This window comes from Bufo gargarizans, chromosome 1, assembly GCF_014858855.1.
Source record: "Bufo gargarizans isolate SCDJY-AF-19 chromosome 1, ASM1485885v1, whole genome shotgun sequence".
NCBI classification, from domain to species: Eukaryota; Metazoa; Chordata; class Amphibia; order Anura; family Bufonidae; genus Bufo; species Bufo gargarizans.
Genome location: NC_058080.1, coordinates 398,314,652 through 398,446,322, shown reverse-complemented (window position 1 = coordinate 398,446,322; position 131,671 = coordinate 398,314,652). Strand labels below are relative to the sequence as shown.

The 131,671-nt window shown below is 42.3% G+C and overlaps 2 protein-coding genes across 7 annotated transcripts; one reads left to right on the top strand and one right to left on the bottom strand.

Moving 5' to 3' along the window:
• Positions 1–13,128: 13,128 nt before the first annotated feature.
• Positions 13,129–34,575, bottom strand: LOC122931741 (THAP domain-containing protein 1 B-like). Of its 3 annotated transcripts, XM_044285810.1 has the most exons (6): positions 34,453–34,550; positions 29,788–29,917; positions 28,863–28,961; positions 27,295–27,385; positions 16,512–16,707; positions 13,129–14,150 (listed from the first exon to the last, which is right to left on the bottom strand). In XM_044285810.1, exons 4-6 carry the CDS (start codon positions 27,360–27,362, stop codon positions 13,860–13,862), a joined length of 555 nt encoding a protein of 184 aa, XP_044141745.1. In that variant the 5' UTR covers positions 27,363–27,385; positions 28,863–28,961; positions 29,788–29,917; positions 34,453–34,550; the 3' UTR covers positions 13,129–13,859. The 3 variants fall into 3 exon arrangements, with proteins under 3 accessions (XP_044141745.1, XP_044141741.1, XP_044141750.1); XM_044285806.1 differs by lacking the exon at positions 29,788–29,917 and having other exon boundaries at positions 34,453–34,575; XM_044285815.1 differs by lacking the exon at positions 29,788–29,917 and having other exon boundaries at positions 28,950–28,961; positions 34,453–34,465.
• Positions 34,576–34,708: 133 nt separating this feature from the next.
• Positions 34,709–115,404, top strand: LOC122920998 (myoneurin-like). 4 transcript variants are annotated; one of them, XM_044270890.1, is made up of 7 exons: positions 34,709–34,785; positions 73,445–74,592; positions 81,326–81,495; positions 101,241–101,367; positions 102,374–102,482; positions 103,370–103,643; positions 114,923–115,404. In XM_044270890.1, the coding sequence occupies exons 2-7, from the start codon at positions 73,520–73,522 to the stop codon at positions 114,931–114,933; spliced, it is 1,764 nt and encodes a 587-aa protein (XP_044126825.1). In that variant the 5' UTR covers positions 34,709–34,785; positions 73,445–73,519; the 3' UTR covers positions 114,934–115,404. The 4 variants fall into 4 exon arrangements, with proteins under 4 accessions (XP_044126825.1, XP_044126803.1, XP_044126810.1 ...); XM_044270868.1 differs by lacking the exon at positions 114,923–115,404 and having other exon boundaries at positions 103,370–104,993; XM_044270875.1 differs by lacking the exons at positions 34,709–34,785; positions 114,923–115,404 and adding an exon at positions 61,281–61,398 and having other exon boundaries at positions 103,370–104,993.
• Positions 115,405–131,671: the final 16,267 nt, after the last annotated feature.

Here is a 131,671-nt window from a genome sequence, read left to right as displayed (position 1 = left end):
GTAATTTTTAGGATTTATGAATTAGCACTGATCAAGCACTTTAGTGGAGCATAATATGCTAATGGTTATTATGGACATGAATTGTGATCCTTCCCCTTAATCATGCATGTGACGAGATGTATTTTTAGGATTTATGAATTAGGTTTTTATGAATTACACTATTGTTGGATATGAAGTGGATGTTTGGGGTCACATGATATCGGCAAATGTATCATTATTGCACTACTTTATATACATTTATTGTGGCATATAATAACCATGCAATTGGAGGTGGATCCGTAAATGCACTATTCATGTATTAGGTATGGCATGCAGCAATCATGGATTTAATCATGTTTAATACTGTATATATATTTTTGGTATCAATATTCTGCTGCGTTTGTCCTCATTTGCGTTCTGCGCTCCACTGGGATGTAGTTGCGATGTGGCTCGCGGATATGACGTCAGACGCCTCACTGCGCTTCCGTTGTTTGGAGCGCATCGTGGCGCTGGTGTCTGTTCCGGGAGCCATCTTGCGCATGCGCACCTGCGCTGTCAACACGCCGGTTTCGCTGGCGCCTGCAGGTGCGCGTGGATCATGCACCGGGACACATCTAGGTGATACCCATCGGCCCCTTCACCCAACGTTAGCCTTTTCAACAGGTATGACCACACCTGATCTATATTTACCTAATTAAATATTTAATGATATTGACTATATAGGACAAGCTCCTAGGATTACAATGTACATGGACCTCTGAGGAAGCTGGTCCAGGAACCAGCGATACGCGTTAGGCTTGAGTGCATTCCTCCTGGATGGGTTTTGTATGCTTTGTGTGTTACCACCGTGATTATGTCTCCATTACAGGACTGAGGGATACAATTTCTGTAGGGATTTTAGGGATCATCCGTTTGTGCATTGCTCTCCCTGTGGGACACCACCACACATCGATATAATCTTTGTCATACTTTTTATTGTACCATCCTTGGGGTCTGCCCCATGTATATGTTGTTGTTTTTAACTTTGATATTTCAATAAATTGCTTATCTTTTTTTGATGTGCGGCCATTGTATGGTATTTCTTTGTCTGGTTGTATTCATAGTATTCTCAAATCTGGGAATATTCGTATCTCGTGGAAGACGCTTGCCTTGCAGCATCCAAATATGTGCCTGCATAAGAGAGTATCCTACCGTTTCCTGTTCTATACGTACATATAACTTGGAGTATGGGGCCTTGTACCAATCTATTATCCTTGTCAGTTGTACAGCTTTGTTCAAGTTAGATATGTCTGGGAATCCCAATCCCCCCAACTGTCTCGGTTTGCTCAGGGTAGATAACGCCACACTACACATCCCTTTCGCTCATATGTAACCTAGAAATATTTTCCAAAAAAGGAGTTTGGAGTTTGGATCGGCAAAGTCTGCAGAACATACAGGATCTTGGGGATGATAATCATTTTCAACAGATTTAACCTCCCAACCCACGAGATGTACGGGATCTTCCATTTACTGATTACCTGTTCTATCTGCTTGACTAACGGCACATAGTTTAGATGGAACAAATTTTTGGGGTCTGGGGACACTTGTATACCTAAGTATGTAATATTTTGGGAGTTCCATTGAAAGTTAGATAGGCTTTTGGCTTTGCTTATTGTTTCAGTGGAGCAGGAGACATTCATTGCCATTGATTTTGCAGCGTTTATCTTGAAGTTCGAGAGGCCATGGCATTCCTCAAACATACCAGACACCACTGGGAGTGAAACATCGGGAATCGAAGTGATAATCAGCAGATCATCGCATACGCTGTCGGCTGGTGCCCAGATTGCGGCCTCCCAAACAGCAGGTCTGCAATATACAGGTACTGGCCATTTGTTCACCGCGTGACGGATGCGGACCCATTCACTTAATTGGATCCGCAATGGAAGGTGCGATGCGGAACGGAGGCACGGAAGCACTACGGATGCGGATCACGGACCCCATTCAAACAAATTTGTTGTCCACAGCACAGGCCCGGCCGGCACACGAGCAAAGCATAAGCACTTACACTAAGTTTCTATGGAGCCCTGCCACAGGCTTCCCATAGGAGCTAATGTTCGGCAGCCCTGTACCACTCCTGAGTACAGGGGCTGACGCACACACACACTCCTGCTCCCCTGATCCTTGCCGGGGGGAGCCAGAGTATGGCCGGGAACTTTCCAGATGCTGTGGTCACATTTGACCACGGTATCTGAAGGATTAAATGTATGCAATCAACAATAACATTAACGGGATTAGTCCCCAATTAGTTTAAAACAGCAGGCACCCGGTGGCTATGGTCCCACTCCGCTTGCGAGCGGCGCCGTTCAACGATGTAAACTTACGTGAGGTAGCCGGGAAGAGGTTAAGGTAGTCCTATCCCGCAGCAGTCTCTTAGGCCGTGCCGTCATAGGATTTTTAAGGAAATCCAATTACCAAATGACCAATAGTTATACCATAATATATATTTATTGAGCACACATAAAACACGTTACAAGTCAACACAGAGACTGAACACGTATTTTTAATTTACCTTTAATGAAGTTTGAGCATACAACCAGACAGCTAAATTAACTTCAGACATTAGAGAGGTCAATAACAATACAGTATATATAATACACTTTTGACAGGCTAATACTTGGGTTTAAACAGGGCTTTTTTCTCACCCCCCCTCCCCTGGGAAGGGAAAATAATAATGATCGGGTCTCCATGTGATTTTCACGCAACCCCATTCATTTCTATGGGGCCTGCGTTACGTGAAAAACGCAGAATATAGAGCATGCTGCAATTTTCACGCAACGCACAAGTGATGCGTGAAAATCACCGCTCATGTGAACAGCCCTATAGAAATGAATGGGTTGGTATTCAGTGCGGGTGCAATGCGTTCAACTCACGGATCGCATCCGCGCAGAATACTCGCTGGAAAATAATAGCATTCTGAATACAGAATACATAGTAAAATAGCGCTGGAGGGGTTAAAAAAAGTAACAATAATAATTTAACTCACCTTAATCCACTTGATCGCGCAGCTGGCATCTCTTCTGTCTTCTTTCTTTGCTGTGTACAGGACTCCGGTCATCACATGGTCCATCACATGATCCATCACCATGGTAAAAGATCATGTGATGACCGGAGTGACGTCACCACAGGTCCTTTTCCTGCACACAACAAAGAAAGAAGACAGAAGAGATGCCAGCTGCACGATCAAGTGGATTAAGGCGAGTTAAATTATTATTATAATTTTTTTAACCCCTCCAGCGCTATTTTACTATGCATTCTGTATTCAGAATGCTTTTCCCTTATAACCATGTTATAAGGGGAAATAATAATGATCGGGTCTCCATCCCGATCGTCTCCTAGCAACCGTGCGTGAAAAATCGCACCGCATCCGCACTTGCTTGCGATTTTCACGCAACCCCATTCATTTCTATGGCGCCTGCGTTATGTGAAAAACGCTGAATATAGAGCATGCTGCGATTTTCACGCAACGCACAAGTGATACGTGAAAATCACCGCTCATGTGAACAGCCCTATAGAAATGAATGGGTCGGTATTCAGCGCGGGTGCAATGCGTTAAACTCACGCATCGCATCCGCGCGGAATAGTCGCCCGTGTGAAAGGGGCCTTAATGGGGAATCTGGGGATGGCACTGTTATGGGCACTGTTATGGGGTGGAGGTTCTGTGGATGGCACCCCCATCCTATAACAGTGCCATCCACAGACCCCCCCCCCCCACCCCTTAACAGTGCCATCCACAGACCCCCCCCTCACCCTTTAACAGTGCCATCCACAGACCCCCCCCACCCCTTAACAGTGACCCCCCATTGCCACTCCAGTACAGTTATAAAATGTGTAATTCAATTAATAATGATTCATGCTGCCCCCTCTGTAGTATAACATTCAATATATCCTACTCACAGGGCTACTGTTATATCGTAATGCAGGCCGGCCGGGCAGACGAGTGGCAGCGTGACTGACGTCACGTGCCTGCGCTGCCTGCTTCATTCATAAAGTAGGCCGGGCAGGCACGTGACGTCAGTCAGTGAGTCACGCTGCCGCTCGTCTACCCGGCCGGCCTGCATTACGATATAACAGTATCCCTGTGAGTAGGATATATTGAATGTTATACTACAGAGGGGGCAGCATGAATCATTATTAATTGAATTACACATTTTATAACTGTACTGGAGCGGCGGGGCCGGAGAACAGTGAACGCACCGGCCCCCAGCTCCTCCTCCCAGTCCCTCCCCGCTGATACATCGCAGCCTGCCATGCTGGAGCATGGCAGGCTGCGATGTCAAAAGGTGGCGGAACACCGTTCCGGTGCGTTCCGCCAGAAAAAAAGCCCTGGTTTTAAATATAAAAAAAAAATCATTACATTTTATCTTATTTCCATTTGTAGTCCAATACTCTTTTCAATCTGAAAATGTATAATTATTTCTAATAAGTTCTTCTTCACCGCGAGTATACTGAACTTTACTCACATAATGCTGTGACTACAGTTTAGCAGACGCGCAGTGAGATGGAAATTCATAGCATCACAAATCATTATGTTCACTTCAGAGGAGCAGTGTTCAGTCTGGGGAATACAGCTCCCATATGGAGTGCGTTTCCTGGACTCAATATGTTCGTGTGAAATGGCCATTAGCAAAATTATCAAAGTACTAAATGGAATGGGTGGACTATATTACCAAGAAAGATTACCACAATTACTAAGCTTAGAAAAAAAGTAGATGAGACCTAACAGCTATATAAAAATATACCATTTATACCCAAGACTGTGACATGGTGACATCCTGTGTGTCTAGAGGAAAGAAGCTTTCCCCATTAACATAGAAGAGGATTCTTTACGGTAAGAGCAGTGAGACTATGGAACTCTCTGCCTGAGGAGGTGGTGATGGTGAGTACAATAAAAGAGTTCAAGAGGGGCCTAGATGTATTTCTGGAGTGTAAGAATAGCTCAAGTTATGGTTACTAGATTTTAAAGTCAAGTTATTGATCCAGGGAGATATTTTGACTGTGAGATTTGGAGTTTTGTCCTAATACAAAAATGCTTCTAGGTCATTTTGCCTTCTGGATCACCTTCACAAGAAAAGCCTGATTTCACAACACTGGTGTTTATTAGGCCCCCTGCACACGATCAGGATTGCGTGCGGATTTTCCGCGCGGATTTGCGTGCGGTAAATCCGCACCGTAGGTCATGTCCATTGTATTCTATGAGAATTTGAAATTCTCAATGCACACGATGCGTGCGGATTTTAAAATCCGCGACATGTCAATTAATTTTTTTTTTCCTGTCCGGATATCTTGCGGATTTTCTCCATTCACTTCAATGGAGAGGCTAAAATCCGGATGGTACACGCACACAGTGCGGATTTTGATGCGGATCCGCATCAAAATCCGCATGTATGTAATAGGAAGGGGAATCAGCCACCATTTTGTGTCTGTTCATTGCAGCAAGAGAAGGAAGCAATATACTACATATAGTATATGGAGACGCAATATACGTCTCCGTATACTAGAATGTACTGTCGGATTTGAGAATTACTGTACGTTGAAATCGCGATGCGATTAATTTAACACAAAATAATCGCATGGCGATTTCAACTTAGTACTGCTATATTCCATATTCGCCGAATATGGAATATAGCAGTACTAATGGAGCGTCCCCATCACCATGGGAACGTCTCCATATACTAGAATGTACTGTCGGATTTGAAACGTTGAAATCGCGATGCGATTAATATAACACGAAATAATCGCATGGCGATTTCTACTTAGCACTGCTATATTCCATAGTAGGCTAGAATTAACGAATATGGAACATAACAGTGCTTAAGTTGAAATCGCCATGCGATTATTTTGTGTTAAATTAATCGCATCACGATTTCAACGTACATAAATTCTCAAATCCGATTCTCAAATGATGTCACAGGAAATGATGTTAAAAAAGTGTATTTTTGTTCTAGAGAGATGTTGAAAAAATCTGCATGCAAATCCGCATGCAAATCCGCATGCAAATCCGCACCAATTAATGCGGATTGACCGCACGGATTTGCCTGTGAACACCTGCGGATTTCAGTGCGGATTCTCCGCACATGAATCCTGAACGTGTGCATGTACCCTTAGGGTATATGCAAGCGGTGCGTATTACCCACAGATTTACACGTACAAGTTAAGTAGATGCGATTTAAAAAATCTGATGTACACGGTGTGGAAATTTTCAGAACGAGAAATTGACATGTGGTGTGGATTTTGACGCCTGCAGCATGTCAATAGTTTGTGTGGATTTTCAGCACAGATTTCGACCCTTGTAATGCAAGGGTTGAGATCTGAGGCAAATCCCCATTTAAATCTACAAGTTATGCACGCGGAGTTTGGTGCGAATATGCAGCAAAAGCAGCACAAAAATCAGCATAAACTACACTGCTGTGTGCATATACCGTTACGGTATAAACACGCAGTAATGTAGTTTGCGCAGATTTTCTTGAGGTTTTCACACCAAATCGACATATGCTAGTTGTAGATTTTGATAAGGATTTTCATGAGATCATCCCCTTGTCTTGCAAAGGGTGAAATCGCCATTGAGATTCTGCACAAACAACTGACATACTGAAGACTTCAAAATCCACACCACAGGTCAATTTCCACACCCTGTACATGAGATCTTGAAAATGGCACCAATTTAGCTAGTATTGTATTACGCTGAGGATTTTCTGCAAGGAAAATCTGAACATAAAACATACCGTGTGAACATACCTTTAGGTGTTTTTGGTGCATTTGTTTTGCAGGTGTTTTTAGGCAAAGAAAAAAAAAGCCAACTCCAGATGTAATATGAAAGTCTATCGGAAATATTAAATATTAAACACATTTTCTTGTTATGCCGTTTTTACCCTTGAGGTGTTTCTTTTATGTGAATGACATTTTTTTCCAAATTGTTTTTGTAGGCTCTCTTTTGCAGTTTAAAAAATTTTAAAATAAAAAAAAATATGCAGCGTTTCAGTTTTTTTTTAATGCCGTGTTTGACTTTTCTTCTATAAACATGACAAAGAGTAAATTACATTACATGTTGCACATACCAAAAAAAAAATAAAAATTGACATGCAAAAAAGAGCCATAAAAAAGCCAGGTGGTAAAAAAAACAAAAAAAAAAACCACCAGTACCAAAATAAGCCACAGAAAGAGTAACGAGTAGTAAAGAGTATATAAGGGTACATACTTTAGGTGCTTACGACCGAATTGCTGAATAAGTAGAAGAGTCAAACATGGACATAGTATTACTTCATATACACATTTATAGAAACCAGTGACTGGTGCTGCAGCTTAGCCTTACTCTACTTAGCGGTAGACCCATCTGGACATTTATGGCATATTGATGTGTGGCTTTCTGCATTCACGGCTAGAGCTGGATCAGCTACATCTCATGACAAATCTAAAAAACAAAACAAAAAAAAAAAAAAACACACACCCGGACAGAAATATCAATGTCGTGGCAAGGGCTTGCAAATGGCATTTTTCAGGGGGATAATGCTCACCCACACACATGAAGAGTTGGACACTTTCTTGGCCTCTCTGGTCGCTACAGTTATCGCCATTTTTGGGACCATTTGTGACATCAGCTTCGGCAACTATGAATGTGCAGGATCTACAGGCCAAGCTGCAGCATCTGTGGCTAAATGTGCTGCAGGATATCATACGGAAACTGTATCTCATCTTCTATCCAGACTACTGTTGCTTTTGTCAGAGTGTATTTCCAGAAGTCCCATAGCAGTGAAAGGAGAACGTAGCCAAGTCAGTGCTCTCCTTTCACGGCAAGGCCCCATTCTTCAGATAGGAGCAGGTCCCACACCCATTGGACAATTTTGGCTTATTCTAATCAGTATGCCATAAATGTCCAGATCGGACAAACCCTTTAGGTGAATGGTGATCAGCTGCATTGCTATACTCACAGACTACCCACACACAAACAAAAGCAGCCCCGTTTCTATAAAAAAATATATTTTTAAAAGTCTGCTTTCTTTCCCCCAATCTCATACAACTGCTTTAAATTTTGCATTATCCATTACCAGTGCTCTTTTTTTGTTCTGTGCCCTCTAGATTGGCTGCCAGCTTCTATGGCCGAGAGCGTGTTCCGCAGCCGAGAGCGGTCCGTGGTATGCCGGGCTGGATTCCTGTTCAGAGCAGGAGCGCAAGGCGTCATTGGTTACTAGGACGCCGTGCGCTTTATGCCGGCGCTGCACTACAGTAATACACTCGTATAGTGTATTACTGTAGTGCAGCGGCGACATGAAGTGCACGGCGTCATAGCAACCAATGACGCCTTGCGCTCCTGCTCTGAACAGGAATCCAGCCCGGCATACCACGGACCGCTCTCGGCCGCGTGCTTTCGGCATAAGGCTTATTTCACATGAGTGATATGGAATGACTCAGGGTCTATTCAGGGAAAAACTGATGGTTTTGCACACGTTTAATTAGTTTCGTTTGCGATTGCATTCAGTTTTAGTTTTTTCAGCGCAGATTAAATCAGTTTTTGATGGATTTTCCCACGCACATGAAGTAAAAGAAGAATATTCAACATCAGTGAAAAATGAATTGCATCTGGATGCCTACCGTTTTTCACGCAAGCCCCATTTATTTCTATGGGGCCAAAAATTCTGTCATTTTTTCCTGAAAGAAGAGAAGATCAGGGCTAAAACAACGCTTATGTGCACAGACCCATTTAAATAAATAAGTCAGGATGCTATGCGTTCACTACACGCATTGCATCCGGCTGGGAAAACTCCCTCATGTAAAAGGGGCCTAAGACTACCCTTATGCACAGTGTAATTTGGCAGAGAAACTGGTAAGCAGCGAGTAAGAGGGAGGAGGACTAAAAGGAGATCACCAGGTACTTTAACTATACATTCCTCATATGAAGTAAAAGTTTTATGAAGAACATTATGAAAAACATTAAAGTGGTGATATATCATAATAGGACATCAATTTTGCTTTGAGTTTGCATTGCCAAAAGTTGTGCCAAATTTATCAAAATGGTCCACATTGCTTGACAATGTTGGCATATCATTAATCCTAAGGCCCCTTTCACACGGGCGAGTATTCCGTGCGGGTGCGATGCGCAAGTTGAACGCATTGCACCCGCACTGAATCCCGACCCATTCATTTCTATGGGGCTGTTCACATGAGCGGTGATTTTCACGCATCACTTGTGCGTTGCGTGAAAATTGCAGCATGCTCTATTTTGTGCGTTTTTCACGTAACGCAGGCCCCATAGAAATGAATAGGGTTGCGTGAAAATTGCAAGCATCTGCAAGCAAGTGCGGATGCGGTGCGATTTTCACGCACGGTTGCTAGGAGACGATCGAGGTGGAGACCCGATCATTATTATTTCCCCTTATAACATGGTTATAAGGGAAAAGCATTCTGAATACAGAATGCATAGTAAAATAGCGCTGGAGGGGTTAAAAAAAATATTAATATAATTTAACTCACCTTAATCCACTTGATCGCGCAGCCGGCATCTCTTCTGTCTTCTTTCTTTGTTGTGTGCAGGAAAAGGACCTGTGGTGACGTCACTCCGGTCATCACATGATCTTTTACCATGGTGATGGATCATTTGATGACCGAAGTGACGTCACCACAGGTCCTGTTCCTGCACACAGCAAAGAAAGAAGACAGAAGAGATGCCGGCTGCGCGATCAAGTGGATTAAGGCGAGTTACATTATTTTTAACCCCTCCAGCACTATTGTACTATGAATTCTGTATTCAGAATGCTATTATTTCCCCTTATAACCATGTTATAAGGGGAAATAATACAATCTACAGAACACCGATCCCAAGCCCGAACTTCTGTTAAGAAGTTCAGGTTTGGGTACCAAACATGCAGATTTTTCTCACGCGAGTGCAAAACGCATTACAATGTTTTGCACTCTCGCTGAAAAATCGTGCATGTTCCTGCAACGCACCCGCCCCTTTTTCCGTCTGAAAGAGGCCTAACAGTTTTGGCATTTTGTTTACACCACATACTGGAGAATGTGATTTTTATTTGGCAGTGATAAATCTGGAGTAAAACTAATAGACATAGGAAACCACACCCAATTTCCAAAATTGTGGTGACAAAATGCACAAAATTTTATAAAAGTTGTAACAAGTCAAGTCAGAGTCATGGAGTGCAGTGCGTGATAAATTGCCTCTATATCCCCAAGTAGTAAAGCTTATACACGTCAATGAATCACAGAGAACATGGACAGATCACGTATCCACTGATTTGAAGGATTTATTCACACATCCTTGGAAAAACAACGACATGCAGTATTTTAGTCCATGATACGGACCAAACGCTCCCATTGAAGTCTTACGGACAATTGGTAGGAGATGCTCTAGAAATCCCCATTTCAGCCTAGCAATGCACATGGAATATGAATAACATATGGACAGCACAAAAAAAAAAAAAAGGACACATGGACCAACAAAGACATCTTCATAGATGAAACACTGACAGGCTTGTCAGGGACAAGAATGTGTGAATAAGTCCTAAGTCAGGGCAGACAGAAAATATACTGTTCAAAGATGTATTTATTATATATACAAATTTGTTTTATATACCCAAGACATTCAAACAAATTAATTGATAATTATTAAAAGAAAAGGAAAAAACTAAACAGCTTTAGCCCCCTAATAGTCACATTAAAATTGGAAAAAACCTTCCCAAAAATGCCGCATTTTTTATTGTAGATTTTGAATTTAAAGGGAACCTGTCACCGGGATTTTGTGTATAGAGCTGAGGACATGGGTTGCTAGATGGCCGCTAGCACATCTGCAATACCCAGTCCCCATAGCTCTGTGTGCTTTTATTGTGTAAAAAAACAATTTGATACATATGCAAATGAACCTTAGATGAGTCCAGCGTGAAGGAGCCCAGCACTGCCCCTCATCCTCAGAATCTCCTCCTTGCTCCCTGACGTGAGAAAGCTAGAGTGCGAGCTAGCGCATGCGCAGTTCGTTCCGAGGCTGATGCCAGCACAGCAAAGGAACACTATGACGACACTGCGCATGCGCTAGCTCGCGCATCGCGAGATTACGGCACTCTAGCTTACTCACGTCAGGGAGCAAGGAGGAGATTCTGAGGATGCGGGGCAGTGCTGGGCTCCTTCACGCTGGACTCATCTCAGGGACAGGACTCATCTAAGGTTAATTTTCATATGTATCCATTTTTTTTTTTACACAATAAAAGCACACAGAGCTATAGGGACTGGGTATTGCGGATGTGCTAGCGGCCATCTAGCAACCCATGTCCTCGGCTCTATACCCAAAATCCTGGTGACAGGTTCCCTTTAATGTCTAAAGTAAACATATCTGGTGCACACCTTCAGGGACACAATGTAAGTGCACCTTAACTAATTGTAGCCTCAAGGACCAGTAATATTTCCCCCTTCTGTGTTCCAGTGGACATAACTATTTTTTTCTTCAATTTAGCTTTAAGAGACCTTGAATTTAGCATGAGGAGTTGTACGTTTTCTTTTAACTCCATTTTGGATTATATAGTGTATAAATAACCATTTTATTTTTAGAGTGGAAGATTAAAAAACTGCAATTTTAACATTATTTTGTGGGAATTATTTTTACAGCATTCACCATGTGGTAAAAGGACTATGAAAACTTTATTCTGTGTGTCAGTAGGATTATGATGATGCCAAATTTATATAGTTTTTATTATCATATTACTTTCATAATAAAAGCACTTGTATGTGTGTCTCTGTATTCCAAGACATTTAGTTTTTTCTGAAAACATAACTATGTGAAAGCTAATATATTAGATTCCTCTCTAGTAATAATTATTGCTATTACTGTAGCATGTTGGTAAACATCTCGGTCATGGGGTCAATGAATGGCTTAATTTGGCGCAGATGGGTGATTAGATGGGCAAGCACTCATCTTCTCACTCCTTTCCTGGATAAAAACAAGACCCCCATATGTAACAGAAAAAAAATGCTCTCTGACAGAGGAGAGGGGGATAGGTAGCATGTACATAAGTCATGTTAGCTTCCCCCTGGGGTCACGAGAAAGCAGGTTTTCTCCTACTACTGCAGGCTGTCGGCTCTCCCACTGCCCCCCTCTCCTCCTCCAGGCTGACTGAGGTTACAGCCAACTGAAGTGGGAGGGCTGCATTAACCCTTCCTATCTTGGGCTGTGTAGCAGCTAGAGATGCAGGCCTGTTTTTGTTTGAAAGCGGACAATCTAAGCTTTAAAACAAGCCCATAGCATTAGCTGCTATCGTTAGGGAGGTATAACCTTTACATACCTAATTGGCAGCGAAAGCAGTTGAAACCTGCTTTCATTTTCAGCTGCGGTCACTTCTAACCCGATTTCTAAAAGGCTATATCTCGTGATGTAGAGGAGATAATACTGTGATCCTGTCTTATTTTAAACTAGCCCTCCCCCTCACTATGCTGCTCGGGCTGAACTGTTAGGTCCTTTTCCAAAAAGCCTGGTAAAACTATTAGGGGGTTAAAGGTAATGTCCACATTGGCATATTTTTTATTTTTTTATTGATCCAATGCATCTACAATAGAACATGTAGCAACTGGCCCTGATTTACGGTCTTTTGATGGTGGGCATGCAGGTCCAGAACATTTGGCATCACTGCAGAAATACTCCTGCAATCTAGCAGGAGCAGGTCAGGTCCCCCAACTGTCAGAGACATTTTCCCAGCATACATAGTGCTCAATTAGCACTATGCAGTGTACAGGGGAAATTACATGATTGCTGGGGGTCTCTGACATAACAGAGCTGCTGGATCTTTGAAGACACAAACAAGCTCTGTCGGTGTAATATTTATGCAAAAAGGAATGTTTTTCCCCATAAATACAAATTAAAAAACAAACAAAAAGCCCACTCCAACCTAAACAGTTTCCATAACCTCGCTAGACTATAAATACATATTATTTATCAAACTGATCGCAAATCAGGGAAGCCAATTTTATTATTTGTGCTGTCAAATTGCAACTTTTAAAATATATAACTAAATTGATTTTTTTTATCCCAAATAAAACTAAAAAACAAAGAAAAAATATATTTCTCTAAAGGAAACAAAAAAACAAAAACAAAAAAACATTAATAAACAGCCCTATGTTTATGCAGCTAAATAATTATGGTAGCCCAAAACTTAAACCGCCACATATACAAAAATCTCAAGCTTCTATACGTCTCCCTGGGACCTAGAAACACAAAACTGTAAGAAATTTTCCAACGAGCAAGGTTGATCAAATTTTCATGTTGGACAATTATATAAAAATTTAACCTAGGCTTTCACTGAATTAAATTTATCTGAAAGTTTTTTCCGAAACCACCAACTGCAAACATTGCAGGCCCTCAAAATCATACCTTGAAGCCCATACACTTTTCTCACTCTGCTGTCAGGGAAACCGAAGACAGAAAAATATTCTTGACTCTTGCCACTATTCACATTTTAGGCTCTGTTGTTCATTGCCGGTTTCATGGTATACACAGTACTGCTTAAAAAAGGAGTGTAAAATGCCTTTACTTGTAAGATATATTTTTTAAGATGTATCCTTCTTCACACAGCTAAGATGGAAAACGTGGTTCAGAATCCATTGTAGCAGCAAAGGGGCATTATTAAATAGAGATCATGGAAATTAAACACTATATACCATTTTCTTTACTCTCCTTCAAGAAGCTTGACAGGTTGATCCACAGCGCAAATATGAAAGGGATAAAAAGTATAAAAAAACTCTGTAAACACATAGCCTTACTATGGAGCTTTTTCAACAAATGCATATAGATACATTTGAAGCAGAGTATCAACTTTAACACTTTGTAAGGACAACTGAAAAATTGAGTTGTGTCTCTACACGGGATCTTCAGTTAAGTCAAGTGACTGAACCTTGAATTTCAGCCTCCTGAACTTCTGCTGGGTGATCTTCAGCCTTCTTTTGACATTGTGAAGACTGCTTAAAGCTTCATCAAGCCTCCTTTTTAAAGCCTTAGGACTGTCTGTAATACAATAGTCATGTTCCACTGTAACACGTTTGTTCACAGGGTCTGGAGCAGGGGTATCCACGGTTATTGAATGGGTTGGAATGGAAAACTTGTCCTCAACATCTTCAAGCACTGGTGCAAAGATTTGTGATTTTCGATCCTGCAAGCAATAAGCAAAGATACAGAATCTGTGCTGAGTACTGAAATCAGAATACATGAAGAAACCTTTTATTTTAATTGGTGAAATAACATGTCATGGGACAGACACTAACATACATCTTAGTTAAATGGTCACCAACCTTTCAACAAACTTTTCATAAGTGAATAGTAAATATGAGTGAACATAAGAAACTTTGAAATGTATCTCATCAGAAAAAAAACAATTACACTTAAGGTAGGTTGACATGGGGTGCACTTGGTAGTTGTATGGGTGCCTTGGATGAGGTGTAGTAGTGCAATGGGTAGCATATGGTGTGGTAGGAGTCAGAAAATAAGGCCCAAGGTAGAAGAATAAATACCTCTTTTTACCCAAGTGCAAAATAAAAAATTCTAGTACATCCAACAATAATCGGTACACAGTATAAAGGTGGAAAAGTAGCAAATAATGGCACTCTTCGTATGGTATCTTGCTAAAGTCTCTCTCTCTCTAGAATCTCTGGCAAGCAACTGTAATTTGGCAATAACAGCTGTAGTGCCCAGGGATACAGGTTTTAGAGGCACATCACACAAATGTGATGGTGTTGTAACTGTAGTTTCTCACAAGGAGCAAAGTCTAGTTAGCTGAAGCCACAGTTACCTTGCTGACTCCTATCCTTTAGCCATGCAGATTCCGAGTTCTTGTCCTTCTGTCTCTCTTTCTTGCTGCAGCAGAAGCAGTAACTTCCACAGAGATCAGTTAGTCTCTGGATCCTGAGACCTAAGGAGAAGGAGCACATGGACTTTCTTCCTCCCTAGTCTACACTAGAACTCCTCCTCTAGACTGGAAGCAGGACCAGCCCACTCCTGCCAAGAGGGGATGAACAGGGTGGGTAAACCTGTCCCTGACAACCACATACCAGGTCACGCTGAGTAATCTAGGCTCTTTCACATATTTCATATTCATAGTGGGTCTAATTGCTTTGAACAATATATCCAGATCTGCTTCCAGAAAACAGGGATGGGCAGCTTCTCCTTCGTCAGAAAAACAAGAGTCTTCAGAGTATATGTCATTCCCAAAGAAGGCTTCTTCCTCTGAACTGCATACAGCTCTATTATATGCTTCTGAGGATGTACATGGGGCACCCCTATTATGCTTCATCTGCTTTAGAGAACTCCATAATTCCACCCTAACCGCAGTTTTCATATCCTTATAAAAGAGCAAGGCTCTTTAGCTATAGTTGTATCAATCCAGGACTGGCACAGCATCTTGTCGGCTACCAGATAACTCAGTTATACACAAAGCACATTTTTTATTCTCGTTTTTGGCTTCCCCTTTTTTTTTTAACCTTAGTCCAGGAACAAACAATCCTAGACAGTCAGCATGATGCACCAATATTGTTTACTAACCACCAATACAGTATTTTGCAAAACTACAACTTCTATCATAATCAAATAACCTACAGCTATCAGGGCATGCTGGGAGTTGTAGTTTTGCAACAGTTGGAGGGCCTTATAAGGTTTTTTCGAAATTTAATTGCTGAGGATCTATCCTCAGGATAGGTCATCAGTATCTGATCGTGGGGGTTCGACACTCAGGACCAACACCGATCAGCTTTTTGAGAAGGCTCCTGTGAGCACAGGTGCACCTTTCATTTTTGACAGCTCCTTTGGGAAATGAAAGGTGGAATCTGATTGGTTGCTATCGGCAACTCAGCCAGTTCTACTTTACACCAGTTTGATAAATCTCCCCCTAAGTGTTTATTAATAGCTTTAAATATTTATTTGCTTTCTAAGTCTCTAAAAGTGTCTGTTTTTTCAAACATCTTCTACAACTAAACTTGATGTCTCCATCTTTGTCTGTAACACAACCACCCTCCATAGACATCAAGGCTGATGCCTGGAGTTTTACTTGACTGTCCTTTCTGCCTTACATTCAATCCACTGGCAAATACTTCCCCCTTCTCCTAAAAGACATTTCTCATATCTGTCCCTATCTTACTGTTGTAATAATGACTGGAGTAAGTTTCAGTCTGGAGCACAGACTACCGGAGGAGGCATTTAATTTATGACAAGGCACAGGCAGTGCCCATGAAGACTGGTAGCACATGCTGGTCTTGATAAATCAGGGCCTATGCACCTACTAGTTCACTCCTTCCATTCCATTTAGACTGAAAGACTTATCGGCAGGGTCTTCTCTGCTTCTGTCTCATGGTTTATCGATTTGTTTGATTACTTGTGTGTTACTTCCTTGTTGTAAATAACTGGGCAATATATATGTGCTATTAACATTTGTAGGAAGACTGTAAAAATCTAACTTTTCATTTTGGGTTTCTTGGTATGTAGATTGGTTTGTTTGATGTGTTCGTCAAAAAGTATTACATACCTTTCTTGCTTTCCCAGGGAAAGCAAACACAGTTGGCACAGCATCCACCCTCAGCCGAATGGTCTGACCAGTCCTGTCAAAGCAGCATTCCTCAAAATGGTCAGAGCACAGAACCGCTTTTGAAGATGGTTTAAAGGTATCACGTCGCATGTTTGTTACCCATTTTTTCAGAATTTCTGGCCGTCCATGTGGAAACCTAAAAAAATATATACATTTTAAAAAATTCTTTAGCGGTCAGTTGCACTAAGCAGATATTCTGCAGATTTAGGAGAACTAATGGGGAACAAAAGACTACAAGAATTAACTTCTTTGAAAGCTGAACCTAAAAGATTATACAAGATTAATATGACTTCCTTCTACCAGAAACAGTGCATGTGGTATTGCAGCTCAGCTCCACTGACATAAAGGTGGCTGAGCTACAATATATAGTCCAGCAGGGGTACCCTGTTCATTCATTAAATACCTAAGTTTAATAGAAAGTTTAAGAATTTACATATACACAGACAAACAGTTCTATGCAGTTAATCCACGCAAAGGCCAGAGTATGAGTAAATACCTAAGGTAAAGGTATATAGAGCGGGAGGCTGGGGAAGAGTATCCCTAGCACTGATTCCCTAAACTGGTCCTCTGCCCAGGGACGTCTCCTGGTGGTGGGGGCGCCCTGTCCACGTGCCTAACCTCCAGCTCCTAACTATCCCTGGTGAGGTGAATGGTGGAGTGTGAGGAAATGCGTGGTAACTGAATGGAAATCTAGCACAGATAGAAGGATTAGTTACAGAGGTGTCCACTGCATACAACCCTCGTGGCGTAACCAGGAGGTACAGGGCGCACCTAGAGGATAAAATTTACCAATAAACGCACAATTGAATATATAAATTAGGATAAATGACCTACAAGCCCCGACGCGTTTCACCCTTAACAGAGGGTTCATCAGGGGGTTGCGTATAGTAGGTATGTAGAGATCCTGGGATCCTTGCCAGTGGTTATGGCCGCCCCAGTTCAATGATACGTGCGTACATACATAGCAAGAATAAACAATCCTTAATGACCCACCAGACCCAAACTGGTTAGACGATTGCCATACAGTGGTTTACATACGGTTTAGTGACGGCACGGTTAGTGGACTCGTCTGCCTATGTACACACTGAAAAAAATAGACATACAGGACCCACGTTAGTACAGATGAGATAACCAAGGGTGAATGCCCATAACGCTGGGTATTATATGTGAATAGGTACCTGAGATTGGCAATAAACGATTGCGAATAGATCATACCTGAGGAAGCTCCTAACTGGGAGCATATGTCTGACTGGCTGAAGTGCACCACAAAGGATATAGGTGCCCAAGTTAATCACCCAGGATGCCGGGCTCACCACCCAGAAGATACCTAGAAGATAGATGTACCTACACATAAACTCAGGACTAAGGGCCAAATATAGATAAAAAACGATATTGTCTAATACTCACATGGTGTGGTCAGTAGTGTAGAAGTTTGGGTCTGAGGTGGTAAGCCTCGGTTTAGCCCTCCCTTAACATCCCCTCCGCCCAATCGCAGGTGAAGGCACTTACATGATTAGGGTATGACCATATTCACACGAGCGTGTGCTGACAGGTGATCTTGACCGGCGGACGCATGGAGGAACTACTACAGACCGTCCTGCGTAGTTTGTGTTCTGGCCTGCGTGTATGATTGGGCCGCACGCCGATATGCGTGTCAGCGTGGAACGCACGCCGGAAGTGACGTGCATGCAGTAGCTAACAACCGGAAGTGCCGGTATGTGCGTGTCAGCTTGACACGCACCCCGCAGCTGCTGCCTCCCAAAGGGTGATGCGCCGGGACTAAGCTGTCCTGATGGATGGAGGCGGTGGGCAGTGCATATAGTGATGGTCAAGCAGTGCTCTATAAAGATAATGAAAGGTCTAAGGTCCGATTGGGCCAGGTCACAGATGAAATACTGACCATACAGTCACGAATAATGGGCGTGTTTAGGGGACGTATAAGGATAGGGACATAAGGAGATACCGTGCCAGGGAGGATGAACATAGGACTATTCATATACATGTATATAAATGCTGAGATATAAGAAGAGATGAAAAGGCGGAGCTCACTTGAGGATAACAAGGAAGCCCGATTAGGGGTATGTCACTATGTATAGACACCCGTTAAATGTAACAGTTCGGGTACTTTACGTACCCAGGCTATATGCCATGGAACTAGAAGTCTTACTGAGGCCAGAAATGCAGAGGGGATAGTCAACTGACAGGAGAGACCCCACTACGAGGCCAGGGCAATAAAACAAAGGGAAGTTTACTGACAGAGTGGATGTTATTAATCGTGCCGTGGGGCATATAGAGAGCAAGAACAGTTATAAAAAACAGGAAAAGGTCAAGCGCTCGTTAAGTCCCCGGGGTGATTGGGAGTGAAATCTATAGATCCACTCGCTCTCCTTCTGTAAAATGCGTCGGTCCAAGTCACCACCTCGTGGAGAGGGGGATACCAATTCGAGGACAGAAAACCGGAGGCAAGAGGGATCACCGCCATGACATTCATTCACATGAATGGCCACGGGTGTGGGCTCCTTTTTGATAACGTCGTTCACATGTTCTAGGATTCTTCTCCTGAACTCCCGTATCGTTTTGCCAACGTAATCCATGGGGCATGGGCACTGGCACAAGTAGACCAGTCCACTGGATAAACAATTGACAAAATCACGGACCTGGAACGAATGACCAGTGACCGAACAGGTGACTGACTTGGTGGTTAGAATATACTGGCAGGCCTTGCACCGACCGCATTTAAATATACCCAAAGGTTTCCGGTTAAGCCAGGAGCCAGCCTTCTGAGGTGGTGAGAAGTGGCTTATGAACCAGACGGTCCCTAAGGCTCCTACCCCGCCTATAAGAGACCGATGGATATTTGCTTATAATATCTAGAGATATCAGCATCCATTTGTAAGATCGGCCAATATTTCTGTAGGATCTCTCTGGTCTCACGGTTGGCGGTATCGAAATTGGCGATGATACGTGCCGGTTGAGGGTCATCAGAGGTACGTCCTTCTTGGTACTAGGAGTTCTGTCCGCGGTCGAGTGGATGCTTTCTGAAAGGCCTCCCGAAGTATTCCTTTCGGATACCCCCTTGCCAGAAATCTGCCCTGGAGCTTGCCGGCCTCCTGAAAAAAGGTGGAATCATTGGAACAGTTTCTCCTCACTCGTAAGTATTGCCCCTTGGGTATACCTCTTTTAAGAGGGGCAGGGTGATAGCTGCTCCAATGGAGAAGGGAGTTGGTGGCCGTGCTTTTACGATAGATGTTGGTTGATAAGCTGTCACCTACCTTAGTGACCCTTACATCAAGGAAGGTGATGGATTCATAATCCCATTCACAGGTGAACTTGAGACCCACAGAATTGGTGTTAAGGTCCGCAACGAACCGTTTAAAGCTGAGAGAGTCACCCTTCCAGACTATAAACACATCGTCTATAAATCTGGTCCAAAATTGGATGTAATCAGCCCACCAAACAATGTGGTCCGGGAAAACATGAGTGTCCTCCCACCAGCCCAGGAAGAGGTTGGCATATGACGGGGCACAGGGACTGCCCATCGCCGTCCCCCTGAGCTGGTGGTAAAACCGTGCATTGAACAGAAAGAAATTGTGGTTCAGAGTGAACATCAAGAGTTCACGGATAAAGACATTATGCAAGGAGCAATGGGTCCCTCTGGTTTTCAGATAATGATCTATAGCCCTTAAACCATGCTCATGTGGTATGGAGCTATACAGAGCCTCGACGTCTATGCTGCCGAGGATGCATCCTGGATCCAGATTCAAGGTGTTAATTTTATTGAGGAAGTCCATCGTGTCCCTCGTGTATGCGGGGAGGGACACGACGAACTCCCCCAGAATCTGGTCCAGATAAATACCACTATTCTGTGTCAGGCAGTTGACGCCTGACACAATTGGACGACCTTTAAGAGGGGAGGTGCCTTTGTGTACTTTGGGTAGGCCATAGAAAGTGGCTACCAAGGGTTTCACTGGTAATAGGAACGCATATTCCGTGGTGCTGATAACCTTATTTTGTAAACCCGTATTCAAGATGTTTTTGAGTTCACCCAAGTACATAGCAGTTGGATTGTTCTGCAGCACCTCATAACCCTCCCTGTCTTTAAGGAGGTCAAGGCACATAATTTTATATACCAGGGAGTCAAGGATGACAAGATTGCCACCCTTGTCAGATGGCTTGATCACGATCGTGTTATCCCTCTCAAGTGACCTAAGTGCCTCCATCTCCGATATTGATAGATTAAAGGACCTGGGTCTCACATGTCCCAGCTGGTCAAGATCTCGTGTGACCAGCTGAAGGAAGATGTCAATATGTTCTGAACTCAGTGGAGGTGGCATTCTGCTGCTTTTAGGCCGCAGCTTGGTAAACGGGCCTGTGCCCGGGATACTATTATGCTCCCTATTAAGTTCCACAAGATCCTGCAGACCCCCATAATCAGTCTCTTCCAAACCCAGTCTACGGCAAGTGTCCCTGTTGGAATTCTTGAAGAATTTGTGCCATTTAAGCCTTCTGCAGAAGAGATGGAGGTCCTTAGTCCAGGCGAAGGTACTAAAGTCCGTAGTGGGTACGAACGACAGTCCTCGCCTGAGGACCCCCATCTCCTCAGCACGAAGTATGCGGGCGGAGAGATTAATGATTTGGAGATCATCTGCAGGCGCTTTACTTAACGATTCCGGAGTGAATACGGGATACCCCCTTTCTCTAAAAAAGAGGAAGAGGATGAGGTAGAGGTAGAGGCAACCAGAGCTGGCGGCTGCTGAGATGGAATATTTTGAGAAGAGCCAGGGGCTGAGCTACAATACCAGACAATCTGCCTAAACATGCAGATCTCGCACATGACTCAATTTCTAAAGGCTGCATCTCTGGATGTAGAGATCCTACCTTTTAGATTGTCAGCTTTAAAACAAGACTCACATCTTTAGCTGCTATACAGCCTGAGATATTCCAGGTTAACCCTTTCGCTACCAGCACCGTACATGTACGGCGCTGGAGCAATAGGTAAACATGGCGCCCACTCACACGTGCAGCAGTTTGAAACAGTAGAGACCTGCTGCTAATTATCGCGACCGGCAATAATGCCGATCGCGGTAATTAAAGCCTTTAGATGCCGTGATCTGAACTGTAGCTCCCCACAGCCGTCAGCACTCATGCAGCCCCAAACCATGACACTCCCACCACCATGATTGACTGTAGGGCAAGACACACTTGTCTTTGTACTCCTCACCTGGTTGCTGCGATACACGCCTGATGCCATCTGAATCAAATAGGTTTATCTTGGTCTCAGACCACAGGACATGGGTCCAGTAATACATGTCCTTAGGGTCCATTCACACGTCCGTGGTGTATTGCAGACCCATAGAACTGCCTATTCCTGTCCGCAATTGCAGACAAGAAAAGAACATGTTCTATTTTTTTCAGAAGCCGCGGACCAGAAGATTGGGGCCGCGCTCCGGAAATGCGTGTGCTGTCCGCATCTCTTCCAGCCCCATACAGAATGAATGGGTCCGGATTCGTTCCCCAACATTGCGGAATGAATCCGGACCCATTCTACGGACGTGTGAATGGACCCTTAGTCTGCTTGTCTTCAGCAACCTGTTTGCGGGCTTTCTTGTGCATCATCTTTAGAAGAGGCTTCCTTCTAGGACGACAGCCATGCAGACCAATTTGATGCAGTGTGTGGCGTATGGTCTGAGCACTGACAGGCTGACCCTCCACCCCTTTAACCTCTGCAGCAATGCTGGCAGCACTCATACATCTATTTTGAAAAGACAACCTCTGGATATGACGCCGAGCATGTGCACTCCACTTCTTTGATGGACTATGGCGAGAACCTGTCTTGTTAAACCCCTGTATGGTCTTGGCCACCGTGCTGCAGCTCAGTGTCAAGGTGTTGGCAATCTTCCTAAAACCTAGGCCATCTTTATGTAGAGCGACAATTCCTTTTTTCAGATCCTCAGAGAGTTCTTTTCCATCAGGTGCCATGTTGACCTTCCAGTGACCAGTATGAGAGAGATAACAACAACTTTAACACACCTGCTCCCCATTAACACCTGAGACCTTGCAACACTAACGAGTCACATGCCACCGGGGAGGCTAATTGGGCACAATTTGGCCATTTTCACTTACGGGTGTACTCACCTTTTTTGCCAGAGGTTTAGACATTAATGGTTGTGTGTACAGTTATTTTGAGGGCACACCAAATTTACAATGTTATACAAGCTGTACACTGACTACTTTACATTGTATCAAACTGTCATATCTTCAGTCTTGTCCCATGAAAAGATAGAATAAAATATTTACAAAAATGTGAGGGGTGTACTCACTTTTGTGAGATACTGTATATGAACTCTGCACCCCTAAACGTATTATATTTACATTGCTTTTATGTCTAAACCTCTGCATACATGCGAGTTACATGAAGGCGGGTGCCGCTGGGTTCTGGCATGTCTGCATGCGATTCCCCCCCCACTGGCCACAGAGGTTAAGTGACCCCCTTGTTTTACATGACCCTCTGACGGGAAACAAGGAGGATACGTCACTGCTGTGGGCAGCGATTGGCTGTTGCAGCTGTCAAACCGGGTGTTGTCGTGCAGTGAGCAGAGTGCTGCAGTGGGGGAACGACCGAGCCAGAACCATGTTATGAAAATATGTTCTTCTAAATTTAAGCCCAAGTGGTATGTATGAACTCTGCACTTGTTGAACTTACAATTGTCGGCAATGTGGTACATTGGCTTGGGTCACACGTTTACCCACAAATATCAACTTTCATGCAGTTCTTGAAAAAGAAAAAATGATATATATATACAGTACAGACCAAAAGTTTTGACACACCTTCTCGTTCAAAGAGTTTTCTTTATTTTCATGACTATGAAAATTGTAGATTCACACTGAAGGCATCAAAACTATGAATTAACACATGTGGAATTATATACATAACAAAAAAGTGTGAAACAACTGAAAATATGTCTTATTCTAGATTCTTCAAAGTAGCCACCTTTTGCTTTGATTACTGCTTTGCACACTCTTGGCATTCTCTTGATGAGCTTCAAGAGGTAGTCACCTGAAATGGTCTTCCAACAGTCTTGAAGGGGTTCCCAGAGATGCTTAGCACTTGTTGGCCCTTTTGCCTTCACTCTGCGGTCCAGCTCATCCCAAACCATCTCGATTGGGTTCAGGTCCAGTGACTGTGGAGGCCAGGTCATCTGGAGCAGCACCCCATCACTCTCCTTCATGGTCAAATAGCCCTTACACAGCCTGGAGGTGTGTTTGGGGTCATTGTCCTGTTGAAAAATAAATGATGGTCCAACTAAACGCAAAGCGGATGGAAAAGCATGCCGCTGCAAGATGCTGTGGTAGCCATGCTGGTTCAGTATGCCTTCAATTTTGAATAAATCCCCAACAGTGTCACCAGCAAAGCACCCCCACACCATCACACCTCCTCCTCCATGCTTCACGGTGGGAACCAGGCATGTAGAGTCCATCCGTTCACCTTTTCTGCGTCGCACAAAGACACGGTGGTTGGAACCAAAGAGCTCAAATTTGGACTCATCAGACCAAAGCACAGATTTCCACTGGTCTAATGTCCATTACTTGTGTTCTTTAGCCGAAACAAGTCTCTTCTGCTTGTTGCCTGTCCTTAGCAGTGGTTTCCTAGCAGATATTCTACCATGAAGGCCTGATTCACACAGTCTCCTCTTAACAGTTGTTCTAGAGATGTGTCTGCTGCTAGAACTCTGTGTGGCATTGACCTGCTCTCTAATCTGAGCTGCTGTTAACCTGCGATTTCTGAGGCTGGTGACTCGGATGAACTTATCCTCCGCAGCAGAGGTGACTCTTGGTCTTCCTTTCCTGGGGCGGTCCGCATGTGAGCCAGTTTCTTTGTAGCGCTAGATGGTTTTTGTGACTGCACTTGGGGACACTTTCAAAGTTTTCCAAATTTTTCTGACTGACTGACCTTCATTTCTTAAAGTAATGATGGCCACTCGTTTTTCTTTACTTAGCTGCTTTTTTCTTGCCATAATACAAATTCTAACAGTCTATTCAGTAGGACTATCAGCTGTGTATCCACCTGACTTCTCCACAACGCAACTGATGGTCCCAACCCCATTTATAGGGCAAGAAATCCCACTTATTAAACCTGACAGGGCACACCTGTGAAGTGAAAACCATTTCAGGTGACTACCTCTTGAAGCTCATCAAGAGAATGCCAAGAGTGTGCAAAGCAGTAATCAAAGCAAAAGGTGGCTACTTTGAAGAACCTAGAATATGACATGACATATTTTCAGTTGTTTCACACTTTTTTGTTATGTATATAATTCCACTTGTGTTAATTCATAGTTGTGATACCTTCAGTGTGAATCTACAATTTTCATAGTCATGAAAATAAAGAAAACTCTTTGAATGAGAAGGTGTGTCCAAACTTTTGGTCTGTACTGTATATATATATATATATATATATATATATATATATATATATATATAAATAATCATATTCTGAAGCAAAATTGCAGGTGTGTATGTGTATGAAACGCTGAGTGACATTTAAACAATGTGTCAGTTGTCTACTTTCAGAAAATATATGGGCATGGGGGGGGGGGGGGGGGGTTAAAGGGAACCTGTCACCAGTTTTATGGTGTCCTAACTAAGGGCAACATAAATAAGTGATTGATTCTCTTAGCAAAATGCTGGGTCACTTTCTTTAATTGACCCAGTCAATCTGCCAACATCTTGTATTGAAAAGCTCCAGCTGATAATGATGAGTCATGAATATTCATTAGCTCCTGACTCTCCCTGCCCACCTGCTGCTGATTGACAGTTTTTTGTATATGAATCAGCAGCAGGTGGGCAGGGGAGTGGCTATAGCTCTGAATTAAATATACGCTGGACTCAATGACATCACGCTGGACTCAAATCAGCTCATTAGCATGCGGCATCTTTGTGTGTATATTAGGCTACTTTCACACTAGCGTTCGGGCGGATCCGTTCTGAACGGATCCGCCCATAATAATGCAGACGGAGGCTCCGTTCAGAACGGATCCGTCTGCATTATATTAGCTAAAAAAAGCTAAGTGTGAAAATAGCCTGGGACGGATCCGTCCAGACTTTCAATGTAAAGTCAATGGGGGACGGATCCGCTTGAAGATTGAGCCACATTGTGGCATCTTCAAACGGATCCGTCCCCATTGACTTACATTGAAAGTCTGGACGGATCCGCACGGATCCGCACGCCTCCGAACGGCCAGGCGGACACCCGAACGCTGCAAGCAGCGTTCAGCTGTCCGCCTGTCCGTGCGGAGGCGAGCGGAGCGGAGGCTGAACGCCGCCAGACTGATGCAGTCTGAGCGGATCCGCCTCCATTCAGACTGCATCAGGGCTGGACGGCTGCGTTCGGGTCCGCTCGTGAGCTCCTTCAAACGGAGCTCACGAACGGAAACCCGAACGCTAGTGTGAAAGTAGCCTTATGAGGTAACCATCTGTCACACCAGTAAGTGAATACATCTAAGGCACTTTTTAGTAGTTAATGATTGTATATAATTAGTTAGATTATAATCAAATATCCACATGACAGGTTCCCTTTAAGTATGATTTTTTATTTTCTCATTTAGGTCTTATTTGTACTTGTCAAAACTGCCCTGGCAACCGAAGGTGCAAAATTTCCAAACACCCCCGACAGTGAAAGGGTTAAGGCCACTTTCACACGGTCAGTATTTAGTCAGGATAATTCATTGACATCTGTAAGTCAAAACCGGAACTGGGTCCAACACAGCAGAGGTATTATTGTTTTTCTCTCTGGAGGTTCTACTCGCGGTTCTGGCTAACAATCACTGATGTAAAAGACTGACCAAATACTGAAGGTGTGAAAGTGGCATTAGGCTAATAAATACGAAACTCTATGCAAATTTAAATAAATCGCTCTGCACTTATTAGGTTGTATCTGCAGCTCTGAATGGTGAGCTGACCGTTGACGGGCAGAAAGGAGCAATTTGCAAGTCACCACCCATTTGTATATAAGGTGGAAGTCAGCCTGTGAATACTTTGTTTTTAACTGCTTAACGCAAAATACTGTACTTGTACGTCATTTGTGTATGTGACGTATGGAGCGCGCTTACAAGCTAAGCCCATTCCATACACGGCATGTGCTGGCTGTATAATACAGTTGACACCCACTGGATGACTCTGATCTGGTTCATTAAACCCTTCCGATGCCAAGATCAATAGCGACTGAGGCATCTGAGGGGTTAGGCAGACAAAACCGCTCTATACAGATGAATGAAGATTTCCACAGGTATAATTTATTATATATAAACAGTGTCAGATAAAACTGTTGATAGAAATTCCACTGGATGGGGGATGTGTGTTAGGTGGGAGTACAAACCGCCTGGACCACCACTGATCACAACAATGCTCTCATAGGAAAGGAAAGGGTTGGCAGCTCATCACAGCCTGCTGCATAAGAAACTGGCATAAGTTACACCAGCCTCTAGCTAGCATAGATTTGAGTTTCTGGCACATGGACTGCCAGAGATGTACCGAATTTATTAAGAGACATCTTGCTCCAGTGCACAGAGGATCAAGACTGGCATATGGGAATGTCAGTCTAGGTAAATGCCCCCCACTGTTTTTGTGATTAGTGTGACCCCAGTGGTTGGATCTCCATGACCTGTCGTCCCCTATACAGTGGATAGGAGATAACTGAATTATTACTTTTCTTCAATGTTTTACATACCGGTGAAATGACTTGCCACATCCACGGGTCTGTCGGCTTGTGCAATTGATGGCAGCACATGCGGGCATCGTTAGATGCCATATAAAGCAACCTGCAATGCAAATGTAAATGACATTCAACATTTAGGCATAGTAAGACTTTTTATTTTATAGGATTTGAGGTTAAACAGATTTTTTTATGTAGGATGCATGTGACGTTAAAGGGGTTGTTCACACAGCGTCTTTTGAAAGCTGAATTTGGTGTCACAAAAAAAAAAAATAAACACCAAAAAAGCCGCGTGCTTTCCGCATTTTATGGAACATCCGGCCCATAATCGAACAGTCCTATCCTATTTTTTGGGGGGACAAAAAAAAAAAAAAAAAAAAAAAAAAAATCACGCGTTCACCGCATAGATTTTTTTTATATTTTAATAGTTTGCACTTTTTTGGGCGTGGCCATATGTAATATGTTTATTTATTGTTCATATATTTTATATGTAAAATTGGGAAAGGGGGTGATTTATACTTAATATTTTTTTCTTTTTTCTTTTTTTTTCTTTTTACTTAATAACCATTTCCCTCCATAGGGGCTAGAACCTAGGATCTTTTCATCCCTTGTCCTATTCACCCTGATAGAGCTCTATTAGGGTGAATAGGACTTCACACGCTCCCTGCTGCCCTGTGCATAGTACACACAGCAGCAGAGAGATTACCATGGCAACCAGGGCTTCAGGAGCACCGACCGGAGCCCCAGGATTACACTGCTGGGGCTCTGATCAGAAGCTGCAACTGCCACCAATGAAGAGGGGGGACCCTGTGGCCACTGCCACTAATGACATTTTTTTAGTATTGGGGGAAGGGGAACACTGCGCCACCAATGAAGAGAACTAACATTTATAGGATATATAAATACAGGAGGGGGTGCCGGCTGCAGAATCACATAGCCGGCACCCGACCTCTATGACAGGGCGCTGCGATCCGCAGCAGTTAACCCCTCAGGTGCTTCTGCTGAGAACATGGCGCCCCCTGAGAGCAGCGTGCGACATGATCTCTGATACTAGAATGAGCAGTAGAATCGATTCCAGTACAAAAAGTATCGATTTTGTATCGCTAATTCGATATCTGCTACATGTTCTTATTATTGGAAAGGTCACAGAAATAAACCACAGCTGCATTAAAAACAACTGAAGGTGGTTTCTTCACAGCCATCCGGTGATTTTGGTGCAGAATTGTGGCAAAATTAAGCTGTCAAAAATGCTGTCTAAAGGACCCCTAAGACATACTAGAAACATCACATAACATCCGTTAATGGATTTTGACACCCATTAGGCTGTGGTTTTGCCACAGATTTCAACATGTACATTGAAAAGGGTGAAATCCGCAGCATAAATTGATATGCTGCAGACTTAAAATTCACACTACAGGTCACTCTGCAGAGCTGTGACTGGTTGCTATGGGCAACAGAGACCGTTCCTTTTTCAGACATTTTTATAAATCCGTCACATAGCTTTTCACTTGTACTAGGGTCACCCAGACTGCCATATAAGGAATACGACTGATTGATTTTTACCAGGAAAATCAAATACTAACCTGTAATAGAAGTATTTTGTAAATTTTTGTTTTCCAGGCCCGAGAAGACCTAAAACTATTCAACGGCCATTAAGTAGGAAAGGTCACCTTTTGGAGTGCCTACAAAAAAAGAAAAAAAAAAAAGTGGGAGATTTAGCAAAACTACTACAAAGGAATCCCCCAAATCAACCAATCAGATCACTTCTTTCATTTATAAAAGGACCTCTGAAAAATGAGAGCTGGATTCTGAGTGGTTCCTCCAGTTTCCTCTTTCACATTCCAAGCACAACTGTGAATCATTGGGTTTTGATCAGTGTTGGGTGCGGCCATAAAGGAGTAGATTTAAAATGGCCACCAGCAACCTAGAATGTGAGCAGGTCTGGTTGTCACCACTGAGCTGCCTCACTACACTGCTCTGCAATAGATGGTAATGATGTGATCATGTCTATGATATGCCATCATGGCTGAGCAGCCTGACAGGAAACCTTACCAATATGTAATTAGGGCCAGAGTGCAGCGCCCTGCAGCAATGTTCTGCACTCCAGCTGTTGTAAAGCTACAATTCCCAGCATGCTCCATTATTTCTATGGGAGTTCTTAGAAGAGTAGAGCAAGTATGCAGGCTGGGAATTTTACGACATCTGGAGCACCAGAGGTTGCCTACCCCTAGTGTAATGTGTAGGGAGACCCAGCCCCTTCATTTCCCTAGGCAGCTCTTCAAGTGGAGGCAACCAGCCCAGGCTGCTGGTGGCCATTTTAAATCATTCCTGGAGAACCCCTTAAGTTCAATAACTCCAAGATGACTCAATAAATACTACCATGTGTCCATACACCAGCCTATGTCCACATTTATGGCATTTCCGTACCCAGTAGAACCTGCCTATCAATTCAAGAAAAGTGGTGTGAGTGTCACATGGCACCACGTACTGGGCACTGAAATGCCTCACCTGAGGGGCAGAATTTCCAAAATAGGGTCACTTCTCGGGGTTTCCATTCATGATTTCAGCCCATAGCCTCTACAGTTGTCAGCACAAGCTGCGTAATCCCCCACATTGGGCTTCAAATGTGCATGGTGTTCTTCCAGGAAAAAGATTAAGGCCACATGAAGGATATTTATAAAACCAAGAAGCACAGCATTATTATAAGAGGGCTTGCTTATCACAATGGCATACACCAGGCACAACAAATTGAGCACTGAAATGACATATTTGTGCAAAAATTGCACTTTTTACTCTGCTGTAAATAAATATTTGCAAAACACCAGTGGGGTTAAAATGCTCACTACACCCCTTGGTAAATTCTGTGAGGAATGTGGTTTCCAAAATGGGGTCACTTCTTGGGGATTTCTTTCTTTTTTTTACTTCACCTCAAGCCTCTACAGTTGTCGGCCGGAGCTGTATAAATTTCCAAGCTAGGCCTCAAATGCACATGGTGGTTTTTATCTTCTGTACCCTACAGGGCGTCCAGACAGCAGTTTCCGACCACATGTAGGCTATTGTCATACTATGGAAAAAGCATGTAACAAAATGTGTCGGCCTTTCTCCTATTACCACTGGTGAAAATGAAACATTTGAAGCTAAATGTACATATCATTGAAATACAAATAAATTTTTAATTTCACATTTCATTATCTATGAATCACCTGTGGGGTCAAGCTAATCACCATGCCCCTAGGTTAATTCCTTGAAGGGCTTAGTTTCCAAAATACTTTTTGGGTTTTTACACTGAACTGGTACCTCAGGGGTTCAGCAAATGTAACATGGCACCCAGAACCATTCTAGTGAAATCTGTTCTCCAAAACCAAACGGTGCTCCTTTCCCTTTGAGCCCTGCAGTGTGCCAATAAAGCAGTTTACAACCATATATGGGATGTTGTCATATTCAAGAGAAAATGGTTAAAACAAATTGTGGGGTGCACTTTCTCCTGTTAACCCTTGTGAAAATTAAAATCGGAGGTAAAAATAATTTAGAAAAAATATATAATTTTTTCTTTTTACAGACAAAATGTTTCAAAATTGTATTAAACACTTGTTGGGTCAAAACACTTACTATACCCCTTGATAAATTTCATTATGGTCATTTTTAGGGATTTCCCCTGTAGCAGTACCTCAGGGTCTCTTTAAATGGGACAAGGTTCACAAAAACTAGTCCAGCAAAATCTGACCTTCCTTTCTGAGCCCTGCTGTGTGCCCATACAGCAGTTTATGACCCCATATGAAGTGTTTCTATAAACTGCAGAATTAGGCCTCCTGCACACGACTGTTTTTTTTCCCCGTTTACTGGCTGTTTTTTGCGTTCCATATATGGTCCCATTCATTTCAATGGTTCTGCAAAAAAAAAAAACTCTAAAAAAAAAATGTATTACTCCGTATGCATTCCGTTTCCTTATTTCCGTTTTTCCATTCCGTTTCCATTCCGTTGAAAGATAGAACATGTCCTATTGCCCGCAAATCACGTTCCGTGGCTCCATTCAATTTAATGGGTCCGCAAAAAAAGGAACACATAATGAAATGCATCCGTACGTCTTCCGTATCCGTTCCGTTTTTGCGGAACCATCTATTGAAAATGTTATGCCTAGCCCAAATTTTTCTATGTAATTACTGTATACGCCATACGGAAATACGGAACGGAAACACAATGGAAACAAAAAACGGAACAACGGATCCGTGAAAAACAGACCGCTAAACACTGAAAAAGCCATACGGTCGTGTGCAGGAGGCCTTAGGGTAATAAATATTGCATGATCAAAAAAAATGATATGTACCCAAAAATAGCACAAATTAAAACGTCTACTCTTCCCACAAAATTTACTCCTAGACAAGTCGATTGGCAGAGAAATAAAAAAATATGGCTGTCAGAAAACATGTTTTTTTTTATGCTTTATTATGTAAAACTGAAAAAAACTAATAAAAATAGACATATTTGATATAGTTGCATCCGTAACGCTATGTTATATAAAAATAAAACTTGGTCTATCCTGTCAGGTGAATACTGTAAAAAACTAAAACTAAAAATTGTACCAGAACAGCCATTTTTTATTACCTTGTCTCACAAAAAGCGTACTATTGACTAGGGATCGACCGATTATCGGATTTACCGATATTATCGGCCGATATTCATGATTTTGAACACTATCGGTATCGGCATCTATTTTGCCGATATTCCGATAGTGTATGGGGAACACAGATCGCGCTGCTGACAGCGCTCTCCGTGTTCCCCTTAGCAGCACAGGGGAGAAGGAAGCAGTGTCTCCTCCCCCTGTGCTGCTGCTGCCGCCAATGAGAGGACAGGGGACAGGAGGAGGGGAGGAGCTATGGCCACTGCTCCACCAATGAAGATTAATCTATCATTCATTCATATACAGGAGGCGGGAGCTTCAGGATCACATAGCCGGCTCCCGGCCTCTATGAGCTGTAGCTGCGATCTGCGGTAGTTAACTCCTCAGGTGCCGCGGATCGCAGCTACAGCTCATAGAGGTCGGGAGCCGGCTATGTGATCCTGCAGCCAGCTCCCGCCTCCTGTATATGAAATTAAGCTTCATTGGTGGCGCAGTGCGCCCCCCCCAAGCCCCCCAGTATCAGACATTGGTGGCGCAGTGCGCCCCCTCCCCCCCCCCCCCAGTATTAAGCATTGGTGGCGCAGTGCGCCCCCCTCCCCCCCAGTATTAAGCAGTGGTGGCGCATAGGGCCCCCCACCCCAGTCGCAGTGCGCCCCTCCACAGGATCCCCTCTACCTTGCTCCTCCGATCGGAGCCCCAGCAGTGTAATGCTGGGGCTCCGATCGGTTACCATGGCAGCCAGGACGCTATTGAAGCCCTGGCTGCCATGATAAGCTCCATGCTGCTGTGTGCACAGAGCACACAGCAGCAGGGACAGTGTGAGCTCCTATTCACCCTGATAGATCTCTATCAGGGTGAATAGGACAAGGGTTCTAGTCCCTAAGGGGGCTAAAAGTTAGTTAAAAAAAAAAAAGTTACAAAAAAAATAAAAACACCAAAATATAAAATGAAAAAGAAAGATTTACAAAAAAAAAATACACATTAACAATAAACATTTTATTTTCAGCAGATTTGTGGGAATTTTAATTTTTTTTTCAAAAATGAAAATTCCCAGAATATCGGTATAAATTATCGGCTATCGGCCTGAAAGTTCACAAATTATCGGTATCGGTATCGGCCCTAAAAAATCAATATCGGTCGATCCCTACTATTGACCAATCAAAAATTATATGTACCCAAAATAGTACAAATAAAACTGTCTCCTTATCCTGTAGTTCTCAAAATGGGGTGACTTTTTGGGGTGCATCAGGGGGTCTTCCAATGCAAATGGGAACTTAAAATAATCCCAGTGAAATCTGCTCTCCAAAATCCATATGTTGCTCCTTCCCTTTTGCTCCCTATCGTGTGCCCATTCAGCAGTTTACGACCATATATAGGGTGTTTCTGTGAACTGAAGAATCAGAGTAATAAATATTGAGTTTTATTTGGTTTTTAACCCTGGCTGTGTTTTAGAAAAAAAATGGTAATTCTGCACATAAAAAAACAAAAACAAAACTATTTCTAAATTTTGAAATTTCACCTCCATTTTGCTTCTATCCTCTAGATAGGTCATCCGTTTCTGATCAGTTGGGGTCCGACACCTATGAACCACGCCGACCAGCTGTTTGATGCTCACAATTCTCTTCAATGGGGCTGAGCTGAGTCTAGGCCATGTGACATCTGCGAGAAGGCCGCGGTGCTACCACGAGCGCAGGTGCTTACAGCTGACTGAGTGCCGGACTCCTTCGGATCACATACTGATGACCTCTATCCAGAAGGTCGGCCATCAGTAGAAAAGGCTCAGAAAACCCCTGTAATTCTTGTGGAACAACTAAAGAGTTAACGTTTGTAAAATCAATTTTGGTTACTTTGAGGGGTGCAGTTGCTAAAATGGGGTGATTTATGGTTCTACAATGTAAGCCCCCATAAAGTAGCTTCAGAACTGAATTAGTTCTTAAAGTGGGTTTCGCTAATTTGTTTTACATCTTTAAAAATTGCTTCTAAATTTCTAAGCCATCTATTGTCCTAAAAAAATTAAAAGTGACTTTTACAAAATGAAGCCAACATAAAGTAGACATAAGGGGAATGTTAATAACTAATTTATGAGGTACCACCATCTGTCTTAAAAGCAAACATTTGAAAAATTGGATTTTTCCAAATGTGATTTTGTAAATTTGGGATTTTTTTTTATTAGAAATAAAAGCAATACCATATTGACCCAAATTTACCACTAACATGAAGATGTGTCATGAGACAATCTCTGAATGGCTTGGATAAGTAAAATCGTTACAAAGTTATCAGCACAGAAAGTGACAGATGTCAAAATTAGGCTGTGCCGGTAAGGTGAAAACTGGAAGGGGTTAATAGATGGCTTTGTGATGTGGGGGAGATAAAAGACGCATTTATCAGATCCTGGTGCTGGGAAGATGCAGGGCTGTGTGTACACTGGCCAGATGAATACCTTATACACGACTACAGTTTCATCACTACCAACATAGCCCACACATCCTCCTATACATTACATATGATACCTGGACAGAAGCCCGGACTCGCTGCCCCAGGCACAGCTAACTCACCTCCGCCACAGCTGCCACAAGCTCTAATTTTAACAATCGCTTTCCCCCTGTATTACAACCAGAAATTGAATTCTAGGGAGCATCGGAGCAGGGTCAGGGTGTACCAAAATGGCGCCCGAGATCAACTAAAAAGACCCAAATGAGACAGCAATGGCGTTACGAAGTCACGTGAAGAGACCAGCCAATCAGCTTTGCTTGCGACGTCACTCGGCAAAATACACGTTTTTTTTTTATCCCCCCTACCAAACTTTATTTACAAACACGCTCTGGAACAACCTCCCACCTGATGAGGTCAGAATGTCTAGGGTGGGAGCGAGGCTGCAATGAACAGAGGTGAGTCTGTAACATGTAATATGTGTGCGCTCTGACAGCAGAGGCTCTGCCGTGTGTACTTACCGTGTGTGTGGCGCTGCGTCTGAGTAGTTTACACACGGTATTCTATGGACAACTAGGCTTTTCCTCAAGTAACTCCCTGCTGCTCAGGATTCAGCCATGTAAAAATATTTGAGAAATGAATAAAAGGGGGTATTTCATGGCGCCCATTGTTTTCTCTTTAGACTGCTTTCTGCAGGTTGTTGACAGAATTGCCCTGTAGCCAATCAGATTCCTGCTCTTTTTTTTTGGGAGGCCGGTTGGAAAGTGCAAGTGCAGGCCTGATTGGCTGATATATTGGTGTCACTAGTGCTCATTATTATTGTCTTTCACACTTGCGGCAGAGTGATCCGGCAAGCAGTTCTGTCGCCGAAACTGCCTGCCGGATCAGGAAATCTGCATGCAAACGGACAGCATTTGTAGACTGGTCCGGATGTGGATCCGTCTTCCAAACACATTGCAAGAACGCATCCGTCTCTCTGTTTGTCATCTGGAGAAATGGATCCGTTATATATTTTAGGACGGATCCGGCATTGCGCACTAATACATTTCAATGTAAATTAAAGTCGGATCCAGAATTAATGGCAACTGATCCAGAATTTTGGACGGAGATAATACCACAGCATGCTGCGGTATTTCCTCCGTCCAAAACGCCGTTCAGTGACTGCACTGAAGACATCCTGATGCATCCTGAACAGATTACTCTCCATTCAGAATGCATGGGGATAAAACTGATCAGTTCTTTTCCGGATTTGAGCCCCTAGGACGGAACTCTGTGCCGGAAAAAAAAAACGCTAGTGTGAAAGTACCCTAAGGGTACTTTCACACTTGCGTTAAACTTTTCCAGTATTGAGTTCAGTCCTAGGGGAAAAAACTGATCAGTTTTATCCTAATGCATTCTGAATAGAGAGCAATCCGTTCAGTATGCATCAGGATGTCTTCAGTTCAGTCACTGTACGGTTTTTGGACGGAGATAATACCGCAGCATGCTGCTGTATTTTCTCCGGCCAAGATTCCGGAACACTTGCCGGAATGCTGGATCCGGCATTAATTTCCATTGAAATGTATTAATGCCGGATCCGGTATTAAGTGTTCTGGTAAAACGGATCCAGTTTCTAGAACTGCATGCGCAGACCTTTTAAAAATCTGAAAAATAATAAATACCGGATCCGTTTTTCCGGATGACACCGGTAAAAACAGATCCGGTATTGCAATGCATTTGTGAGACGGATCAGGCTCCTGATCAGTCTGCAAATGACATGCGTTTGCATACAGTTTTCCTGATCAGGCAGGCAGTTCAGGCAACAGTTCTGACAAATGTATTGAAATACCAGATCCGTCTCTCCGGTGTCATCTGGAAAAACGGATCCAGTATTAATTTTTTTTGCATTTTTTAAAGGTCTGTGCATGCGCAGACAGGAAAATGGGATCCGTTTTGCCGGAACACTTAATGCCGGATCTGGCACTAATACATTTCAATGGAAACTAATGCCGGTTCCGGCATTCTGGCAAGTGTTCAGTATTTTTGGCTGGAGAGAAAACTGCAGCATGCTGCGGTATTTTCTCCGGCCAAAAAACGTAAGAGCGACTGAACTGATGCATCCTGAACGGAATGCTCTCCATTCAGAATACATTAGGATAAAACTTTTTTCCTGTATTGAGCTCCTGTGACGGAACAATACTGGAAAAGAATAAGTGTGAAAGTACCCTAAGCTGCTTACGATATCTTCTCTCTCTCCTTCCTTTTACTTTTTTTCCATGTGACCTTCACTGTACATAGAATTACATATTTAATACATACTTACAGATTCCATTGAAAAAGGTCGTTTGGGAATTATTTAGTGGCTAATGTAATACATTTATCTGGATATGAACTACACTGAACTTGTATGACACTATTGTGATTAAAAGCATCTAAAAGTGTACTCTACGACATGTAGGGTTGTTGCGATACCAAAATTTGGATTCGATTTTGATACCATAAAAAAGTATTGCGATACTCGATACCATGTGGGAAAAAAAAAAAAAAAATGGCAAAAAAGCTGTGTGCATTCCGCATTTTATGGAACGTCCGGCCCATAATCGAACAGTCCGATCCTATTTTTCTGGGGGACAAGGTGACAAAAAAAATGGCGAATCGCGGATTTTTATTTATTTTTTCTGTTACGGTGTTTACCGCATAGGAGATTTTTTTAAAATATTTTAATAGTTCGCACTTTGTGGGATGTGGCGATATGTAATATGCTTATTTTATTGTTTATATATTTTATATGTAAAATTGGGAAAGGGGGTGATTTATACTTAATATTTTGTCTTAAAGTTTTTATTTTTTTTTCCTTTTTTATTTAATAACTATTTCCCCCTTAGGGGCTAGAACCTGGGATCTTTTGATGCCTTGTCCTATTCACCCTAATAGAGCTCTATCAGGGTGAATAGGACTTCCGGCAAGTGTTCAGGATTTTTGGCCGGAGATAAAACTGCAGCATGCTGCGGTATTTTCTCCGGCCAAAAAACATAAGAGCAACTGAACTGAAGACATCCTGATGCATCCTGAACGGATTGCTCTCCATTCAGAATGCATAGGGATCTGCCTGATCAGTTCTTTTCCGGTATTGAGCCCCTAGGACGGAACTCAGCGCCGGAAAAGAATAACGCTAGCGTGAAAGTACCCTTAATTATACTTTTCACATTTTAGAATTGTAAATAAACTAGCAAAATAAATAATAAGTAAATTGAATAGTCCTTGAGTTGTCCTATAAATTCCCATTGTAATGTGAGCTGAATCGACACAAGGTCCCTAAAGCACACTTTACCTTCCATAAAACACAACCCAAGCTCAACTAACCTATTTCAAGCAAAAAAGTTTCTAAGGGTTCTTATATGCCACTTTTTTCATTTTAGTTAGGGCTCACGCACACGGCCGTTGTTAGCCAGTGCCCGTATTGTGGCCTGCAAACAGCGCGTCCGCAATATACTTGAATGGGTCCGCAATCTGGAAGGTGCGGTGTGGTGCGGAACGGAGGCACCGCAATGTGTTCTATTTTTTTGCGGTGCGGACAGATCACGTACCCATTCAAGCTGAATGGGTCTGCATCCGTCTGCACCAGCCACACAGATGGTGCCGGTGCATTGAGGACTGCAATTTGTGGTCCCCAATGCACGGAACGGGCGGCACACGTTCATGTGCATGAGCCCTTAAACTGATCAGTTTCACCGATACACAGGCTTCTGTAGAAAAAAACAAAAGCGATTGCATCCGTTTTGTCTATTTTGCCGTTTTGCCAGTTTTTTTGTTTTGTTTTACTAGATGGGAAACTACAGATATCTGAGCAGGTTGATCTGATGTTGCAAAATGGGGTCAATTTTGGGGGGTTTCCACTGTAGCGGTACCTTAGGGTCTCTTTAAAGGAAATGTGTCACCAAAGGTTTTATCTGCTAGTTAAAACCAGATAGTAACATATAGCCCTTTTTTCTAATCCGTTTTTATTTTCTGATTGTAGATTTATTGAAGCCGTTGTCTCACTTCAGCAACTGGCATTTATCATGTAGAGAAAGTTAATACAAGGCACCTACTAATGTATTGTGATTGTCCATATTGCCTCCTTTGCTGGCTGGATTCATTTTTCCATCACATTATACACTGCTCGTTTCCATGGTTACGACCACCACATATATCAAGAAGGGGAAAAGAAAGAGATAAAACTTAACTTTTACTGATATTAATAAAATTGATGCACTGCACCAGATAATAAACACAAACAAGACCATACAAGCCCCTGGAATACGATGTAATAAGCCCAGTGACCCAATGGGTGATCAATATTGGGGCACAAATCACGTTGCAATGTAAAAATTGGAAAGTTCTTACCAATCTTGAAGTGCCTCAGCAAGGAAAAATGCGGTTCCACTGCGTATTCAGGTGGCTAGTGATCTTCTGTATGAGATAGGTAGGGTATTCGTAGCCCCTTTCCCTCATCTAGGGTTTATTAGGGTCATTGGTTCCCGTTGCCTATCTATACAGAGCACTCGCCCTGAAAGGGACGACCCCGTCCGGATACCCGACACTAAACCCGGGTGGTATCCCTAACAAACCCTATAAACATATCCCGACATGCCACGTTTCGTCTGATGTAAGAAGGGAAGGTTTCTGCCTCGGCGCAAATCACTGGAGAAGACGATCTTATTGCAGAGCGGTCATTCTGAAATAAATTCTGCGCATGCGCCACACACATGCGAATCATCGTAGTGCCGGGAGCTTTTTCCCCCTAGCTCTGTGAGAGGATCACGATCACTAGAGGGTGCCTTCACTTCCGGTCTCCTATGTCATGTGACCGCTAGCAGTTGCGATCACATGACAGGGAGTCTTTTTCAGAAAGAATGTCTAAATGAATTTGTCAAATATAAGGCTGATCGAATAAATATGCCAGCGATTTTATGTTTTATGTCTAAACCAGATAAAAATAATAGAATATTATCTGTCTTTTTTAAAAAAACTTAAACTGCACTTTTGGATGACACCTGGAGGGTAGCTCCTCCCCTTAGGGGGCGTCACCCAGGTGCATCTTTTTGGCGGTTTTTTGGTTTGTTTTATCTATAAATGTTTACTCCTTTGTAACACTCACTGTATCACTATGAAACCTGATGAAGGGGAGTTTGAAATCCCCGAAACGCGTTGTTTCTATTAAACCAAGAAGATTAATTGCAATAAGATCGTCTTCTCCAGTGATTTGCGCCGAGGCAGAAACCTTCCCTTCTTACACTGAAAATTCTTTTCTGGGGGATTGGACACCTCGCTGAAAAGAACCAACAATCTGCGGCTGCAGCCCTGGACAAAAGACCCTATCTCTACTAAGTCTACAGTAGAGTTGTGCCTATTTTAGCACAACCCTACAAGGTGAGTGTGGATAATTCACACCATTCTAACTCGTTTATCTAAACAATATTACCCTATTGTGCGCTCCTTTCTTCTTTTTTTCCCTCATCGTGAGGGGAATCTAGATCTGTCCTTGGTAAAAGACGTTTCATCTGATAACTTGTCAGGGGAAACATAAAAAAATAGGGTATCCTCCAAAATTCAAATGCAGGGTATATAGAATATATAATCCCAAGTCAGGCCTGTCAGGCAATGACCCAGTGAAAAATATAAAAAGGTAAATGGAGGGGTCTCTGGACCTAAAGTCAAAGGAGAAAAAGTGCGCTCCTCATCCCCTCATCCAAAGCACTGAATTGTCATTTTAAGATGTAATAACTCTGAAACGCTTATACTTATCCAAGCCATTCTGAGATTATTTTCTCGTGACACATTGTACATCATGTTAGTGATAAATTTGAGTCAATATGTTTTAATTTTATTTATTTAAAAAAATCCAAAATTTACCAGAGTTTGAAAAATTCTCAATTTTAAAAATTTTAAAATCTCAGCTTTTTTGGCAGATAGTGATACCTAATAAAATAATTACTTTACACTTCCCATATGTCTACATCATGTTTGCATCATTTTATAAAATATCATTTCATTTTTGTAGGACGTTAAAAGGCTTAGAATTTTGGAAGCAATTCTTAAAATTTTTAAGAAAATTTCCAAAACCCACTTTAAGGACCAGTTCAGGTCTGAAGTCACTTTGTGTGGCTGCCATAGTAGAAACCCCCAAATAAATGACCCCATTTTTAGAAACTACACCCCTCAAGTTATTCAAAACTGATTTTACAAACTTAGTTAACCCCTTAGCTGTTCCATGACAATTAAAGGAAAATGGAGTGAGATTTCATCATTTTTACATAACATTGTTGGTGGCCATCATTTCTGCTCAGCGTGAATTGGCTTTCATCAGTGAACAACACTGAGGCCCACTGGTCCCTTGTCCAGCATAGGTGCTCACTGGCTCATGCAAGATGATGACGCCTGTCCCTGATGGTGTGGTCAGGTACCCTTGCAGGTAGTCTAGTATGCAGACCACGCTGATGTAAACAGTTTCGATTGGGCTGACGTGACACTTGGGTACCTCACACCTCCTTTAAATGTGCCTGGAGTTGTGTGGCAATCATCCAGTTCCGCAGGGCATTGTTCATAATGAAGCGATCATCAGTGTAGGATGTGGCCAGAGGAAGTCCACTTTTATGCCTTTCTGTGACTCTTCCAGTCTCTCTGTATCTTTGTTGCAACCTGCTGATGACACTCTGTGATACTCTAAGCTTAGTCTGAGAACATCCTGCTTGAAGCCTCGCAATTGTAAGGTACTGTTCATCAATTGTTAGGTGTCGTCTTGGTCTCATTATGTCAAAATGTGAACAGCATGATGAGGACGACTGTTTAAATACAAATTCTAATTGAACCAGGAAATGTATTGGGTGATTAACGGATCAAACACCTGTTGTGAATTTTCCAGCTAAGATCCGTGTTAGGCTACTTTCACACTCGGGTTTGGTGCGGATCTTTCATGGATCTGCACAGACGGATCCGTTCAGATAATACAACAGTTTGCATCCGTTCAGAACAGATCTGTTTGTATTATCTTTAACATAGCCAAGACGGATCCATCATAGACTCCATTGAAAGTCAATAGAGGACAGATCCGTTTTCTATTGTGCCAGATTCTGTCATAAAAAACTGATCCGTCCCCATTGACTTACATTGTGTGCCAGGACAAGCAGCGTTTTGGTGTCCGCCTCCAAAGCAGAATGGAGACGGAACTGATGCATTCTGAGTGGATCCTTTTCCATTCAGAATGCATTAGGGCAAAACTGATCTGTTTTGAACCGCTTGTGAGAGCTCTGAACGGATCTTACAAACGGAAAGCCAAAACGCCAGTGTGAAAGTAGCCTAAGAGAACAGCAAGTTGTGCAAAAAGTACTGAAACATTGAACAGTTGGAAATGTACATTCAAAAGTTTAGAGGTCACAATAAGTTCACCTGTAAAGGTTAGAGTGCATTTTAGGTTCATCCTGAAATTTCACCCACAAGCCAAATATCTCAAACTTTTTTTTTTCAGTATTAAAATGCAAGAAAAAGTATACAAATGTGGTATCTCCATAATTGTATGTTGTGACCTGGAGAATGAAAGTAACAGGTCACTTTTACCGTATAGGGAACACCGTAAAAAAAAAAACAGTATCACCCCATTTGGAATTTACCAGTTCCCCACTACATTATATGCATGATTAAATGGTGGAATTAGAAAGTGCAACTTGTCCTGCAAAAAACAAACCTTCATACGGCTATGTAAACTGAAATAAAATAAAGTTATCGCCCCAGAAAAGGCAAAAAACTGAAAGGGTACAGTGGGGACTTGCCTACACTGACTGTGTTATGTAAACAGAAGACAGAGGAGAGTTGCTAAAGCTCAAAATGGGCCACTTTAGAGCTATTTTTATAATATAAAAAAATAGCAAAACGGTCAGTATCACTGTCTCTACACATTTTAAAAAATAAAATAAAATATGAATGACAGTTTAACCACTTCCAGACCGGGCCATTTTACCCCCTTCCTGACCAGGCCTAATTTTGCAAATCTGACATGTCGCAATGTGGTAACAACTTTGGAACGCTTTTACTTATCCAAGCTATTCTGATATTGTTTTCTCGTGACACATTGTTCTTCATGTTAATAGTAAATTTGAGTCAATACGTTTTACCTTTTATTTATAAAAAAAGTTAACGAAAATGTGAAAAAATTCACTGTTTTCTAAATTTAAATCTCTACTTTTAGGACAGATAGTGATTAAAATATTAATTAATTACCATTCCCAATGGCATCATTTTGGTATGTAATTTTATTATTTTATGACGTTAGAAGGATTAGAATTTTAGAAGCAATTTTTTTAAATGTTTAGGAAAACTTCCAAAGTCAACTTTTTTAAGGACCAGTGCGGAAGTCACTTTGTGGGGCTTACATAATAGAACCAACCCCCAATTGACCCCATTTTAGAAATGAAACCCCTCAAACTATTCAAAACTGGTTTTAGACATGTTGTTAACTCTTTAGGTATTCCATAGGAATTAAAGCAAAATAGAGGTGAAACTTAAAAATTTCACTTTTTTTTTTTTCTGCAGATTTTCCATTTTAATTTTTTCCTGGAACACATCAAGGGTTAACAACAAAACAAACCTCAATATTTCTAACCCTGATTCTGCAGTTTGCATAAACACTCCATATGTGGTTGTATACCGCTGTTTGGGCACACGACAGGGCACAGAAGGCAAGGAGCGCCATATGGTTTGTGGAGGGCAGATTGTGCTGCAATGGTCTTTGGGCACCATGTTGCATTTATAGAGACCCCGAGCTATCCCCACAGTGAAAACGCCCCAAAAGTGACCTTATTTTGTAAACTACACCACCCAAGGAATTTTTAAGGGGTGTAGCAAGCAATTCACTCAACAGGTGTTTCATAGAATTTTTAATACATGAAAAATGACTTTATTTGACAAGAAGATGGTGCTTTAGGCCCAAACTTTCTTTTTCACAAAAGATAACTGAAGAATATCCCCCCACAATTTGCTACCCACTTTCTCCTGAATACAGTAAGACCCCAGCTGTGGTCGTAAACTGATATTTGGGGATACGCCAGGGCTCAGGAGCGAATAAGCGGCATTTGGATTTTCTAACAGAATTTTCTGTCATGGTTTTTAAGAGCGATAACTTTTTTTATTTTTTGTTGAATGAGCTGTGTGAGGGCCTATTTTGGTGCGAGACAAGCTGTAGTTTTTATTGGCACCATTTTGGGGTACATTTGGCTTTCTGGTTGCTTTTTATCTTATTTTTTGGGAGGTGAAGTCACAAAAAAAGCTGTTTGGTGTCATATTTCAATTTTTTTTATTTATACCATTTACTTGATGGGGTAAATCATGTGATATTTTTTATAGATCCGGTCATTATGGACACAACATCATTTTTACGTTTTACACAAAAACTGTTTAAATCATGTTTTTGTGTTGGCATTTTCTTACAGCCATATTTTTTTTATTTTTCTGGCTATAGTCTTGCGTGAGGGCTTGTTTTTTGCAGGATGAGGTGATGTTATTTTTGCTACCATTTTGGGGTACATACGACTTTGAATATTATGTTTTTTTGTGAGGTGACAAAAAAAGCTGTTTTGGCATAATTTTTAATTTTTTTTTTACATTGTTCATTTGATGGGGTAGAGCATGTGATATTTTTGTAGAGCCAATTGTTATGGATGCGACAATACCAAATATGTCTATTTTTTTTATAATTTTTTTTTACGTTTTACACTAAGCATTTTTCGAAAAAAAAATTGGTGTGTTTAAATTTTTCTGGCTATGGTCTTGTGTGGGGGCTCATTTTTTGCGGGATGAGGTGACGTTTTTATTGCTACCATTTTGGGGTAAATACGACTTTTTGGGAGGTGAGCTAACTAAAAAATCTGTTTTGGCACAATGTTTGTTTTTTTTTTTGTTTTTTTTACAGCGTTCACCTGATGGGGTAGATCATATGATATTATAGAGCCGGTCATTGTGGACTCGGTGATTAGAGATTTATTTTTTTCTTCTATTTTAAAAATGTTTTAAGTAACTGATTTGGGGGGGATTTAAATTTTTTTTTTTTTTTCCAAAATACTTTATTTTATTTTTTTAAATTTTATTTTACACTTTGTGTCCCCCATAAGGTAATACAAGACCTCTGCAGAACATTTAACTTTATTTTTTTATTTTTTTTAACACTATTGATTTCTCCTGTAACTGGGGCTGACATAGTAGCCCCAGTTACAGGGGAAATACACCCCCAGAGAGACTGTACAGCAGGACTGATCGAGGTCTACGGAAGACTTGTCAGCTCCTTCTCTGCCCTGGCCGGTGATCACATGATCACTGGGCCGGGACAGGAAGCGGCAGATGGCTTCCTCAGCTGTATACACTGCTCTAGAATGCAGGGACATCTAGGAACGGTCCCTGCCTTCTCTCTGGGGTGCCCTGCTGTCACTATATTCTGACCCCCATCATTTTTTTTATTGTTATATCTACTGAACTGTGTGGGGGGGCTTATTTTTTGAGGAACAATCTGTAGTTCTAATTGATACCATTTTGGAGTGTGTGACTTTTTGATCACAGTTTATAAATTTTTTGGGGGGGTAAGAGGAGCAATGAAAAAAAATGGCAAATTGCCCATTTTGACCTTTTTTTTTCCATTACGCCACTTGCCATGTTGGAAAAATATTTTTATATTTTATTAGTGCAGGTGTTTTCGGTCGCCATGATACCCATGATTTTTTTTTTTTTTGTTATTTAGGTATTTTTTTATTATATGGAAAGGGGGTGATTTAAACTTTTTATATATTTTTAACTTTAAAATTTTTTTAAATGATTTTGAAGCTCACATATGAGCATATAAAATTCTTTTTTCTTTTTTTTTTAACAATCATGTATTTTTAAACTGGACTTATTACTGAGAATTTCTCATTTGTATGTTGTCCTGTCACCTAGTGGCCAAAAAAAGAATTGCAGTTTGAATGTTCTCAGCCTTTTCAGCGAGGCGGAGTGCATTTTAACCAATTACTGGCATCCCCATTGGCGAGTTTCCAGGTTTTTGCGCATTTAGATGCCGTGATCTTACTTGATCACGGCATTTAAAGGCTTTAATTACCGCGATCGGCATTGTTGCCGGTTAGGGTAGTTAGCTACAGGTCTCTGCTGTTTGACATAGCAGAGACCTGCCGGCCATGATGCCCGCTGCATGTGCGAGCGGGCGCCATGTTTGCCTATCTCTCCAGCACCGTAGTGAAAGGGTTAATAAAAGTTTATATCCTTATTCTATTGGGAATTATGTTTTTTAGAATGATAATAAATAGTAATAGTTTCTTTATAATATATTGGCTGTGAATAAACCAGTTATAGGTTTCAGGTTTCTAGGAAAAAACACTATTCTCAATATAGTAAGGCCTTTTTATTATTTATTATTATTATTATTATTATTGTTGTTATTATTATATATGTATGAGCGAATCGACTTCGGATAAAACATCCAAAGTTAATTCACATAAAACTGTTTTAATACTGTACGGAGCGAGCGCTCCAATGAGCCGAAGTTATTACTTCGCGAAGTCTCGTGACACTTTGCATAATAAGTTCATAAATTGATTTCTACTGTAAAAAAAACATTTCCCGAAATCTGATTTTGAATCCAACGTACCACTTGGGAAATGTCTTTTTTACAGTAGAAATAAATTTATGAAGTTATTGCGCAAAGTCTCGTGAGACTTCGTGAAGCAATAACTTCGGCTCATCCCTAATTCTATATTATTTATTGTAGTAGTCTTTTATTATGGCCTCTTGCACATGAAAGTTTTTTTTTTTTTTTTCCTTTTACGTTCCGTTTTTTGCGTTATGTATACGAAACCATTGATTTCAATGGATCCGCAAAAAAAAAAAAGGAAGGTACGCCGTATGGCTTCAGTTTACGTATTTCCGTTCAAAGATAGAACATGTCCTATTATTGTCCGCATAACGGACAAGGATAGTACTGTTCTATCAGGGGCCAGCTGTTCTGTTCCGCAAAAAACAGAATGCACACGGACGTCATCCGTATTTTTTGCGGACAAAAGCCATACTGTCGTGTGCAAGAGGCCTATGGGTTAAAGGGGATAGCCTATGGCAATTATCCAATGAGGGGGAGTCAATGGCAGACGGTGACGAGCCTCCCTAGCGTCACCAGGAGTTTTAGGGGTTGGATAACCCCTTTAACCCATAATAAAAGACTATACTACAATAAATAATATATGATCATATAATAAATCATAAAAACCATTCTAGCAAAATGTTCCCTCCCAAAACCATATGGTACTCCTTCGCTTCTCAGCCCTGCCATGTGCCCAAACAGCAGTTTACCACACATATGGGGTGTTTCTGCAAATTGCAGAATCGGGATAATAAATAGAGTTTTATTTGGCTCTTAACCCTTCCTTAAAATGGAAAATCTGCAAAAAAAAATAAAAAATAAAAAAGAGAATTAATTTTGGTTCCAATTCTAATACATTTTTTCCACAAATTGAAAGTTCACAGATTTTACCAAGAAAAAAAATAAAAAAATCACGTACAACACTGGTGTCTCCCAGGATTGTATCCAACCCCTTTCAAAGTCTTGGAGATGCTTGCCGGTGTTTATTCACATACGTTGGGCATGGGAAGAAGCAATGGTTTGTTTTTAGCATGGTTGGTAGTCTGATCTGAGGTCTAATGAAAAAAAAAAAATTTGGCTCATTTTCCTCCTCCAAAACCTACGTGCGTCTTATACGGCAAAAATATGGTACACAATAAAAGCATTTTTGAAAAGAAAAAATTGTTTTTATGTCACCGTTTTCTGAAAGTCATATTTTTTTTTCATTTTTCTGGTGATGGTCTTGTGTGGGGGCTCATTTTTGTGGGATGAGTCAACGTTTTCATCAGTACCGTTTTGAGGTACATATTACTTTTTTATTGCTTGATATTACACATTTTGTGTGGTGAGAAAAATCGCTGTTTTGGCACTGTTTTTTATTTATTTTTTACGACATTCACCTGACAGGGTAAATAACTTAATAGTTTTATAGAGCTGGTCGTTATAAACGCAGCTGTAGCTAAAACAAAATTACCCTAGTTCTGAATTGGTTAAAGGGTTGTTCCAGCTTCAACCCCAGTTTTATCTAGGTTCTGCACAGCTATGTACCTAACCTAAAAATGGCAGTCACCTGCTCCCTGCCGCTCTATTCCAGCACTGAGGGTGCAGTCTGGCATTTTCCAGTCCTTTTTTGTGTAAACTTCAGTATAGGGTCACATGCACCGCTGCAGCCTATTGCAGGCCTCAATAAATTTGTTTCATCTTGGCTTGTATTGGAGTTAAATGAGATGACTTATTGGCATGTTAAAGGGTAACTAAGTTTTCAGAAAACTTTTGATAATGTCAGAGACATTAAAAACGAGAAAGAAGAGCAGAAAAGGAAGCAAGGTGGACTTAGGCTCAATTCACACGTCCGCAATGTGTTTTGCGGATACACGGAGCCGCAAAACACGGAAAGCGGCAATGTGCATTCCGCATTTTGCGGACCGCACATTGCCGGCACTAATAGAATATGCCTGTTCTTGTCCGCAATTGCGGACAAGAATAGGACATGTTCTATTTTTTTACGGAAACACGGATGCGGAAGTGCGGATCCGCAAATGTGGATGCGGACAGCACATTCCAGCCCCATTGAAAATGAATGGGTCTGCACCCGTTCCGCAAAATTGCGGAACGGATGCGGATCCATTTTGCGGACGTGTGAATGGACCCTTAAAGGGAATGGTCCATCAGAAAATGACCTGCTGTTTAAATCACTTTTTTATGTTTAACATTTTTACATAATTATGTATGCCACATATTTAAACAAAGATAAAATCCTGCAGTTTTTGTACTGGCCACTATGTCTAATAATTGGCGCAACTTCTTGGTTTATTATACAGATCTAATCCTGCCTGTAACCATATCACCTCTGTGTATAGATAAGAGAGGATCCTCCATTCACAATAGGTGATTGTCAGACCTTCTCTATTCTTTCCTTGTACAATGACCTCTGCATAGGTCACAGAACATGCCTAGAAGACTCTCCCATAGAAGTCAGTGAGGTCTCCTCCTGACCATTGTGTCTATGGCCCATGGGGCTGCCGTTAAGCAATTTTCCTAATGCTGTTAAGAACAGCTCAGGTAAGATGGCAGCCCCTGTAATCATGTTCAGGAAATAGAAGAAACAAATCTGCAATCAGAAAATAAAAAGAGATTAGAAAAAAGGAGTTGTGGTGACACATTTCCCTTTAAGGACCTCTGCCGTACATGTATGGCGGAGGTCGGGTCCCCAAACATGGCGCCCACTCGCACATGCAGCGGGCGCCATAGCCGCCGGGTTTCTACTATTTTAAATAGCAGAGACCTGTGTCGCATGTATTCGATCAGCCATAAGGCTGATTGCATACATTTTCCCTTTCAGATGCCTTGGTCAAATGTGACCAGGGCATCTGCACAGTCCGGAAGCGGAAGTCGCGCACTGCCACTCCAGTAACAGCGTTCCCCGACTGAGATCGGAGAACCTGTTACTTTGATCTAGCAGGCTTTGGTGCCTATTAGATGTCTATACCAATACAGGCCACTAGGTGGCAGCATTGTATTGGTATAGTGCAAATAAAGTGTTAAATGGTGTCTATATAGACATCAATAAACACAATAGGCAATCTAATGACTTAAAAAAAAAATAAAGTTTTGCAAATATAAAAAAAAAAAGTTCAAATCACCCCCCTAACGCAGATCTGCGGTCCGGAGGCGGCAGCTGTGCGCTCAACGACGCATATACGCGTCATCTCGCGATAGCCGAGATTTCCTGTGAATGCGCGCACACAGGCGTGCGCATTCACAGGATCGGAAGGTAAGCGAGTGGATCTCCAGCCTGCCAGCGGCGATCGTTCGCTGGCAGGCTGGAGATGCGATTTTTTTTTTTTTAACCCCTAGCAGGTATATTAGACGCTATTTTGATAACAGCGTCTAATATACCTGCTACCTGGTCCTCTGGTGGTCCCTTTTGTTTGGATCGACCACCAGAGGACACAGGTAGCTGTGTAAAGTAGCACCAAACACCACCTACACTACACTACACCCCCCCCCTGTCACTTATTAACCCCTTATGAACCCCTGATCACTTCATATAGACTCCCTGATCACCCCCCCCCTCATTGATCACCCCCCTGTAAGGCTCCATTCAGACGTCCGTATGATTTTTACGGATCCATGGATACATGGATCGGATCCGCAAAACACATACGGACGTCTGAATGGAGCCTTACAGGGGGGTGATCAATGACAGGGGGGTGATCACCCCATATAGACTCCCTGATCACCCCCCTGTCATTGATCACCCCCTGTAAGGCTCCATTCAGACATTTTTTTGGGCCCAAGTTAGCGGAAATATATATATTTTTTTTTGTTTTTTCTTACTAAGTCTCATATTCTACTAACTTGTGTCAAAAAATAAAATCTCACATGAACTCACCATACCCCTCACGGAATCCAAATGCATAAAATTTTTTAGACATTTAGATTCCAGACTTCTTCTCACGCTTTCGGGCCCCTAAAATGCCAGGGCAGTATAAATACCCCACATGTGACCCCATTTCGGAAAGAAGACACCCCAAGGTATTCCGTGAGGGGCATATTGAGTCCATGAAAGATTGAAATTTTTGTCCCAAGTTAGCGGAAAGGGAGACTTTGTGAGAAAATACAAAAAAAAATATCAATTTCCGCTAACTTGTGCCAAAAAAAATTATTTCTATGAACTCGCCATGCCCCTCATTGAATACCTTGGGGTGTCTTATTTCCAAAATGGGGTCACATGTGGGGTATTTAAACTGCCCTGGCTTTTTAGGGGCCCGAAAGCGTGAGAAGAAGTCTGGGATCCAAATGTCTAAAAATGCCCTCCTAAAAGGAATTTGGGCCGCTTTGCGCATCTAGGCTGCAAAAAAAGTGTCACACATCTGGTATTGCCGTACTCAGGAGAAGTTGGGGAATGTGTTTTGGGGTGTCATTTTACATATACCCATGCTGGGTGAGAGAAATATCTTGGCAAAAGACAACATTTCCCATTTTTTTATACAAAGTTGGCATTTGACCAAGATATTTATCTCACCCAGCATGGGTATATGTAAAATGACACCCCAAAACACATTCCCCAACTTCTCCTGAGTACGGCGATACCAGATGTGTGACACTTTTTTGCAGCTTAGGTGGGCAAAGGGGCACACATTCCAAAGAGCATCTTTCGGATTTCACCGGTCATTTTTTACAGATTTTGATTGCAAACTACTTCTCACGCATATGGGCCCCTAAAATGCCAGGGCAGTATAACTACCCCACAAGTGACCCCATTTTGGAAAGAAGACACCTCAGGGTATTCCGTGAGGGGCATGGCGAGTTCCTAGAATTTTTTATTTTTTGTCACAAGTTAGTGGAATATGAGACTTTGTAAGAATAAAATAAAAAATAAATCATCATTTTCCGCTAACTTGTGACAAAAAATAAAATGTTCTATGAACTCACTATGCCCATCAGTGAATACCTTAGGGTGTCTACTTTCCGAAATGGGGTCATTTGTGGGGTGTTTGTACTGTCTGGGCATTGTAGAACCTCAGTAAAAGCTCTATTAGTGACAAGAAAAGGAGGTAAAAATCATTTGGGTGGTAAGTTGCATGACCGAGCAATAAACGGTGAAAGTAGTGTAGTGCAGAAGTGTAAAAAGTGGCCTGGTCATTAAGGGGGTTTTAGCTAGCGGGGTTGAAGTGGTTAAAAAGGTATACAAAATACTTAACCAATAAAAATAAACATCATGGGCATCGCCGCATGCGAAAATGCCCATACTATTAAATTATAACAATATTAATGGCATACGGCAAATGGTATAACGGGAAAAAAGTTAAAACAGCCAATTTTGCCATTTTTGGTCACTTCAACTACCCAATAATTTTTTTATAAAGAGTGATCAAAAAGTCGCACACACTTCAAATTGGTATCACTGAAAAGAACATATCATCCAGCAAAAAATGAGCCCTCACACAGCCCCGTACACATAACTACAAAAAAGTTTTATAGGGGTCAAAATTTGGTTATAAAAAAAAAAATTTCCCTTCCCACACGACAGCACCACAAAATAAAAGGTGGAGCCTCTCTCCACCCGTCAGTGGTTTCCTGTCCCTGGAGTAGGAGACCTACAGTTTCTTTTCAGGTCACCTACTGCTGGCCTTTGCTTCCTAGGGGGTCCCTAGAGGGCTAGCGGTATCCTGCCAGGGTCCATCGCGCTGAGGTTCAGGCTGTCAAGACCCTAGTATACAGGGGAGCTCTAGAGGCTCCCGTGCTTCTTGCAGCAGGTACGTGGGCATCTTCATTGAAGTAATGGACGCTGAAGCCGGTCTCTTCCAGTGGGGGCGGAGCTTTGGTGTGTACTTCCGGAATCACGTGATGACGTGCTTCCGGCCTTCAGCGTGTAAAGAAGCCTGCACCACTGCAAACTCTGAAGCAGACGTGTGCCCCATTATGAGGACACTTCATAGTGGAAGGACTGCAGCGCTTCAAGCTTCCAGGTTACGGAAGCATGATTTCTGTGCCTATATTCCCTCCCCTCTCTCGCTCTCTGCAATGAGGGTCCCATGTCATAATCTGACCCCTGGGATAAATCTAATATTTTAACCCCTTATAGCAGGCTTAGGCTCCATTCACACGTCCGTTGTTTCTTTCCTGATCTGTTCAGTTTTTTGCGGAACAGATCTGGACCAGATCTGTACCCATTCATTTTCAATGGGTCCTGAAAAAAAATCAGACATTGTGCTGTCCGATTTATTTATTTTTTTATTTATTTTTTCAGGACCCATTAAAAATGAATGGGTCCAGATCTGTTCCGCAAAAAACGGAACAGATCAGGAAAGAAACAACGGAAAATCTCCCCTCTGGAAAATTTTCCCACTAGAATAGAGCGTGCATGCGCGCCTAACTTCAGCGGCGACGGGATCCAGCGTCAAGTCTCCAGTCACTGTGTAACGCCCCTACGGCCATTGCCATGGTAACCTAACATAAAACATCATACTCTAGATAGAGCTTAAAAGCCAGGCTTCCATGTTTATTATTATATGTGTTTCTACCAATTGTGTGGGGCAAATCGGTCTATGATTATTATTACTGGGTGTTGATTAAACATAGGTGTTAACTTGAGTGACCTTTATATAAAAGGGAAAGAGAATACCCAGGCCGATTTCCTTAGCAGATGTCGTCTGAGGCAGGGGAAATGGTCTCTAAACCAGTCAGTTTTTTTTGACGATCACAAAGCTCTTGGGGATGCCGGTAATAGACCTGTTTACCTTCCGTCTCAACAAGAAGATAGATCAGTTCTGCTCTCTAAACCCCAGGGAATTCCCTTATGGAGTGGATGCCCTTCTCCTAAATTGGGATTGTCCTCTAGCCTATGCGTTTGCCCCGTTTCAATTATTGCCTGTAGTACTGAAAAGAAAATCAGAAGGGACAGAGCGAGGTGCTCCATTTTGGCTGAGAAGGGCATGGTTTACTCTTCTCCGACTGATGTCGGTTTCAGATCCCTGGGTGCTTCCAGAGATCCCGGATCTGTTGTCCCAGGGTCCAGTCTACCATACAGCAGTTCTCGGTCTTCGCTTCATGGCGTGGAATTGGAAAGGGTCCTTTTAGCCAAAAAAGGGTTTTCTCAGGAACTTATTGCCACCTTTCTTAAAAGTAAAAAAAGCAGTCACTATCTCTATTTATTAGGGCTGCAACGATTAATCGATGTAATCGATTATATTCGATAACTGGATTCGTTGTCGACGAATCCAGTTATCGAATAATCGCCGATTCGTTGCTATTCGGGCGGGCGGGCGGTCGCTGCATCTTTATTTTACCTTTTTACAATGACGCTCCCGCTCCTGTAACAGCCAGGCAGAGCGGACGGCGGCGTAACGTCACTCACTCACGTGACACGCCTGCTCCGCCTCCTTCATTCATGAAGTGGGCGGAGCGGGCGCGTCACGTGATTGAGTGACGTTACGCCGCCGTCCGCTCTGCCTGGCTGTTACAGGAGCGGGAGCGTCATTGTAAAAAGGTAAAATAAAGATGCAAGCATCGGGGCCGGGGCTGTTAGGGGGTAGGGGGAAGGGGGGATCTGTCTATGGCACTGCTATGGGAAGGGGGGTCTGTGTATAGCACTGCTATGGGGAGGGGGGTCTGTGTATAGCACTGCTATGGGGAGGAGGGGGGGGTCTGTGTATGGCACTGCTATGGGAAGGGGGATCTGTGCACTGTTATGCCCATAACAGTGCACATATCCCCCTCTCCATAACTACGCCGTCCACAGATCCCCCTCTCCATAACTACGCCGTCCACAGATCCCCCTCTCCATAACTACGCCGTCCACAGATCCCCCATAAGTGTCGTCCACAGATCCCCCATAAGTGTCGTCCACAGATCCCCCATAAGTGTCGTCCACAGATCCCCCATAAGTGTCGTCCACAGATCCCCCATAAGTGTCGTCCACAGATCCCCCATAAGTGTCGTCCACAGATCCCCCATAAGTGTCGTCCACAGATCCCCCATAAGTGTCGTCCACAGATCCCCCATAAGTGTCGTCCACAGATCCCCCATAAGTGTCGTCCACAGATCCCCCATAAGTGTCGTCCACAGATCCCCCATAAGTGTCGTCCACAGATCCCCCATAAGTGTCGTCCACAGATCCCCCATAAGTGTCGTCCACAGATCCCCCATAAGTGTCGTCCACAGATCCCCCATAAGTGTCGTCCACAGATCCCCCATAAGTGTCGTCCAGATCCCCCCCCCCCCCCCCCCCCCCCCCCACGATCCCCCATAAGTGTCGTCCACAGATCCCCCATAAGTGTCGTCCACAGATCCCCCATAAGTGTCGTCCACAGATCCCCATAAGTGTCGTCCACAGATCCCCCATAAGTGTCGTCCACAGATCCCCCATAAGTGTCGTCCACAGATCCCCCATAAGTGTCGTCCACAGATCCCCCATAAGTGTCGTCCACAGATCCCCCATAAGTGTCGTCCACAGATCCCCCATAAGTGTCGTCCACAGATCCCCCATAAGTGTCGTCCACAGATCCCCCATAAGTGTCGTCCACAGATCCCCCATAAGTGTCGTCCACAGATCCCCCATAAGTGTCGTCCACAGATCCCCCATAAGTGTCGTCCACAGATCCCCCATAAGTGTCGTCCACAGATCCCCCATAAGTGTCGTCCACAGATCCCCCATAAGTGTCGTCCACAGATCCCCCATAAGTGTCGTCCACAGATCCCCCATAAGTGTCGTCCACAGATCCCCCATAAGTGTCGTCCACAGATCCCCCATAAGTGTCGTCCACAGATCCCCCATAAGTGTCGTCCACAGATCCCCCATAAGTGTCGTCCACAGATCCCCCATAAGTGTCGTCCACAGATCCCCCATAAGTGTCGTCCACAGATCCCCCATAAGTGTCGTCCACAGATCCCCCATAAGTGTCGTCCACAGATCCCCCTAAGTGTCGTCCACAGATCCCCCATAAGTGTCGTCCACAGATCCCCCATAAGTGTCGTCCACAGATCCCCCATAAGTGTCGTCCACAGATCCCCCATAAGTGTCGTCCACAGATCCCCCATAAGTGTCGTCCACAGATCCCCCATAAGTGTCGTCCACAGATCCCCCATAAGTGTCGTCCACAGATCCCCCATAAGTGTCGTCCACAGATCCCCCATAAGTGTCGTCCACAGATCCCCCATAAGTGTCGTCCACAGATCCCCCATAAGTGTCGTCCACAGATCCCCCATAAGTGTCGTCCACAGATCCCCCATAAGTGTCGTCCACAGATCCCCCATAAGGTTCGTCCACAGATCCCCCATAAGTGTCGCCACAGATCCCCCATAAGTGTCGTCCACAGATCCCCCCATAAGTGTCGTCCACAGATCCCCCATAAGTGTCGTCCACAGATCCCCCATAAGTGTCGTCCACAGATCCCCCATAAGTGTCGTCCACAGATCCCCCATAAGTGTCGTCCACAGATCCCCATAAGTGTCGTCCACAGATCCCCCATAAGTGTCGTCCACAGATCCCCCATAAGTGTCGTCCACAGATCCCCCATAAGTGTCGTCCACAGATCCCCCATAAGTGTCGTCCACAGATCCCCCATAAGTGTCCGTCCACAGATCCCCCATAAGTGTCGTCCACAGATCCCCCATAAGTGTCGTCCACAGATCCCCCATAAGTGTCGTCCACAGATCCCCCATAAGTGTCGTCCACAGATCCCCCATAAGTGTCGTCCACAGATCCCCCATAAGTGTCGTCCACAGATCCCCCATAAGTGTGTCCACAGATCCCCCATAAGTGTCGTCCACAGATCCCCCATAAGTGTCGTCCACAGATCCCCCATAAGTGTCGTCCACAGATCCCCCATAAGTGTCGTCCACAGATCCCCCATAAGTGTCGTCCACAGATCCCCCATAAGTGTCGTCCACAGATCCCCCATAAGTGTCGTCCACAGATCCCCCATAAGTGTCGTCCACAGATCCCCCATAAGTGTCGTCCACAGATCCCCCATAAGTGTCGTCCACAGATCCCCCATAAGTGTCGTCCACAGATCCCCCATAAGTGTCGTCCACAGATCCCCCATAAGTGTCGTCCACAGATCCCCCATAAGTGTCGTCCACAGATCCCCCATAAGTGTCGTCCACAGATCCCCCATAAGTGTCGTCCACAGATCCCCCATAAGTGTCGTCCACAGATCCCCCATAAGTGTCGTCCACAGATCCCCCATAAGTGTCGTCCACAGATCCCCCATAAGTGTCGTCCACAGATCCCCCATAAGTGTCGTCCACAGATCCCCCATAAGTGTCGTCCACAGATCCCCCATAAGTGTCGTCCACAGATCCCCCATAAGTGTCGTCCACAGATCCCCCATAAGTGTCGTCCACAGATCCCCCATAAGTGTCGTCCACAGATCCCCCATAAGTGTCGTCCACAGATCCCCCATAAGTGTCGTCCACAGATCCCCCATAAGTGTCGTCCACAGATCCCCCATAAGTGTCGTCCACAGATCCCCCATAAGTGTCGTCCACAGATCCCCCATAAGTGTCGTCCACAGATCCCCCATAATAGTGTCGGCCACAATTTGTTTTAATATGGCCTTTGAACATAATTTTTCAAGTAAGATCATATAAACCTCTCTGTTTTGTAATTTTGTCGTTTTTCCCGATTAATCGATTAATCGTAGAAATTAATCGGCAACTAATCGATTATTCAAATAATCGTTAGCTGCAGCCCTACTATTTATGCAAGAATTTGGAGGAAGTTAATAGATTGTTATAATCTCAATCCTAGCTCATTGCCTAGTTCTGTGCCCATCCATCATATTCTGGAGTTTCTTCAGAAAGGGCTAGCCTTAGGTTTGACCAAAAACACCCTTACAGTTCAGGTTTCGGCTCTTTCTGCCCTTTTCTTTCAGAATTTTCAGTGATCCATGGATTTTCAGATTTTTTTTTTTTTTTTTTTTTTTTTTAGAGCCGTGGATAGGAGTACTCCTATTCCCATTCCAAGGGTACCCCCTTGGGATTTTAATGTAGTCCTGAAAGCCTTAACCCAGCCACTCTTTGAGCCTATTGATTCCTGTGACATTAAACACTTGACTGGTTTTGCTTTTGGCGCTTACATTAGCCCGTAGAATTGGCGAAACTACATGCTATTTCTAAAGATCCTCCATTTACAACGATCTTGGAGGATAGGGTCATTATACAACCTGATCCTGCCTTTTTGCCAAAAGTTTCATCACAGTTCCATAGATCCCAAGAAATAGTGGTTCCTTCCTTTTGTGACAATCCCAAGTCCCCTAAGGAAGAATAGTTTCATACCTTAGATGTGAGACGTTGCCTGTTGAACTTCATCTTTAATCGACTAAGGATTGGCGAAAGTCTTCTGCCTTGTTTGCCCTATTCTCGGGACTGAACAAGGGTAAGAAGGCTTCTAAAAGTTCCCTGGCTAGGTGGATAAGACTCTGCATTTCTCTGTCCTATTTGAAATCTGGTTTGTCTCCTCCTGTTTCGGTGAAGGCTCATTCCACGCGTTCTATTTCTACTTCTTGGGCAGAAAGATCTGGTGCTTCCATTGAGCAAATTTGTAGAGCTGCCATGTGGTCCACTCCCTCTACCTATTTTTAAACACTATCGTTTGGATCTCAACTCTTCCTCTGATCTCTACTTTGGTAAAAATGTTCTTCAAGCAGTGGTTTCCCCCCCCCTGCTGTTCTCTGTATTTCTCTCTGGTGATGTCGTGGGGGGGAAGGGAAAAATGATGATTACACTTACCTGTAATCGGATTTTCCAGACCTAATGACAGCACCCTTCCTTATTCCCTCCCTGGGTTTCCTTGAGATTTCGGTTATCACTGGGTGTTGCAAAAAAAAAAAAAAAAAAGTGTGTTTTTTATGTTGTATATGATAAGCTGGATGAACTTAGGTTGGAGTCCCTCTCTTGCTTTGTAAACCACTGTCTGGTGGAAGGAGGCTCCACCTTTTTATTCTGTAGGTTTCCTGTCCCTGGAGGCAGATCCTCTCTCTGTGGTGCTGTCGTGGGGTCTGGAAAATCCGATTACCTGTAAAGCCGAATGCACACTTCCGTGTTTCACGGCCTGAGCGGTCCGTGGTAACACGGCCTGGATTCGGCTTAAGTGTAATCATCATTTATTTATTTTTTCCCCTCAAAGGTTTACATTTTTTTTTTTCAGTATTAAATCGCAAGAAAAATTATACAAGTGTGGTATCGTTGTAACCGTACTGACCTGGAGAATGAAGATAACAGGTCAATTTTAACGCATACTGTACAGTGTAAAATAAATAAATAAATAAAATATATATATATATATATATATATATATATATATATATATATATATATATATATATATATATTAAACAAGATATTGGGCAGCACTGCAGACAAAGTGGAAAAATTGCGTGCCAGCGGCCACAGAAGCGATCCAACATCCAATTCAAGTGCCGTGGAATATATCTACTTGCAAATACAGCAGCAGCACAGTCAGATGGTGTGCACTGGGTGCAATTCCTCTACGAAGGCAGGCTTCTCCTCCACTGTATATATATCCCAAAAAACGAGGCAGCACTCCAGAATAGCGTGAAAGGGTGAAGACCCCAAACTTTAAGCCCCCAGCAACGTTTCGGCCTACTCAATGAGGCCTTTGTCAAGCTTGACAAAGGCCTCATTGAGTAGGCCGAAACGTTGCTGGGGGATTAAAGTTTGGGGTCTTCACCCTTTCACGCTATTCTGTATTGCTGCCTCGTTTTTTGGGAGAATATATATATATATATATATATATATATATATATATATATATATATATATATATATATATATATATATATATATATATATATATATATATATATATGTATATATTCTCATCTCTATCTCCTTTATCAGAATTTTTTTTTTTCCGCTTCCTACTACATGGTATGCAACCGTCAATGGTGCCATTAGAAAGTACAACAACTTATCCCGCAAAAAATAAGCCCTCATAAGGCTATGTGAATGGAAAAATAAAAGTTAGGACTATGGGAAGGTGGGGAGTGAAAAACGAAAATGCAAAAATGGAAAATCCCAGGGTCGTTAAGGGGTTAGGAAGTCTATGGTCTTCTCTCTCCTCGTTCTAGCGATCGGTTGGGGTCCCAGCACTCACATGACATATTGAATGTTTTCTGAAAACTCTGACCCATTAAATGAGGAAACAAGGTGCTTCTGATATCTGTGTAGTGAGCAGATGCCTCATCTGCTGGCAGCTTGCCCATGATGTCATGCCCTGACCAGCCTATCGGGATTTTACTCTGGTAGTGACAATGGTCAGTCTGCCGCTGAGTATATTGCCATACATCTGTCTGTCATCAAGGAACCCCAGCAAGCCATGTTTTACTGATTTCCTAAATTTTACTGGTGTGATTTGATTAATTTAACTCTACCAATAATTAGCACATTGGGAAATCCTCAAGATATGGCCTGTTGGAGCTTCTTGAGGGCATGCTGGAAAACCGTGACCTAGAGTGTGACTATCATGATAGCCCAGTAAAGATCTGACATTTCTGTCACACTCAAAAATAACCCTGCCCGTGAGCCATATGTCCTGGAGCGGCATACATTGTGCGCAAGGGAGCGCACAGCATCATAGGTAATATCATATGAGTGCGGGACAATAGCCCCGCGGGTGGCCCGATGCGCACAGCATCATAGTAACCTATGATGCTGTGCGCTCCCGTGCGCACGATGTATGCCGCGCCGGGACATATGGCACGCTCACCGACCGTATGTCTCTGAGGGCATACGGTCGTGTGCATGAGCCCTTACTCTGATTAAAGCCTCATTCACATGTCAGTGTTTTGGTCAGTGATTATGAGCCAAAACAAGGATTGGAGCCTCCATAGAAATAAGACGTGTACCTGTTCTGTATTTTGATCCACACCTGGTTTTGGCTTACAGTCACTGATGGAAATCACTGACGTGTGAATGAGGCATAATAGATTATTTAGGATTAATAAAACTCTACCTGAGAATTTGACAATGGATCTTTCACATCTATATTTCTCTTTTGTACGAGGCCACTAGAGGGCACAATAACTGTATGTTCGTCTGTGTAGTCCACAATCTTGCCGCATGATTTCATAGATCAGTGGTCTGTGTACATGCCCGTTGTAGGCCTCTGTGGATTCACCATTTACAAACATTTTTGAACATCTGTTAATGACAGCATTGCTTTGCTTGGTAAGAGTCTGTAACTATCATGGTTACTTACAGTATATTACATGTAATAGTTTTGTGCCTCTGTTTTGAATATTATAGGAAAGGCGAAAAGCTATAGAATAGTAGTATGTATTTCCAGCTTTGGGAGTTTCTATAAAACCCATGTGAGAGGACCTGGCTTGGATTAGAATGGGCTGGACAGGTCCTTACTGCATCGAGTCACTGTAGGGCAGTAATGGCGAACTTTTTAGAGGCCAAGTGCCCAAACTGCAACCCAAAACCCACTTATTTATCGCAAAGTGCCGACACGGCAATTTAACCTGAATAGTACAGTCCAATACTATGTACTTTATCATTTAGCTGTAATAGCTGGCCTACATTCAATGCACTACCTGTGCTGTTCATAGTGCGCCCTGCACAGATTGGTATGCCTTAGACTTTTTCCCAGGGTACAGTGGTGTGGGATTAATGAATTGTGCTTCTTTATCTGGCAAACTAATGGACAAGTCTGGGTTTTGCAAATGTCCGTTACATTCCTGACAGCATTGTGCCAACCGTAAAGTTTGGTGGAGGAGGGATAATGCTATGGGTTTGTTTTTCAGGGGTTGTCCTAGGCCTCTTGGTACCAGTGAAGAGAAATCTTAGTATACAACATTTTGGAATATTGTATACCAACTTTGTGGGAACAGTTTGGGGAAGGCCCCTCTCTGTTCCCTCACAAAGCAAGGTCCATAAAGGAATGGTTGGGCGAGTCTGGTGTGGAAGAACTTGACTCTCCAACACAGAGCCCTGAACTCAACCCCATTGAACACCTTTGGGATAAACTAGAATGGAGATTGCAAACCAGGCCCTCTCGTCAGTGTTTGACAAAACAAATCTTCTGGATGAATCGGCAAAAATTCCCAAAGACACTCCAGAATCTGGTAGCAAGCTTTCCCAGAAAGAGTGGGAAACGTTTTATCTGCAAAGTGGGAACCAGCTCCATATCAATGCCATGGATTTAGAATGGGAGATCATGAACGTTCCTGTAGTTGTAATGTGTAATCTCAATACTTTTGTCACTATAGTATAGCTCATTTGTTTCTGCAGTACCCGAGGTGGATTGTTATATAAGTGAAATATACTCTTGTCTATACACAATATAAAAAAAGTGAACTCCTTTCTTCCTAGACCTCGTTAAGTATTTTTCCCTGATCCGGAAATACTATCCAAGGAAGTACTCATTTTGTATTCTGTTTATCGGGTGAACATAAAATGTATTCTGCCAGGTTATGCTGAAGAAATGAAGGTCAGAAGATATGGTATTTTCAAAGATTTATTTCAATATGTCATTTTGTATTCTGTATTTTGTATTCTATGACAGGGCCATGCTCTTGCTGTACCATCCAGTTCAACAGGATGGCAGATTCAACATACAGACTAGCGCCTGTGACCTCTAGTTTGGGAAGCTATGCAGTGTCCACTGGTTTAAATGTGTTTTCTAGGGTACTGTATAAGAAACGTCAAATTACACTGTTTACCCAAAACAGTTTGATCAACATTTGTGGACACACTCAAGTTTAAAAGAAAGATTTGTACCTCTCCTGTATTTTGGCCCTTCCCCTGCCACACAGCGCAGATGAAACGCAGGCACACTGCAGTCGAGTACCGTGCAGCTGTACAGGCCAAAGCTGGCTTCTGTGCGACCAATAACAATGCAGACTGACTAAGGCTAATTTCACACCTGCATTAGGTGCAGATCCGTCTGGTATCTGCACAGACGGATCCGCACCTATAATGCAAACGCTTGTATCTGTTCAGAACGGATCAGTTTTCATTACCATGAACAAACAAAAATGCAAACGGTTCATGATAATGCAAACTGATCCGTTTTGACTTGCACTGAAGGTCAATGGGAGGCGGATCCGTTTTCAATTGCACCATATTGTGTCGGTGAAAACGGATCCGTCCCCATTGACTTACATTGTGAGTCAGGACGGATGCGTTTGGCTCAGTTTCATCAGGCGGACAGCAAAGCGCTGCAAGCAGCGTTTTAGTGTCCGCCTCCAGAGCGGAATGGAGGCTGAACGGAGGCAAATTGATGCATTCTGAACGGATCCTTATCTATTCAGAATGCATTGGGGCTGAACTGATCCGTTTTGGACCGCTTGTGAGAGCCCTGAAACGGATCTCACAAGCGGACCCAGACACGCCAGTGTGAAAGTAGCCTAAACGCTGCAGTCCTTATCAGTAGGTTAACAAGAGTCAGCTGTGGCCTGTACAGCCGCGCAGTACTTGACAGCAGTGCAGCAGCATTGTAGCTGCGACATAAGAAAAAACTGAACAGAACTGTTGGGTAACCTCAATTAAGATTTCGCTTTTAATACATCATTAAAATACCCAAAAAGGAAGCAGAAGGTCAGCCGCCAGGGTGCAATACACTTGTCACAAATCACTCAGTGGTGAATGAATACAATGGTATATTAGTGCCAAGAGAACTAGGTGGGAGGGGGAAGGGAAAACTGGGTCTATTCCTTCTAGTAAACCCTCCTCTAGTAGTGCTCCACCTGGGGATCAACAAGCTGACCCTAAACAGGGCGATCCCACTGCGTGTCTACTTCCTACTAGTATATCCCTAGGGGTCCCTACGCCGTGCCATTTGACTGACCAGCTTCGTCGAGGAAGGGAGCAAGCGAGGGAACTAACACCTGGCACAATAAAGGATACACTGAGAAAAGCTACATAAAGCAATTCAGCAGGTATATATAGTCCTGCCCAAGCACAAACATATAGATATGCACACGATAGCAAGCAGTATATAGCTATATCCCAGTACCACTCTGCCCGACGCGTTTCATTGGCATGAGGCCAACTCATCAGGGGACTTGAATTAATAAAATACAGCAATGAAATAACAAAAAATAATAAAGTGCAAAAAACAAGTGAAACTTAGCTTAGCAACAACGACAGAGACTCCATCTGGTCAATCTAATGGAGTACTTTGTCCTCATGGCACAGCCCTCTACTTTCTCTGAAGCTGATCCGGATCCGGCAGGCACGGAATGCATATGGAGTAATTTCAGTTTTTTGTGGCCCCATTGAAGTGAATGGTTCCGCATACGGACCGCAAAAAACTGAACGGACACGGAAAAAAATACGTTCGTGTCCATGCACCCTAAGACACCAATCTACTTTGCCTTCACCTCTGTTCACACAAAATTTAACCTATACTGTTGTTCATTTCTTTAAAAAAAAAATCTATAAAACTATGGGGGACATTTTAATAAGAACAATGTTTAACATGCCAGTCCTAATCTACCCCCTCCTGGTGTCAGATGCGCCACAATTATTAACCCCTAATGTACATCGCTGTGCTGAGTTCCCATCATGCACCATAATAGTATGATGCTTTGATCGGGTGAGCACATGAGACTGATTCTTTAAAAAAAAAAATTTTTATTGTGTACATAATAGTACGCACTTACACACAGCACATCCTGACACTGTTGGGACACAGCGTGGCGCCCAGAGTAGACCAGGAAGCAATGACTAATACCAGCGCTAGCACTCTCCACTCCTGCTCCTACTGTAATAATAAGTGCTTCCATAATGGAACCATGCAGTGTGCCTGTACAGCAGTTTATGACCACATATGTTGTGTTGTCGTATTTAGTAGAAAATGAGAAAAAATCGTGAGGTCCTTTTTCTCCTGTGACCCATTGTGAAAATGATTTTTTTAAAATAAAATCTTAAAATTAATTTAAAATGTAATTTTCATTTTCAAGGGATGTAGTTTCTAAAAAAAGGGGTTATTTTTTTGGGGGGTCTCTCCTGTAGGGGTACAGCGCTCCAGGCTAAAAAAAAATATCAAGGAGCCATTGGCTCCTAACCTGAAAAATGTAGGAGCCAAATAAAAAATGCATATATTTACGATATAATAATAAAAAAGACATGTCTTACCTAGGGTTGTTACGATACCAAAATTTTGATTCGATTTCGATACCATAAAAAATGTATTGCGATACTCGATACCATGCGAAAAAAATAAAACGCCAAAAAAGCTGCGTGCATTCCGCATTTTATGGAACATCTGGACTATAATGAAACAGTCCTATCCTATTTTTTGGGGGGGACAAGGTTACAAAAAAATTGCAAATTGCACGGTTTTTATTTTTTTCTGGTAGGGCGTTCACCGCATAGGAGTTTTTTTTTATATTTTAATAGTTAGCACTTTTTTGGGTGTGGCGATATGTAATATGTTTATTTATTGTTTATATATTTTATATCCATATCCCATACCCAACCTCTATGACATAGAGGCTGGGTGCCCGGGTATGGGATATGGCCAACACCCGCAGGCTGCATTTGTATTCAGGCATAAACTATATTCATTGGTGGCGCAGTGGCGACAGCCCCTCCCTTCCTCCTCCCTGCTATTAGTCCATTGGTGACACCAGCGGCACAGGGGGAGGGACTGCCTCTTTCTCCCCTGTGCTGCTGAGGAGAACATTGCACGCGCTGAGAGCAGCGCGTGCCATGTCGGTGCAACTCGCGTGTGTCTGCTGGATGAAAGCCCTTTCTTCTTAAAGAGGCAGAACAGTGGAGGGTCTAGGTGCAAATGGCGACAAGACTACAAAGTCTTGTCACCGTTTTGCAATTCTAAGTCGCATTAGCGACCATTTTGGTCGCCATCTGGAGCCCTGCGGTACCTCAGAGTTTCTTTACATGGCGCCTGAAAATCAGTAGCGGCATCCATGGGGTTAATAGAGGGAGGGGGCTCCCTCTCTCTCAACAATCAGGGCTGCTGCGATCGCAGCGCCCGATGGTTGCCATGGCAACTGGACGCTTTGCAAAGGCGTCCGGTTGCCATGGTATAGGCGTCCAGTGCTGCCACCTACAGGCATCTGATTGTATTATACTTTGCAATGCAAGAGCATTGCAAAGTATAGTACAACCATCAGCCCCACTGGATCCTCAAGATCCAAGAGGGAACTGATAAAAAAAAAAGTGAAAATAATAAAAGTAAAAATAAATAAATAAAAATGTAAAAAAGAAATTTCCTTTTCCTATAAAACAAAACAAAAAAAAACACACATATTAGGTGTCACCGCGTCCGTAACGACCATCTCTATAAATATATCACATCATCAAACACCATAAAAAATAAAAACGGTGTAAAAAAAAAAGCCATTTTTGTCACCTTACATCACAAAAAGTGCAACACCAAGCGATCAAAAAAGGCCAATATACCCCAAAATAGTACCAATCAAACCGTTACCTCATCCCGCAAAAAAAATGAGCCCATATTTAGGACAATCGGCCAAAAAATAAAAAAGCTATGGCTCTCAGACTATGGAGACACTAAAACATCATTTTTTTTTGGTTTCAGAAATGCTATTATTGTGTAAAACTTAAATAAATAAGAAAAAGTATACATATTGGGTATTGCCACGTCCGTAACGATCTGCTCTATGAAACTGTCACATGACCTAACCCCTCAGATGAACGCTGTAAATAAAAAAAAAAAAAAAAATGTTCCAAAACAGCCAATTTTTTGGCCACCTTGCCCCATAAAGTGTAATAATGAATGATCAAAAAATCCTATGTACCCAAAAATGGTACCAATAAAAACCTCAACTCTTTCTGCAAAAAATGAGCCCCTGCACAAGACGATCGGTAGAAAAATAAAAAACATATGGCGTTCAGAAAACCAATCCAGCAAAATATGCCTTCCAAAAACCATACGTTTACGACCACATGTGGGGTGTTTCTGTAAACCGCAGAATCAGCGTAATAAATATTGAGTTTTGTTTGGCTGTTAACCCTTAATGTGTTAAAGAAAAAAATTTAATAAAATAGAAAATCTGCTAAAGTGAAATTTTGAAATTTCATCTCCATTTTCCTTTAATTCTTGTGGAACACCTAAAGGGTTAATAACGTTTGTAAAATTAGTTTTAACCACTTCAACCCCGCTAGCTGAAACCCCCTTAATGACCAGGCCACTTTTTACACTTCTGCACTACACTACTTTCACAGTTTATTGCTCGGTCATGCAACTTACCACCCAAATGAATTTTACCTCCTTTTCTTCTCACTAATAGAGCTTTCATTTGGTGGTATTTCATTGCTGCTGACATTTTTACTTTTTTTGTTATTAATCAAAATTTAACGTTTTTTTTGCCAAAAAATGAAATTTTTCACTTTCAGCTGTAAAATTTTGCCAAAAAAACGACATCCATATATAAATTTTTCCCTAAATTTATTGTTCTACATGTCTTTGATAAAAAAAAAAAATGTTTGGGCAAAAAAAAAAATGGTTTGGGTAAAAGTTATAGCGTTTACAAACTATGGTACAAAAATGTGAATTTCCGCTTTTTGAAGCAGCTCTGACTTTCTGAGCACCTGTCATGTTTCCTGAGGTTCTACAATGCCCAGACAGTAGAAAACCCCCACAAATGACCCCATTTCGGAAAGTAGACACCCTAAGGTATTCGCTGATGGGCATAGTGAGTTCATAGAACTTTTTATTTTTTGTCACAAGTTAGCGGAAAATGATGATTTTTTTTTATTTTTTCTTTTTTTTTCTTACAAAGTCTCATATTCCACTAACTTGCGACAAAAAATAAAAAATTCTAGTAACTCGCCATGCCCCTCACGAAATACCTTGGGGTGTCTTCTTTCCAAAATGGGGTCACTTGTGGCGTAGTTATACTGCCCTGGCAATTTAGGAGCCCATATGTGTGAGAAGTAGTTTGCAATCAAAATCTGTAAAAAATGACCGGTGAAATCCGAAAGGTGCACTTTGGAATGTGTGCCCCTTTGCCCACCTAGGCGGCAAAAAAGTGTCACACATCTGGTATCGCCGTACTCAGGAGAAGTTGGGGAATGTGTTTTGGGGTGTCATTTTACATATACCCATGCTGGGTGAGAGAAATATCTTGGCAAAAGACAACTTTTCCCATTTTTTTATACAAAGTTGGCATTTGACCAAGATATTTATCTCACCCAGCATGGGTATATGTAAAATGACACCCCAAAACACATTGCCCAACTTCTCCTGAGTACGGCGATACCACATGTGTGACACTTTTTTGCTGCCAAGGTGGGCAAAGGGGCACATATTACAAAGTGCACCTTTCGGATTTCGCAGGCCATTTTTTACACATTTTGATTGCAAAGTACTTCTCACACATTTGGGCCCCTAAATTGCCAGGGCAGTATAACTACGCCACAAGTGACCCCATTTTGGAAAGAAGACACCCCAAGGTATTCCGTGAGGGGCATAGGGAGTTCCTAGAATTTTTTATTTTTTTGTCACAAGTTAGTGGAATATGAGACTTTGTAAGAAAAATAAAACTAAAAAAATAAAATCATCATTTTTAACTTGTGACAGAAAATAAAAAATTCTAGGAACTCGCCATGCCCCTCACGGAATACCTTGGGGTGTCTTCTTTCCAAAATGGGGTCACTTGTGGAATAGTTATACTGCCCTGGCATTCTAGGGGCCCTAATGTGTGGTAAGTAGTTTTAAATAAAAATATGTAAAAAATGACCTGTGAAATCCTAAAGGTGCTCTTTGGAGCATGGGTATATGTAAAATGACACCCCAAAACACATTGCCCAACTTCTCCTAGATGCGCAAAGCGGCCCAAATTCCTTTTAGGAAGGCATTTTTAGACATTTGGATCCCAGACTTCTTCTCACGCTTTCGGGCCCCTAAAAAGCCAGGGCAGTATAAATACCCCACATGTGACCCCATTTTGGAAAGAAGACACCCCAAGGTATTCAATGAGGGGCATGGCGAGTTCATAGAATTTATTTTTTTTTGGCACAAGTTAGCGGAAATTGATTTTTTATTATTTTTTTCTCACAAAGTCTCCCTTTCCGCTAACTTGGGACAAAAATTTCAATCTTTCATGGACTCAATATGCCCCTCACGGAATACCTTGGGGTGTCTTCTTTCCGAAATGGGGTCACATGTGGGGTATTTATACTGCCCTGGCATTTTAGGGGCCCTAAAGCGTGAGAAGAAGTCTGGAATATAAATGCCAAAAAAAATTTACGCATTTGGATTCCGTGAGGGGTATGGTGAGTTCATGTGAGATTTTATTTTTTGACACAAGTTAGTGGAATATGAGACTTAGTAAGAAAAAATAAAAACATTAATTTCCGCTAACTTGGGCCAAAAAAAATGTCTGAATGGAGCCTTACAGGGGGTGATCAATGACAGGGGGGGTGATCAGGGAGTCTATATGGGGTGATCACCACCCTGTCATTGATCACCCCCCTGTAAGGCTCCATTCAGACGTCTGTATGATTTTTACGGATACATGGATCGGATTTGCAAAACGCATACGGACGTCTGAATGGAGCCTTACAGGGGGTTGATCAATGACAGGGGGTGATCAGGGAATCTATATGGGTGATCACCCGCCTGTCATTGATCATCCCCCTGTAAGGCTCCATTCAGACGTCCGTATGCGTTTTGCGGATCCGATCCATGTATCCGTGGATCTGTAAAAATCATACGGACGTCTGAATGGAGCCTTACAGGGGGGGGGTGATCAGTGACAGGGGGGTTGATCAATGACGGGGGTGATCAGGAAGTCTATATGGGTGATCACCCGCCTGTCATTGATCATCCCCCTGTAAGGCTCCATTCAGACGTCCGTATGTGTTTTGCGGATCCGATCCATGTATCCGTGGAGCCGTAAAAATCATACGGACATCTGAATGGAGCCTTACAGGGGGGTGATCAATGACAGGGGGTGATCAGGGAATCTATATGGGTGATCACCCGCCTGTCATTGATCATCCCCCTGTAAGGCTCCATTCAGACGTCCGTATGTGTTTTGCGGATCCGATCCATGTATCCGTGGAGCCGTAAAAATCATACGGACATCTGAATGGAGCCTTACAGGGGGGTGATCAATGACAGGGGGTGATCAGGGAATCTATATGGGTGATCACCCGCCTGTCATTGATCATCCCCCTGTAAGGCTCCATTCAGACGTCCGTATGTGTTTTGCGGATCCGATCCATGTATCCGTGGATCCGTAAAAATCATACGGACGTCTGAACGGAGCGTGACGGGGGTGATCAATGACAGGGGGGTGATCAGGGAGTCTATATGGGGTGATCATGGGTTCATAAGGGGTTAATAAGTGACAGGGGGGGGTGTAGTGTAGTGTAGTGTTTTGTGGTACTTTACACAGCTACCTGTGTCCTCTGGTGGTCGATCCAAACAAAAGGGACCACCAGAGGACCAGGTAGCAGGTATATTAGACGCCGTTTTCAAAACAGCGTCTAATATACCTGTTAGGGGTTAAAAAAAATCACATCTCCAGCCTGCCAGCGAGCGATCGCCGCTGCCAGGCTGGAGATCCACTCGCTTACCTTCAGTTCCTGTGAACGCGTGCGCCTGTGTGCGCGCGTTCACAGGAAAATCTCGGCTCTCGCGAGATGACGCGTATATGCGTCACTCTGCGCAGGGCTGCCGCCTCCGGACCGCACATCTGCGTTAGGCGGTCCGGAGGCGGTTAAGTAACTTGAGGGGTGTAGTTACTACAATGGGGTCATTTACGGGGGGGTTTCCACTCTGTAAGCCCCACAAAGTGACTTCAGACCTGAGCTAGTCCTTAAAAAGTGGGTTTTGGAAATTTTCTTAAAAATTTTAAGAATTGCTTCTAAACTTCTAAGCCTTGTAATGTTATTTTATTTTTTTAGGACATTTCCAAAATGATGCCAACATAAAGTAGACATGTGGGAAATGTTATGTAATAAATATTTTATGAGGTATTACTTTTTGTTTTAGAAGCAGAGAAATTGAAATTTAGAAAATTGCTAATTTTTACAATTTGTTTGGTAAATTTGGGATTTTTTTTTTTTTAAAAAGGAGATATATATTGACTCAAATTTATTACTATCATGAAGTACAATGTGTGTCACGAGAAAACAATCTCAGAATGGCGTGGATAAGTAAAAGTATTCCAAAGCCATTACCACTTAAAGTGACGCATGTCAGATTTGTAAATTTTGACCTGGACACTGGGGCATCAATGACCTTTGGTCATGAAAGGGTTAAAGTGTTTTTTGGAATTTTTGTTGAAAATGTGAAAAATTGCTTCTAAGCCTTCTAGTGTCCTAAAATTTTTTATTAACTTTTACAAAATGATGCCAACATAAAGTAGACATATGGTGAATGTTAATGACTATTTTGTGAGCTATCACTATCCGTCTTAAAAGCAGAGAAATTCCACTTGACAAAATAGCAAATTTTTCCAAATTTTGTATAAATGTTTATTTTTATTTTTTTTTAATAAAAACATATGGACTCAGATTCAACAGCAAAAGAATCGCAGGTGGCATTGCTGATGCGTGTTCACACTGGTGCGTGCCTGCACAAGCCTCTCGATACCTCCAAAGGATAAAGTCATTAAATCTTGCAAACAGAGATGAAGAAAAAATAGGCAGCAATGCCACCTGCCACCTATATAAGAGGTCAGCACGCATGGGCGCGCACCTGTAGTGGCCTGAGGAAGCGCGATCACTTGTGCGCGAAACGGCCGTCGCCACTGGTATGTGAATCTGGCTAACTGCTACCTTGCCACATGAAGCACTTGTCGGCTTGAAATAAAGAAGCAAATTAACCATTGGTGAGTACTGCCTATTTTTTCTTCATCTCAGTTTGCAAGATATCGACTCAGATTCCCCACTAACTTGAAGTACGATGTTTCATGAGAAAACATTCTTAGAATCCCTTGGGAATGTAAAAACATTCAAAAGTTATTACCACATAATGTCTGAAGGAGTTGAGGCACATACTTATTAATAATTAGCGTAGAGTAGATCTAAATCTAGACTTGGACAACCAGAGAATGCAGTTAATTTATGAGAAGGCCTCTACTTCATCATAAATTAAGCACATCCTCCAGAGGCTTATATCATAGACCAATGTAAAAGAGTGGTACGGTCACGGATGTTCCCGTGGCAGGAAATCTTTGAGACTGGCAACACATGGTTTGATCTGACATGTTTTCCGTTTGGATCAAATGACATCTGTGTTGTTTCTGGTGCTTGCCACACCTTCTATGCCCAGGTGTGGCTATTATGGTCATTTAACCTTCTCTATTTATTGTTTCTCCCACTATGCTATGTGGTTTATTCAGTTTGAGTTGTGCATAGCTGGTGTGTGGATCTCAGCTGAGTTCCTGGTGCTGCCATAGCCATTTGAAGTTGTGTTTTCTTTCCCTTTTGTATTTTGTTTGGGTTATTTTGTGTGTTGCAATTCCCTGTCATTTGTATTAAGGTCTGAGTGAGACTCCTGTTCGTCCTTTCTTTTGGAGGAACAGGTTGTCTCACTCCTGACATTAGTACCAGGGTCCTTTAGGGCGAGTTAGGACATTAGGTATTCCTGTGTATGAACTCCCCTACCTCTGGAGTCTGTTCATACTGGTAGTTAGTCAGGACTTTGATTAGGGTTTTACTAGGAGGTGACAATAACAGAAAAGGGAGCTCACTAAAATATAAATCTGCCTGCTATACCACCTAGCTTCTTAATATAGTTAATGATAAATGGCCGGTTTTCATTAAAAATGAATCCACATTTATTATTACCTAAAATACATGTATAGTACATTACGATACTAATATAAATCAAAAATACATCAGGTATAAGCAATGAATAAACAGAAAAAATAAATACAATGTATAAGATCATGCAGTAACGGTCCCTCTAAGTATATTGTGCGGAGCTCTTACACTAAATTGAAAATCAAATGTTCCACAGCAGAGTAGATGCGGTATTTTAATTATGCATGCTTTTTTATTGTAATGTTCTTGGCAGATTTCCAATTGCCACTTTTTAGACTGCTACTAGATATGGTATGTAGAGGTATTCAACCAGTTAAATTATTGTTTGGGTCGGCGGCACCGTTATAATGCAAGGTGTTCCAGCAATACGTCCATATGTGGCTACCTACTCTTTATCAAGTGCGTATCAATTATGGAGTGGTTACGTCACCGCCGTCAGACTTATCCACCCGGTTGTATAGTTGATACAGACGGTAGTTTGGTAAAGTATATTATTGGCTGCTTACCAGGTCCATTGTTGCCCGCAATTTTTTAGTAGTACGTACGTGGCTGTATTGAGCTACGGAATCTCTTGTGAAGCTGTTGATTTTCTTACGTAGGTGCTAGAGACGGCACTAACTTCCAACGTACGTTGTCTCCGTGGATCGGGTCTTTAATTGTGGGATTCCCGCTGCAGAAAATCGTACTCTGTGTGAACTGCTGTGTTTTCAATCACCAGACGCGTTTCAAAACCGCTTGGGTTTCTTCCTCAGTGGTTAAAAATATAATGAAGATGAGGGACATAAAAACATTACCTATATAGTAATCATGTGACCTATAAAATCAGGACCGGACTGCCTCAAATAGGGATTGATATATGAATCTGGACTGGACTATGTTTCGTCTTGGCATTCGCATTCATTCTGTTCAGGTAATGTGGTTACGCCTTTTTATATAACTCCTTCCTTTTTATAAACTGCATTTACAACCTCCATATATCTCATATAGAGCTACAGACTAAACATTCCTTAATATATCTTATATAGTATATTTCCATCTTGTTTTGATCGTACCTATACAGTTGTTCAGACCTTATATTATATTGCCGTCGGCATATTGTTTATAATTCAGCCCCTATACTACAAGTACAAGCAAAATATACAAAGTCTATGAAAATGACTACTAAAAATAAAATAACAAATATAATAAAATAGTGATCCATAGTGTGTGTATTTTAATATGCCCAAAAATGAAAAATTAGTTTTGGAAAGGGGTGTGTGGTGTGTAACAGAAGCCCTTTAATGATCTTCCTGTACGTCCCACATACTGTTTACTTTGGTGTGAGAGCTCCGCATGATTTACTTAGAGGGACCGTGACTGCATGATCTTATACATTCTATTTATTTATTTTTTCTCTTTATTTATTGCTTATTCCTGATGTATTTTTTGTTTATATTAGTATTGTAAGGTATCATACATGTATTTTATGTAATAATAAATGTGGATTCATTTTTAATGAAAACCGGCCATTTAACATTTTACTAGGAGGTGTCTATCTCCTTTCCCTAGTTTTCAGGCCTTATTCCCTCACCCCTTTTCCTCCTATGTTTGGAACGAACGGACAGGTACCTTGTTAGCCAATTATCTGATGTCAAATACTTTTACACTATTCCAGACATATGCTTGATAACCTTGAATTTTTCTTTATATACAAAATTATCCATGTAGTAAAGTTTGTATGACGCAAATATCTGAAATTTGGTTATTTTCTTTTTTTCCTGTAGGATTATTGTTTCAGTGTTAAATGACTGACAGTCTTCTATTCCATCCTCTTGAAATTGGGGGGGAAAAAAGACAGGATGGACCCTACATCTTCAGAAGCACATGGGTGGTCTATTCTCCAGAAACTAAATGAACAGAAATCGATGGGCCTTTTTTGTGATGTCTCCTTGATGGTTGAGGGTAAAATATTTCTTGCCCATAAAAATGTTCTTTCAGCTTGTAGTGAGTATTTCTATGCAGCACTAAGCAGAAATGAGCAGCAGCAGTTTTTAGTTCTAGACAATGTTAGTTTGGAAGGTTTTAGTCATCTTCTAGATTTTATATACACCTACAAAATCCCTACTTGTCATGTACAAGACTTTATGCAGGCTGCTCAGCTCTTGCAAGTTAGTCTTCCGCTCACAGTTCAAGTGGTCAGTGTACCCAGCAGTCCACGTAACAGTAGTCCAAAAGAAGAAATCTGCATCCCGGATGATGATGATTATCGTATGCCGACTCAGGATTCAGAGTTGAGAGATGCTGAGAGTCAACCAAAACGCGAGAGAAGCCGACAGGATAACCTTCAAAGTATTAGCAACAGTCTGTATAAAGGGGAAAGAAGACGGTTGGAAACCATGACACAGATTAAAGACAATGCAAAGGTACACAAAAGGCCAACATTTTATAAAGAAACATATGTGGTTCGAAAGCCTGGATACTTAATGAGGACTCAACTTTCAAAGAGTGGAAGGTTGGGGAGAGAAAGTCCTGTGGATGACTGTATAGATAACTCCTTTATTAACACAGGTTATTCCAGACAGGTGCCTATTACAATTCACAATGATGGTTCTTCAGAAGAAGCAGATGACGAAGCGGCAGATATTTGCATTGATTTATGTGATGAGCCTGATACACCTGATAGTTTAGAACCAGTGAAGAACTTGAGATTACGTGGGGAGTCACTTAAACCTAAGATCTTCTCTACTGTAGTTGGATTGGAGAATTCAAATGTGATGGAAAGAGTCAATGGGAGTGAAAACCTTTCTGAAGTAGTCCACAAATGTGAAAGATGTGAACTACTACTGACTTATCGAGAATTCTTAAATCACCAGGATGATCCAGGAGTAAATATTCTCCAGTGCAGTTTTTGTGAGCAACAGTTCAATTACAGGTGAGAGCCATGTATTATTGTCAGTTATGTTGATCTGTTGATATGATTATGGACATGTGTTGTGTCTTACTTCCTACAGGCTATAAAAAAAATTTAACCATAATGCGAAAAGAGGATTTCAGCACCAGGGTGTTTCTAAATAAACCGCAAAATACACGTTTAGAACAAAGTCCATAAAGGGTTGGCTCATATCAGATATTGATGGTATATCTCTCTCCATAGCAGGACCCCTAAAGCAAACATAGAGCAGCCACACATGTGCAACTTCCCTCTGTTCTCCGCTATGGGAGTTCCAAAAATAGCCAAGCACTAGTTTGTCTACTACCGGCAGTCTCAGAGCAGTGAATGGAGTGGTGGCTGTGCTTGCGTGGTGCCCTCTCCATTCACTGCTATAGGACTTCCGAATACAGCCAAGCACTTTAACTCTGCTGTTATAGCCGTGAATGGAGAGCACACTGCACATGTTTTCCTTCCCTTCAGGGGCCACGTGGAGAATGGGTGTGAGCCCACCTCTGGGATCTGCTCCTATCTGACATTGATGGCATATCCTATTGATATACCATCAATGTCTGAGATGCGCCAAATGCTTTAAATATTGAGGTTATAGTAAAGAGTTGTCCAACCCATGATATATATATAATTTTTATTTTTTTTATGATCCGTTTTACAATTAATAAGTACTCACCTTACTAATTTCCTGTTGCTCCCATGCCAGTTACTCGATGGCTAGGATACTAGTTCCCAAAGCAAGCAAAATAGTGAAGAGGATACGAGCCGCGGAATGTTGCCGATTTTAAGATAAACTATTTCACTGTATCAATTTTATGTGATCTAGAACCAAAGAACATTGGGAGCTTTGCTTACATGTGTCAGACAACAGCAGTCATACTCCTGCCACTCCTTTGCTGGTGCTTTACACGTCACCCGCTGGTTTTTGTTTACAAGTGATGACCTGTTGTGCTGACACGTGACCAGTGCAGCCAGTAACTGGCTCTAGCACTTACATATTGACACTACTGAGGTTACTGCTGCACATGTCATGTGAACATGTCATTGTTGGAGCAAGGTGAACAGAGAACGGTGGGGATTGTCATAGGAGTGACAGGGTTTTACTCAGGATCATCTAAAATCGGTGCAATTAAATATTTAGTTGTAATTTGCACCCCACCGTCCAGGTGCTTAAATCATCCTTTTTACTATTTGCTACTTTGGGAACTGGTATTCTGACCATCAAAGCACAGGCATTCTAGTCCATGCTGTTTGGAGTGGTGAGTTGACTATACCTGCTTGTACAAATGTTACCTATGTGGTAGGCCGGCACAATATATCACCAAAGCAATCGCAATAAATCGCCATATCGCAATCTCCAATTGGCCGACCCAAAAATGCTGCAATTGTATTACCATATTTTTTGCTTTATATGACAAACTTTTTTCCCCCAAAAGTGGGGGGAAAATCGCAGTGCGTCTTATAGAGCGATGGTTGACTTTTTACGTGGCTGACACGGATGTATCGCCGGCCGCTATGTTGCACAGCGCGGCCGGCGATACATCAGTTACAGTGCGGGGAGAGAGGGGGGGCTGGAGGCAAGTCGTTATTTTAATGAACAAATGTTCTTCTATTTATTCTATGTTATTTATCTGTTCTGTGCAGTGCTATTAAGAAAATGGCAAGTTTTGTACTTTTGCAGTAATGCAAATATGTTATTTAATTTAGTAAAAGATGTTTTATTTTGAAAAACACTGTGCATTTCAGTTCTTGAGTTAAGCATAACTACATTTCAGCATTATCAGTAATTTCTGTGTGCTTTTGCCTTGAAAATCCAAGCAAATAGACCTCTAGCACAATTCCCTTAAAATATCGCATTACATATCATTATCGCAATTTTTAGGGCCCTAATCGCAATCGCACAAAATTCCCATATCGTGCAGCCCTCCACTTTAAGTCTGCCCTAAGGAGCTAAGGGGAGCTTTATCATAGACCAGTGTTTTACACCAGTCCCCTGCACTGCCAGAACATGCACTTAATTTATAATAAGGCGCATGCCTCATCTTAAATTAGGCGCATCCTCCGGCAGCCCATTTGCGGCCGAAAAAGCGTAAATTAAGAGAATTGTGCTGGGCCTGCTGGCTCCCCCCCCATACCCTCTTTTCAGAAAGTGGCTAGGGAGGTGTACAAATGTCACTTGCAACAATATTTTTTTGCAGTGGAGTTTGCAAAGTTGTACACAACGGTGCAGGTTTGTACAAAAATTGTGCGCTGGATGCTTCATGGCATGGTTTTACATGGCAGAGCAGTTGCATGCAAGCCTTACATCACCAAGCACAATGCCAAGTGTCAGATGGAGTGGTGTAAAGTATGGTGCCGCTGGACCAGTGGAAACTTTTCTGTGGATTGATAAATCACACTTCCATATCTGGCAGTCTGGTGGATAAGTCTGCATGTGGCAGATACCCGTTACCTGCCTGATTGCATTGGGCCAACTGTAAAGATTGGTGGAGGAGAAATAATGCTATGGGACTGTTTCCCTGGGGTTGGCCCCTAGGCCCTTAGATCTAGTGAAGGGAAAACTTAAGGGGGTTTTCTAGGATTACTAAACTTATGACCTGTCCTCTGCGCTACCTGGGACCCCAGACAATCAGCTGTTTGAGAAGGCACCAGAGCTCACAGTAGCGCCACGGTCTTCTCCAGCTTTGCCTAGGTCATGTGACGTCATGTTCATTGGTCACATGGCCTAGGTGCAGCTCAGCCCCATTGAAGTGAAAAGGGCTGAGCTGCTAAACTAAGCAAAGCCGCCATATACAATTTATGGTGCTGCACTTGGTGAGCAGAGAGAAGTCTTCCTTTCTACTGCAAGAGCCGGTGCCTTCTCAAACAGCTGATCGGTGGGGGTCCCGGGTATTTTATCGATTAATCCAACGATTAATTGAGTACTCTAATAGCAAAAAACTAATTAAAAGAATGTTTTTCTTTTATATAAACTCAGTGCCACCAGCTTGCTCCCCAGTGCCATCATCCCCCTCCTAGCCATGTCCCCAGTGCCAGTGAAATAAAATACCTTTGCTGTAGGGGCGCCGCTCCACAGCTCGTCCATCTTCTCTGCGCTGTCGTCCTGATATCACACATCGTCAGGTCATAGTGCACGTAAGCGTTCAGGCCGGCGGGTGACCACGGAGCAGTGAGTAATAGCAAGCGCTGCACTCCCGCTCCGTGGTCACATGACACAAATGAATCCTCAATGCAAAAAATTTGCATCAAGGATTTTTTTGTGTCGAATTACTCGATTCAATCAAGTTATCGTTTCAGTCCTAATCCTGAGGATAGGTCAACAGTTTAAAAAAAAATCCTGGAAAACCCCTTTAATGCTTTAGCACACCAAGACACTTTGGACAGTTGTAGGCTTCCAACTTTGTGGAAACAGTTTGGGGAAGGCCACTCTGTTTCAGCATGACTATGCCCCAGCATGACTATGCACAAAGCAATGCCCATAAAGACATGGTTGAGTGAGTTTGGCGAAAAACTTGACTGGCCTGCACTGAGTCCTGACCTCAACTGTATCACACATCTTAGGAACAACCACTTAGACCTAACACAACTTCAAAGCCCAGTTAAAACATGGGTGCCCCATATTTGGACTGAACATGATGGCACTAATGTACCCACCCTCTGTCAAAATTGCTAAAACACTGCGCAGAAGTGTCTGATATATTTAAGATAGTTTGGAAGGGTTACAATGCCATCTTAAAAGGAAATTATACCCTGCCTGGTAAGGCAAATATTAATAGAGAACCTAGCAATCCTTTCCACCAAGTTCTGCAGATTAAGAACAAGTTAACATGGATACTTGAACATTGTGCTCCCCTCCCATTTGGGTGATATATGGCAGTTTGATGTAAGGCAAGAATGCATCTAAGAAACAAAGCCTTTAACATCTGGGGATTGTGAATCAAGGTGCTCGAAGCTCGTCACCTGAGAGAGGGGCTTGAAGTTACTGGCTGGCACACCCACAAGATGCTAAAGTAAGAGCGGCACATAACCATCACGCATGGGCTTCGTAAAAGGATTCTTGGGATCTTGGTCCAAGTCTTGACAAATTATTAAAAATAAAAGTTCTGTGATGAGAAAATATACCTCCTGGCATCAAGCACAGAACGATTACATTCTTTTAAGTCCATTGCAATTGGCCTTTGTCTCCTTTTATAGGCCATGTGACTGATATGACTTCACAGGGCTTAAAAGAGGCCTTAGCACTCACTGGAGCGCCGCAGCCTGTTCTGAAATCCAATATGCCGATCCTTCTTTACTGTGAAATATGCCATGGGAGTGAGCTGGGATGACCTCTATCTAATTTGTATGGCCACCGTAATTTATTTTGTCTTCTCTATCATTGAATAAACCCAACAACTGAGTTTTGACCAAATTGTCACCACAACATTTCCCTATTTATAATTTTTTGAGGAGGAAAATAAGAAAAAAAAAAATTTTTAACCAAAAGGTGTGCTTTTGGTGAGTTTTGAACTAATGGTGGTCTGTGCATGACACTGTTATGGGGGGATGATCTGTGGATGACACTGTTATGGGGGGATGATCTGTGGATGACACTGTTATGGGGGGATGATCTGTGGATGACACTGTTATGGGGGGATGATCTGTGGATGACACTGTTATGGGGGGATGATCTGTGGATGACACTTATGGGGGATGATCTGTGGATGGCACTGTTATGGGGGGATGATCTGTGGATGGCACTGTTATGGGGGGATGATCTGTGGATGGCACTGTTATGGGGGGATGATCTGTGGATGGCACTGTTATGGGGGGATGATCTGTGGATGGCACTGTTATGGGGGGATGCATCTGTGGATGGCATTGCTATATATGTGTTGCCCACAGATCCCCCACCCCATAATAGTGGCATCCACCCACAGATGTCCTAATATACCTGCGCTGAGAGGGAGGGAGGAAGGGGCTGCCTACTTTATGAATGAAGTAGGCAGCGCAGGCACGTGACATCAGTGAGTTACGACCGGCCGCCCTGCTCTGCCTGCTACAGGGCATTTAGTAAGTAGTACAGATGGGGTTGGGGATCGGAACTTAAATTAAGGTTATTAATATAAAAGGTTTAGTCAATAAAGCAGTGAGTGAGCGGTGGGGCCGGAGTACAGTGACCGCACCGCCCCGCCGCATTTGCATGACACCGGCTTCTCCTCCCTCCCCCTCCAGCTGATACATTTGGGGGGGGGGGGGGTGCGTCTTATGGGGCGAAAAATATGGTGGTACTTTTTGGGTTAAAACTTGTCAATTATATATTTTTTTTTTGCACCACAGTTTTTCTATTTCAACATCCAGCCAAATTCTCAGAAAAAGCCCTTTCATCATGCCCCTATTAGCTTTGTACTATTTTACTTTGGCTGTCCTGTTGAATTCTGCTTCAATCACATTTTCTTGCTAATTGATTTATGATGCTTGTTAAATGTGTACCTCTTCATTTTAAACATCTAATTGATCTTTTAATTTCACAGTTGAGCAGAATCTTTCTCGTTCTTAAAAATTGTCCCATTGGTATCATTCGAGGCTGGTTTGAAGATTTGACTCATAGAAATGCATTTACTGAGGTCTCTTTTCTGAATAAGTCAGCAGTTATCGCCTCATTACACATAAGATGTTGATACAGCTATATTTATGAGTACAGTAAGTTTAAAGGGTTTGTGAAGTGGCTTAATATTGATGACCTATCCTCAGCATAGGTCATCTCCATTTAGTTCATCAATATCAGATCAGTGGGGGTCTGGGACAGCCTCTTCCGCGGCTAGTAACGATATGTTCATTTGTCACGTGGTCTAGGCTCAGCACAGTCCCATTCTAGTGAATAGGCTTGAGCTGCAATACCAAGCACAGCCACTAACCAATGTACAGCACTGTGCTTGGTATGCTGTGAGGAGGCTGCAGCACTCACTAGAGTGCCATAACCTCTTTTTTCAAACAGTTGATTGACGGGGGTACTGGGAATTGGACCCCCAACGATTAGATATTGATGACCCATCTTAATGATAGGCCACCAGTATCAAAATTTTGGACAACCCTTTAATAAATCGCCGAAAATCTCTGAATCGATAGCATTGCCTTGCCAAATAAACAGAAAGTCATCTGTAACTCTGGCCACATACCTTGAATGTTGCAAAGATGTGGAGGACAATGGCAAAGCAGTGACTCCTCCTATCAAGACCTCGCTGTACATGCAGTCTCTACAGTCGCAGACACAGAGGATGATGGAAAAGCTGATGGGCAGAACTAGTTAGAGGTATTAGCGGGAGATAAGACATTGTTGCAGAATTCCGTGTGAATAGCAAAGTCAGCGTCAAGCCGATTCAGTAACAGAAAATCGGAGACATCAGGAAACACAATACCATGGGGGCCAAAACAGTACTTGGCATGAAGCTTTCATGCCAAGTTGCCTGCTTCATTACCAGTTTTTGTTGTGTCATTTGGCTTCGAATAACAGACGTAACCAAACAGTGTGTTACAGAAGAGAGATTTTCTTCAAAACTAGACTAAGTAGAATGGACGTTGGGTTGCTGAATGTATGCACGAAGTATGCATTCAGATGGGGATGATCAAGTAAAATTATGTTACTGCAAATACAATACCACAGCAAATTTCTGTTCTAGTATCTTTTATAGTGTGTCATGGTTTATTCACTTTTATACATTTTCTTTTCTTGCTCACTTTTAAGTTGTCAGCTGTCATTGCACCAGTCAAGCCACCATGACAAGAAGTTTTACCAATGTGACCAATGTGGGAAAGAACTAACTACACTGAAGAAGTTACATGACCACATTGCTTACCACTCTGATGCCAGGCCTCACAAATGCCAGCTTTGTGACAAGGCATATAAAGTAAAAAGTATGTATTCATTAAGAGCTGCATTTACCTTTTTATGTCCTGTGTTTTATTACTTGTACTATATATTGGAGAAATGTACATATGTGCTATAGCAGAGGGATCAGCAACCTCCGGCACTCAAGCTGTTCTAAGACTAGAACTCCCAGAATCCTCCTTTCCTTTTTGTTAGCGTTACAAGAACAGTCGAGTAGGTTTGCATGGTAGGTGTTGTAGTTTCACGGCAGCTGGAGTGCCAAAGGTTGCTGATCCCTGCTATTGCAGATAGTTTTTCTATAATATGCTATTACAATACTCACAAAAGGTTAGGCATATTTGGCTTGTGGTTGAAATTTCAGGATGAACCTAAAATGCACTCTAAACTTTTCAGGTGAACTTAATGTGACTTTCTCTAAACTTTTGAATGCACATGTCCAACTGTTCAAATTTTCAGTACTTTTTGCACAACTTGCTGTATTCTAAGGAGATTAACGGCAAAGTTCACGGCAGGTGTTTGATCCAAGAATCGGCCGAAAATGTCCTGGTTCAATTAGAATTGGTATTTAAAGAGGACCTTTCATCGGTCCAAACATTGTGAACTAAGTGTCATGACCTGTACAGCGGCGCCCAGGGATCGCACTGCACTTGCTATTATCCCTGGGCGCCGCTCCGTTCTCCTGCTATACCCCCTGGTATGTTCGGTCACTTGGTTATAGTAGGCGGAGACTTAGGGGACTTGGTTATAGTAGGAGTCTGCCCTTGTTCTGCTGGGCGTCTCCTCCTCCTAGCCATATACACGAGGCGCCCCCCCCCCCCCCACACACACACCCACACACACACACACACACACACACACACACACACACACACACACACACACACACACACACACACACACACACACACACACACACACACACCCACGACACCCCACATTCACGACACCCCACACAACACCTGCCCTCCCCCGCACCTAGAACCTGTAGAGGCTGCTGTCGGGCTTCAGGACCAGCGCTCTCCTTGATGTCTCGAACATCATTGGCGGTCATCATTTCTGCTCAGCGTGAATTGACTTTCATCAGTGAACAGCACTGAGGCCCACTGGTCCCTCGTCCAGAATAGATGCTCCCTGGTCCATGCAAGATGATGATAATGCCTATGGTCCGGTACCCTTGCAGGTCATCTAGCACCCAGACCACGCAGCACTCAGCTCATAGCCCGAGAGAAAAAAAAACCTCTCAGGCTATGAGCTGAGCGCTGCGATTGGCCAGCGCTACAGCATGGGAGAAGGAGACGCCGGCAGGTTAAACTGGGTGGAGCCTAACTATGAAGATACCGGAGGCTATACCGGGAGAACGGAGCGGCGCCCAGGTATAACAGTAAGTGCAGGGGGATCCCTGGGCGCCGCTCTACATGTCTGTATAGTTAGTTTAGAAGTTTTATTCTAGTGAAAGGTCCTCTTTAAGGTGCTCCAGCTTGCTTTGGCAGGGCTCGTCCAGCAGGAACAAGAACCTGCTCCTTTCCCCTAGCAGGAGTTCTCTAGACTGCTCCTCACTAAGGTCTCTTTCACACGAGCGTGTCCAGATAAGGTCCGGATGCGTTGCGGCAAACCCGCGCGAGTAGGTACGCAATTGCAGTCAGTTTTGACTGCGAATGCGTTCCGTTGTTCAGTTTTAAACGCGCGGGTGCAATGCGTTTTGCACGTGTGTGATAAACTGAATGTGGTACCCAGACCCGAACTTCACAGAAGTTCAGGTTTCGGTTCAAGGTTGTGTAGATTGTATTATTTTCCCTTATAACATGGTTATAAGGGAAAATAATAGCATTCTGAATACAGAATGCATAGTACTATAGGGCTGGAGGGGTTAAAAAATAAATAAATAATAATTTAACTCACCTTAATCCACTTGTTCGCGCAGCCGGCATCTCTTCTGTCTTTTTCTGTGAGGAATGGGACCTTTTGATGACGTCGCTACGCTCATCACATGGTCCGTCACATGATCCATCACCATGGTGATGGATCATGTGATGAGCGTAGTGACGTCATCAAAAGTCCTTTTCCTCACAGATGAAGACAGAAGAGATGCCGGCTGCGCGAACAAGTGGTTTAAGGTGAGTTAAATTTTTATTTATTTTTTAACCCCTCCAGCGCTATTTTACTATGCATTCTGTATTCAGAATGCTATTATTTTCCCTTATAACCATGTTCTAATGGAAAATAATGATCGGGTCCCCATCCCGATCGTCACCTAGCAACCGTGCGTGAAAATCGCACCGCATCTGCACTTGCTTGCGGATGCTTACGATTTTCACGCGACCCCATTAATTTCTATGGGGCCTGCGTCACGTGAAAAACGCACAAAGAGGAGCATGCTGCGATTTTCACGCAACGCACAATTGATGTGTGAAAATCACCGCTCATGTGCACACCCCAATAGAAATGAATGGGTCTGGATTCAGTGCGTGTGCAATGCGTTCAGCTGTCGCATTGCACCCGTGCGGAAATCTCGCCCGTGTGAAAGGGGCCTAACTAAACTCCTCCCTCTCTTAGAGAGAACTACAATGGGAAGAGGGGTTCCATTCCAGGTAAACTAACTCTGCCATTTATGCTGCTATCTGCTGTTGAACTAGGTATATTACACTTAAACCGTTACAAAACAAGGAAATGGGAATACACATTTTGCAGGCCCTGGAATTCAATACAGGGGATAATATTAGGTTAACCATAGGAGATAGTAGAGGGGTGCAGAAGGTGGTAATGCACCTCTGGGGCGTTACACTTGTATACATAGAAATCCATTCGTTTCTTAATATTTATTTCCAAACATGTTCGCGAAACGAGCAGAATATATGGCACACCATACAAAATCTGCTATGTCCTCCTGGAGCATAAAGCTGGCGTATTAGGTTGAACGACTGAGAACCTTGGGAGATGGCTTTGAGTTTTAGGATTAGTTTAAATGATTTTATAATTACATTTCCATTCTCTAATGACTGCAGTTTAATTTAGTTCCTGCTGCATCCCAATAGAACATCTGTGCAATGTTAGGAGTGACTCTGTGGCAGTCAGTACAGTTTTTGCAGTTCCATTTAAAAAGGAATATAATGAGTGGCAGTATGCTGACAAATACCTATAAAATAAGATGGGAGATTGGAAAAATAGGTGTACTTGTTTTTCAGTGTGGCATTGCACTTTGACTGGTATTATTTTAAAGAGGACATTATACAGTTTATCCGGGCATCTAGAACTTATGAATCTATTTAAAAAAGCAATCCCAAGTTTGTTTGAGGCTGTTCTATTGCACCCTATAAAACTGGCAAGCCACAATTTTTTTTTTTTTACTGGTTTCAGCCTTTTGCTTTTTGGGATTATTGCAGAATTGAACTCTTCATAAGTGTTTTTTTATTTTTTGTCAACGAAGCTGTGTCAGGGCTTGAATTTTGCAGGACAAGGTACTTTTCATTGGTACCATTCTGGGAGTACATGCACTTTTTATGCCGTTTTTGTATTACCTGAAGGCAAGGTGACCAAAAAGTCATTCTGAAATTATTTTAGCTTTCTGTTGCCGGAGAGGCAGCTGCAGGTGTGAAACTAGCCTTATTTTTCTGTTGTGACGAATCAAAAAAATGGAAAGCTAAACATTGATGTGAACCCGGCCTGAATCTTTTCACACAAAACGATACTATATCAGTCTGCTCAGCTCCCCCTGCTCTCTGCAGTTTACACTATATTTTCATGGTGACAGGTTTTCTTTAAAATGTTTAAAAAAAGAAACGTAAAAAGAAAAAAATTCACAAGTTCCCTTTACTAAAAAATAAATAAATCTTTCCTTGTAAAGTTAAAATAGGGGTTTTGTTTGTAGTGTTATAATGTTGTAATATATTACACAATATACACATGGTCGATATCCCCACGCACAGGACAATTACGGGATTAATTTTTTGAGTACTTATTTAGTGAACAAACTGTCTGTCTGAAAACATAGTTTTAAAAAGAAGGAAAAATTTGTATTTTTTTTTTTTATTTTTTTTTTTCCTGTTTCTGACCATTTGTCCCTGAATAAGATCTATCAAATTAATTAATATCCAATCGACATTAAAATAATTAGAAAGCCCCAATATTTTGGGCTAGAGTGAGAAACAAAATGCAGTTCACTTTCAGAATGCAGCATTCCAAAAGGTGAAATTTTGCTCTGGTCATGAAGATCCTATACACCCCTGGTCATTAAAGGGTTAACAACAGAGTGACATTCTGCTATAAAAGTATACAACCGGGTGCAAGTGGGTTCCTACACAGTTTGCTCCTATTGCTGTTGACTTCTATTGTGCAAAAACTAGTGTGTGTGTGTATGTGTGTGTATATATATATATATATATATATATATATATATATATATATATATATATATATATATATATATATATATATATATATATATATATATATATATATATATATATATATATATATATATATATATATATAATTTTTTTTTTTTTTTTTTTTTTTTAATTTTTTTTTACAATGGGAGTCAATGCCAACAGGATTCAACTGTATAAGCATCACGGTGTAGCCTTTTTTTTTTTTTTTGGGCAAGTTTTTGTTATGCCGTATGTGGTGAAAACATATGCCTCAGCCTCGCATCTCTTGCACACCAAAATATACAGTCGTGGCCAAAAGTTTTGAGACTGACACAAATATTAGCTTTCACAAAGTTTGCTGCTAAACTGCTTTTAGATCTTTGTTTCATTTGTTTCTGTGATGTAGTGAAATATAATTACACGCACTTCATACGTTTCAAAGGCTTTTATCGACAATTACATGACATTTATGCAAAGAGTCAGTATTTGCAGTGTTGGCCCTTCTTTTTCAGGACCTCTGCAATTCAACTGGTCATGCTCTCAATCAACTTCTGGGCCAATTCCTGACTGATAGCAACCCATTCTTTCATAATCACTTCTTGGAGTTTGTCAGAATTAGTGGGTTTTTGTTTGACCACCCGCCTCTTAAAGATTGACCACAAGTTCTCAGTGGGATTAAGAACTGGGGAGTTTCCAGGCCATGGACCCAAAATGTCAACGTTTTGGTCCCCGAGCCACTTAGTTATCACTTTTGCCTTATGGCACGGTGCTCCATCGTGCTGGAAAATGCATTGTTCTTCACCAAACTGTTGTTGGATTTTTGGAAGAAGTTGCTGTTGGAGGGTGTTTTGGTACCATTCTTTATTCATGGCTGTGTTTTGGGGCAAAATTGTGAGTGAGCCCACTCCCTTGGATGAGAAGCAACCCCACACATGAATGGTCTCAGGATGCTTTACTGTTGGCGTGACACAGGACTGATGGTAGCGCTCACCTTTTCTTCTCCGGACAAGCCTTTTTCCTGATGCCCCAATCGGAAAGAGGCTTCATCGGCGAATGACTTTGCCCCAGTCCTCAGCAGTCCATTCACCATATTTTCTGCAGAAGATCAATCTGTCCCTGATGTTTTTTTTGGAGAGAAGTGTCTTCTTTGCTGCCCTTCTTGACACCAGGCCATCTTCCAAAAGTCTTCGCCTCACTGTGCGTGCAGATGCGCTCACACCTGCCTGCTGCCATTCCCGAACAAGCTCTGCACTGGTGGCACTCCGATCCCGCAGCTGAATCCTCTTTAGGAGACGATACTGGCGCTTGCTGGACTTTCTTGGACACCCTGAAGCCTTCTTAACAAGAATTGAACCTCTTTCCTTGAAGTTCTTGATGATCCTATAAATTGTTGATTGAGGTGCAATCTTAGTAGCCACAATATCCTTGCCTGTGAAGCCATTTTTATGCAACGCAATGATGTCTGCACGTGTTTCTTTGCAGGTCACCATGGTTAACAATGAAGAACAATGATTTCAAGCATCACCCTCTTTTTAACAGGTCAAGTCTGCCATTTTAACCCAATCAGCCTGACATAATGATCTCCAGCCTTGTGCTCGTCAACATTCTCACCTGAGTTAACAAGACGATTACTGAAATGATCTCAGCAGGTCCTTTTAATGACAGCAATGAAATGCAGTGGAAAGTTTTTTTGGGGATTAAGTTAATTTTCATGGCAAAGAAGGACTATGAAATTCATCTGATCACTCTTCATAACATTCTGTAGTATATGCAAATTGCTATTATAAAAACTTAAGCAGCAACTTTTCCAATTTCCAATATTTATGTAATTCTCAAAACTTTTGGCCACGACTGTACATTAGTTTAGAAATATAGTATGATTCTTTATTAGACCACATTAAAATCAGACAAGCATAATGAGGTACAAGAAGGAACTGCATAAAGTGGTAATCACCACTGAGAGTCCATACAAACGTACTAGGTGATCACTAGTCATACAAAGATCAAGCAACATAAGTAACAAAAATAAATAATCTTGTTTGTACAAGATCCAAAGATTGTAATTTAATCTTTGCAGGAACTTAAAGGGGTTTTCAAGTCCTTTTACACTGATGGTATAGACCAGTGTTTCCCAACCAGTGTGCCTCCAGCTGTTGCAAAACTACAACTCCCAGCATGCCCGCACTGCCAAAGGCTGTCCAGGCATGCTGGGAGTTGTAGTTTTGCAACAGCTGGAGGCACACTGGTTGGGAAACACTGGTATAGACAGCTGGAGCAGCGCTGCAGTAACCAGTTCCATCTACTACACACAATAGACAGGGCTGTAGTAGTTCTGGTGCTGGCTTCCGACACCTGAGCTACTACAGAACAACTGATCGGCGGGTGTGCAGGATGCTGATCCCCAAAAAATCAGCTATTGATGGACTATCCTGAAGATACGCCATCCAAATATGTGGTTCGCCACTAATTCTTCTTTTTTTTTTTTTTTTTTTTTTTTTTTTTACAATTGTGCCAAGTCGGTGAGACTACTCCTGATGTACATGTCTGACAGAAGGCACTCACAAATGTCCTCCAATTTTTGTTCTCATCACTTTCCAGAAGTAAAATTCTAATTTTTACTCCCTGGCCAGGCTCATTTTCCTTTTTACATTTTCCTTTTTTCCTCTCCGCATTCCACGAGCCATAATGTTTTAATTCTCTGTTCATATAGCCATGCAAGGGCTTATTTTTTGCAGGGCAAGTTGTGTTTTTTAATGGCCCCCTTTAATTTACCATATCTTGTATTGGTAAGCAGAAAAAATATTTGTGGGGTGAAATTTTAAAAACAAAACACAATTCTGCCAAAGTTTCTTGGGTTTTGGTATTACGGCGCTGTGTGCTAAAAATGACATGACGTCCTTATTCTGTGGGTCCGTACAATTATGGCGATAGCAAATCTGTATAGTTTTTATTTTGTTTTACTACTTGTAAAGAAAATAAAAACATTTGAAAAAATTTATTTTCTTTACATAACTATTTTCTAGAGTTGTTTTATATGTCTATCTACAAAGCTCTATATGCAATTGTAGATTATTTTTCATTATAGCATTGACCGCATAAGAAACATTTTTTGATAGGAGATTTTGGGACGCAGCAATCCATGTTATTTTTTTATAGTTTTTTATATATATAAAATGAGAAAGGAGGTATTTGAATTTTCTTTTTTACACTGAAGCTTTTAGTCTCCCTAGGGGACTTGATCATGCGATCTTGTGATCACTTGTCCAATAGAGTGCAATAGAATACTATTGCTGCCTATGGGATTCTGACAGCCTGCCTTAGAAGCTATGCCTTGCGCACGGTTTTCAGGCAGTTAGCTAGCCGTTCCTGGGAACTTTCACAAGGCCCAGGCTGTCATGGTAGCTGATCTGAGCCCTGCGATTTCAATTTGCCCACGGAGTTCCAATCAGAAGGCAGAGGGAACATTGCCCTCTGCCTAACTCCTCAGATACTGCAGTCACTATTGACAGTTGCATCTGAGGGGTTCAATGACTGGGATAGGCATCATGTCCAATCCCAGTCATTGCGGCTGGGTGATGGCTGTATAATATAGCATGTGAGCTTGCTCCATACAACCCCTTAATGTTAATGATGTACATCTATGTGATTATGCGTTAAGGGTTTATGAACAGGTTCCCTACTTGGCAGACAAAGTCCATTCACCCTTGACAATCATAACCACTTTTTCTGGCCTTGTCTTTTCTCTGAGTTTGTTGCCCAGATGTCTTCTCTTTTCTGCAACACATTCCCACACTGTGCCCCAATCATAATAGTACTATACACCGTTCCCCCCTAAATATAATAGTCCTGCTCATTGAATCGCCTGACTATCCTGCTCCCTGTAAATATAACCACCACACTCCGTAGCCACTGAATAGCTTAACACAGAGTCCTGAAAATAATGCTGCATAAAATGCCTTGAATAAAATAATGCCACACATATTGTCTCCTTTTAAAGAGCATATGTCAGCAGGATCAACCGGACAAAACACTTAGTAGGGATGGTCCTTCTGAGTAAAAGCATACCTTTGTTTTATAAATCTATTGGGCTGTTCAAGGTGAATCAACTTGGATGACTATGCAAATTAGGTTTTAGTACACCCAGGGGCTGGCCTGAGTCCCTTAGATCAGTGGTCCCCAACCTTTTTTGCACCAAGGACCGGTTTCATGCTAGACAATTTTCCCAGGGAATGGGTGGGGGGGGGAAGGGGGCGGGTGTTCTGGGGCGGGGCTTAGGGGGTGGGCGGGGCTGACCGATTCACGCGCATAACAAAACACAAGGTGCATATTAAAATATATAACACTATATAACGACTATATAAACTGACTATGGTCTCTGCTGCACTGGTCTCTGCTGCACTGTACCGTATTTTTCACCCTATAAGATGCACCTAGTTTTAGAGGAGAACAATAAGAAAAACATTTTTTTCATTACACCTCAGTTCAGACCAGCAATCAGACCCCCAATGTTAATCAGACCTCAGATCAGACCCCCAAACCTTTAGCCATCTATTAGCCCCCAATGTCAGCCATAAACCCCCCCCCCCCAATGTCAGCCATAAACCCCCCCAATGTCAGCCATAACCCCCCCCCCCCCCCCCAATGTAAGCCATAAACCCCCCCCCCAATGTCAGCCATAAACCCCCCCCAATGTCAGCCATAAACCCCCCCAATGTCAGCCATAAACCCCCCCAATGTCAGCCATAAACCCCCCATTAGCCCCTCATGTCAGCCATAAGCCCCCCATTAGCCCCTCATGTCAGCCATAAGCCCCCCATTAGCCCCTCATGTCAGCCATAAGCCCCCCATTAGCCCCTCATGTCAGCCATAAGCCCCCCATTAGCCCCCTCATGTCTGCCCAATGTCCCCCATTAGCCCCTCATGTCTGCCCAATGTCCCCCAGGTCAGCCATCAGCCCCCAGTGCAAATAAAATTAAAAAAAACACTTACCTCTCCTGCTCCTGGTCACCATCGTGATCCTCTTCATTCATTCTGCTGTCGGCTGTGTATTGCGGCGCACAGTGTGAGGTCACAGAGCGACCTCACGCTGTGCGCAGCCCTGCACAGCCGATAGCCGAGCCGAGGACCAGGAAGTGGTGAGTACAGATCCTTCACCACTTCCTGGTCCTTCTGTACTAATGAAGCGCTTCCATAATGGAAGCGCTTCATTAGTACAGCGTTAAAGACGGCCCTGATCGCCGCGGCCCGGCAAACCATCCTCCCGGTCCTGGGGGCCGCTGCCTTAGATCATCCGCTGTGTATCAGTTACCACTCCCCACAATTACCGGGTCTGGCCCAATAATTCTGGATCTGCGTGGTAGAATTACACCATCAGCATAAGCACAGTACATCTGATTCGTCATCCTCCACACAGAAGAGGAGATGCTTAGCTTATAGATGTCCACTGCAGTGGGGAGGATTGTGACCTTTGCCGAGCATTCGCTTCCAGATGGAGGATGACCTTATCAGTACATGTGCAGTAGATGCTAGTAGTGTAAATCTGTGGCTCAGGCGCTGGATTACGGTGGTGGGCAAGATAACTGGCCCTGTCAATCAAGAGGTGAGGTGGTAAGGAAGTTAATGCACAATGGAAGAGCTAAGGTGCACCAAGGGCTCAGCCTTGTCTCATGGTACACCAAACACTTCATTGGCCTAATCATTAAGATTTGTGTTCCTCGCAATTGAACCAATGGATTTACATAACAAAGGTGTGCTTTTTCTCAGCAGAATAAACCCTACTAGGCATTATGCCCCTTTAAATAGGATTGTACCTGAAGACAAGTGCCCTTTAAATAGTGACAGGCAGCACTCTTTTGCACTCTTCAGTACCATTATCACACGTATTTGAATATGGGAAGAGGGGCAGGTTGGCATCCCATTTCTTCCCAGTTCTATGAACTGGTTGTTGTTTCAGATACAGTTTGCATTAACTTTAGGGAACTTGCTGTATCCCAGCGCTTACTACTTTCCCTTTTATGTACTTCCAAAAGGCAGGGTGTAATAGGAGTCTTAACTTAGAAGGTGTTGGGGCTTCACAAGACCCCTAGCTGCCATGAGATCTGCTTGAAACACAATAATTACCTTGTCGGGCGATCAGGGGACAGATAGAGCCCCCTCTGTTCAACCGCTCCAATGTCGAGTCAATAGCAATTGACTGCTGCATCTGAGAGGATAAATTGCCAGATTGGAGTTCTCTGCAGCAGGCAAGTGTCGTTTGTAAAACACAGCTTGCACCTGCACGTACAGAGCGAGCTCATCTTCTGAGCCTGCTCAGTACACTCCTCAGGCACCTGTAATGTAAATTTACATCAGGGCGTGCAAAGGAGTTACGCTGGGTTCAGACCTGAGCTTTCGCGATGGAGCGCTCTGTATGCGCGATTGTACGGGCGTTTGCAATCGCACATACAGAGACAAGCGAACGCTCATTGTCGCACGTTCCCGCTGAAGTCTATGTACAGGAACGCGCGACAAGACGCCCCAAAGAAGCTCATGTACTTCTTGGGGCGTCGGGCGTTTTACAGCGCGATCGTATGTGCTGTAAAGCGCTCAGGTGAGAACCATTCCCATAGGGAATCATTGGTTCTTGCCTGTTGAGCGTTTTACAGCGCGTAGGAACGCGCTGTAAAACGCTCAGGTCTGAACCCAGCCTTAGGCTACTTTCAGATGAGCCTGTCCACTGCTGGAAACACGGTCTATGTGTGACAGTGATTTTCCATTATGGACATTGCTCCTTTCATAGGACTGCAGAGCAATATAATGATTTATAATGCTGGTTATCCCTGCCTCACCTTGAATCTACTGAATTATACCAACATAATGCCACCAGTACAGTGCAATAGATCCAAAGTCAGGCAGAGACACACTGCATTGTAAATCATTACAATGCCAGTATCCATAACAGGAAATCATACTCCCACACGGAGCGTGTTTTCCGCAGTGGACATGCTCATCTGAAATTAGCCTTAAAGTGTTTTTCTTTTTCTCATATCTATTTTTACTGATACTGTATAGCTGCAGTTATTTAAGATGTCGGCTAAGCTTTTCAGCTTTCATTTTCTTATGTACAACTTGACAGAAAATGAATAAACATTTGTGGTAATGTGTTAAGCCTCCCTCTAAAACTCAGTCATTTTGATTTAATGTCTCCGTACTTGTTCTCCATTCAAGGATTCCCAGGATGCAGAATTGTAATAGATTCGGAGACCCACATAAAAATACCTCTTTTACATTGCTTTGGAAAAGCAGTCCAGCTTTACATGGCAAAGGGCAATTAGACACAGTCAAATATTGTCCAGGTTAAAGACTATTTATTTTCCCACATCTGTCACAGTGTAATCTTTTTTTTCCTTGCCTATTTAAACAATAATTCATTGTTATACTCTGGCTGCTTTTTGATATTTAAGAATTAAATTTGCTTTGGTAATGAACTGAGAAGTTAATAATCATTTTGCATTGCAAAAAAAGGCAATTACAGGCTGTCAAGATGTTTAGTGTCGGAGTTCATCTGAGTACTGCAGATGTCTTAGAAGAACATTTGGTAGGTGAAAGGGTGAATTCTAATTAGAAGGAAAAAAAAAAAAGGTTTTGCTTCAGACATTATAGAATCTCAAAGACAAAGAAAGCACCTACCCCTCCCTAGTCCATTTGTCAATTGCACGGTATACGGTATTTATTTGTCATGAATGCAGTTCTTTAAACCTGCAGTTTGGGCATAGGAAAGAATCTGCTCCTTCTGTGTAATTCTGTGCAAATTGTGAAGGAAGTAAAATTCAGAGGAATTCCCCTCTCTAGTTTCTTATATGGCTCTCTCATGGGTCTTTATATGACAGCCTCTTCTCGTATTAGAAATTGAAGCTGTTGAAGACACCATATCCGGACCTACAACCAAATAAAATGCCAAGTGTTTGTCTGGTTTCTCAGTAGTATGCTCTGAAATGCTACTACTCGACCCATTACCACCAACTGCAGCATTACATGTTTGAAGGGGATCTGTTGTTTTTATATTGGTAAAGAGAGAGAACTTTTTTTTACATTTAAGGGCTACTTTCACACTAGCGGCTCGGACCTCCGGCAGGCTGTTCCGTCGGGTGAACAGCCTATCGGATCCATCCTGCCGCTAGTGACTGTGTGCCTCCGGACTGCCGCTCCGTCCCCATTGACTATAATGGGGGCGGAGTTCCTGCAAGGCACGGCGAGACACTTCCGGAATAAAACTACGACATGGCCGACACTTATTCCAGCAGCCTCTCGCCGGAACTCCGCCCCCCATTATAGTCAATGGGGACGGAGCGGCTAGTGTGAAAGTAGCCTTAGTCTTTGTGTTTTTTGCATTTTAGTCTGTGTGTGGTGAATGGTGGGGAGTTTTCTTTCTAACCCTCGTCCATGTAGAGATGCCTAAACTTTGTAACAACCAATACATACCTTCCCTCTCCAACTTTGTTTGGAGACCCATGAGGTATATCTGTCATAAAATCTCCACAATGTGTGAAATATTTTTTCTTAATATACTGTATAGGGGATTTGTTTCCTTTGGAAGTTTTAAGAGAATTCTTAAAGAGAATTTGTCACATCTAAACCCCCCAAAACTAGTGGTTTGTAGTGTAAGTGGCGCAGAGTCTGGTTATGTAATTTGTATCTTCATACTCACTTTCGTTATATATTATATAATCAGGCGTCACTTATACTGTACACTGCTTACTCTATTTTGGGGGGTGTTTTGAAGCTGACAAATTCCCTTTAAATAAGTGGGGCTGAGTTTCAATGCCAGACCCATTCCATGGACAAGAGTGGCGCTGAAAAACATATGTATCCTATAGAACAAATAATTTGTATATAACTGCGTGAGAGATGAGAAAATCAATTCATTCTAATCAAAAAAGACTTTGGGTAGCGGCGCATGACCAGTTACTACTCTAGTAGCGGCAGCAGAGCCTATGCACGTACGCCAATACCCTGAGCAGTGGCACAGGCACAAGAATGTCAGGGCCAGGTAAGATGTCTGGCGCTGTCACTCAAGAGGTGGAGTAGCCCCTTGCTGCTCAAGATGTCTTTTTGTTGAACTAATCAATTTATTTGAATCGATTCACATAACTCTAAACATTTCACAATTAATTTTTTTTTAAACTTGTCACTAGGTTTGGGGCCTCTAAAGCACCAGCATGTCATTATGCAGCTGGACTTTAGCTTTCCAAACCAGTCCATATCAAAACAGTCTGTTTCTTAATTATTCAGTAACAGAACATCTAACTTACTGGTTATGAATCCGGAACTCCTCTCCAGCAGCATTAATTGAGATGCGCAAGTGAAGCCGGGACCAGTACACATCGATTATGCCTTTTGTGCCCTTACCAGAGATGACTCCTTTTCTACATAGTTTAGACCCAGACACATATAAAGGCACTTTTTATTATTTTTCAATTAGTCTTTTGACTACTATTTGCCTTATTTTAACATGTGCCTATATAACCTCTTGTAAAACTTAACTTTTATTAACTGATTATTAAATCCCTTGTTAGACCATTAAATTCCCTTTAAAATTATCAGTGTGTCACCTCGTTATTAGTAAGGTTATATCTCAGTACTTATTGTCTTTAGTACTGTAGAAGTGTGATAAGAGTCTTGTAGCTGCGTGCTGGCTCCAGGCTATTGTTCCCTAAATTTTGTTTTCTTTCTACCACATAAGGTTAGTCATTTCCTCCCTAACATATTGGCATCACTTCTGTGCTAAAAAAGTCCATCAAACACTGCCCCCCGACATGTTTCGCCAGATGCTCTGCAGTCTTCAGGGGATCGGGCAGTGAGCGTTTAATGGAGGTGTCCGGATCTTTTATAGCTTCCTACTGTGATGTCATCGCTATTGTCCTATCATAAGTGGCGACTTAGCTTCTACTGGTCTATAATTTCTTATTAGCGCTCCAATTGGAGCTGATGCTTTGTCTCTCCTCCCATAATTACCTACCTCCTCCAGAGGTAGAGATAACGTGAGAAGTGGGGACTATGTCTAAAAAGCAGGAGGAGGTAATTATGGGAGGAAGACAAAGCATCAGCTCCAATAGGAGCGCTAATAAGAAATTATAGACCAGTAGAAGCTAAGTCGCCACTTATGATAGGACAATAGCGATGACATCACAGTAGGAAGCTCTAAAAGATATGCGCCACGCCCATTTAACGCTCACTGCCCTATCCCCTGAAGACGCCAGTGCAGCTGGTGAAAAATGTCGGGGGCAGTGTTTGATGGACTTTTTTAGCACAGAAGTGACGCCAATATGTTAGGGAAGAAATTATTAACCTTATGTGGTAGAAAGAAAACACATTTAGGGAACAAGAGCCTGGAGCCAGCGTGCAGCTACCAGACTCTTACCACACTTCTACAGTACTAAAGACAATAAGTACTGAGATATAACCTTACTAATAACGAGGTGACACACTGATAATTTTAAAGGGAATTTAATGGTCTAGAAAGGGATTTAATAATCCGTTAATAAAAGTTAAGCTTACCAGAGATGACTCACAGACTCATCTCAAGCAGCATTGGACATATGCGCTTTGCACAAATGAAGCAGAGGATGGTACACTTCATTACACCATGCAAGTGCAGGGAAACAAGATATACCGTCTTTTGCATTATTTTGCCTGGCTGTTTTACTACATAGTGAAGAAACTGCTGGTTTTGCGATGGACAGGTTTGGAATGCTAAACCCCAGCTACATAGCAACATGCAGCTTGTTTAGTTGTCCCAAAATGTGGTGACAAATTCCCTTTAACTCTGAATATTGGATTCAGACTTCTATATAAAACAAAGCACTGACCCCTAATAAACAGTTGTTTAAGAAATACCCCTTTAATGTTTATTAAAGGGGTATTCTGGTAGGTAAATTTTATCCCCTATCCACAGGGGATACCGCTGGGACCCGATCATGAGAATGGGGGCCCAATACTCCCTGCAGGCACCCTGCTGCTCCCTTGAAATGACCGGCGGAGATGGCTCCATTCATTTCTTTGGAAGTCCCAGAGATGGCCGAGCACTGTGCTGTCATAGAAATGAATGGAGCAGGCAGGCGCATGTGCGACCTGCTGCTCCTATCATTTCAGGGGAGCAGCAGAGGACACATGGCCCCCATTCTTGTGATTGGTGGGGGTCCCAGCAGTAGGACCCCCCACGATCTGATAGTTATCCCCTATCCACAGAATAGGTGATAACTTTTACCTATCGGAATACCCCTTTAGACTATGCACCAGAATTATCTATTTTTTTTAACCAGTTGACAGAAAAGGGCCACACAAAACAAACTACTGAAGTGTGCATCAGTTCCATCAGTCCTGTACTTCTTGTCAAAAATAACTGAAACCTGATGGAAATGATGCAGACTGAGCACACCTGATGCTCAAAAGAAAATGAATCGTTTTTCTTTTATTTATTTATTTATTTATTTGTGTTCATCTGATATCAGAAGAACGGAAAGCTCAACACTGATGTGAAAGAGCCCTTAGGCCCCTTTTGATATGTCAGTGTTTGGTGATTTCCATCGATGACGATAAGCCAAAACCATGTGCGGGTCATAATACAGGGTAGGTGGAAATCTTTCCATGACACCTTACCCCTGCTCCCTGATACGCCTGTCAGCAGGGCTGGTTGCTGTGGCAACTGAGTGACACCTACAATACTGTATCCCTAAGTAAAATGGATAGCAATGAAAAAAAAAAACTATGGTATCATGGAAAGTAAGATCATCCTTTGAGGCAGTACTAACAAACTCTCTTAGAGTAGTCACATCTATAGAGATACATAGCAACATTCTATAAATGGTGTAATGTAATTATATTGCATAAGTCTGGTATGATGAGCAGCAGATTATTTATTAAAGTAAATGAAATAATACATAGGATGTGATATAAGGAGTTAGTAGCAATATGCAAGAAAATGCCTTGGGATAAAATGCAAAACTCGGGCAAGAACTCTCCATACAGAAGAGGACTAAAGGTGAGATTGGTATAGTCGTCTAGGAAAGCTTGTACATCATAGAAGGGTAGGACATTCCCAGGGATTAGTAGGTAAGTAGAATGCATAGAAGACACTTTCCGATGGCAGGGATCAGGTTTGTGGAAAAAGGAAATATGAATGAAAGCAAGAGAATGAGAAGAGTCAAGACAAATAAAATTAAAACAATGTTTCAAACTAATAAAACTAGATCAAATTCCCTATTTAGGCAATTGGGGTATAATGTATGTAATGTATCCAATATAATGCTGTTTTGTTAGAATTTATGTACGTGTACTGCCCCAGCAGGCGTTAGGCACATGTTCTAGAACCTGGAATTGTAGTTGGGTGCGATGGTTGGTGATAAAGTGATGTGGTGTTGGTAGCTCCAGGCGGTTACATCTGATGATAGATTTGTTTCAAGATGCAGTCACGCACACACCGGGGTTGTCTTACCCACGTATACAAGACCTTACAGACATTTGATCAAGTAAACTAATGATCTCTTGTCAGGACTGTAGCTGTACCATATTCTTTCCACTTTGTTATAATGATGCTCAGCGGGTTGGTCAAAGGTTGAGATTTTTTTTTATTTTTTATAACCCAGTCCTGATCTGTACTTCTGCACAACTTTGTCTCTGATCTGTTTGGCAAGCTCATTGTTTTTACGGTGCTTGTTTAGTAGTGTTGTGGACTCGGGAGCCTTACAGAACAGGTGTATTTAGACTCCACTCATCTGACAGATCATGTTACACTGTTAGACTGTTCCTGTACGCGCTGATGCTTCGTTAGCGCCACAAGTTCATCCACTTTGTTTTGGAGCAATCTCACATTTCCCATGATGATGGAAGGAATGGTGGGTCTGTTCCTTTTCCTCCGGTCCCAACGTGCTCTTCCAGCCCGGGTCCCTCGTCTCTTTCTCCTTAACTTGCAGGAAATATAATCTTGTTGTGTGATAAACGACCCAGCAAAGCTACGGAGCGCTAACAGCTGATCCCTGCTGTAAACAATAGCAGCTTGATCGCTCACTCTCTCGCCGGACACAAAAACCATTAAAAAAAGAAAATAAAAACCGGGTTGATCAAAATGTAGTCCACTCCATCTTGTCACTAAGCAAAAACTAAGTAACAAGTAAGTAAACAAATACACAACAGGTCTAAAAAAGAATTAAAAAGGGAAAAACTGAAGAATGAATGGAGAGTTGCTGAAATAGGCTGCCTGCAGGAGCAGCGTCTCTGTGATTTTGTTAAATCTCAGGGTTGTGTCTCTGACAAGCTGATCTGCAGTACGGTACACCACAGGAAACTGTGCTGGCACCGTTCTTCTTCACCCTCTACACTACAGACTTCTCCATCAACTCACCAGGTTACCATCTACAGAAGTTCTCTGATGACTCTGCCATAGTCGGCCTTATCGCAGGTGAGGACGACTCAGAGTACAGACAGGGGACACAGAATTTTGTGGACTGGTGTCAGCGGAACCAGCTTCAGATCAACACGGGCAAAACCAAGGAGCTGGTGGTGAATTTCCGCAGACACAGGCCTTCTGCTTTGCTTCCGATGAACATACAGGGAATGGACATTTAGGTGGTGGACTCTTATAAGTACATAGGTGTTCACTTGAACAATAAACTGTACTGGAGCCATAACACTGATGCTCTTTTCAAAAAGGGTCAGAGCAGACTCTATCTGTTGAGGAGACTGAGGTCCTTTGGAGTGCAGGGGACACTCCTAAAGACCTTCTTTGACTCAGTGGTTGCATCAGCCATATTCTATGGTGTAGTTTGTTGGGGGAGCAGCTTATCTGTGGCATAGAGACAGAGATTAGATAAGATTATTAAGAAGGCCAGCTTCTGTCCTAAGTTGTCCCCTTGATCCAGTGCAGGAGGTGGGTGACAGAAGAACTCTAGCAAAATTAACATCACTGTTAGACAATATCTCCCACCCCATGCACAAAGCTGTTGTGGAGCTGGAGAGCTTCTTCAGTGACAGACTGCTGCATCCTAGGTGCACGAAGGAACATTATCGGGGGTCCTTCCTCCCAGCAGCGGTTAGGATTTATAACCACCACTGTTCCCAGAAATCCAGTAGTGAATTTCTTAAGTAAATTCTGTATTATGTTTTAAATGTATTTTACTCTTTAATTTCTAATTACTCTTATTTTGCTCCTGTTGTGAATGTGATTGCTGCTGTTAGGCCAAAATTTCCCCACTTAAGGACAATAAAGGGAATTTCTTCTTCTTCTACCTGTAACCTGGCTCACCAAGAACAGGCCACTTTTGCTTGTAAAAAAAATAAAAATCAATACAGAAAAAGAAAGGTATATTACAAACATTTCATTGACAGTTGAAAACATTTTTCTTGAAAGTACACTTGAATGTTTTAAACATATGTAAACAGCTGTGTGTGTTGTATTTTCTGTATTCTACTTATATGTCTAACTTTATCCCCTTTCGACCCTCCGCCATACATGGACGGAGGAAGTTCGATCTTTAAAGATGGCATCTGGAGCGGAGCAGGTGCTATTGTTGCCAATGCCTGTTTTACTCAGCAGACACTCAGAGCTAATGTCTGTGATCGGCAATAATGCTGATAACAGTCAATAAACCCCTCAAATGTCGTGGTCAATTGTTAAAACTGCATATGAAGCAGCTGCTCTCCCAGTGGCTGAACGCCTCCTGGGGGAACCATTTGTTCCCTGTGGTAGCCTCAAGCCTCCTAAAGGCATCGAGCCTACCACAGTGACAGTCCTTATGGTGCCCTGCCTGTGGCAGGGCTCCATCGGAACATAGACTGTAGTGGTAATTCATTGCAGTCTATGGCCAAAGCGATCTAATGATTCCATGTTCAAGCCACTCAAACAAAGTGTGCAATTAATAAAAAAAAATTTAAAAAAAAGTTTTACTGAATATTTTTTAAATCTATGATTCAAATCATCCTACTTTCCCCACAATAAAAATAGGTATTAAAAATAAAGATCATTTTCACCAACATGTCCCAAAACGCCCCTACTATTAAAATATACTTATACTTATCCTGCATGGCGAAAACTTTTTAGCTGAAGGTAATCAAAAAGTCAAATTTACAATTTTTTCATCACTTCGACTACTCAAAAAAATTCGATAAAAAGTGATCAAGAAGTAATACACACTCCAAAATGGTAACAGGTTTCCCCTAAAACAAGTCAGAGCTCCGTAGATGTAACTATAAAAAAATTATGGGGGTTAGAGTAAGGCAATGTAAAGTTATTCTTTTAATTATTAAAACACAGGAAAAACTATAAAAATAAATTGGTATAGCTGTAATCATACTGAGAAGAATGAAGGTAGTTATGTTTGTATAAAATTTTGCTGTAATTTGTGTACAATATCATTTCAACTTTTTTTGTTCAGATGATCTCACTCAGCACATTCGAACAAAGCACATTGAGGCGTCAACAGGAAAGCCACCACTGCTCCAACTTTGTGAATTTTGTGGCCAAGCCGTGAAGCATTACAAGAGCCACAAAATCTTTTGCAGGTACTGTAGAATTATCTATACTCAGACTCATGAAAGTGTGGCAGTATTAAAAAGTTTCAATATTTATTTGTATTTGTTTTAAGTGCCATTAATTCCATGGATCTGTACCTCTAAAAAGGCTATACGTACATAATATTAAACAATACAGGTACAATAAACATGAAATCATTAACAGACTGATACAGTGGAAGAGAGGACCCTGTCCACGAGGGCTTAAAATCTACAATAATAATGTTAACTGGTCACCGCTACTGAAAATGTATGCCTGAACCTGATGCCATCACCCAACAGTAATCCCCACTCGGAATGCACAGGCTCATGCAGCGTTATCTGCACCACTCTATTTAGTACACAAATGGCCCAACTACTATGAAAAATAAGTAGTTTTACCCCTATGGATAGTAAGACCTTGCGAGCAGGACCTTCAGTCTAAGTGTAACTAAGTGTTACAATTGTATATTGGCCTGTAATTCTTTGATGTCTAATTTGTTTTGTACATATACCCTCTGAATTGTAAAGTGCTCTGGAACTATATAAATTATTATTATTTAACCCATTCCCCACCGTTGTTGTACATGTACTGCAGAAGTATGTAAGTATGTTTACTCCACTGATACTAGGGAAGCAGAGGGCATTCATTAGGGCAGTGGGGGGTATAGTATACAGTCATGAATGCTTGTATTAAGTATAGATGACTGTTTGTTTGGCATTTTGAGAAATGCCATGGGAAATGGGCCTACCCTGTAATAATGGTCCATTGAAGCTTGATAAATGGGGTCCAACACCTGGTAGTCTTCCAATCAGTAAAAGAAGGGTTTATGAAGAGTGTAAAATCTGCAGATTTTATCAACGATATATCAAACATAAGTTATAAGATGGGCACTTAAAACTGTCCATGACATTTTACCAAAAATGCATGTTATTATGTAAATGTATATTATTGTATGAATTGCTAGTTTTTTTTTTACAGTCATTTATTTTTCCTTTATGCCAACCTGCTTTACAGTGGAGTGAAGAAATTTAAGTGTGACTTTTGTGTACAGTCTTTCCATCGGATCTCTGAGTTAAAACGGCACACATGGACACATACCGGAGAACTTCCATATCGCTGTAAAGTAAGTAAGCCAAATGGTAAATGTTAACAAAATTCTGTGCCATTACTTTCATAATCTGGACCAAGAAAAATCCAGCTTCCAAGGTGCAAAAGGTGGAATCTTTATTGTGCGTTTAAAATCCAATGCAAGACATCACAGGTTACAGTAACGCGTTTCAGACCGCAAGTAAATCGGGGTCCTTAATCATGACAAAAAAAAAAACTACTTACTTTCATAATATATCTTTCATAGCCCCCCTGCATAAACATATGTACTTCAGTACTGGGTGCCAGAAGGGGCACCAAGAGGCCAGGTTCACAGTTACCAAAAATATTTAGTTACATGGCTAGGGCCGAAAAATCTTGTTTAAAGGAGAAACAAACCAAGACTCTGCAGACTGCTTTGTAGTATATCTCTACAGCTATTAGACGGAATTCCCAAAGTGTAATCCATAACCCACATATGTATTTCAAAGTGCCAACACGGAAATTTAACCCGACTACTACAGTCCAATCTAGTATATCTTTCCTGTACTTTATCATTTAGCTGTAATAGCCGGCCTACATTCAGTGCCCTGCCTGTGCTGTTCACAGCGCGCCCTGCGCTGATTAATGGCAGGAAAAGTCTAAGGCATGTTGGTACACCATAGACTTTTTTTCCAGTGTTTGGGTGCCCACAGAGAGGGCTTTGAGTGCCGCCTCTAGCACCCGTGTCATAGGTTCGCCACCACTGTACTAGGGTATAGCCGTATAGCAGGCTGTTACTATAAAAAAACTAAAAAATACTGGCATTAAAACGTTTCTCCTTTGTGAACCTACAGTTTAAATAATGGCTTTAGTTCCCCTAAAAATCTGACCTAGTCAGTGGATATCATACCTAGCTTGCTATTTGTTATTTTTTTATTGCAGATCTGTGGGAAGGGATGTAGACATCCAAGTAACATGAAGAAGCACATTCGTACTGTTCACAAAGCAGATATGCGGGTGCAAATCAACAGAGAGCATGCATCTCCAAGATTCTTCAAGAACAGGAGGCCAGCAGCTAAGTTTTCAGGGCATGTGCTCCCACAGGTTCTTCCTTCTAATCACTCCTTGCCAGTTCCTGCCTCTACTGGGGATCACAACATCCAGACAGACTCCTCCGTATCTCCAGTATCACTTTCCTACATCTCCATCTTTACAGGTGATGAAACTGCAACCAGTGATTTTTCTCTGCGTGATTCACAGAACACGTCCCCTCAGACTGCTAGGTCTTAGTAATGGCAGCTTCATCACTATTGTTCCTGTTTTATGTCTACTAAAAATATAGATTTCTGAGGACATTTTATTCCATTCATTATTACAGGGCATTATCCTTGTGGATACTGTGGGAGGAAATCTGGGACTTCTTGTCAAAGAATATGTTCACTGCTGAACAGCATTTTATAGTTTATTTATTGATGGAATCTATATGGTAATCATGTTAATATTGCATTTCTTGCAGTATCAAGTCTTACCTTGAGTCATACTCCAGAGCTGTATTCACAATTCTGTAGTTGCAAATATTTAAGATCAGGTATGCAATTTTCTGAGTTAGCAAAGTGCTTTACTGTAAGTATTAGCATAAAGATGACATTTCCTACAGTGCAAGCTTGGTGCAGACATGGAAACTCAGAATTACAGTATATACTGTACTTAGTTATATCTAGAGATAAGCAAATCGATTAGTCTCATCATCAGGAGTTCTTCACCTGCTACTGAACATGCTTCCTATGCCACTTGATTGACTCGCCTGGCCCTAAGAATCTTGCATCTGCGCCACTGCTTTGAATAACAGCACAAGCGCATAGACTCTGCTTCTGCTCCTGGAACAGCAGAAGCAGAGGAAAGAAACTTGGCAGTCATGGGCGGAAGAGGGAGAGGCCACAAGTCTGATCGGACTAGACTCCCCTTGCACCACTGGCGCACACTGCAAGGATCACCTGGTCAGTACTGATAAAGTACTGAATGTTAGTCCAGAGGTGGCAGCCCGCTGGGATCAGTGGGTCTGTCACTATACCCTGCTGCCCTCAGTGTCTATAAAATGAAACACCCCCTTTGCAATTTTTATGTTTCGTTGTGTAACATTTACTACAGTGAATATAATAAGACTTTTTAACACCAATCAACAGGAATAGATTCTTTATTGTTGTAGTGAAACTATAGTTGCATCAAAAATTAAGTGAACCCTTTGGAATTATCTGGATTTCTGCATTGATCACTAATAAATATATCCTGGTTGTTATCTAAGTCAACATTTTAGACAAACACAATCTAACTAAACTGATAACACAAAAATAGTACTGTTCATATCTCCTTGATCACGTACCCAGTGCAGGTAGAAAAAGCAAACCCTTGAATTTAATAACCTCTAGACCCCCTTTAGCAGAAATTAACTCCACCAAATGTTTCCTATAGCTACAAATAAGATTTGTACAACATGGAGGAGTAAATGTGTTCATCAATATTTCTTGAATACCTTGCATACACTGCTCTCTTAAGGTCATGCCAAAGCATCTTAATAGGGTTAAAGGGGTTGTCCGGGCGGGTTCAGAGCTGATCCCGGACATACCCATAATTTCACCCAGGCAGCCCCCCTGATGTTGGCATCGGAGCATCTCCTGCTCCGATGCGCTCCCTTGCCCTGCGCTAGATCGCGCAGGGCAAGGACTCTTTTGTTTACAATAGCACACTGCTGGGCGGAAGCTTCCGCCCGGCAGTGTGTTCGGTGATGTCACCAGCTCTGATGGGCGTGCTTTAGCGCTGCCCTAGCAGTTTTACTGGCTGGGGCAGCGCTAAAGCCCGCCACTCAGTGCCGGTGACATCACCGGGCTTCCTGGCAGCCCCATGGAGAGCCCGGTTCGTCACCGGAACTCCTGAAAATGCCTTTGCCCTGCGTGATTTAGCGCAGGGCAAAGGAGAGCATCGGAGCATGAATTGCTCTGATGCTCAAGTCAGGGGGATGCCCGAGTGAAAATTTTATGTATGTCCGGGTTTAGCTCTGATCCCGGACAACCCCTTTAAGGTCTGAACTCTGAATTGGCCATTCCAAAATACAAATCTCCTTTTTTTTTTTTTAACAATAAGTTGCGCGACAGATAGGGCACAACTACACTGCAACATTTGTAGCGCAACATTTTGTTGCACCAATGTAACAAGTCTAATGCGTTGCAATGCAACATACTGCGACGCAACAGTCGCAGAAAAATCCATTTCGACACCATAGACTGCCATTATAAAAATTGTCGCGCGACAAATGTCGTCGTGTAGACGTAGCCTTATTGTCCTGTGGCATCACCCAATTTCTCTTCAGCTTGAGATCATGGCCTTACATTCTCCTGTCAAATTTTTTCATACATCTTCGAATTAATTCTTTCTTCAATCATCACAAGTCATCCATGCCCTACAGCAGCAAAACAGCCTCAAACCAGGATTCTCTCTCCACCATGCTTCATAGTTGGGTTGTGGTTTTGGTCTTGGTGTACACAGCGAACCTAGCCACTGCTCTGAACATTGCCCTTACCAACATTTACACTACAACTACTCAAACTCATGAATCACCTCAACGGCATGTTAACCCCTTAATGACCACCAATACTTAGACACCTTTTTATGGCAGTGGCTGGAAAAAATGATTTATAATGGAAGGCTAAGAAACCTCAGCATATTTGGTAATATATATATTGTGGGAGATTAGCTCGTGGGGATCACCTTTTTCTGAACAGACAGTCCGTAAGCAGGCAGTTTCCTTGAAAATCTGGCTTGTTGCCAGGTTTATTTAGGCACAAAGGTTTGCACAGCAGAAAACAAACAAAACATAAAGTAAATCCTTGCCGTCCGGCGCTAAGCTATACAGTCGAGTCCTGACTATACGGTGTGGGGCTGCTCCCCAACATCCACAACACAAATGGTAAAGCAAACCTTTTGTTTTTCCCGTATCCAAAACATAGCTCTCTCTTCAGCAACACAGGTTACAGTCCTGAGACTCAGCACAGGAGAGCCCTGTTGTGCTCTCTTCCTGTTTATTTAAAGTCCACCTGGAGGTGAACTCCAGTGGACCATAATCTCTGGACCGGAACCAAGCCAGCCACAGAGGCTGGAAAAACCCGGGCCGGATTCCGGTTCAGTCCCTGACAACAGAGCGCATGCGAGGTGAAACATACCTATCATCCACCACCTCACCTCGCATACCGTCACATATCCCCCCCCCTCTGCTCTAGCCCCCGCGGCTGAGCAACTGTCCCCAGCATACAATGCATGCGGGAGAGGGCATCTGCATTGTTTTGGAGCTTGCCTGGCCTATGCTCTACTGAAAACTTAAAGGGCTGTAAGGCCAGAAACCATCTTGTCACACGGCTATTTTTTTCCCTGTTGTCACACATCCACTTTAGGGGTGCATGGTCGGTGACGAGCTTAAACGTCCTTCCCAATAAGTAATATTTCAGCGAGTCTAGGGCCCATTTAATAGCCAGACACTCCTTCTCAACAATGGCATAGTTCTTTTCATGCTTGTTCAGCTTTCGGCTCAGGTATACCACTGGGTGCTCCTCACCATCTCTGGTTTGGGATAGGACAGCCCCTAGGCCCACCTCAGAGGCGTCCGTCTGTACCACAAACTCCTTTGAGAAGTCCGGGGTTACCAACACCGGTAGTACACAAAGGGCCTGCTTTAACTTCTGGAAGGCCTCCTCAGCTTCAGGATTCCATTTAACCATGGCCGACCCTCTGCCCTTTGTCAGGTCGGTCAGAGGGGCGGCAATGGTGGCAAAGTCAGGTATAAACCGCCGGTAATACCCCGTAATGCCAATAACGGCCCGAACTTGTTTTTTGTTTATCGGTTGGGGCCATTTTTGAATTGCCTCAACCTTATTGGTCTGGGGCTTGACCAGTCCCCGGCCAATAACGTAGCCAAGGTACTTGGCTTCCTCCAGGCCTATGGCACACTTTTTTGGGTTGGCCGTAAGACCTGCTTTCTTAAGGGAATCTACCACTGCTTGTACCCGGAGCAGGTGCGATTCCCAATCTGGGCTGTGGATGACCACATCGTCCAAATAAGCAGCTGCATATGGGCGATGTGGGCTCAAAGTTTTATCCATCATTCGTTGGAATGATGCAGGAGCTCCATGCAGACCAAAAGGCATCCGCTTATACTGAAACGAGCCTTGCGGAGTGGAAAAGGCCGTTTTCTCCTTGGCCGATTCAGTTAGGGGTATCTGCCAGTAGCCTTTCGTCAGGTCTAGGGTCGTTATGTAGCGGGCTTGTCCCAACCTGTCCACGAGTTCGTCGACCCGAGGCATCGGGTAGGCATCGAACTTGGAGACACTGTTCAGTTTCCTAAAGTCGTTACAAAACCTAACAGTGCCATCGGGTTTTGGGACCAGCACTATGGGGCTCGACCAATCACTGTGGGACTCTTCTATCACGTCCAACTCTAACATCATTTTTATTTCCTTTGCGACTGCCTCTCGTCTGGCCTCCGGTATTCTATATGGCTTTACATTTACGCGAACCCCAGGTTCTGTCACTATGTCATGCTGAATCACGTTGGTTCGTCCGGGTAAGGGGGAGAAAAAGTCTCTATTTTTGTACAAAAACGCCCTAACGTCACTTTGTTGCACCAGGGATAGGGACTCCGTTATGGGGACGTCAGGGATCACCGGTCGCCGGACTGTTGCGGCCGGAGACGTGGCCAACAAAGTCTCTCTGTCCTTCCAGGGTTTTAAGAGATTTACATGATAAATCTGTTGTGGCTTCCGTTTCCCGGGTTGGTAGACCCTGTAGTTTACCTCTCCTACTTTTTCAGCCACCTCAAAGGGGCCCTGCCACTTAGCCAGGAACTTGCTTTCAACCGTGGGAACCAGTACCAACACTCGGTCCCCGGGGCTGAAAGTACGGGCCTTGGCACCCCGATTGTAGACCACCCTCTGGGCCTCCTGGGCTCGCTCCATATGTTCACGAACCAGGGGCAAGACAGCTGCGATTCGATCCTGCATCAAGGAGACATGCTCTATGACGCTTCGATACGGGGTGGCCTCTCCTTCCCATGTTTCTTTAGCGACATCTAGCAGCCCCCTGGGATGTCTACCATACAAAAGCTCAAAGGGGGAATAACCTGTGGACACCTGCGGAACCTCGCGTATGGCAAACATTAGATATGGTAGCAAAAAATCCCAATTTTTCCCATCTCTGTCAACCACCTTTTTCAACATACTTTTCAGCGTTTTATTAAATCGCTCCACAAGTCCATCCGTTTGGGGGTGGTAGACAGAGGTGCGGAGATGGGAAATTTTATATACTTTACACAGTTCCTTGGTGACCCTGGACATAAATGGGGTGCCTTGATCGGTTAAGATCTCCTTTGGGATCCCGACTCGACTAAACACCTGGACTAACTCCTTGGCGATAGTCTTAGCGGAAGTGTTACGCAAGGGGATGGCCTCAGGGTAGCGTGTCGCGTAGTCCAGGATTACCAGAATATGCTGGTGACCCCGGGCAGACTTCACCACTGGCCCCACCAGGTCCATGCCAATCCGTTCAAAAGGGACCTCAATTATTGGTAGAGCGACCAGGGGACTGCGAAAATGGGGTGCCGGTGCTGACAATTGGCACTCGGGGCACGACCCACAGTACTGCCTGACATCTGCATGCAACCCAGGCCAGAAAAATCTCTGGGCGATTCTCTCCCTGGTCTTTTCAACGCCGAGATGTCCCTCCATCACGTGACTATGTGCCAGGTCTAGTACGACCCTGCGGAAGGGTTTGGGAACCAGTAACTGTTCGACCTCGTCTTCTCCACGTTTTATCACCTGATACAGTAAATTGTTGTTGAGGGCCATGTAGGGGAAGGACACCACCCAGTTAGGGACCACCGGTTCCCCATCCACCATCTTAACATTTTCCCTAGCTCTAATGAGGGTGACATCTCGCAGTTGTTCGGTACAGAAATCCTCTCTCCTGACTTCTAAATCTGGCATAACATTTGGACTACCCTCACTGTCAGGGTCAGAGACGTTCTCCTGTTCATTACACTCGAACTGAGGGCTAGCTTCCCGGTCCTCCGGCTCCCCAGCCAGGACAGGGAAAGGAAGAGGATCTCCTGCTTCTTCAACAACGTCCCCTTCCCTTTGGAAAAAAGGATCTGGCGAAAGCTCCCGTGCTTCCCCAGCAGGGGGAGCTCTATCTACCAGTCTCCCCTTGCCTTCCCATAAGCTCCAAAAATGGGGAAAATCTCTCCCCACTAACGCTTCATGAAGCAGCGACGGCACCACCCCGACTGAATGTGTCACACTGCCCCAAGGGGTATCAACCTCAACCACTGCTGTCTGGTAGTCCCGTGTGTCCCCATGAATGCAAATGACCCCGATAGTACTGGGGTGTAGTTTGCTGGGGTTTACACAATCCTTCCTGATTAGTGTCACCACACTACCCGAGTCTAGCGGGGCTGTGAGTGGTTTTCCAACCACAGAAATAGCACACATTTGTCTCTCGGTGTAACTCGAACATGCTGCAGTACACGCGACCTGTGCAAAAAGAGAAATGTGTCTTTTCCTGTAAGCATAGTCACACTGCATAGGTTCATCATTTAAAGGACAGTTTGCAGCAATATGCCCAAATGCATGGCACCGATAACACTGTATGTGCTCTACCGCCAGTCCTTTGAAGGGTCCCAAAGACCTTCCTGGCTTCTTTGGCCAGTCTCCAGGTCTAGGACCCACAGTCTCATTAGCTGCCAAATCAGTCTTAACATTACCCCTGCTTTTGAACCCTGGAACAGTCTTACCAGATCCTGGGGGTGATCTTGCGTCCAAAGACGCTCCACGGTGGGGCATAGACGGATGCAGCAAGTCCTCAGAAGCAAGGTACCTCTCCACTAGGTCCACCAACTGGGTTGCAGTGTTGGGGTCCCCCTGTCCGACCCACTTCTTCAGTGTTGCAGGGAGCGCACGCAGGTACCGGTCCATTACTACCCGCTCCACGATCTGAGGGCCGGTCAAGGTCTCTGGCTGCAACCACTTCCTGGTGAGATGGATCAGGTCAAACATTTGAGAACGAGGTGGCTTGCTGCTGGAGTAACTCCACTGATGCACACGCTGGGCTCGGACTGCCATGGTGACACCCAAGCGTGCAAGTATCTCCGTCTTCAGTGTCTCATAGTCCTGGGCCTTATCCGGTTCGAGATCAAAGTACGCCTTTTGAGGTTCCCCGGTCACTAGACCCGCCCACTGTTCTTTTGGCCACTCCTCGCGGACAGCAACTCTCTCAAAAGTCGCAAGGTAGGCCTCAACATCATCAGTAGGTGTCATCTTCTGTAGGTGGTAGGAAGCACGTACCAATTTTGGCTCCCCTGGCGCAGGAGGTGCGAACCCCTTCTTCAGTTCCACAAGAGCCTCTGCAAACTGTCGGTTCATCTCCTGTTGGGCGTCCTGTTGTGCTGCAGCGGCCTCTGCGACTTGGCGGTTGGATTCCCGCTGAGCGGCATTGGCCTGTAGCAGGGCCTTTAACATTTCCTCCATTTTCAGAAAATGCCCGCTGAGTCCACCACGTGTGGGAGATTAGCTCGTGGGGATCACCTTTTTCTGAACAGACAGTCCGTAAGCAGGCAGTTTCCTTGAAAATCTGGCTTGTTGCCAGGTTTATTTAGGCACAAAGGTTTGCACAGCAGAAAACAAACAAAACATAAAGTAAATCCTTGCCGTCCGGCGCTAAGCTATACAGTCGTGTCCTGACTATACGGTGTGGGGCTGCTCCCCAACATCCACAACACAAATGGTAAAGCAAACCTTTTGTTTTTCCCGCATCCAAAACATAGCTCTCTCTTCAGCAACACAGGTTACAGTCCTGAGACTCAGCACAGGAGAGCCCTGTTGTGCTCTCTTCCTGTTTATTTAAAGTCCACCTGGAGGTGAACTCCAGTGGACCATAATCTCTGGACCGGAACCAAGCCAGCCACAGAGGCTGGAAAAACCCGGGCCGGATTCCGGTTCAGTCCCTGACAACAGAGCGCATGCGAGGTGAAACATACCTATCATCCACCACCTCACCTCGCATACCGTCACAATATATAAATATATATATATATATATATATATATATATATATATATATATATATATATATATATATATATATATATAATAAATATATATATTTATCATGTTATTTATAGCACACTGTGAACATTGTAAAAAAAAAAAAAAAGTCAAAATGGCTGTTTTTGCTAATTCTCCACCCCAAAGAAAACAGAATTAAAAGTGATCAAAAAGTCTCATGTGTCCCAAAATAGTACTAATGATGTAGATAATGTAGAAAGAAAAAAGTTTTGGGTCTTGGAGTGTGGTGATGCAAAAACATATTTTTCTGGTCACTCCAGTCCAGAGAGATGGCGCAATGCATCCAGACAGTTCAAAGCACAAGTCCGATAATTGGTTTGATCCTTTCGAAGGGACCTCACTGAAAAAGTTATCTGTCAGAATGGGGATATTCTGGTTAAAGACAGCTGTTTCCTTACTGTTGAGAGAAGAAAATTGGTCACAGAAAATATTGGACTTGAAGGGAAATGGCCTCAAAGGGGTGGTTTTCTGGGGAGGTTTAACTGTATATAAAGAATCGGCACAGAATGAGGTTAAAATTAATTTTACGTTCTGTTGGATTAATTGTGCCAGTGGTTATTAATAGAGATGAGCAAATTTCCGGTTATAAAATTTGTTTGCGATTAGTTTACTGGTAAAAGGTGAATTGCGTTATGGATTCCGTTACCACGGACCATAGCGCAATTGCATAGCTGAATGCCTTTAGAGGCATTTCGTTAGTCATTCTGTCATAATAGAAGTCAATGGGCTGCATAACGGATCCGTCCCGTTTCTGTTATGCAGAGGAGTCCTCTACTGATCATGAGTCCTCTCCTGCATAACAGAAACGGGACGGATCCGTTTTGCAGCCCATAGACTTCTATTATGACGGCATGAAAAAAACTGAATGCCTCTAAAGGCATTCCGTCATACAATTGCGTTATGGTCCGTGGTAACAGAATCCATAACGCAATTCACCTTTTACCAGTAAACGAAGCGTGAACGAATTTCAAAATATGAAATTCACTCATCTCTAGCTATGAACCGAAAAGTTGTACAGTATTTCTTTTATTTTTGCACTTTGCTTACAGATCTTGGGCAGCAGTTATGTAAAATCATGATTTAGTGCAACATATTGGCTGAACGGATATATGCTTAAAGGGGTTGTGCAAGAATGGGGAGATAGGGGGGTTGGCAAAAAGTTGGGTTTTGTAAAGGGAAGTTTAATTACTAGCTTTCCAACCCTGGCTCCCCTGCTTCTTCTGCTCTCGGTCTACAATGCTCCACTGGGCTTCCTAGCTGAAAGCATCTGGTTTGACATCGCCTACAGCCAATCACTGGTCGCGGCAGTGACTGGATCTCCTTATTTTATATGACCATTTGTCAAGACGTAAGGGGAGCTGGTCACTGACAGCGATTGGCTGCATTTGTTTAGCACCGGGAAGCAGGTAAGGCTACTTTCACACTAGTTTTTACTGGATCCGGCAGAGTTCAGCAAACACTGTTCCGTTACTGATAATGCAACCATCTGCATCCATTATGAACGGATCCGGTTGTATTATCTTCAACATTGCCAAGACGGATCAGTCATTAACTCCATTGAAAGTCAATGGGAGACGGATCAGTTTTCTATTGTGGCAGAGAAAACTGATCCGTCCCCATTGACTTGCATTGGGGTAATGCCGGATCCCTCTTGCATCCCCATCCCAGGGCGGAAAGCAAAATACAACATGTTACAGTTTGCTCTCCGATCTGGGAACGCAACTAAACGGAATGGAATGCATTTTGGAGCTTTCCGTTCTGTTCAGTTTTGTCCCTGTTGACAATGCATGGGGACAAAATGAAGCGTTTTTTTTCCCCGTTATTGTGCCCCTATGACAGAACTCAATACCATAAAACTTAAACGCTAGTGTGAAAGTACCCTTAGTAAGCTTCCCTTTACAGATTCGGCCAAGTGTGTGTGTGGGAAGGGAGTTGCCAAAACCCCCCATTCTTGCAGAACCTCTTTAAGGGGGTGTCTGGGCACGGAAAAAGAAAATAGGATGCCTGGGCATGGTATGCGACTTAAAAAAAAAAAAACACACCTGCTGTAGTCATGTCAGCTCCTGCATGAACTAGCATGGATCTGTGTAAAAATCTCACAGGACTAAAGTCCACATGAACATTAAAGTTCCATAGATATTTATAATTATAGATAACCGGTCATGGATTTTTCCATTTTCCGTTAGTTTTTTTACGCCCTACCTTCCAGGAGCCATAACTTTTTTTATGTTTCTGTTCACATAGCCATATGAGGATTTGTTTTTGATCAGCCAAGTTTTTTACTTTCTAATAGCACCATTTAGTTTTGCGTATAATAGTAACCTGAAAAAACAAACTCTAAATGGGGTAGAATTGAAAGAAAAAAAATGCAATTATGTAACTGTTTTATGGGTATACCTTTTGCAGCATTGCCTGTGTAGTAAAAATGACATTTTAACTTTATTCTGCAGGTTAGTATTACAATGATGACACACTTTTATAGTTTTTCTTGTGTTTTAATGCTTAAAAAAAACAAAAAACTTTGAAATGTTGCATTTCCATATTCTGACATTCTGACCACCATAACGTTTTTATATTTACATCTATGGAGCTGTGTAAAGGCTAAATGTTTTTGTGGGGGCCATCTATATTTTTCATTGATACCATTTTGGGTTGTGTGTGACTCTTTGATCAATTTTTATTCACTTTTTTGGTGGGAGGTGAAGCATTAAAAAAACTGCGAATTGGCCATTTTTATTTTTATTCCTGTTACATCATTCACCGTTCTGGCATTTTTGGACATGGCAATACCAATGATCTTTATATTTGTAAACATTTTAACTTTTTATTACCATTTATTTTTAGTTCCAAAAGCATGGTCTAATAGGAACTTCGCTATGACAGGCCTTTGGGAGGGGAAGATTTGGTCACCAGGACCTCCTAGTAAATGACCACTCAGATGCTTATATCTAAATATATGAATTTATTGCTCTACAATGTTCATTTGGGCTTTATTTTTCTGGTTTTCTTTGGTTTAAAGAGTACCAGCAGAAAATGTTGATTAAATGTAGTGCAGTTAGAAATTGTATGCCTTTAGGCTGGGTTCAGACTAGCGTTCAATCTCTTTTGTTCTGCTCCATAGTAGAGTAACAAAAATTTCCTTTAGAAAATCTGACATTACATGAATAACTGCATTGATTTCTAATAAAACATGGTCTCGTTGTTATGTCACAATTATAGACAAACACAATCTAACTAAACTAATGACATACGAGTAGTTTTACCATCCATGTCTTTTACTGAGCACATTGAGCAAATATCTCCAATAACCAAATGTGAATTTAATATCCTGTAGATCCAGTTTAAGAAGCTGGAGCCTCCACCAGACATTTCCTGCAATTGAAGTGGAATTATGGACCATTCCTCCCTGCAAATGTATTTCAGTTCATCAATATGAAATTAATACATAGTGTAAATGTTTGTATTTTACTTATCAGTGGGGACTATTTTAACTATGGCTAAAATAATCATATTTTCTAACTATTATGTGTGACGTTACATTTACAGTGTTTTTGGTAACACTTTGAAATAATTTATAGTGTTTGTGTTTTTTCTGGTCAAAACTGCCATGGTGATTGCATATCTGATTTTTAAAGCTATTTTAATCATCTTGCCTAAGTCTAGATTGTTACTTTGTATTATTGAAAATAGAAGTGTTACATGTGCTTTTGTACAATATGTTGTACTATAAATAGGGATCACTCCGTTTTCTTCATACATAAAACTAAGTGAATTGTGTTTGGCATTCACAGATTTGATAAAAGTATTCATCCCCTTGGACAATTCTGTGTTTTATTGTATAACATTGAGTAACAGTGCATTTAAAGGATAGGTGATAAATTTATGAACATTAGGGGTCCGACTGCAGGGATCCCCACTGTTCACGTGAATGGGGGTAGTGTATCCCCTATTTGCATTGAACAGTGGTGACGCTTGCATGTTAACATACCATTCAGTCTCAGTTCAGAATTGATAAAGCTGGCAGATAGCCAATGCTATCTGATCTGTCAGGTCCATGAACAGTGAATGCAGCAGTAGTGCACATACATTACGACTGCTTCGATCAAACGGGAAACCATCATCCTGTAATTGGACTTAGTCACACTCGTCAACATAAAACTGCTCTGTATTGTATAACTAAAAAGAAATTCCTACAGATTACAATTATTAATGCAAAAAGTTGAATGTATAACTTGGTCCCCCATTACTTTCTCACTATTTTCAGGCTGTGGACCAGTACCAGCCCATGACTCATCTGGTACTGGTCCGTGGGGAACACCGGAGTTGAACAGCAGGGACGAGAACTATTGGCTTCTGTGCCCCTCCATTTAAACTTCTAGGCTGAAGGCCACTAGGCCTGAGGCCTATGATGTAGTGCTAAGGTGCAGGATGGTCGCAATGACATCATTGCTACCTGCTGCGCCGGGTATCTGGTGGCATGATAACATTGTCATGCTGCCTTTGACAATGATGTTCGCGACTGTCTGTACCATAACCCAGGCCGAAGAGGCCTGCATCACAGACAGCTGGAGAAAGGTATTTATTTTATTTTTTGTGAACTAGTGTGGGCACTACGGGGGAGGGGTTGGAGCATTATTTACTGGGGGGAGGGGCTATATTTATGGAGACCACTACTTGGAAGCACTATATTTAAAGAGGCCACTACTAGAGGGTCCACTATTTGGGAGAACTATATTTAAAGAGGCCACTACTAGGAGGCATTATATGGAAAAAGGCCACTATTGGGGGGCACTATATGTAAAGAGGCCACTACTGGGGGGCATTATATATGAAGAGGCTATTGCTAGGGGCATTATATGTAAAGATGGCACTACTGGGGGTGCATTATATGTACTGGGCCATAAATGGGGATGATTACTAAGGGGAATAAAAAGAGGCATTAATACTAAATAGGTGTGTTCAATTATGCAGAAACAAGTAGTCAAGAGGTGTCATCAGAATCATCTGTGCAGGACTGAGGAAAAAAAAGGGAAGGGAATGAGGAGGCATCACCTGTAAGCCACTGAGTGGGGGTCTAAATTGAAGTATTAATTATTGTGTTTGGTTATGTGCGTGATTTACCCCCCATCAGTCCATGGGAAAATTGTCTTGTATGAAACTGGTCTGGTACAAAAAAAGGTTGGGGACCACTGACCTAAATTTTGAAATGCTGAATATTCCTAGGCACTTCCTAGGCGTTCTATATAATGCCTAATGGCAAACTGACAAAGTACTCGCTGTGACACACAGCTACAGCGCCATAAAATCGCCCCTATACAGCAACAGCGCCATAACACAGGAGAACAAAACTGGTCTTTTTTTGTTTTTCAGTAAGAAGGTTCTGTTCTTTTATTTTATAAAAAGTTTAGTTTATTTAGGACATATGCATTTCTTCCGTGCACGAACAAGTGACAAACCATGAAAGACAATTACCAGTAAGTGCAATTCAAAATGCTATTCTAGCCTTCCTAGTTGCAAGAAGTGAGGAAAATACTGATCTTTCTCTAGCTTAATATTTTAATGTACAGTACAGACCAAAAGTTTGGACACACCTTCTCATTCAAAGAGTGCGTCCATAACCACTTGGAACACCTGCTCCCATGCAACTTTCATTGTCGCTACTTGCATGCCTAAAGGAGGAAGCAGCAGACCTCTCTTCCAAATGTTGTCTGGGCAGTAGCTGCTAAATATCCTCAATAAGCTCATCCTCGCTGAAAAGTGAAGCAGAGCTGGCAGCATACAATAGTTCCTAAGCAGAAGGAGCAGAAAAAGAAAGAGGCAGGTTCAGGACAGGTGAGGGCATAGAGCTTGTTCCTGGGCCATGCCAACTAAGTGTGGTGTTAGAAGAACCCACCGACTCCTGGCTGCAGGTGTCTGATGTCAGTTAAGACTATGTTGAAGACCGAGTCAACCAAGCAAGGACAGCTGCATTGCTGGTCAAAACCCCACATCTAGATAGCAATGGCAGCTCTGGCCTTTTGCTGTGGCAGATGCTACAACCTCCCCCCATTCTGCTGCAACTGCCGACTCCAGCGACATTTTTGCCACTGCCCGTTCCCTCAGAGGGCCCTGGCTCCTGTCTGTTGGACATAGTGTACTGTAACAGTAACTGTATGTGTAAAATAAGTTATTCAATGTCATTGTGGACACCCCAATAGCAGTAGTATTAGGCTACTTTCACACTAGCATTTTTACTGGATCTGCCAGGGTTCAGCAAAAACGCTTCCGTTACTGATAATGCAACCATCTGCATCCGTTATGAACGGATCCGGTTGTATTATCTTTAACATTGCCAAGACGGATCAGTCATTAACTCCATTAAAAGTCAATGGAGGATGGATCAGTTTTCTATTGTGGCAGAGAAAACGGATCCGTCCCTATTGACTTGCATTGGGAGTCATGCCTGATCCGTCTTGCCCCGCATCCCAGGACGGAAAGAAAACTACAATATGTTGCGGTTTGCTCTCCGTTATGGGAATGCAACTAACAGAACGGAGTGCATTTTGGAGCATTCTGTTCAGTTTTGTCCCCATTGACAATGAATGGGGAGAAAACTGAAGCGTTTTCTTCCGGTATTGAGCCCCTGTGACGGATCTCAATACTGGAAAACTAAAATGCTGAAAGTAGCCAATTTGAGAATCGAGGCCTATTAGGATTGCTTATCTAAGAAACTAGGTGGGCATCCCAATAAATGTAAAAATAAACCGCTTATTCACCCCAATTTGAGAAAAAATGCCTAATGGAATTGATAATCTATTTAACAAGGTGGGCACTCCAATAACAGTTAAATTACACAACTTATTCACCCCAATTTGAAAAATTAAGGCCTAATGGAATTACCTATGAAACAAGGTGGGTAACCCAATAACAGTAAAAATAGCTTATTCACAGAAATTTCTGAATCAAGGCCTAATGGAATTACGTATCTATAAAACAAGGTGGAACCCACAATAACAGTTAAATTACACTACCCACAAAAAGTTAGGGATATTTGGCTTTCGGGTGATTATTTATGGAAAAAGTTAATGCTATCATAAAAATAGGGCATTTAATTAGAAGCATGCAATGGTGATTACCTCATCTCAAACAATTTATTGAAATAAAAGCCAACAACAGTGGTGGGTTTACCCCCACAAAAAATGTCATTGCCTCAATAACTTGTCATGTGGCCTTGAGCATCAATTACAGCTTGACAACAACATCTCATGCTGTTCACAAGTTGAATTATTGTTTGCTGAAACATGGCATCCCACTCTTCTTGAAGGGCAGCCCTCAAGTCATTGAGGTTCTGGGGTACAGAGTTACGAGCCTCTACGCGGAGACTCGATGGGATTCATTTGCTCACATCTTGACTAGTTTATAAGGAAAGGTAGGTTCAAACAGCAGTTCCCAGTAGAATGCAGACAAGCCACCAGTGTTGGACTGGGGTGCCTAGGGCCTACCAGTAAAAGTTCTTCTTGGGGCCACTGTAAAGCCAGTGGCGTACACACAATCCATGGGGCCCCGGTGCGAAATTGATCCATGGGCCCCCCCCAACCCGCCGCCGCACCCACCCCCACTACCGCCCCTACCATTCACCCAACATGCCTCCAGTCCCAATAGTACCACTTTGTGCGGTAAAGTCTGATTTTGAATGCCAATCTTGCTGTCCTGCCAAGCTCTACCTCTGAGCGAATTGCCAGGGGTAAGAGTTGGGAGGTATGTACATTATATGTCATAAGCATGCAGAATGAAAAAAAAATTATGCATACTGTACTTACTCCACCAAAAACAAACTTTATTTAGGGGCATTAACAGTTTGGTGTTCTTCCAAAAACTATCCTCATCCTTCTTGAAAAGAGACATACCTACAAAATAAGAAAAGGCAAACACATTAATACAGGAAATTTAATTCTGTTGTGATAAACTAGTCTATGAAGCTAATTTTCATTCACCAATTTAAAAGACATTTTTATTTACCATCCTTTTGCCTTTGCCTCTATCGTGACAATTATTGTACAATTGGACCAAGAAAAAAAATAAAAAACTCAACTTACTAAAATTCTCTGCTGGTTCCAAACCGTATTTTATTTGCTACAGCAAGCTGGATGAAGTCTGAACCTGCAGAAATAAGAAACAGCAATAACTTACCACTTTATACTATTTCCACTGTAGTTCAGACACATAATAGAAGTAACTTACTCAAATCTTCCATAACGAGGAATCTTATTCATGAAACAGGATTGCAAGACAAACAATGGTAACTTCCAACCTGGTAAATTCAAACGTTATGCCTTCCAGCTCCGTAACATTAAAATCTTCTTTAACAGAACTTTTCAACAAACATCCAAAACACAACGAGAAGATCTGCAGAAAGTAACTAAAGAACAACCATGTATTAGCACCTTTTAGTAACAATAAAGAATAAACTGTTAAATAACTTGGTTAGTACAACAATTTAAAACCAACAAAGGTTAGTATAAACTCAAAACTGCAAGCCAAACTGAGGGCCAAAACGAGGCCCGAACTGAGGGCCGAACTCAAGGCAGAACTGAGGGCTGAACACAAGGCAGAACTGAGGGCCAAACTCAAGGCCAAACTGAAAACGTACGAATCTCTTTAAAATGGACGCTGCCGTACTTTCATTTCAGCAAAGTTGCCCACAATGGCTTCAATGTTAAGTCTTCTAGCTCTCTGATTTTCAATACTTAACAGAGCTAGGCCAGAAAGTCTCTGTTGGGACATGGTGCTTGTCAAGTAATTTTTTATAAACTTTAATTTTGAAAAGGACCTTTCTGCACTTGTAACTGGAATAGTGAGGAACAGCAGCAACGCTATGCACACATCTTGTAGATTGGATGACAAGGCACAATTTTCAACAATTAGAAGGTGAGAAAGGTCCTTTACAGTGGAGCATCTACAAATCTCTTCCTGAAATGTTGATCGGAAGCTCAGAAGCTGTTCTGGGAAAGCTGGTGACATGTCCTCTGGGTAGCATTCCTGTAGCTGTGAAGCAGCTTTGAACAAATCATCATCGGTTTCAGAGGCAAGTGCTGTAGTATATTAAATCGCTGCATGACATTGCTAATTCCAGCAAATCGGTTAGACAGCTGGTTGGTCACAATGTTTAAACACCTATAAAACACACTAGTTTTAAAGCATTGTTCTGGATCCTGCAACCTTTCATCTATTGAAAGTTCATCAAAGTGACGCTTCACTTTTCTTGCTCTCTTGTTTTCAAACTGCGGTTGGATGTTCCACTTTTCTGCCAGTTCTACCGCTGTTTGTTTTGCTCCATCAAAATTATCCCTATATTTTGAAAGGACTTGAGCTGCCTTTTGTATAATATGTGCTGCACTGGATAAATCTCTTTTTTGACTGCAACAATTTATGGTGTCAAAAATCTTGCTTTGCAGGACAACGAGGCAAACAAATTATAAAGATCCTAATTTTTTTCTAAGGCGAGCAGCATCATCCCTTTCTTTTGACTTGGATGACATCAAGTTTATTTTTGTTAAAGCTTGCATAATGTCCACAAAATGAAAGCGTAGAGCAAGCAATGAATCATGGCGAGATGACCATCGAGTGGGGCAAAGTTTTTTCAATGTATTTGAGGACTCTGTAGAGAATGATGAAAGAATGTTCCATCTGCGTATGCTTTCCCCCCAAAAAACATACAATTCCTGGACCACTTAAAAAAAACTTGAAATTTCTGGTATGTTCCCAACAGCATCCTGAAGTACCAGGTTGAGATTGTGAGCTGCACAATGTACATACAAGGCATTTTTTTCTCTCTGTGCAATTCGAGCCTGAACACTAGAATACACCCCACTCATTGTCGCTGCCCCATCATACCCCTGGCCACGACATTTTGTTATATTGAGGCCGTTGCTCTCTATGCACGAGACAATGTCATGTTCAAGGCCTGCAGCACTCTGGTCCTCAACGGCATGAAACCCTAGGAAAACCTCTTTGATCTCCACACTAGTTGCTCTCTGGCTTTCATCGCTTTCCACAGAAACATATCTTATTATTTGACTCCTTTTGTCCACTTTTGATATATCCTGTGTAGTATCCATTATGATAGAAAAAAAAGGTGCCTGTTTTATTTCAGACACAATGATGTTCCGGACCTTATTTGAAAGTATGTCTATAATTTCATTTTGGATTCTAGGACTCAAGTATCTTACTGATTTTTGGGGTAACTGGAGGAGTTGCTTTAGAACAGGGTCATACTCAGCGAGCAGCTCTATAATGGAGAGAAAATTCCCATTGTTTACTTCGCCAAGTTTTTCTCTATGACCACGGAAGGAAAGATTAGCCAGAAAAACCAGTGGAGAGCCGCCTTGTTCTGCTATACTTTCTAAAGATTTTTTTCACCCCTACAAGGCAGAGCTCCCACAGGGAATATGGATATATGGGATCATGTGGAGACAAAAAGACAAAAAATAGAGGAATTAATATTTAATCAATCTGTGGATCTAAATATTGAATCACCGATTGAGAAAAATGTCAGAAACATTCAAGGAAGTAGAATATCTTCTACATAAACAATTACGTCAAAGGTGGGAGATAAAAACCCTGAACCAATATATACATATAGGTAAAGTCCCTAAAGGGCTATCACTAACTAAAACTCCAGCCCAAGATCTCTGTAGTACAGAATTTAATGAAGAATGGGACACCCTGCTATTGACACAATCGTTATTGTTAACAAAATGAATAGTAAAAAGAAGGGGTCAAATAAAAACAAGGATAGATAAATTCCCTAAAAATGAAGAATACAATAGATGGCAAGAAAGGCTATGTAAAAGTCTTGACAAAACAGAACAAGAAATTTTGTATAAAAAATTGAAAAAGTAGAATTATTATACGAGAATAGAATCTGCCAGAGAAGAACAAGGAAATTCGGAAAATAGAGGTAATACCCAGAGAAGAGAGGAAAACGAAAGGCCACAAGAAAATGTTCAAAAAACACAGCAGACTAGATATACTATACCAGTCACAAATAAATATGAAGCCCTCTCTAGTGAAATTTTTTTAGATGGGGAACCCCCCCTCACCACAGAATAAGGACACGACACCGATCACAAGAGTCACAAGAACGCCAACATTCACCGCCAATGAGGAGACACTATTCACCACCACCGTTGAGACACCAATACAATTTACGTCACGGATATCAGAATTACAGACATTACCAACCGAACAGAACACAACATCTACAGGATACACAATGGTTGACACCGACACGGGACAATGGGGAGACAAACTATCACAAAGAAAAGACACAAAGCAAAAACCGAAGAAAACACGGAGAGGACAAAAGAAAACATCATCACAGGACATAAAAGAAATAGATGCCATTATAAATTTGAGTGATACAAAATTGTCTGATGCACAAATTAGGGTGTTAAACAAAGGGTTAAAATTTGCACCGACACACGAAGGTTAGCAAATTTGAGGCTTACATTGGGGTAGAAAAATTTATAAGGAAAATCTGTTTGAAAAAATATTTTAAAAAAAATCCGATTTCAGCATAGGTAGAGAAAAATCACAAATATATATATACACAGAGTTAAAAGAAACTTAAAAAAAAATTCCTAGACAAGAAATAGGTCAGGAAATTGCAGCTTTTAGACAGTGTGTTAGTTCTGATATAAGGAAATTGAAAAATGGGCGAAAACACTAGAAATAATATAACGAATCAAGAAAGACAGGCAATTAAACAACTTCAAAAACAAGAAAACTTGATAATACGGCCAGCGGACAAAGGAGGAACTATAGTAATAATAGATGCAGAAAAATACAATAATGAGTGTTTAAGACAACTGACAGATTTAACCCCTTAAGGACACAGCCCTATTTCACCTTAAGGACCAGGCCATTTTTTGCAAATCTGACCACTGTCACTTTAAGTGCTGATAACTTTAAAACGCTTTGACTTACCCAGGCCGTTCTGAGATTGTTTTTTCGTCGCATATTGTACTTCATGACACTGCTAAAATTGGGTCAAAAAAGTTAATTTTTTTGCATAAAAAAATACCATATTTACCAAAAATTTTGAAAAATTTGCAAATTTCAAAGTTTCAGTTTCTCTACTTCTGTAATACATAGTAATACCCCCAAAAAGTGTGATGACTTTACATTCCCCATATGTCTACTTCATGTTTGTAGCATTTTGGGAATGATATTTTATTTTTTGGGGATGTTACAAGGCTTAGAAGTTTAGAAGCAAATTTTGAAATTTTCAGAAATCTTCAAAATCCCACTTTTTATGGACCAGTTCAGGTTTGAAGTCACTTTGTGAGGCTTACATAATAGAAACCACCCAAAAATGACCCCATTCTAGAAACTACACCCCTCAAGGTATTCAAAACTGTTTTTACAAACTTTGTTAACCCTTTAGGTCTTCCACAACACTTCATGGCAAATGGACATACATTTTTAGAATTTAGATTTTTTGGAAAATTTTCCAATATAATAAATTTTTTCCAGGAAAAAAACAAGGGTTAACTGCCAAACAAAACTCAAAATGGGTTGCCCTGATTCTGTAGTTTGCAAAAACACCCCATATCTGGTCGTAAACTACTGTTTGGCCGAACGGGAGGACATAGAAGGAGGGGAACACCATATGGGTTTTGGAAGGCAGATTTGGCACGACTGGTTTTGTTTATACCATGTCCCATTTGAAGCCCCCTGTTGCACCCCTAGAATAAAAATTTCAAAAAAGTGACTCCATCTAAGAAAGTACACCCCTCAAGGTATTCAAAACTGGGTTTACAAACTTTGTTAACCCTTTAGGTGTTCCACAAGAGTTAATGGCAGATGGAGAAACAATTTAGAAATTTCTATTTTTTGGAAAATTTTCCATTTTAACCCATTTTTTCCAGCAATAAAAAAAGGGATAACAGCCAAACAAAACTCAATATGGGTTGCCCTGATTCTGTAGTTTGCAAAAACACCCCATATGTGGTCGTAAACTACTGTTTGGCCAAACGGGAGCACGTAGAAAGAGGGGAACGCCATATGGGTTTTGGAAGGCAGATTTTGCAGGACTGGTTTTGTTTATACCATGTCCCATTTGAAGCCCCCTGTTGCACCCCATGAATAGAAATTTCAAAAAAGTGACTCCATCTAAGAAAGTACACCCCTCAAGGTATTCAAAACTGGGTTTACAAACTTTGTTAACCCTTTAGGTGTTCCACAAGAGTTATTGGCAGATGGAGAAACAATTTAGAAATTTCTATTTTTTGGAAAATTTTCCAATATAATAAATTTTTTCCAGGAGTAAAACAAGGGTTAACTGCCAAACAAAACTCAAAATGGGTTGCCCTGATTCTGTAGTTTGCAAAAACACCCCATATGTGGTCGTAAACTACTGTTTGGCCGAACGGGAGGACATAGAAGGAGGGGAACACCATATGGGTTTTGGAAGGCAGATTTGGCACGACTGGTTTTGTTTATACCATGTCCCATTTGAAGCCCCCTGTTGCACCCCTAGAATAAAAATTTCAAAAAAGTGACTCCATCTAAGAAAGTACACCCCTCAAGGTATTCAAAACTGGGTTTACAAACTTTGTTAACCCTTTAGGTGTTCCACAAGAGTTAATGGCAGATGGAGAAACAATTTAGAAATTTCTATTTTTTGGAAAATTTTCCATTTTAACCCTTACTTTATTACTGAAAAAAATGGGTTAACAGCCAAACAAAACTCAAAATGGGTTGCCCTGATTCTGTAGTTTGCAGAAACACCCCAAATGTGGTCGTAAACTACTATTTGGCTAAACGGCGGGACATAGAAGAAGGGGAACGCCATACGGTTTTGGAAGGCAGATTTTGCTGGACTGGTTTATTTACACCATGTACCCTTTCAAGCCCCCTGATGCACCCCTAGAGTAGAAACTCCATAAAAGTGACCCCATCTAGGAAACTATGGGATAAGGTGGTTGTTGTTTTGGTACTATTTTAGGGGTAAATATGATTTTTGGTTGCTCTATATTACACTTTTTTGAGTCAAGGTAACAAAAAAATAAAATTCTAAAGTTTTTCTACATTTGCTATTTAGTTTTGTGGAACACCTAAAGGGTTAACAAAGTTTATAAAGTAACTTTTGAATACCTTGAGGGGTGTAGTTTCTTAGATGGGGTCACTTTTTTGGAGTTTCTAGTCTAGGCTACATCAGGGGGGGCTTCTAATGGGACATGGTGTCAAAAAAAAAAAACTGTCCATCAAAATCTGCCTTCCAGAAACCATATGGAGTTCCCTTCGTTCTATGCCCTGCCGCGCGGCTATATAGCCATTTACGACCACATATGGGGTGTTTCTGCAAACTACAGAATCAGGGCCATAAATATTGAGTTTTTTTTGGCTGTTAACCCTTGCTTTATTACTGGAAAAAAAGGATTCAAATGGAAATTTTGCCCAAAAATGGGTGTTTTGGCACCGTTTTTATTTTATATTTTTAACACCGTTCATCCGAGGGGTTTGGTCAAATGTTATTTTTATAGCGACGACTTTTACGCACGCGACGATGCCCAATATGTATGGCTCTCAGACTTTGGAGACACTAAGCAGGCATCCTAAAACTGCGGCCCTCCAGATGTTGTAAAACTACAATTCCCACCATGCCCTGATGATGGCTGTAGGTTGTCTGGGCATGCTGGGAGTTATAGTTTTACAACATCTGGAGGGCCGCAGTTTGAGGAAGCCTGCACTAAAACTAATATTTTTTTGGGGGAAAAAAATTGTTTCTGTGTCTCCAAAGTCTGAGAGACATAGTGTTTTATGTTCTCTAGGGGACTGTTGGAGATTATAAAAATTTAGTACTCCATGGAAGTGTGATACTCCCTGAAGCAATCGATAACGCAGAGGCCCGGATGATCGGGGCAAGTGTCACACTGAGTAGTGGTGTCCTTCCGTATCCCCCTCTTGTGACACACTCTGCATCTTTTTTGGGTTCGTCCCTTCTTTCCAGTATGGGGGACCACACCTGGAAAGTGTTGGCCAGGGACGATCCGGGCGCCTCCAGTTCCCGAGGTACTCCGGCCTGCTCTTTCCCGGTCCGAAAAGATCAGGTCTTTGAGGACTGCCTCATAGAATTGGAGGAATGTCCCTGTGCTGCCAGCGCTTCGGGATAGTACAAAAGAGTTGTACATGGCAACCTGCACCATGTAGACCGCAACTTTTTTGTACCATGCCCGGGTTTTGCGCATGGCATTATATGGCTTGAGGACTTGATCAGAGAGATCAACTCCTCCCATATACCGATTGTAGTCGACGATACAATCGGGCTTGAGGACCGTTGCCGTGGTACCTCGCACAGAGACTGGGGTGGTGCTGTTACCGTGGATTGTGGACAGCATAAGGACATCCCTCTTGTCCTTATACCTGACCAGCAACAGGCTTCCACTGGTAAGGGCACGGGTCTCACCCCTGGGGATAGGTACCTGGAGGGGGTGGGCAGGGAGGCCGCGTTGATTTTTCCGCACGGTCCCACAAGCGAACGTGGATCTGGCGGCAAGGGACCTGAACAAGGGAATGCTGGTATAAAAGTTGTCCACGTACAAGTGGTAACCCTTATCCAGCAGTGGGTACATAAGGTCCCACACGAGTTTCCCGGTAACACCCAGAGTGGGGGGACATTCTGGTGGTTGAATCCGGGAATCTCGCCCCTCGTACACACGAAATTTGTAAGTGTACCCTGAGGTACTCTCACAAATTTTGTATAGCTTCACGCCATACCTCGCCCGCTTTGTGGGAATGTATTGGCGGAAACTGAGTCTCCCCTTGAACGCAACGAGAGACTCATCAACCGCGACCTCCCTTCCAGGTACGTAGGCCTGCTGAAATGTGGCCCCAAAGTGATCGATGACCGGCCGTATCTTGTACAGCCGGTCATAGGCAGGATCACTTCGGGGGGGACATGCTGCATTATCGGAATAATGCAGACATTTCCGGATGGCCTCAAACCGGGAGCGTGTCATGACCATACTGTACAGTGGGGTCTGGTATAGGACGTCCCCACTCCAGTATTGCCTGACACTGGGTTTTTGCACTAGACCCATATGCAGCACGAGGCCCCAAAATGTCCTCATCTCGGCTGCACTGACCGGCGTCCAGCCACCGGGTCTAGCCAAAAATGAGCCCGGGTTTTGAGCGACGAACTGTTGGGCGTACAGATTCGTCTGCTCCACCATCAGATTCACCAGTGGGTGGGGGGCAAGTGGCAGGGGGGGTCTGGGGTCTGGTAGCTGAAACAAAAAAGTTTGGAATAAATGTGCTTTTTTTTTTTTTTTTTTTTTTTTCTAACTTTTCCCTTCTATCCCTGCCTAAAGGTGCCTCTCCCTCACTGACCCTAACCTACCTGGGTGGCGATGGGTGCAGGAGGGTGATGGATGCCGATTAGGGGGACACAGGAGCTGGTGCTGGACGATGCTGCACGGTCAGGGTGCTGGACAGGAAGAGGAGGGGAGAGAGGAGCGCAGGAAGTTTGAATCTCGCGCCTCTCTCCCCTGCACCAATCAGCACCCTGGACAGCGGCGTTCAGCACCAGGGCCAGCTCCGCCTCTGCAAATCCTCGGACTGCGATTGGTGGTGTAAAATTACGCCACCGATCGCAGTCTTTTTCCGGTTCATCGGGTCACAGGACACCCGAATGGACCGGAAACGCAGAAAACCGCAGGTCTGAATTGACCTGCGGTTTTCTGCGATCGTCGATGCGGGGGGGTCAAATGACCCCCCCCTGCATTGTTACAGGATGCCGGCTGAATGATTTCAGCCGGCATCCCGTTCCGATTAACCCCCGCGGCGCCGGCATCGCTATTTAAAGCCATGACGTACCGGTACGTCATGTGTCCTTAAGGACTCGGGAAACATGCCGTACCGGTACGTCATGTGTCCTTAAGGGGTTAAATACCTACACTAAACTAAAAGGAGATCCGGGAGAACAATTTTATCAGGAACTCCTACAGTACTGTAAAAAAGGATTGGAGAGCAATATTTTATTACAGCAGGAACATGATTTTATTGTTAAAACGCAACGAAGATTGCCAGTGGTTTATTGTCTCCCTAAAGTTCACAAAGATCCTCGAAACCCCCCTGGTCGCCCTATAATTTCGGGGATCGGATCTTTGACCTCAAACTTATCGCAATATATAGACAGAATGTTACAGCCATCAGTAAAAAAGAGTGCCTCATACATAAAAGACACTACCCAGATTATTGAAATCTTGGAAAAATTGGAATGTAATCCGGATTGGATTATGGGCACGCTAGATGTGAATTTGTTATATACAATTATAAGTCATGAACAGGGAGTCGTAGAAATGAAAAGCCAATTAGAGAAGAACAGTGGATTTCATACTGAACAGATAAGTTTTTTAGAGGAGGGGGTACATTTTATTTTATCACATAATTAATTATTTTTATTTCGGATCTGACTTTTACCTTCAAACAAGGGGGACTGCCATGGGCACCAGGTTTGCCCCTAGCTACGCGAATCTATTCATGACGAATTGGGAGGACATCCATATTGGTCCAAGACTGGGGACAGACCTGGTGCTCTGGCAACGTTTTATAGATGATGTTATTTTGATTTTAATCTTTTTAGAGGATATAAATGTAAATATGTTCAATTTAAAGTTTACTAGTAATGTGAATAATATAGAAACGGAATATTTGGATTTACTAATTAGGAATGAAGAGGGAAGATATATATGCAGTACTTTTCAGAAACCGACATCGAGAAACAGTTACATCTTATTCAGCAGCTGCCATCTTCCTAGATGGTTGCTGAATATACCAACGGGACAATTTGGTAGACTTAAACGGAACTGTACAAAAGTAGAGCAGTTCGAGAAGGAAGCTGAAAATATGAAAATTAGCTTTTTAAATAAAAACTATCCAATAAATACAGTAGAAGAATCACTATCCAAAATAAGAGAAAAGGATAGAAATACCTTCTTTGAAACCAAAAATGGGGATGATAAAAATAAAGATAAGGATAAAAATAGGAGTGGGAACCTGAAAGATGGAACGCCAAGAATTATTCTGCCCTTTAACCCTGAATATAAGAAAGTGGAACGAATCATTAGACGCTATTGGCATCATTTCCTGGACGACAAAACTATAGGTACATTAATATCAAAAAACCCACAATTTGTGTATACAAAAGCACAAAACCTAGGATGCAAAATAGCGCCTATAACAAAAAAGAAAGGAATCTCACAACATTGGGTCCACCTAAAAGGGTTTTATAGGTGCGGGAGGTGTTCAAATTGCAAACAAACCACTTTCCCAAGAAAAACATCAGAAGTACAATCTATACAAAATAATTTTAAAATTGAAATAAAGGATCTACTCACATGTAATTCAGATAATGTATTGTATTTGATCCAATGCCCTTGCGGCAAACAATACATAGGTCGTACGAAAAGACTTTTGAAAACCAGGATAGCCGAACATATCGGAAACATAAAGAAAGGGTATGAAAAACATGTCCTATCGAGACATTTTCACAATCAGAACCCCTCAGGTCTAGTGTTTATGGCATTTTAAAAAATAAACACTGGAGGGGGGGGGCGACCATATATCTAGGATGTCTCGACAGGAGTCAAGAAGAATCTTCGAGTTCGACTCCATTCAACCAAATGGTTTGAATGCGGAACTTGAGATTTTCGGCTTCCTGTAAAATGGGGTGCCCCTGGTTGACGGACGACGGTGGTTTCTGTTTGAATTCAACACCCCCGTCTTCCCTTAACGAGGGGTCCCCCATAAAACTACACAAACTTCATATTCTCCAGAGGTCTCTATTTATTCTACAATAAGAAATTTTATGATAATTGTATTTATAATTATACGTACGGTATTTTTAACAAATTGAAACATGATTATATATATCCAATAATTTATGTGTGTGTGTATATATGTGTGTGTGTGTGTATATATGTGTGTGTGTGTGTGTATATATATATATATATATATATCTCTATATATTTTACATATTTTTTATATATTTTATATAAATATTTAGAAATAATTGTATTTGAAAGCAACTTAAGAACACTTTAGAAATATGTATAAAAAAAGTGTTTGAAAGCAGCATTAAATAAGAAATGATTCAAATAGCTCTATAATAGAGAATTGGAAGTTCATATAGTGGAACACACAAAGAGACAATTCCGGATTAGACTCCGGCTTTTCCGATAGATCGGCACAGAATAAAAAGAGGACATTATGTGGGGTATGCTTGACCACTGAGGAAAGAGACAGTTTGAGCTCCGAAACATGTTTGGGTGAACAAGCATACAAAAATCGGAATTATACTGCTGGAGCGCTCCAAGAAGAACTCATTTTAAAGCACTCATGAACATGACCTATCATCTATAAAGCGGAACCCCGGCAGCTGAAATAAAGAGGTTAAGAGGCGACCCGAACATTGAAGGGGCGGAACTAACAACAAACAGAGACGCCGCCATAGCATGCGATTGGAGGATCCGAGTCATAAAGGTCAGTCTGTCTCTCAGAATAGGAGCGGGACGCCGCACCAGAGAACAGCCGAATCGTGAGTAAAAGAAATATCCAATGTGTATAATAGAGGATTTCCCTGTAAAAACGAGACTATATTCTATTATCTGCACTATATGAAAGAAATATAAGAAGATACTTAGCGATCAACTGCAGTCAGTTCTACAACTAAAATTCTCATAACTGCTATAACTAAGAACATTGTTGCGACTGTCACATGGTACAGATACTTTGTTTCTACCAGTGGTTTACAACATATGGGGATTGATATATGGAACTATTGCTATTAAATCAACTATAGAAGAGACTTTTTAAACTGTTGTGAATATTGCTGCTATCCATTAATGCTATTTATTAAGTGATATTGCTGCTAATTGCCAACTGCTATTGAATTGCTGTCATATTGAGATTGCTGCTAAAATATTTATTCTATAGGTATTAACTGTTATTATATTTGTCATCATCTATTGTTTTACGTATACACAATTTTATGGTATTTTAAATCAATTAATAAAATTGCCTTTCCATGAACCCATAA

Excerpts from the sequence above, each read along its gene's own strand:
- LOC122931741 (XM_044285806.1), bottom strand. The coding sequence starts at position 27,362 with ATGCCCGCATGTGCTGCCATCAATTGCACAAGCCGACAGACCCGTGGA. Across the intron at positions 16,708-27,294 it reads TGTGGCAAGTCATTTCACCG|GTTTCCACATGGACGGCCAG; the intron begins GTATGTAAAACA and ends ATATTTTTTTAG. Across the intron at positions 14,151-16,511 it reads TCCCTGGGAAAGCAAGAAAG|GATCGAAAATCACAAATCTT; the intron begins GTATGTAATACT and ends TATTGCTTGCAG.
- LOC122920998 (XM_044270868.1), top strand. The coding sequence starts at position 73,520 with ATGGACCCTACATCTTCAGAAGCACATGGGTGGTCTATTCTCCAGAAA. Across the intron at positions 81,496-101,240 it reads CAAGGCATATAAAGTAAAAA|ATGATCTCACTCAGCACATT; the intron begins GTATGTATTCAT and ends TTTTTTGTTCAG. Across the intron at positions 102,483-103,369 it reads AACTTCCATATCGCTGTAAA|ATCTGTGGGAAGGGATGTAG; the intron begins GTAAGTAAGCCA and ends TTTTTATTGCAG.